The sequence below is a fragment of the Hakea prostrata genome, chromosome 9 (genome assembly GCF_041222555.1).
Source record: "Hakea prostrata isolate BN-2017 chromosome 9, UWA_Hpros_2, whole genome shotgun sequence".
Classification (NCBI taxonomy): domain Eukaryota; kingdom Viridiplantae; phylum Streptophyta; class Magnoliopsida; order Proteales; family Proteaceae; genus Hakea; species Hakea prostrata.
The window spans coordinates 4,673,788-4,817,966 of NC_142608.1; the positions used below are offsets into that span (position 1 = coordinate 4,673,788).

The following is a 144,179-nucleotide window of genomic DNA, read 5'->3' on the forward strand; positions in this document are numbered from 1 at the left end:
CCTCTTCTACTTGGGTATAGGCCTTTGCAACCAAACGCGATTTGTAATGCTCAATAGTTTGATCAATTATTTATTTATTTATTTTTTAATTTTATAGGCTCACTTAGACCCAATAGCCTTCTAGGTAGATGGTAAGCGAACAAGTGACCATCTTTGATTATGAGTTAAGGCCGTGATTTTAGCCTTTATTGCATCACTCCAAGCTTGGTGCTATATGGTTTCAGTAAAGGTGGACGGTTCACTAGATAAGTTAGTAAAGAAAGCTAAATATGGAGGTGTAAAGCAATTATAACTTAAAAAAAAATTGGAGAGGGGATAAGATGTACCTCAACCATTCATTGCGAGGATTCTTAAGACAGGGTAAGTGAGCATTCACAATCCTAAAAATACCAAGAACGTTGACGAGTGCGGTCGAATCTTGGATTTTGAGGTATAGGTGTAGGGACAGTAGATTCAGGTGGAGTTAGAGTTGGGATAATCAATTGGTGGATTAATATCAGGGTATACGTCAGGTGTATTTATTGGAATAGGAAGAACGGGTGAACCTGGTGTAGGGTGGTGAAATAAAGAGAATTGTAATATGTGCTGCTAAAACATAACATCACAAGTGAAATATATGCATTTAGGTTGAAGATAAAAAATACAGTAATCCTTTTGGCCATATGGGTAACCCATAAAAACACTTAGATATGCTTGTTTGTCAAACTTATGTTGAATTGAAGTATTTTTCCCAAAACATAAACACCAAAAAACATGAAGGTGGGCGAGGGAAGGATGCTTCCCATATAAAAGCTCACAAGGGAACTGACTATTAAGTGATTGGGTTGGAAGACGGTTAATTAAATATGTAAATATGAGAATACACTCACCCTAATAGTCATAGACATTTGGGACTGAAAACGTAATGTTCAAGCAACATCAAGCAAGTGACAATATTTTCGCTATACCACCCCTTTTGTTGTAGAGTGAAAACACATTTGAATTGATGAATAACCCCTTTTGAAGGTAAATAAGAAATGATTGGTTGATCAAAAGAATTCAGTCCCATTATTAAATCGAATGCATTTAATGTATGATTGAAATTGAGTTTTAATCAAGGTAAAAAAATATAATATAAAAGCATTCACATCATATTTAGAAGACATGAGATAAACTCAAATGCTTCAAGAAAAATCATCAACAGTAGTAAGAAAAAAGCGAGCATTAGATAAAATGTTGTTCGATAGGGATCCCACACGGCCAAATGGATCAATTTAAAAAAAAAAAGAAGAAGAGAGAAAGCGGTAATAGTGCTTGAAGAAAAAAACAACCGAACTTGTTTAGCCAAAAGACATATAATGTATGACATTTATTGAAAAAGATAATATTAGAGTCCAATAATTAAATGTTTCAAATGGGTATTGGAGGTGGTACCACGATAGCCTAAATGCTAATGCCATAGATCAAAATGAGCACCCAAGGAAGTTGCCAAAACAAAACGAGAAGGGAGTAATGATTCAAGAAAGTAGTGTCCCCCATGTTGCTTACTCGTCGTTGTAATCCTCTTCGATTGTTGGTCTTGAATAACACAAAAAGTAATAGAAAAATTGACCGAACAATGAGAAAAGGCTGTAACTTTAGTGATAGACAATATATTAAAACAAAACGTAGAAACATGAATGACATTGTCAAGATAAATTACAGGAAATAAAGAAATGCGAATGTGTGCAATAGCAACAACAGAACCGTTAGACAATGTGATGGGAGGTGCATCAAAAGCAGGATGCAAGGTGCAAAAAAGAGATTTATCAAAAGCAATATGGTTAGTAACTCCAAAATCCAAGATCCAGGTTCTAAACAAATTAAAACAAAAATTCTTACTAGCAAGGTTGAGCAGTGGATAGTTACTAGAAGGGCTGAAGGAACGTAGAGAGGATATCGACAAAATAGAAGTACCCATGGAGAAGGAACAAATAGTTGCTTACAATAGATTGGGATCCTTGATGAAGTGACCAGGATCAAATGCTAGGATGGTACCATGTCAACAAAGAAACACGAGAAAGATTTGATGCAATGCATCTGTGAGTATTGTGTTGAGTCTCAACAGGCAATCTATACATGAAAAATTTATTAATATAATTATTACATAAATAGAATACAGGGGTATGGGGATAGAGTTTTCCAATCTGATATACACAAATTAGGACTGCACAGTAGGATATAGATATACACAATCAGATGAGGTGTCAAGATAAAATTGCATGAGCTACCATGATAAGACTATTCGTATCGTATCGTATTGTACGTTAAGTACACATTGATTTTGCAACATAGTGAAACCAATCATGCCAATATTGCATTACTTGAAGGATAATTAAGTTCAAAAATACAATTTCTTGAGGATTATTAAGAGCAAATCTGTTGATATCACTGCTACGAAATCTGATAACCATATTAGTTTTTGTGTCGGCACTACTCCTTTCAACTTGGGCTTTTTCTTTTCCCTCATCTAGACTCGTAAATTGACTTTGAGGCCCAGTCTAGATGAGGGAAAAGGAAAAGCCAAGAGATGTTACGGATATGGCTACTTGAAATTTTGGATCATTGTAGTGTCTTAACTATAATGGGCTTTTAAGCCTTGAACCATAACCCATAATCAATGCACAAATCTGATAAAATGAATCCTAATTTAGAGAGCGTTTGCCGCACGGTAACATTCTTGGAGGACAACACTAGCATTCTTTTGTTCTTGGAGAACTGAAGAACGCATTACGCATGGTAGGTGTTAGTCAAAATGGTTTATTATTATGCTCTTTAAGAATGAGCCAATGAAGATGTGGTCTAAAGAATCAATTTTAAAACATATGGGGTGGAACAAAAATTCAATAAAATAGCCTCAAGTATGAAGGTTTCTCTAGACCACCCCAACCCCTTCTACTACTTGGAAACCCTTTACCCTGCTCTTTTACCCTTACCCTTGCTCGACAACTAGAATTTTCATATTGCTAGTTTATTCAAAACATTCCATAATGGGTTTATCAAACATTCATTAAAACAAAAAAAAAATATATATATATATATATATATATATATATATATATATATGATCTTCAATGGTTTGTAAAAATGATTTTATGTGGGTATTCCGGAAAGAAAAACGTTACCAAACATTACTTATGTCTTCTAGTACAGAGTATTGAATGCTTTATACTTTAAACAATTTATTTCAAAACTTTACTTAACATTACAGGCCTTAAATTTGTTTCCAATACACTTATAACCATCAATTAACAGTAGAAACTACAAAGACACAGATCATTTTCAGATAAACACATGCCCTCCACTACCTTTGCCACCCACACTATCTTTTATGTATCCAAGACTACAAGTCTTACACTTCTCTGTAAAATTAGTACCTTCTTTTCATTTGAAGGTGACTAGATATAGTTTACAGAAATTGAAGCAGAAATGTTACATGCAACTTGATTCCAACCCACTTGATCTGAGAAGGGTGGGGAGGTAAAGAGCAGGGAAGTGATAAGTGGAATCCAATAGTCGACTCATGACCAAGTCATCAAACACTGACTTTGGAGTTTGAGGCATATGTAGCAGGTAACTAGGTAAGTTGTGAAGGTCTTATCTTTGCGATAGTAATGGTCTTATCAGGCAAAAGGAACTCAAAATGTGTGCGTATCAGTAATTCAGTACTACTTATGATATGTTGAGAGCGCCAAAAGAAAAAAGTAGTGTTTGCCACTGACAATGGCGTGCGATAGAGCAATGAGATCCACTACTTGTTTCACTGTTCCAAGTTGAACCAAACATCTCAATCGTTTCCAGATCATACATTGTTTTCTAGTAAGAAGAAACAGAGAAGATGTTTCTCTTAAAGTGCTTCGCTAATGGATACCTACATGAAATGTCAAAAAGTTTGTCTGTTAGAAAGGGGGAAGAAAAGAGAGGAGGAAATCAAGTCAGAAGTCCGCGCACTTCATAATCTATTTAGGGTTGTGAGATTTGAATATATATAGGTGGATACTGTGTAGATAGGCTGCCAGTGCAGTGTTCACTTCTGGGATAAACGTTTTTTATATTATTAAACATTAATAAAATTAATTAACACCATCAATATTTGTAGAACTAGATACACGAGGAAAAGATTAAGAACATTTTTGTAAAAGAGAGGATCATACAGTATATTCCTTAAACGCTTCACACATTCTGAGCATCAAAATCTCTAATGTTTTGAGTGACGAGGACATATATAGGAGAACAGATTCAACCAATTCCCATGTATGGGCCAAAACATCCGCCAAGAATAACCTTACAAAGTGACTTCACAGCTACGTCAAACGCTAAATTTATAAATTTGTTTCCTGGAAAACCCAGCTCAAGAACATAAGAGCTAAGCACAAATGCTAACCAACAGAATTCAGAAACTAAAAGCCGCAACCTCACTTCATCTCTACTCGTGCAAGCTGCTAAAGTCCATAATTTCCAAGAGAGAGACGTTTTTAGAGGGTGAGAGAGAGAGAAAACCGTGAGAGAGAGAACCGTGGGAGAGAAAGAGGATGAGAGAGTTTGACAAGAGATGTACGTGGTTTGGTTGATCTTTGCAACCCACATCCACATGAATGTGATTTGCTTTCTTGAGATTACATATTTATAGTTATAAGAGTCATATGCAACATTAATCTTAGACTTTTACTTTTTAGAGTTTGAATTACACAAATTATCTATTAATGTTTGGTGTGAACTATGTCTCCTGTGTATACAACTCTAAGTCTGATATACTTGTGGATAAGATCTAATTTACTGGAGTCTCTTAGGCTCTTTTTTGTATCAATTCACATTCTCTATTATGTCTATTTAAAAAAAATAAGTATAAGAATTCATTATTGGTCAAGAATGAAAAATGGTATAATGAATTTTGTCATTTATTTATCGAATGAAAAATAAGTTTCGTATGTCAAAATAAAAATAAAATTTGTTAGAAAATGATAGTGAGCAAGTGAGAAAAGAGAAAACAAGAAAGAAAAAAAAATGATTTTTTTATAAAAGAATGTGTATTGACTATTTTACCTTCATCTTTACTATCAATCAAATTTTAAGTAAACATTTGCATAAATGAAGAGAATGATTCTCACCATAATAATGATTCTCACCATAATCTATAATAGACAAAAGCTCTAGGGAAAATTACATGATTAGTTACTTTTAGGTTTCCCTTTACAAAAATAGTCACTCAATGTTTCACTTTATAATATTAGCAAAAACTGAGTTTGCATTTACAAAACCAGCCAAAATATTGATTTTTCACTTTTTTGGACATTTTTACTCCTAAAACTGATCACATCGAGCAGAAAAATCAATATTTTTTCCAAAAGGGTGAAGTCATTATTTTTTCATACTCTTTGGACATTTTCACCCCTATGAAGATATGGTCAACTTTAGAGGTAAAAATGTCCAAAGAGGTGAAAAAACACTAATTTGGCTAGTTTTAATGCAAATTTAGTTTTAGCTAGTTTTGTAAAGTGAAACATTGAGTGACTATTTTTGTAAGGGGAAACCTAAAAGCAGCTAATCACATAATTTCCCCAAAACACTATTATGGATTTTGGACACTTTTCTATTATTTTAAATAAAAATATAACTGATAATAGATGCCAAAGAAATTTAAATAATGAAAAATTTTGATAATTGATAATGATAATTGACACCAAAAAAGCCTTAAGTACTTGATGTTGAGTCTGATTCTTGAAGCCCTGCATGCATAGATGAGGTAGTTGAGTTTGAGTGGAGTTCTTGAATCCTTGCACACATAGGGAATATCATTTCCTTGGTGAATAAGGAATTGGCTTTTGTCAAAACATCACCAGTCACCAAAATCTCCAATATCTACTCTACTCCAAGAAACATAGTCCCTGTCCTTTGTGCTTCTAGAGTTCTAGGTCTAGGAGGCATTCCAGAAGAACTGCAGTAGATGAAGCAAGCATTAGTGGCAACAACAATGACCATGGAGGCCTTGAAAGTAGTCGAAAAACATGACCAACTGTCCAAAACAGTTTACATACTATCCCAATGCTTGGATCTGATGATTGTGTTATCAATAATGGTTATAACAAAAAGAGAACTTGTAAGAGAGAATCTTACAATGCAGAAGTTGTTGATTCAAAATGTGGAAGCTATGAATAACCATGATCCAACTTAATCACTGTCTGGATTCGGAAGCTCTCTTTCTCAAAGCTCTCCAAAAGCTTTAGCTAAAGCTGTAATTTTTCTAGATCAAGCTACCGCTCCAAGTTTCTATAAGAGAAGTTGGGTAATCCATTAGGTCGAGATTACTATAAGCAACAATCAGATATTAGTTTCTGGGTAGCTGCTTACTGCCATTAGTGTCCCCTTACTTCTTTGATGCCATAATCATAAAACCAAACTTGTGCTGGAGCCATTGGTGAATAGCACCTCTCTAGGGAGAATATCTTCCAAGAAGTACCAATGAGATTTGAAAGTATCACGTGAATTATACCAATCCAAGGGCTAAAATTGAGTTGAACTTTCATTCCTTCTTTCATGCATGTTCAATATACCAAAGAAAAGGAAAATAAAGGCAGAAGACAAACAACACTGCTAAGGGGAAGAAACGGTTATAACTCTAAAGGTGGAAGAAATTTCGACAGATCATTCCCACGACATCAAGGCTGGTTTCGCATTGATTCTTATTTGGATGAAGAAGTTTGTAAAAAATAAAGAAATTTCTCAAACCCTTGGAATCTGTTTTTATTTTTTTACCATCCAATAGATTGATAAAAACTCAGATTTCTTATTGAAACCCACCACCTGAACATAACATTTTGTTGCCCCTTCCATCGATAAAAGCCTGTGATCTAGCTAATAAATCCCTTTGCAGTGACCGCTGAAATTAATCAGAAAACCTTATTCTTTTTATTATCTTTTTTGTGTTAAGAAAGAAGATGAAGTTACAGAAGTTTCCTTTACACTTTCTCTTTTAATTGTACGCTAAGAACGAGGAGGAAGATGACGAGGGGAAGATAGGGTTGGAAACAGGAGAAGGATGAACAGGGACTGCGGGTAATCAAATTAGGTTTGGTTTTCCGCAGATCTTGTGATTTCAGATTTAAGGGTAAAAATATATAATTTTTGCCCTTCGACTGGTATAATCCATGTGGCAGACTCTCAGTCCTCACTGGGCACTCCTTAGGAGATATTCTCCTTGGAGATGAGCTGAACCCTGGCATTAATCCCCCAAGCTTTAGCCGCCACCTAAGAAGATTGATTATTCCTTGACCACATCACTTCAAATCTCCAAAGCCTAGGATTCTAATCAAAAAATCGTATTATAGATCCGAGAACCCAGTAAGTGAGTAGAGGCAATCGTGGGCCATCAAAGTAGAGATTGTTGAATCTAATTTGAACCAATAGAATTGGATGGTGGAGATGAAGAATCTGGAGTTTTGCTAAGTTTTGGAAGAAGATCTAACACAAGCTTTGATGGGCTGGGAAAGTGGATTAAGAGTTCACAAACGGTGCTTTTGGAAGGTCCCTAAGTTCTGGTAAGACCCTCGGAGTCTTTGGTCCCAAGGGGACCCCTCTTCTTACTAGTCTTGACTATCTTTCTAAGTTACCCCAACAAGTCCATACATAAGGCAACACCTTCATGTTGTGTGTGCTATAAGTGGTATAATAGTGCCAGCAACCACCCAAGAAACACCACTCTTGGGCCAAATTCTATGGGTGGGTGGATAGCCCCAGGAGACCATCTCGAGCGGCCCACCTTGGTGCTTAAAGGTAAAAAGGGTATTTTTGAAAATTTTCACTGTGGACCCCCATTTAAAGCCGTTGTCGTCCTAAAATGGATTATTTTACTCCCAGCAGTCAAAGAACATCAGTACTCGCTAGAGAAGCTGTTTCAGAGAGAGTGTGACCCTATTCCCTAGCCATGGTCGATGAGATGACTAATATCCCTATACCTTGGTTGTGATGTCTAGTTCAACTGGAGCCGTTGGGGTTTGTGTGAGACTTCCTGGAAGAGGCCAATGGCATACCTTAATGCATGCCTACTTAATTAGAGATTTGCATTGGTTAAATTTTAGGAGTATCATTGCATTGCATTACACTTATATAACATATTAGCTTACACTCATTGTCTCATGCTTTGATTAAATCGTTATATATTGTTGAATTACTCGCTGAGTTCTTTAGAACTCATCCCTCGTGGAAATTTTCATTTTAGACTACTTGTAGATTATGAGGGAACCATTTTTCAGGAGAGTTTGGCACCCGTAGAACAGTGCGAAGAACCAATAGGAGAAGACTTCGAGGCACAAGGAGACTCATGACCTTGTTTGGACTACTCCTATGGAGTCCAACCCTTTTGAGCTTCAATATATCACATACTAGAGTGTGGTGGCCCTAACAAGAATTATTTATGTTTTATTTTGCTTAGTTAGACAATATCATGACTTCTAGAATAAACTTTGAAGCAAATGTAAACCTTTGGAGATTTGATTACTTTCTCTCCTATTTGTCTATTCTTTTCAATTTATTGTATTTATATTCCCAATTTTGATGCTCTTTGGGAATATCCCTTGATACTTACCATAAATTAGTCATTAGATTTATACCCTTTTTACTCATGATTATGTTATTATGTGGATTGGTTTAGGATTGTGCGTGAACATGATCTTGTGATTGTGGATCAATCCCTTGAGTATTCGGATGGATCTGATATCAGCTGGGTAGGTGTGACACTTTGAAACTCCTCACATGGTATCCATTACAACCAGATTATGATCCTAACCTATTGCGACCTTCATCTAAACTACCGTTTCCTCAACATGTTAAACACGCTACATCTTCGAATCCCCTATCCAGTTTTATCATGATAGCTTCCTGCCTGTATTTTTGATTACACCAAGTATATTGTGGTCCATGAGATTGCACTTCTATTAGTCCACAAGAGGAAACCAAGTCTTGGAAGATAAAAATATCTTTGTGAGCTATGCACTTGTTGCCTTCTTTCTCCTTCTAGGAAAGGAAGGAATTAAAATCTCCAACCAAACTCTATGTAGTATTCTTGCCTACTCCAAATGCCTTGATTTTATCCCATACCAATTGTCAATTCGCCTTTATTGGATCTTTGTATATTGCTGTGAGGAAGTAACTCTCAGAGTCCAGTTAGGTGCTATGGGTGCCAATTATCCCATTGTAACTGCGTAATATATTGCAGTAAATCTCACTCTCCAAAACAAAACTGAACCCCCAAATAAACCTTCGAGAGGGATAAAATGGAAGATATCCATCTTCAAAATTCTCCCCACACTTTCGATCTTTTTTTGTGAACACTTTGTCTCTATCATGTATACCATATCCAGTTCTATAGTGAGGGAAATATTCCTCAGGCTTCAGAACATGAGGGGGTTTCCCAGACCCTGCATGTTCCTACTCAATATGATCATAATCTTGGGTGGAGCTAGCTTATTTCCTCCAGCCACCGAGGGGCAAGACATTAAAAGGCTTCAATTTTCCCACAACTCCTTACTCTTTGCTCTGTTGCATCTCTATCATATACACCATATCAAGCTCTACAGTGCGAAAAATATTTCTCAAGCTTCAAAACATGAAGGGATTTCTCAAACCCTACACGTTCTAGCTCAATATGACCATGACCCTAGGTGAGGCTGATTTCCTCTAGCCACCGAGGGGCAAGACATTAAAAAAGGCTTCAATTCTCTTGCAACTCCTTGCTCGGCCTGGTTCAAATCTTGCTTTCATTTCTTTAGCTCTAGCTTCATAGGTACTTCGCCGTGGTTTGTGGTGTTAATTTTTTAGAATGGCTCATAGGACCAGGGTTGCTAACGCAGACAAGGCTTTCGACTAAGTGAGGGTTTTGCACTTTAGCTGTATTTTGCATGTGGAAGTGTTGTATACTGGTTTAGATGGGAAGAAGACAAATAGTATTATACGGTCTATCGGGGTTGTTGTGATACGATGGGAAAAGTTATCTGGGTTGCGATCGATTTGGTTCAGAGGATACTAAGTAGGGTAGGTTGTTTGATCCTGCATGCCAAGGTGGAATGTGGACATTGGTATGGCGGATTAGCTAATAGGTAGAACGTTTAGGGTCCGATGTGGCATAGCCGCAGGGCTAGTATGGAGGTTGAAGAGCAAAGACCAAAGGTTTGTTGTGGTTTCAAATCTTCATAAGAGGTTCTGCAGTTGTTGGGTGAGGGAATTAAGATGGGAAGGTACAAATGTATCAAGGTGAGGAGATAATTTTTTTTTTTTTTGGTAAAGAGAGCTTTCATTCCAAACAGCAAGAAGGGGATGGACCTCCAACAGGCTAGAGGCCCATAGTAGAATATGACCACTCAGTCTTCCTTGCCAAAGTGAGAGGGCCTTCTGGGCTAGGGAATGGGCAATCCCATTATCCTCCCTAGAAAAAAACAAGAAAGAGCAAGACTCAAAATTCTTGTACAATACCAAAATATCATCCACAATGGGGGCAACTTCTAACGGAGGCACAAGGGCAGGTTGACTACATAGAAGATGAATTAATTCCTCGCAATCTGAGTAAACAGCAACACTGGATACATGATTCTGAAGGGCACACCAAAGAGCAGCTCTCGCCGCCAAAGCCTCACCCGTGAGAACATGATCAAACACAGTTGGTTGGTAAGGAAGGGAAGAGTATTGAAAAAAGTGGAAACTACATATTCAAGGGATACAAGTTGATTCTCATGTGGTGATGTGGTTTGCGGGGACCAATGCTCATGGGAAGTTTGGGAGGGAACAAGTGGTTCATAGTTCATACTAGCAGGAGCTTGTTGGGTCTCATTGTCTTCCCTAGGCAAGGTGTTGGGATTACTCATGATGAACTTCAAAAATCTCAAGGAGAGAACAAGAAAAAATACTAAAGATGATGACGGAGTTCGGCCAAATTAGACCTACGTCTCCGGGACTCAAGAGGGAGTCCGATTGCAATATGAGAGATAATAGTATCTATAGATTTTGGGGAAACATGTACACAAGAGAAGGGCTAATCATAGTGAACAATCTGACGCTTCCATACGCCTGACTCCACATCTTGATTGCTGGAAAATGCCATCTCCAGTAGCAGCGACAGCAACGTCGATGAAGCAACAATCGCATGATATTTCCTTTTCCTTTTCTTAAAGGAATTTAATATGTTAGATTCAAAGTTGAGAAGGTCTAGGAATTCATGGGAGGAAAAAGAAATGGTTCATCCTTCGTTTATGGGTTTCAACATTATCCTTTAAAAAAAATAGTTAGATCTATTGAGTGCTCTTATTTGAACCTCTGTGATACCTGTTTGAGGCTTGGTATAAGAATTAGAATGAAAAATCTTCCATCAAAGGCCTCAAATATCAAGATTTATTGCCTCCAACATCTAGATAATTGGCGCCATCCCTGAAATCTGTCTCTGAGGGAAGAAAATCACAAGGAAAACAAAGGAGCAAACTGGCACAAAAACTTGTCATTTTGTGTATATCATACAAGATTTTGTGCCCATTTTACCAGAGGAACGTGCCCAACCATACAAGATTTTAAAATCATTTTGTACCAAATTGGGCAAATTAGTACGGAATCATTGACATACAGCCACACATAAAATGGAAGAATGCCAAAACAGAAGAATTAATTAGCAATTACTTAGATTTTCGGTGGAATGCTCCCCAAAACTCCAATTTGTATAGTGTTGACAAGTCTGTTAATTGATGAACTACATCTAAGATCCAGCCATTCTATATTTTCTTCGGGTCAGGATTAACTAGTTTTAGTGTTGAGGTTCTGTGCTGTGAGAGTAATGCAATAATGTCAGCACAATGAAGGCCCTTAAAAAACCAAGGGAAAAAGAAAGTCAGTTTCTTAGGAAACTTTGAAAACTAAAACACTTTAGAATCTAACAATGAAGACAAGGTATACATACTTGCTGCACCAAAACTATGGGGCGTGCAAGCAAAGGCAAAATTGTGAGAGAAAATCCCATGAAAAATGATCTGCAAGCAAAGAAGATATTTCTCCGTACAAAAAGGTTAAAGAATAATGTTTTTTTTTTTTTTTCCACTTATGATACATCTTCACAAAATTAGTCCCAAATGAAGAAATGAATAATAATAATAATAATAATAAAAAAAAAGATATGTAAGAACATATTTCCAGCACAACTAATTAAATTAAGCCGTGTTGCAATTATTTTAAGTCCAATACACATGTCTGGAAAGCATTAATGGTTGAGTTGCTAGTTGGGAAATTGGGTAAGTCCCACATGGGCCCACTCAATATGTGTGGTGAAAAGCATTAGTACTCACCTGAAGGATAGGTGATCCAGACTAAGGGTGCATGTCAATTCGGTACGATACTAGTAATTCAATACGGTACGGTACTGTACCGAATTTCAAAACCTCATAATGAAACCGTATCGTACTAAATTTATACAGTACGGTATAAAAATAATATTTTTAAAAACTGTTCGATATGGTTTCGGTATAAAATCGTTAGGAAAGAAATGGTATGATTCGATATATGGTACAATATAATTTTGATATGAAAAAACCCATTCCTATAATCTTTTAATTTGTAATGTTGCCACAGTAAGCTAACATATTGACTAGAGCATATTAACGTTATTATGTTCAAATTCCCTTTTCTTTTACCTTCCTGTTCTTTCTTAAAATCTTTTTTTCATTCCCAAGAAACAACAACCACAAAATCTGGTGAGAGAGGAAAGTGGTGGGCGGAGACATTCTTTCCTTTTGTTGGTAAGAAATAAAATATGTAGTTGAAGTACGGTTTTCAGCTCATAGACTGCACTGGATTTGTATTTTTCAAGAATAATGTCAAGATGGATTAATTGGGCCTTAAATTGGGCCCTTAATATAGACTCCTTATTCCCCCCCTCTAATGTTCAATCCTTGCTCCGCTCCTGCATATTAGTTTAGTGATCCATTTGTTGAATTAGGTTTTCCTAGTAAGCAAGTTTATCAATTATTTCAGCACTTCCTTCTGCTGTTCTTGAACCAATTACTTGTTTCTTTTCTTCTGTTAATCAGTGTTGTTTGTGATGTGCCTTTCGATTTGTTTCTTGGCGGATGTGGCGGTCCAGCACAAGAATTGGGTGAATCTATTCTCCTTATGTCCTCACAAAAACACTAAAATTTCGTTGATGACAGAAAATAAGATACATCGACGGCTTCATTGTGACTTCATATAATATTGAAAGAGCAAACATGATGTCGAATGTTTTTGCACAAGTAGAGTCTTGAGGGGTAGTTTTTTTTCTATGCACAGAGCCTATTGATTTTGTTACTTTCAGTTTTTTTTTTCTTCACATCACTTACGTAGAGTATTTGTCATGGTTAGCAGTTCTGCATGCCAAGTCTAACATTTGATATCGTTGCCATCATCAATAAGATATTCTTTAGTTTTGTAATCCATGGATTTTATTCGGATATACCACATTAATGTAAGGAACTTGAGTCTGCCATTAAGTATTTGACAAAATAGGATTGTCTAATTCCCATAGAATCTTTCATGAAATTAAATACCCTTAGAATTAAGAGGAGCAGAAAGGGTTTTCTATGAGATGGAAATAAAAACTATTAGATCCACATGAAGTTTGTAAGTGATCAGCCAAATATCTATTCTACTAATCGAGTTGAGACTTGAGATTGATGAAACCTTTCTCCCAGAAGTGTCCATTGATACCTTTGAGTACTCTGCAACTATACTATCTCACCGACCCAAACTAATATTGAAGCTTTAATTTTACTTGTTTTCATGGGAACTCCCCAGCCTAAACTAATATTGAAGCTTTTAATTTGACTTGTTTTCATTGAAACTTACTAGTATAAAGTTGCAATTTTGTCTCTTCATCTATCTATTAGATAATTAATTTAGACTCAAGCTGGAGGAGCATGAAACGTCTTTGTTTCTTTCACTAAAAAGTTAGAAATAAGGGCAAGATCTGGATTCCATTGTGATATTAAGATCAATATGAAGCTTTTGACGTAATTTTATTTAAAAGAATTTCACAATTTGTGTCAGTTCATATATCTTCTGATAACCACTAATTTAAGGGGTTTTGAGAAACATGAATTTATGGATCACTAGCTGCCACCTCAGCCTCAGTTAATTGGTTAAGAGCTTGTTTAGTTACATGAGTCTGGAGATTTCAAATATCTAGAGATCTCAAGTCTATAGATTTCAACTCTGTGAAGTCATATTATAAAATTACTGTTTGCTTAAGGAGTTAAGGGCCTGTTTGGTTACATGAATCTAGAGATTTCAAATCTCTGGATTCATGAATCTGAGAACTATACCTGTTTGGTTGTAAAAATCTCTAGATTCATGAAATCTAGAGATTCACCTTTTTACACTAAAAACGTGAATCTGTAGATTTATGAGTAAGGGGTGAAATCCAGAGATTTCAAAAAAGCTATACATTTGCACATTCACAAAAATCACATTGATCAAATAATTTTTTAGGATGAATTTACAGATTTCATTCCCAAACCAAACATTTAATTTTATAGATTTAAAATCTATAGATTTGAAATCTCTAGACTCATGTAACCAAACAGGCCCTAACTGAATATATGGAATGAAATCTGTGGATTCATCTGTGATTTTTGTGAATGCGTAAATATTTAGCATTTTTATAGTAAGGATGAAATCTCCGAATTTCACCCCATACCCATAAATCTATAAATTCACGTTTTTAGAGTAAAAAGAAGAATCTCTAAATTTCATGAATCTAGAGATTTCACAATCAAACGGATATAAATCTTGCATTCATGACTCCAGAATTTTCAAAAGGCTTTTAAACTTAAATAAATAATATATTAAATTTAAAGATTATATTATCCTTAAAACAAAATCCAACAATTAACCCATGAAAGATTCTATTGAAATATTTAGTTAAATACCTAGTGCCAAACTCGTGTTCCTTTCATTGTGGCATATCCGAATAAATCCATGGATCGAAAAACTAAAGATTATTTTATTGATTATATTGATATGGATGATATGGTAGGCACAGATGATAGTGACGCCATCAATGTTGACCTTCATCAATTTGCAGATCAAACTGGAAACCAAGACAAATTACCTTATGTGTGTGATGTTGAGAATAAGTTGTTTTTTATATCACCCATCAATCCAAAATAACAAAAGACATATTGTCCCCATGCATGATATAGATTTCAAGACGAAAGACAAGATGACAAATGTTAACACCTTAATGGCGAGAAGAGCGTTTATACTTAATTTGTCATTATGCTTATGTGGGTTTAGTTGTAATCAACAATGAAGCCATTGGTCTATCTTTTTGACATCATGGAAATCCAGTGTTTGGTGAGAATGACAAATGGATTCACCAATTTTGTGTTCGGACTTTGGACTGCAACATCAGCCAAGAAATAAATTGACATGTACGTCACAAACACTATCAATAAATTTGTTTAACAGGGAAAACTTGGTTTAACAAACAAAGAAACCACTAATTTAAGGTTTTGGTTTTTTTCTTTTTTCTCTCTCTCTAGCCCGGTAAAGGTGGCCAACCAAATGAAGTCATCAAGCAAGCAACACAAAAAATAAAAACTAAAGTCAAGTATTTTAAGTTCAAGTGGTTGATTTAGTTGGCAATAACTAATACCTCATCATATGAGGTGAAGAGTTCTAATGTTTTATAATTAGGGATAAAGCTTTGTTTATATTTATATTAAATAATTAAAAATATCTCTTTGAAAAGTAGTCAAGGTATACGTAAACTAGCTGGGAACTTGAAAATGCCCTCAACTCCCCCAAAAGAAATTCATGAAAAAATAAAAAAAATATAAAGTACCACACAATGCTAAGATAATTAATATTAAGATGAAATTTTTTGAAAGCTTGACCAACTTGTGTTGCAAGTTGTAACCTAATTTAAATGCAATAAATCCTTTTATTTATTTTATGGGAAAATCGATAGACTTGAAATCAACAGGAAATCTCAATCAACTTAGTAACACATCTTAGTAATGCAGTTGCTTTTCTTACAATCTCTGCACCCTTAAAGATGTCGATATTGTACAATGAAGAAAAGTCTTTGATGTTAAATATCACACATTGTACATCTATAATTGGAGTCAAGGGAAGGAGTGATGGAGAAAAAAATTAAAAATGATCGATAACAGGTTAGCTGAGCTCCACTGTGGGATTGTTAGACTTTGATATGTTTCTTGAAGAGTCGAATCTAGCAAATCTTACAAATATAAGTATACCTGAAGAGGTGCCTAACCATAGAGGTTGAGTAATAGTCAATAAGAAAAGCTTGATGATAATGAAAAAACCTATATATTCTCCCAGTCCATGCATGACAGTGGTGAAAGAAAAATGCATGCAAATGAGTACTTAAAATAGATAAATATAGCATTTGATCTCTCACATAAAAGTGGGAAAATGAGTTGATGAACAAGCTGACTTTAGCAACATTTGATGGTACTAAGAGGAATTAGACAGTATCAATCCTCTGGAGATGACTTTTATTGCATGCAAAGAAATTCAATGATCTTAAAACAACAATTGATTATGATTTTCTAATACATCTTAATTTCAAATCTTTTTTAGCTCTACATGACAATATTATAGAACTACACTCAACTGCACAGGAGAGGGGGACCATAAAAGACTTTATTTTCATATGAATACATGAGAAAACGAAAAGAGAAAAAAGAAAAGATGAACAACTGGATACTAACCAGAATAAATCCAACACAAATTCTAATTGCCTCAGCCATGACATTCTACTTACATCAGCTCACCTCAAAATTAATGTTAAAAAAACAGCACTGGGAAGGGGAAGAGCAAAACATAGACTTCTAAAGCCAGTGTGTTACAGGCTAATTACAGCTCTCATATGTTGATAATAAACTTCAATATTTTATCTGCAAGTTGCTATTCATATGCATAGATATATATCTTTTTTTGAAAATGATGTATTTCATTGTCCAAACGTCTTATAGTTATAATAGTCAAATTGGTTACAACAAAGGCCAAATATGTATTTTGATCTAAGGCATGCCAAAAATTGACAATCCTGAAGGACCTAGAAGAAATGGTGGAGTTATCAAGCGATCATAATTGTTGGACATTCTTTACTTATTTATCTTATTTATAGATAAAATTTGACTAGATCAAAGACTAATTGCTATTTTGTGTTATTGAGATTATATGGCCATATTGGTTGATAGTAATAGAGCAACTAATCCAGCTCAAGTTGGAGACTGTTAGGTTTATTCTAAAGATTATGAAGCTTTGATTATTTATCGAAATCTGTAATCAAGAGTGTTTGAATATATTGGGCTGTTGTACTACTGTGTTGTTTTGAGATAAACTAAATCTATCATGAAGTGTACATACCAATTACAGATTGTATGGTAATGTTTCATGTTACATGTGTTTTTCTTTTTAGGGTTTTGGGACAGAAAGAGCTGAAAACATATATGCCCAATCTGGTCTGATTCTTGTGTTCTTTTCTTTTCAATTTTTAAAGGACCCGTCACTTTGGCACAATTTTGAGCCCACTTTGACAAATCTTTCAAAACAAAAACAGTACTTAGTCGGAGAGGCATATATCAATGGCTTCATTTGAAACTTTTGAAACTCAAACTTTCTTCCTTGTTTCATGCATATGAAATAATTTATATTTATAATTATTTAAAAAGTCTGTATCAGATATTTAAATATTAGAAGAAAAAAAACTATCCGTCCATATATTACTATATAGGATGTGATAATGTTATTATATTTTGTAGTCTAATATAAAATATATAAAACCCTCGCCCAGCTTTCCCCACCTTCTCTTCTCTATCTATATAAGGAGGACAAAGCTAGCTAGTTGTTCAGAGGCGGCGAGCTCATTAGACTTGAAGAAAGTTACTTAGATGATTAAGGAATCAAATCATTCTCAACAGAAAAACACAATGGAAGCAGAGAGTGGGAGCAGCAGCAGCAACTGTATGAGACCACCAGCACATAGCGAGCTGATGCTGGATCCATCTGCAATCATCACACAAGCTCGTCGAGACCTCACCTCCATGGTCTTTAGAAAGAAGAAACCCAAATCTCTATCACTATCATCCATCCTAAAAAGGATCCATGCCGGTTACTTCAGAATCAGTCTTTCCTTATGCAGCCAAGCTTTGCTATGGAAAACCCTAGGCCAACCCAGCTCCCACCCTAGCGATCTCCAACGCTTAATCCACTTGGTTCCCACCACCGTCTCCATGGTCCTCTGGTCTCTCGTCCTCCTTGCACTCCTACTCCTCTGCCTTCTCTATCTTCTCCGATGCTTTTTCTACTTCAAAATGGTAAAAGCCGAGTTCCTTCACAACGTGGGTATCAACTATTTCTTTGCTCCTTGGATTTCATGGCTTCTCCTCCTTCAATCTGCTCCCTTCTTCGCCCCAAAAACAACTTATTATCTCGTTCTTTGGTGGGTTTTTTCATTGCCCGTGATCGTTCTCGACATCAAGGTTTATGGTCAGTGGTTCACCAAAGGGAAACGATTCTTATCAGGTGTGGCCAACCCAACGAGTCTATTATCTGTGATGGGCAACCTTGCTGGAGCACAAGCAGCTGCTCAGATGGGTTGGAGCGAGTGTGCAGTGTGCATGTTTTCTCTCGGCATGGCCCATTATCTGGTGCTCTTCGTTACTCTCTATCAGAGGCTATCAGGGTCTAATCAGCTTCCCACGATGCTTCGACCGGTCTTCTTCTTGTTCTTTGCGGCGCCGAGCATGGCGAGTTTGGCATGGGATTCCATCTCTGGAAACTTCGACATCTCTTCCAAGATGTTGTTCTTCCTCTCCCTTTTCCTCTTCACTTCTCTGGTGGGTATTATAATCGGTAAATTAAGAATTTTCAACTTGACAAAGGTTTTAATATTTAATTTTCTATCTATTATTATTTTATTTTGATAGTTCAACTTAGGAACGTTCATTTCATTGCATTGACTTCAAGAACTATAAGCAGCTCTAAGAAATCCAAAAGTTTTAAATTGAAATCTGGAAACTGACAAAGTAGGGATTTTGGAAGCACTAGGCAGGTGAGTTCTCCTCTGATATTTTTTTAGCCATATATGGTTGACTTCATGCAACCAATGAAAGGAAAAAACATTGTATCTGCCAGAGGAGATTCTCTACGCGTGGATGAGATTTTTTTAATCGGGTAGAGAGAGAGAAGGTAGTTTCCTAAACAAAAGTGAAACCCATAAAAAAAGAGGGTTGGTAAGCATTAGGTAGTGTTGATTGGGACAATATATGAAGGTTGTTGGCTCGTTCGAGGGTGTAGTGCTGAAAGTACATGTAGTTCATATCAACTATTTTGAATTGAGAGCTTTGGAGATTGGTTTATAGACTATTCAGCTGTTGATGTTGGTCGATCAGGTAATGCCATCAATGAGATCGACTGTCGTTTTGAATTAAATTCTCACCCTTTTAGGGTTTTCAAGAGGCAAATATTACATGTTGTCTTATTCTTACTTGGCGAGAAGAATAGTGTTTCCATGTTCAAATGTACAATCTAATGCACATTTGCCCTTTTTGATAGAAACCTAACGTGTATAATTAAAACATCATAAACTATTCTACTGTTGGGCCAAGGCTCACCCACTTGACCCTAATAGGTCACGAATGACATTATCATATAAATCTTTTCACGTTACTATAAGCATCTGATCGTTGGATTGTTATTTCTAGAAAATCAAGACACCATCTGATTAAAATCCCCACAATAGAGTTCAGCTTCTTTTTCTGTTTTTGTTTGAGTGATTCCCCTTTTATTGGGCATACTCGATCGAATCCGATCATCAACAATGGTGGAGTTTGCAATTAAATGTTTTGTGAATGATGACACCACCCACATATCTCTATCCCTTTCAGGATAAGTGTTTGGAAGGTGCATTCTATGTTGCCTCGAGGATATTTGGAAGTTGCATTCTATATTGCCTCGAGGATATTCATTGAAGGTAACATACTAAAGTTTTTTTGTGAGAGGGGTTTGCCTGATGAAGAATTATTTGCTGTAAGACTAAGTAGAAATTGTTGGATTAATTAAGAATAATGATGAATTGGTGGTTAATTTCATTATATATTATTTGACATGTTCATACTAATAGATGAAATGGGATTGCAAAGGTTTCAAGGCCAACCCTATTCAAGAAAGCCATGAAGAGGTTCAACGTTGCATGGTGGGCTTACCCCTTCCCAATCACGATGTTGGCAATGGCAGCGGCGGAGTATGAGCAAGCAGTGAATGGATGGATGGCAAGTGGGTTGATGTATGTGCTATCAGGACTCTCAGTTATGGTTTCTCTTGCCTTGATTATCTCCACTGCAATCAACTCCAATATGTTATTACCTGACAGTGATCCCATTCTAAGAATTCCTACTACTGCTGAAGAACAAATAAGCCAGAGAGACACCACTGTGTAAAGGAGTTCAGTTTCTCGTGTCAATGAAATGTATCCAATATCCTGTAGCAGTTCTTTCTAGAAAACTTTGCTAGTGTAAGTTACTGAATCAATTAACCATATTTCTTAAAGTTGTACTTAATTTCCTATAGAAGTAAGAGTCTATGTTGAATTTGTTCTTCCTCAATTCATGATATCCTGCAAAGTGAGTGCATGTGAGTTACATAGAACAAATATTAGGGCTAGCTTGCTTCCGTTGGAGGCAGGTGGGGGAAGGGTGCTCTTCAGGTATTAGGGGGCGAGTCACAAAATTCAATTACTTCATTTTCCTTCTTGCTCATCAATCGGAAATTTTCATTAAAGGTTGTCATTTAGTGACTTTATTTTTCTTTTGATTATAATTTAGTGACTTCATTGCATCATGGGAATTATATCAAAGTGTGATCATTGATTTGAGAACTGGATGAAACAGATGAACCAGATAAGCCAAAATCAATTCAGCCTTGGTCGGTTCCAATCCCAACCCAATTCTTGAATCCTGTTAATCATAAAGAATTGAAGAATATCCTTTAGAATGATACCCTGAATAGTTGTCCGTGATGTTCATACCTCAACAATAATAGTCATCAAAAGGAATCTGTGATCATATATTACCATACAAATTACGAAAGTAGTAGGTTCGATTCATATCCATTTATGCAAAGGTATTCTACTTGCACCAGCGATCTTCTTTCTACAGCTTTTGCACTCCTCAGGCTTCACTCGTAGCATCTTACCCAGAAAAAAAATTCTGTTTCTACATGTCCATAGGTCAAGCTCGTCACTCTTCAGACGTCACAGAGAACTCAATACGGTGATCATCAGCATGTTTTGGGTTCCAGGACTTGCTGTTTCTGTTAGAAAGGCTCTGTTTTCATCTGAATTCCCAATGCAGGGACGAAGAGATCAATCAATCGATTACCTAAGAGGTATGCCATTTCTTTGCCACAAATTTAAATCAATTTAGATCATAAAGGAATGGTCAAGTTTTAACCAAGAGAACGCTTCAAGAATCCGGTGCTAGATTGAAGACTCGTTTACACTTTCCAGTAAAGCTTCCAAAAAAGAACAAAAAAACATTCCTCTATGAATTCCAAAGAAAGCTTAAACAGGAAAACAGATTTTCTGAGTATATTACCGTCTGCTTCACATAAGCTGATCTCTGTTATCGGTCTAATCAAATCCACTAATACAAATTGACTAATCAAATGTTTCACCCCTTCCTGGATTTCATGCCTAAATATTTACTCTCCTAGATTTCATGCCTATTCGCCAAATAGGATAGACCTTGAACACATATCAAACAAGAAGAAATCACAAAAGAAGTGAACTGCTAACCACTTCCGTGGTCATATTATCTATTCTTCTTGTAATCAGAACGCGATAAGCTATGGTCAATTGATTGCGATTGGTTCCAACGGTTCTGATTGTCCTCCAACAAGCGATCATACTCAAGAAGGAGCCCTTCTGATTGCTTCTTCAGAGCCATTACATTTGCTTCTCCGGCAATCACTTCTTTTGTCTTTGCCTCACATTCAGTTTCAAGTCGATTAACCTTCGCCTTCAAGGAGGTGATGTCATTCACCAATGTTTTGTTTTCCTCCAAAATCTCATTCTTCATATCTTCAGCACCTCGATTTTGTTTCTTCACAGCCTCCATGTCCTTCCTCAGCAACCGTAGTTCCCTAATGTAATTATGCAGTCTGTCTAACATCAACCCAAGGAACAAAGAGAATCCTGCACATGATTAACCTGATCACGATAGATGCACATGGTTCAAGCAACAGTTTTTAAGCAAATTGGGTTTTAGAATATAAATAAATTGAGCTTAAATCAGAGGAACAAAGAAATGCTGCAGCTGTTGGAACATCCAACGACTGGCTCCCACGTACGAAGTTGACAGCCACAAGCCAAGCAATAATATGGCTGTACTTCATGAGTGGACTGCCAAGTGTTCTATGTTAGCCTCAAACATTGCAATGGACTGCCAAACTTGAAAGAGCTACCTACTCAGTCTAGCACCATAATTCAGAAATTACAGCAAACTCTCAAGGTTTCCAAGTAACTACAGCCCCTTCACATCCCTGCGCAACCCTAGTTTCCCCCTTTTGACAGCAACCTTCCCCAGCCCCTTTGACATCCCAGCCCTTCCCCCTTACTTCCCCTCCCATCGCAAGACCTAGGAAACCGCTCCATACCATCGCTACCCTTCCCCTCCCATTCCCCCACAACTAGAGCTGCTCCCTACCCCTCACCCACCTCCCCAAAGGGGGCCAAATTCTCCACTTTTCTTTCTGAATTTAATTCTATTTTTATTTCCTAATTTGGAGTCTTAGTAGTTGAGTAATTTTGGTATTTGTTTGTTGGTGTGACAAAGTTTAATTTTACTGAGTCCAATTTTGGCAAGTAATTGGATTCCTATTTAGTACGGAGTTGGGTCCAAAATAGGTAAATCCTGTATACTTGGGAACCAAGTTTCATTTTTTCAGATTGATTGAATGAAATTATGAATTGAAGAAAGACCTGGTATAGTTGTGGGATCCATAAGAGGGTGACTTGTGGCTGGAGTAGAGCCATTGTTTCTGCGATTCTAATTCTTCTTGTTCTCCTTCAAACAATAGCAGCAGCTTTATTCAAGCTTTCCAAGTACAGCCTCAAACACCTTGCAACCCTATCACAAATAACCCCTGACCCCTACCCTCTGTTTCCTTTCAAACCCCAGCCCCTTCCCTAGCACCCACAGGACTTTCCCATCTCATTTCTCCTTCCCCACGTTTTCAGATCCCACCCCAATTAGGACTCCCTCATTCCAGCCCCCAAACACCCCATTATACCCTCTTTAGGATCGCCCAAGCCTTGGGACTTCATCCCTACTCTTAGCTTCCTCAAAGCAGCCCTATTCCCCTAAGTTTTGAGAGACCTGCAATTCTTTTTCTTCCTTGAATTTGCAGAATTTTCAGAATTTCCAGAAATCTGAATTTTCTTAACTTTCCCGGGTTAAATCCTATTCTAGTTGAGGAATAACACAAGGAGACAGTTCCGACATGCAGAACCAGCGAGCAAGCCCCTTTTTCACCCTAGCTGAAACCCTAATTTGCCCTGAAACCCTAGCCGAAACACCTAGAACCCCTAATCAGTGCTGGTTCTTATTAAAGAGGATCCTAGATATCCAACCCTAAACCCTGGGTTGCATCAACTAGCCCCCTCCCCCATCCCCTGCAACCCCTCTAGCCCATTCCCCTACTCCTCCCAACCCTACAGTATCCCTCCCCTCCCTCCTTACACCTCTCAGCCCTCTCTCTCTGCTGTTTCTTCCATGCGCCAACAGAAAAACAGAAAAGAAAAGAAAGGAAAAAAAGAGAACAAAATAAAAAAAAATAGAAACGAAAGGAGAAAAGAGAAGAGGAAGGAAAAGATCCAAGGAAGATTTCTCAAGATCTAGCCCATACTGACCAATCCCTAATTTTCCCCTTTTCCAAATTATCCCATCCTATTTAGATTCCCATCTCTATTTAGCAATATTATCCTTCCACCTAGATTTGACAATTATTTACCTGGAAGATTCTAGGGGAACCCCAAATTTTAAGGAATTCATCTTAGAAACCCTAACCCTAGAATTGGGTTCACATCACCCTATTGTAATAACGACAACAAAATGTTCAGCACAAAAGATTCAAATACAATAAAAGCTTGTTCAGCATAATGTGTAAAGGGAGGAGAAGTTTACTCTAAATATTGCTGTACATGTTTCAGGTTGCTGGAAAAGTTTAAATGCTGGTAGGAATACAATATTTGAAGTTACTTCAATAAACTAAAAAATCTACTGAACAGATCTACCGTAACTAGAGAAGCTACCCAGACAGTGTATGTATAGTGGCCATTAGGCTGGCCCACAACTGGCCCAGCCTGCAAGTTGGGGTTGAAATGTGATTCCTGGCTTTGCCATAATTCTGGTGAATGGAAATGACAGTTGGACTAGTGAGGTGAGACAGAAGGTATTATATAACATGCCCAAGCAGTCAATTTTACCAACACTGATTACAAATTGATGATTGCATAAGCTCCTACACTTATAGAGTGATCAATTAATTAGTTATTTATATGCAATACAACTCCTGCTAATTTATATAGTTACTCTCTACCAGATACTGAATGCATGAAATGAAGAACTCCACCTCCACTCTTAGAAATGTTAACTTAAGAGTTCTTAGTGCAACAAAACAGACATCATCACCAGGAGTGTATATTCCTGACTCCTACCACATTGATTTGTGACTGCAACGACTAATGCTTATAAGACAAATCAATTATTGATCATTCAGATGAATGTCAAGGATAGATTGGAATGCAATGATAATTAGTTAGTCTCAATAGAGAGAATAGAGAAGAAAACACAATCCTTAAACTGCTCTTCTTGTGATTGTGATTAGGTTGACAAATGGAAACAATCTTAAGAAAGGGGCAGTAATGGGGGTGGGGAGGAAACTATCTAATCCCATCCAAATATACAAACTATGGTCTTGGAAAGTCCATCTAAATGTGGTCAGAGAATAGAAGACAAATGTAAGAGATCTTACCTGTGTGGTTAAATTTCTCGTTAGGATCTAAAGTTTGTGTTATATATGCCACACAGGAAGACTCGACGAACCATACAAGAATATTTGGTTGCCACACTGATGTGTCATGTGCTGAAAGTTTAGAGCAAATAGGAGTAACCCAGGTGTGAGTGAGACCAGGATACCTTGATTCAGCCAATTGGATGAATCAACAGAAATAAGCACTAGACAGTTAAGACAAAATCTCATTGGGTGAAAACCAAAGAGACCAAAACTAGGAGCAACAAATCACCAAGAAGAATATACCCCCACCCCCCAACCCCCCAAAAAAAAAAAAAAAAAGGAAAAAGAAATGATTAATCCACAATCTAATTGTCATTGACACTAATACAGAACACAGAACCAGGATCAAGGTCAAATTTAAAGCAAGCCAGATGAAACTATCAATGAAGACCTAAGAAAAGTACATCTGGCTAGATGAGAAAAATCCATCAGTGAATTTGTTACCTGCAAGCTACAGAAAAATGAAGAAACTACTAAACATTGAATCTTGCATTACTACACATCTCACTAGAGCATTGGGACCCAGGGCACAGGAGGATCATACTTAGAATGATGATACAATTTTCACTTGTCAGTCCTAGCTACTTTTCAAGTCTTACTTCATACACTAGTTTATTTATCTTTTCCTTGGAAAAATCATACCTAAATTTTACTTTATTCTCTTTTCATTTTACTCAAGCTTCTTTTTATATTACGCAGGTTGGAGCATCAGAAAAGAAAGTTCATAGTTCTAAGAGTTAACAATCAAATAAACTAAACTTTTCCACCTCATAGTTCTAAGACTCAAAAATCAAATAAACTAAACTCATTCCCCCCCCCCCCCCTTACCGAATAAATATTCAGCTATGCTTCACTGTTTATCGTTTCATTCATGTAGGTACCAGTTATCCAATTTGAAGTCCTTCTCAAGCTCATTCATGTTTGCAGAAACATTCTGGACCCCTCCTAAACAGAACTACCGGTGCTATTTTTCATACTAGGATAGAAATCAAACAAGTAGGCGTAACAATTCAATATCTCATTCTCAATAACATTAAGTTACCCTATCTTTCATCAAGCCTTCCTCTTTCTTTCTATTGAAGGTAATTACTTGTCATATATTTCATACTTTTCCTTAAATCATAACCATTTCCATTAAATTACAGAGAAATGCCATTTTTGGGGCCTGTTTCTTATTCCACATAGGAAGAAATAACGTTGGATTCATCGATAGATATTTTTTAATTTGTAAAAATCAAAATGATTCAGTATGTCTTAAGAGGAAAAGTCAAGATCTACATTCTTCAAAATTGTGCAGCAACAGTCACATTTTCAAATAGAGGGCAAAACATTTAGATTGCTTCGTCCAGAAACCAAAATAAAGACGCTCATCATCACAGCCAATTGATCAACAGTGTGAAAATAAGAAGCAGAAGAAAAAGAGATCCAAATCTGAAAGAAGAAAACCAGAAGGGCGAACTCAAAGCAAATCAATATAGAAGTGAGAGAATTACCCATCAGAGACAGCTCGAGTAGATACTTGGCCATAAGAACTTGATCCGTCGCATTAGCAGCACCATCATCCATGGTGCGCTTCTGGATGTTCAACATGCTATACACACTGGACAAAAGTACTACGAAAACGGTACCTCCGATGGTTTTCACCACCACTGGTCCTCGTCCTCTCTTCACCCGATCCAGACATGATATTGTCATCTTTCTCAGAGGGGTTTTAAATAACAGGATCATAATCAAAACCATCTCAGTGGTTACGACCGTAAAAAGTAATTGAATCATCACGCTGAAATTATTGCAACAAGAGAAATCTATCGAAGAGTTTCGATTCTTGCAGAGCATAAAAATGGGAGAGAAACAGGAAAAACTGAAAGATAGGAAAAAGAGAAAGGTCAAGAAGGTTCAAATGCTTCAGCTTCAATTGCTTCGTTTTTATTTTACCCGAAGAGAGAGAAGGAAAAGGAAGGAAAAGGAAGGGAAAAAGAAAAAAAAAAAAAAACTGCTTCGTTGAAAATACTGCGGTGACCGTTCCACGTTCATTCTTGAGGCTTAAATATTAACAGTTCATCAGAATTGTTAACCTCTCCGTTGGCTTACACGCTACAGCTACAGATCAAAACGCGGAAACCTGATGATTAGGATCGATTCCCGCGTTCACCATCTTTCGTTTTTAAAACTACGAGGTTCAGGATACCAATCAAACGGCACATATTAGCTTTGATCAAAGACAGACGGGATACCAATATAACGCACAGAGGATGGCTCAGTTGGCAAAGCCCAACACTTCCACATAGGAAGTCAGAGTTCGAATCCCTTTGGTGCCGAGGCGAAGCTCCGCCTATATTAATTATATAAAAAATGCCTTGAGGATGTAGTCGTGGTGTGCGCAAGCTAGCCGGATGAACCTCATTCCAACCAAAAAAAAAAAATAGACACTCGTATAGAAGTTAAAAGGGGAGATCTTAGGTTTACACCCATTCGGTGGATTTGTGAACCGTTACTTATCACTGTCGCTTGGCCGTGTTAAATGTTGGGCCAGAGTGGCCAAACATAACTGTGTGATACCCTTGTTTTTCACTGAACGTTTCCTTTGATTTTTGGCAAGGTAGTGGTCGTGGGTGGTTTTTGATGGTTAAGCCGTTTGAGAATAGGTGGTGGTGGTTTGGGTTTAAAATTTTAATTGCCTTTTTAAATTTAAGAGAAAGGTATTATTGTTCATTTCATTTGCTGGCATTAATACTCATGTGACGATTTTAATTTCAGCTAAACCTAATTTTAGTAACTAAAAGGACCCTTAGGGCATTTGTTTTTGGGAATACACGCGGGTGGGAAAAAAATAATTCTTGAAAAATGTGTAAATTTTTATTATTCCTTTATACTAAAATGGTGATGTTTGGTTGCTTGGGGTGGTGGGGAATCAAGGTCCTTGAATCGGAACCTTAGCTTGCGATGTGGCGGTTCAACTTTCCCACCCCATGCTATTTTAAAACCCCACATATTTGGTGGAATTTTGTGAGAAAGTTGGGAAAAGTAAAAAAGTGAGACCCACCCGATCACTTTTCCAGAAAAACCCTTATCTTACTTTTCTACTCCTCACCCAACTCGCATGTGGGACCCCATGCCACCTTCCCACCCCACCTTGGCAAACAAACGCAGCCTTAGTAATGGCATGAGAAAAAAACTATGAGATTGGATCATTGACAAACCATACATCCATTTGTTTTTTTTTTCATAAAGATGGTAAATTTTTGTTTGTTGTATCACGATACCACACGGGAGATATCTACGTGGAAGTAAATAAAAATTCAAAAATCACTTGACATGACTGTTTATAGATTTAAGATGAGTTGCTTGAATCAAGTTAAATTGTCTTAGGATGACTTGATTTGTTTGGGTGCATTTCACTAGAAAGAAATTTGCTTGGGTTGTATATGGTCTGACTGTGTAGAGAGTGTATTTGAATCCATCACGAACGTTGAGTGAGATTTAACAAGTCGTTTATTCTTTTCAGAAATGATTACAACCGATGAGCCAGATGAACCAGATAAGCCAAAATCAATTTCAGCCTCGGCCGAATCAAATCCCAAGCCAATTCTTGAAACCCTGTTAACCATGAGGAATTAAAGAATACCCTTCAAAATGATACCTGGAACAGTTGTCCATGATGTTTATGCCTCAACCATGATAGTCATTAAGAGGAACCTTAATCATATTCCCATACAGAACACAAAAGTGTAGCAGGTTCAGTTTCTTTTCTGAGAATACTTCTGCCCGCTTCACAGATGCTGATCTCTGTTATCAGTCTCTAATTATGCAATCAAATCAACTGATACAAAATTGACTTATCAAATGTTTTGCCCTTGCTCAAAGCCTAGAACTGACTGACAAACCAGATTGAGAATGTAAAAGAAATCAAGCCTCAATTATTTACATTGTTTCACTCCTTCCTGGATTTCATGCCTATATAGTGTTTACCCTCCTGCATTTCATGCCTATACACCAAACACAATAGGCCTTCAACACACATCAAACAAGTAAGGAATTGGGAAAGGAGCAAATGGTTAATCACAACGTCCATGGTCATATTATGTATTCTTCTTGTAATCAGAATGCGACAACCTACGGTCAATTGATCGCAACTGGTTCCGAAGGTTCTGATTGTCCTCCAACAAGCGATCATATTCAAGGAGGAGCCCTTCTGATTGCTTCTTGAGAGCCATTATACTTGTTTCTCCGGCCAACACATTTTTTGTCTTTACCTCACATTCAATTTCAAGTTGATTAACCTTCTCCTTCAAGGCCATCACATCTTCCGTCTTCACGTCAACTGCAGTTTGAAGTCGATAAATTACCTTCTTCAAGAAAGTAACCTCATCCTCCAATACTTTCTTTTTCTCTTTAGCCTCCAGCTCTGCCTCGCGTTTTTGTTTCTTCATACCCTCCATGTCCTTCCCCAGCAACTGTAGTTCCCTGCTAAAATTATGCAATCCATCTAACATCAACGCAAGGAACATGGAGAATCCTGCACATGATTAAAATACCAGAATCAGATGTACATGTTTCAAGCAGCAATTTTTAAGCAAATTGGGTTCTAGAATATACATAAATTGAGCTTAAATCAGTGGAACAAGGAATGCTGCAACTGTTCAGCATCCAATGACCAGCTCCCAGATTCAAAGTTCACAGCCACAAACCAAGCAATAATATAGCTGTACTTCATGAAGGGACTGCTAATGTTTCTATGTTAGCCTCAAACACTGCAATGGACTGCCAAAATTGAAAGAGCTATACCAAAAAGAGCAGAAAGATAAAATGTGAAAGAATCTCTGATTCCGAAGACCTTAGATTTCATTTAATTCGGTAGAGGGAGAATGAATAATGATTACAAAACAAAAGGAGAAAGTGGGAAGAAATAAGATTATTGTCACCCAACCAGAAAAATTATTGCTTCATAATCCATATCCTCAAAAAAGGATGCACAGAGGCCCTACTGTAATAAGGAAAACAAAACGTTCAGCACAAAAGATTCAAATCGAATAAAAGCTTGTTCAGTATAATGTTTTTTTCTTTTGGGGGGCAGGGGCAGTTTACCTTGAATGTCGCTCTACAGGTTTCAGGAAATGCTTAAATGTTAGTAGCAATACAATATTTGAAAGTTATTTCAGTAAACTAAAAAATTACTGAACAGATCTATCGTGATTAGAAAAGCTAGCCAAGACAGTGCAGTGTATAATGGGCATTATGCTGGCCCCCAACTGGCCTAACCTGCAAGTTGGGGCTGAAACGATATTCTCACCAGACTGGACAGTTGGATTGGTGAGGTGAGATAGAAGGTATTATACAACATGATTCAAAGCAGTCAATTTTACCAACCCTGATGAATTCAAATGATGAATGCATACACTCCTTCACCTATAGAGTGATCAATTAATTAGTTATTTATATGAAATACAACTCTTGCTAATTTATATATTTACTCTCTATCAGGTACCAAATGCATGAAATGAAGAACTCCACCTCCACTCTTAGAAATTTTAACTTAAGAGTTCTTAGGGCAACACAACAGACATCATCACCACGAGTGTATATTCCTAACTCCTACTGCATTGATTTGTGGCCACGGCGACTTCTAATGCTTATAAGACAAATCAATTATTAATCATTCAGATGAATATCAAGGATTTACTGGTATGCATCAGTAATTAGTTACCACATAGTATAGTCTCAGTATGAAGGATAGAGAAGAAACATAATCCTTAAACTGCTCTTCTTGTGCTTGAAATTAGGTTGACAAATGGGAACAATCTTAAGAAGGGGGCAGTAAATGTGGGTTACTCTGGTCTTGGAGAGTCCATAAAAAAATCTGAGCTGGGAAATAGAAGACAAATGTAAGAGGTCTTACTTGTCTGGTTAAATTTCTCATTAGGATCTAAAGTTTTTGTTATATATGCCACATGGAAAGAGTTAGCAATAAAGAATACGATCAGTATAACTCCAGAACAAGGACAAATCTTACAAGAATATGTGGTTACCAGAATGATGTGTAGGCATGGACTGAAGGTTTAGAGAAAATAGGAGTAACCTATTTGTAAGTGAGACCAAGATACCTTGATTCAACCAATTGTATGAATCAACAAATCTCATTGGGTGAAAGCCAAAGAAATCAAAAGTAGGAGCAACAAATCAACAAAGAAGAATTAATGATCGAAAAATAAAAAAGAAAAGAGCAAATTACACAGCATCTGCAATATTTGGGGCAAAACTGTTGACCACCCACTATTGCCTCATAAATTACATGGCACCCACAGTCAAAATTACAAATTAACCGCAGTTACATATTCAGTTAAGTGAAGGTGTAAAATGACCAAAATACCCTTACTTGCATTCAACTCATTTAAAATTTGAAATATAGATTGCAAAAATTCTCCTTGGGCAGTAAAATTACTTTAATGCCCCTGTGCCTTCACCTTGACTCACTAGCTTGACTCCCCTTCTCCGACTTTGACAATGGCTGCACAATAACCAAATCCCGCTCGAAGCAAACAAAAGGGGAAAACCTGTAAATTGGAAGTGGCTTCTTTGATTTTTGTCTTTTTCCTGCAATCTAACTAGAAACTTGACACTCTCACTGGAAAAACTGGAGGAGAGATTATTGATGTTTATTGCTAACCTGTTAATTGTTTGGTTGACTTTGTGATCGGTAGTGATCTGCAATTCTTCACTCTTAGAGCATTGCTCACTACGCAATAGAGGAGTTCAAGAGGAACAGGGACCGATTTGCACAGAATCTACTAATTTCAAACTCCGAGAAGAGAGGGATTTGGGTTTGGGCTCGCCGGTGGTGGAAGAACAGCGCTCCTCCTCCATCTTTCTCTAACACTCTTAACAACAGTATCCCTGCCATCTGAAAGATGACACCACTACCGACGATGGAGTCACTCTTGGAACGATGTTTTTGAAGCCGTCTGATATCAGGGGATTGCACCTGATCTATCTCTTGTTGCACGTCTTCTTGTGTTGCAGATGAAGTAGGTGGTTCTGAGATTTCACTAGTAACCTTGGATGCCTTCACCAATTCTGTTGGTCGTTGCTCTAGACACAGAGACTTCGGAGGTCCAGATCGCTTCGATGTGACCTCAGGAGAAGAAACAGAAGACGACACCGATGACTCCATTATGATTTGCTCTATTATGTTTTGTAGAGAGAGAGAGAGATGAGAGAGAGAGAGAGAGAGAAGAGATCAGGTCATTCGCATTGTTGAAGAAGCTGAGAGAAATTGAGGAAAACGGTAACAAACATGAAGTATTTGTTCTAAATCTCTCAACTACTTAGTGAAGAGAGAGAAAAATCGAATGGCTGCTTCCTAGTGTTCAAGGAGGTGAGGTTTGACCTTGGTTAGTTTTGTTTACTCTTGATCTCTTCAAGCAGTAGCTGCAACGAAAATGTCACTAGTATATATTTTGTGTTTTTAACAAGAAGCCAGCTGGGTTACTGGTATTTAAAAGCCATTAATGGAGAGATAGGAAGAGAGAGATGCCAAAAATGGGGGGGGGGGGTTGTGGTCACCGGTGGGGTCTAGTCATCGGCAGTGGTGGGCGGTTTCCGGTGGTGGATAGCAATATCCGGCATAGGAAGAAGATGGGTGAAGGGAGAATCCTTCACTCACCTAGGGGTTGGGTATGGCATCAAAGGGCATTTAGATAATTTCATAATCTATTTTAACAGCAAACTTAATTGGGGGTAACTTGTAATTTTGACTGTGGGAGCCATGTAATTTATGAGGCAATAGTGGGTGGTCAAAAGTTTTGCCCCAATATAGCAGATGCCGTGTAATTTGCTCAAAAGAAAAAGATGTGAACAATCCACAATGTAATTGTTATTGACACTAATACATAATACATGACCAGGATTAAGGTCACATTAAAGCAAGATAGATGAAACAATCAATGAAAACCTAAGAAAAGTATATCTAGCTAGAAAAGAAAAATCCGTCAGTGAGTTTGTTACCTGGAAGCCACAGAAAAATGAAGAAACTACTAAACATTGAATCTTGCATTACTCCACATCTCACTAGAATATTGGGACCCATGGCACAGGAGGATCACACTCAAAATGACGATGCACGTTTCACTTGTCAGTGCTCGGCTACTTTTCAAATCTTACTTTATACACCAGTTTAAACATCTTTTCCTTTGAAAATCATACTTAACTTTTACTTCATTCTCTTTTCATTTTACTCAGCTTCTTTTCATTTTGATTTAGCTTCTCTTATCCTCTTTTCATTTTACTCACCTTAGGTGGGTTGGAGCATCAAAAGAGAAAGCTCATATTTAAGACTTAACAATCAAGTAAACTTGTCCCCCCTTTATAAAACAAATACTTTGCTAAATTTCACTGTTTATGGATGAGTGGCAAAACTAGGATGGATAAGATAAGAAACGATCATATTAGAGTTGGGGGGGAGCTTCTCTTATCCTCTTTTCATTTTACTCAGCTTAGGTGGACGCACGGGTTGGAGCAGTGATATAATCCAGATTGAAGGAACTAGAAGATTTAGGGGCCCTAAGATAACCTTAGGAGAAGTGGTGAGAAAGGATATGTATAACTTACGCCTTGTATCTAGCATGGCCTCTTATCAAACGTTGGAGGGCAAGAATCCATGTAGCCGACCCCATTTAGTTGGGACAAGGCTTATTGTTGTTGTTGTTGTTGTTGATCTTTTCATACCAGTTATCCAATTTGAAGTCCTTCTCAAGCTCATTCATGTTTGCAGAAACTACTGATCCATGGAAGGTTGTTAATCCTTGAAAAGAAAAAAAGGAACCATAAACCTCCTAAACAGAACCATATTCCTGTCCTTTTTCTGGAGCTTATTTGTTGAAACTCTGGGCTAGAACATCAAGAAACTTCTTTTGCCTTTATCCAGATTTAAAAATGATATTTCTCTACTAATTTTTATACTAGGTTAGAACTCAGCAAGTAGGGGAACCAATTCAATATCTCAGAATAACAATAACTTACCAAATCTCTCATCAAGTCTTCCTCTCTTTTCTTTTACAGGGAATTTACATGTCATATATTTCATAATTTCCCTAAATCATAACCGCTTCCAATAAATTGCACAGAAATGCCTTTTTGGGGTGGCCTGTTTCCTATTCCATACAGAAAGGAAATATAGTCTTGGATTCATTGATAAATATTTTTAATTTCTAAAATTCAAAATGGCTTTGTTTGTCTTAAATAAGGAAAGGTCAAGACCTACATTGTTCATAGTCACATTTTCAAATGAAAGGTTAATTATTTTGATTAAATACACTCATTATCACAAGTTCACAACCAATCAACAGTATGAAATAAAGAAGAAGAAAAAGAAACCCAAATCTGAATGGAAAACAAGAAGGGGCGACCTCAACAGCAAAACTAACACAAATCGATACAGAAGTGAGAGAATTTTACCGATCAGAGACGCTTCCAGTAGATGCTTAGCCATAAGAACTTGATGTGTAGGATTAATAGCAACTTCATCCACAGTGCGCTTCTGGATCTTTATCATGCTATAGACACTGTACAAAAGCACTAGAAAAATCGCTCCATGGATAGTTTTCAGTACTAGCAGCCCTCGCCCTCTTTTCAACCTATCCAAACCTAATATCGCCCGCTTTCTTAGAGATGTTTTGAATAATACCATCATAATCAGAACCGTCTCGGCGGTTATAAGTGTTAAAAATATCTTAATTATGAGCGTAAAAAATAACTGAATCATATCCTTGAGCTGCAACTTGGAAGAAACAAAGACTCGAAAATTAAAGATTCCGACCAGTAAAATCTATCAGAGCTTCCATTCTTAGAAAGCAGAGAACCAAAGAAGAACTGAAAAACCAAGACACCAGACAGAAGCAGAGAAACAAAGAAGCACGGAGAAAGCAAGATACGAAAACAGACAAACGCTTCAACTGCTTCGTTTTTCTTTTACCCGAAAAAAAAAAATCAAAAACTTCGATTTTCAGAGGAATTGAAGAAGATACTCCGATCCTCAGCTCGAATAGTGCTTGGCTCAAGATTTGGTCCTAACTCCCAAGGGCAAGAAAGGGCCAAAATGGTATGGTCTTGACTAGGACGAAAGGCGGGCTTGAGATTACCATTTGGTTCACCGGGCTGTTCTGACCCGACCTTAATTTTTGCCAACTTTGACCTTAATTTTATCTATGATCCTAACCCTGGCCATGAGTTTGGTTCTAATCCTAGCCCTAATTTTATTTATAATATTTTATAATATTTGATCTCAATGAATTAGGAACATGGATAAAGATATGGCTAATTAGGACCAAGGACCAAGTGTAGGGTCAATCAAGGCCAGGGACAGGGCCAAGTATAAGGCCAATCAGAGCTAGGACCAGGGATAGAGTCAATCAAAGCCAGGGACAGGACCAATCAGGGCCAGAGACAAGGCTAATCAGGGCAAAAATGGACTTGGCCTGGCCCTATAGGCTTAGGGTCAAGACAAGAATGGACTTAGATTAAAATGTATCGAGTCGGGTTTGAGATTGCAAAAGCCCAACCATGTTGCAGCCTTACCTTTAACTACAAGATTGTCTTAAGGGGCATTTGGTCCATCAATTCCTTGGAATCAGATTCCAGTGAATCATGAGTCCAACAAAAAAAAATGTGTTTTGGTTAAAAATTGAGTCGGAATCCAGGTGATTCATGGAATCACCTGGAATCCACGTTTTAGCCTAAAAATCGGAATCCATTGGTTTCCAAACAGACTCACCCAAATCAAACCCACATATAAATATGGGAATCACCCATTATCGTGAAATTCTAGTCTTTCTCCTCGCCTTCAAAGTCCCTCTCTTCTACTGTAAAATTTCTGCAACTCTTCCCAAAATGTGCCATCTAACCTCTTGATTTTGGTTTGGGTTTCGTTTGGGTTTTTTTGTCCCTTGGTTTTGGTTTTGGTTTCTCTATCACCGGTACTAGTTCCTCTTTGTTTCCTGAGCGCTGCAGAAGAGGTGAGACCATCGAAGCTTGACCATCGAACCAGAAGCTCCTCCAAACCCTAGTCGCTGAAGCTTCTCTTCAGCATCTTGAACTCGATGTGGTGAGACCATCGAACCATCTCCTCCAAAAAATCGTTGGTTTCTTTTCCGTCTTCTTCTCTAACTAAGCTTCAGCCATAGTGTTGTCTTTGCAAAAGGGTTGGTCTTCTTCATCTTTTCCATCTCCGATGACATTGCAGTGCTTAATTCTCTTATTCTCTTCTCAGAATCAGGGTAACCAAACACGATTTTTTTATGAATATGATTTCTAGAACCTATTTCTATAGACTCATGATTCCCTAGAAACATAATTCTGAACCCGATTCCACAGAATTGCGGAACCAAACGCCCAATAAAGTATATCCTCCACACAGCTGTAATCTTATGACACTTGTCAAATTTCAATCCAATGATAGTAAAACAAAGGATAATACTGTAATTTATCCGGTCCAGTTGAGAAAATCAAGATATGAAGAATGTTGTAACACGGTCACGTGTGCACGTATACTAATCTATGTATACTAATCTAACGGCTGTGAATGGAAATGATTAGGATTTAAGTGTAAATATATATTTTTTATTTTACATAATCTCACCTAAACTTTTAAAATTTACCGAAAGAACTCCCTACTGTTCACCCGAGTCAGATGAACTCGATTTAGGGATTTTCGATTTCTCCCGTTTTTCTTCTTCCTCTCTTCATTTCCTTTCTAATTCCTGCAGACATAAGTGCATTAAACTTAAACAAAATCAAACTCTAAACAAACCCATAAGTTTATCATCGGCGCCTTTTTTGATCTCCTTGTCAGTTTCATGGAATCGTCGTCAGCGTCGACAAAATCAAATGACAGCAGAAGCAGCAATCCCTCTGGCTCCGTCGTTTCCTCCGGCAGCACTATGATTTCATCCCGATTGCGTTCCATGTCCATCTCGTAAGTATTACTTCTTACTTTTTTCCCTTTTCTAGGAATTTCAATTGTGGTAACGCTTTTGTCTTTCTTTGTTTGGTACATTTGGTTGTGTTTGTTTGTATATAGCATTTTGGATTAGCTTAGTACTCTCCCTCTTCGTGTTTCAGTGCTACGCAGCACGGTGAAGTGCACGTTCGACTGAGATTTCGATCTCGACTGTGCGCCTGCACATTTTTTTTTTTTTTTTGGTAAATCAGCACTTCATTCATAGAAAAAAGAAAAGTACAGACACATGAAGAAAAGAAAAATACAGACACATGAGCATGAAGGCACAAGGTTCAAACAGAACCAAGTAGCGGAATATGACCAAACTGTCATACATGCAATAGACAAGGTCCTCCAGAGTAAGGGATGGGTCAAGCCCACCGGACAAGATCAAGTCCAGTATACCCTTAGAAAGTAAGCTGCAACACATACAACACCAGATAAGCACAAACACCCACATAGGGGGACAAAATAACACACACATAGGGGGACAAAATACACGCCACCATGGCGGACATAAAAGTCGTTCGGTTGTCGCAGTGGTAACATCAAAAGTGCGGAAGGAGGTCGGACCTGCCATCCGGCTTTGCCGTAGAGGCGTTCAAGCTTCCCGCAGAAGAACTTGGATCCAAATATGGAGTTAATCTGCGGTGTGTACCAACGATGGTTGCAACCAAAGAATTTATTTGTAATTTAAAAATTAAAGAAAGAAAAAGAAGTGCTGCAACCAGAGAGGAGATCGGCCGGAAAAACAAACAGATCGAAGCCAAACCAACTACAGATCTGGGTGTCCGAACCAAAAAAAAAAAAAAAACCGAGCCCGGGGACCGAGGGGTGGAGACCGGAGAGGCGTGAGGTGGGGACTGTAGAGGCTGGAGGTGGGGACTATGGAGGCGGAATAGAGGAAGGCGAACCTACAGATCTACTTTTTGTAGGGAAGAGATCTGAGAAACGAGAGATAGAGGGGAAAGCTAGAAGCGGGAGAGATGAGCAGATCTGAGCCGGGGGAGGAGATGAAAACAGTAGAGAGGGAGAGATGGGAAAGATGGAAGCGGGCCGGAGATGGGAGAGACAAGGCAGAGATGGGAAGGCAGAGGAGGCGGAGAGCAGGGAGAAGAGCAGACGGAGAGCAACTGTGCACCTGCACATGAGATAGATAGAATGCAAATAGATAAACGAAATTAGAATATTTCAAATGTTAAACAACCATAGTCAATGCAAATGATGATCGAGATGGAAAAGTTACACCACCAGTTGAGTAATAAGTATATTCAAGAAAACAAGTGACACTAGGCAAACCATCAAGAAAACCAGAAAGATGCAGCATTAGAAATTTCATGACTGTCAAAAACAATAGTTCTTACTGAGTGTCATATTCTCACTTTTAAAAAAGAAATCTGACAAAATATCTAGAAAATACAACCAAGAGTTTAAATATGTTAAAAGGAGATTTTGTTGACAGCAACAGTTGAACTCTAGTTCAGTATTATAAAGATTTTGCTACAATAAGAAGACCACTAACCATTAATGCCTTTGGCTTTGGAACATTTATACATGTTAACCCATAATCATCACAAGATTCTATGACTATTTTTATTCCTTCCATTTCAAATCATCATCAAAGGAATGCTTCCTAATACACCAACTATAGTATCAAGAACATCCAGTTCTGCTCTTTATAATAACTATGAAAAAAAATTGTGATGGATTCTAAGTTACTATCAATTTCATATCTAGGTGGATCAGTCTGGTTTATATTTTGGTTTGGAAATCGAGTGGTTTTGGTTTTGATTTAGGCTTTTCCAGTTCTTAGTTTGGTATCACAAACTGAACCATCCAATTAAGGCATTGATCTGATATGAATTGATTCTCTTAATTTTTTTAAAAAAAAGAAAAAAAATAAAAAAAAAAAAAATTTTTTAAAAAATTTATACATGTCTTCAAGTATTCCACATTCGATTTGACTTTTTTATACTTGCTGATCACAGATTCCGTTGAGGAAGTTATTTCGATGATAAGAAGGGAACTCCAGAAAAGTTTTAAGTTAACAACTTCTAGGTTTTACTATATTCTATATTCCCAAGAAGATAAACATTTCCCGAGTTCAAGACAAGACAAACCCTATTTAAACTCAAAAGCATAAAGGAAAGAGCAAAAGATTATTAGCTAATAAATACATAATGCAACAGAAATTAAAGAGAACGCCGTTGGCAATGAAGAAAGAAAACCCCCAAGATGAGAGTTGAACGAGCAATGGTGGAGCGCGGTTGGGTTACGGATGCGAACCAATCAACAATTTCACAATTCAAACGGTGAAACGTAGAATATTTTGAACAGAAATCGTCAAATCGTCAATTATACTCTCTCCATGGTCAAAATGAAGAACCCGGTCGTCAGTCTTAAAAAATTCATCTTGGTATAAATATGCAAGAAGGCTCTCCACTTAGCTCCATCTTCCTTCTGCAATTCAATTTTCCCATAACATCATCTGCTATACTGTATTGTAAATTCTATCAATATGGCATCTTTACATGCTTCTCTCCTGATCTCTTCGTCGTCTTCTTTTTCTTGTAAGAGAAAGATCATGGCTGCACTCCAAGCCCCTAAACTTGGAACTCTTCCATTGAAGAACAGTATTAAAAACATGGCGGAGGGGTTATCATGGATGGAAGGCCAATATGCAACCCTAACCAATATGAAAAGCAAGTCCAGACCCGTCATGAGAGAAGTAGAGGAGACCACGATAACTACACCCACATCCATCTCTGAGCTCTACATGATTGCAGATGCGGTTGCAGATAGAGTGGAGATGCACGCTAATGTTGGAGAGCAGCGAGATAACTGGAACAAACTCCTTCTCACCTCCATCAACACCATCACCCTCACAGCAGCAACCATGGTTGCTATCTCTGCTGCAACAACTTCGACCTTTTTACCTCTGCTACCTCTTAACGTGTCGGCTTCTATCTTATTCTCTGCCGCCGCGGGTATGATGATCGTGATGAATAAGATACAGCCTTCCCAACTCGCAGAAGAGCAACGTAACGCAGCAAGACTGTTCAAGCAGCTCCACAGGGAGATCCAAACAACACTTGCCATTGGGCAAACTCCAACAGAAAAGGATGTGAAAGAGGCCATGGAGAAGGTCTTGGCCCTTGATAGGGCCTACCCTCTTCCGTTGCTAGGAGCAATGCTTGAAAAGTTCCCTGAAACTGTACAACCCACTGTGTGGTGGCCTTCATCTTCGACTTCATCACCTAAAGAACAGCATGAGACAAAACAGTTTCTTGGGCTTAAGAAGAAGGTAGAGAAGAATGGGTGGAGTGAGAAGTTGGAGGAAGAGATGATACAGATAGTTAGGGTTCTGAAGAGAAAGGATGCAGAGGAATACAACAGATTGGGAAATTTGGCTTTGAAAATAAACAAGATTTTAGCGGTTTCAGGGCCTTCACTAGCAGGCTTGGCTGCAGTTGGTTCTGCCTTTGTGGGTTCGTCTCCTTTTCATGGTGGTTTGGGCTTGGCCGTGACTATTGCTGCAGGAGCACTAGCGAGCGTAGTCAACACGTTGGAGCATGGAGGGCAAGTTGGAATGGTATTCGAGATGTACAGGAACTCTGCTGGCTTCTTTAAACTCTTGGAAGAATCCATTGAAGCCACCTTGAACCAAAAAGATGTGGAGAGGAGAGAGAATGGAGACTCCTTCGAATTGAAGGTTGCTCTAAGCTTGGGGAGAAGCTTATCTGAGCTCAGGGATCTTGCATCTCATGGTAGCAACAGAAGTAGAGATGAAGAGGCTACTGAGGAGTTTGCAAGCAAACTCTTCTGACTTGTGATTATCTTGTACTGTTACTAACTCCATTCTTTATTCTTTTTTGTAATTAGTTAATTATGTAATCTAAATTGCTAATATCAAATTGATCAAATTAGAGATCGTTTCTTCATGTATTCAAGCTCCTTAAATCGGTCACTGATTTTCCCCTTTAAAAAACCCAAATGCTTTCAGTAGCTTGGAATTGAATCCCAGAAAACAAAAAAACCTATAAAACGAGAATTTTCATGAAAAGAGCATTCCTGCAGCTAATCAATTGCTTAAATCTACCTGAGCATACTTACTCATCATCATTAGTTGGGGAGAATGCCCTTAAAAAGGAAGAACCCTTGTCATAGCTATTTGTACTTACCAATGTGGTTTTTTTTTAACCCTGCAGATGATAAATATATAGAGAAAAGTGCTATATATATATATATATATATATATATATATATATATAGAGAGAGAGAGATGGAGAGAGAGAGAGAGAGAGAGAGAGAGAGAGAGAGAGAGAGAGAGAGAGAGAGAGAGAGAGAGAGAGAGAGAGAGAGAAGAGCTACTGATAGATCTGGGATTCACATCCTCTGTAATTCCTTTCTCTACAATTCCCTGTGTAATTCCTTTCTCTACAATTCCCTGTAATTCCCTCATAGGATTGTGCCATGTGGCATTTAAGTAATCCAAAGGTTACCCAACAAACTAGAGTTTAAATAAAATTCAAATTTAGTTTAAATTGGATAACCATTGGATTACTTAAATGCCACATGGCACAATCCTATGAGGGAATTACAGGAAATTACAGGGAAATGAATTACAGAGGATGTGAATCCAGGCAAGATGTGTGTGCGCCGGATTCACATCCTCTGTAATTCCTTTCCCTGTAATTTCCTGTAATTCCCTCATAGGATTGTGCCATGTGGCATTTAAGTAATCCAATGTAAACTAAATTTGAATTTTATTTAAATCCACCCATAAATTTGAATTTTATTTAAACTCTAGTTGGGTAACCTTTGGATTGCTTAAATGCCACATGGCACAATCCTATGAGAGAATTGCAGGGAATTGTAGGGAAAAGAATTATAGAGGATGTGTATCCGTGTGGGCCATGGTTTCTAGATATTAGATTAGTATTAATATATCATCCATCAAAAGAAAACTGATTTTCAGAGAAGATTTAGGGTTAATCTTGTTCATTGCTTCCAATCCAATTATGATATTCTATTGATGTTTTACATATGATCAATAGTTTGGCATTAGAAGAGTAGGGGTTCACATCCTCTATAATTCATTTCCTTACAATTCCCTCATAGGATTGTGCCATGTGGCATTTAAGTAATCCAACGGTTACCCAATTTAAACTAAATTTGAATTTTATTTAAACCCATACATAAATTTGAATTTTATTTGAACTCTAGTTTGTTGGGTAACTGTTGGATTAGTTAAATGCCACATGGCACAATCCTATGAGGGAATTGTAGGGAAAGGAATTACAGGGAAGTAGGGTGTGTATGTGCATTAAGGAAAGAGAATGGTTCCTCGGAAGGCAAGATGGCTATTTAATGTTTCATTATCTATTCAGCAGTTAAATCGATAGTAACATAACTAGTCTAACTAAAAGGATCATGCCATGGAGGTGTCTAATTGAACTTGAGTTTAAAATTATTTCTTGAATTTTGACTCCTGTATGGGGAAAAAAAATTTCATAGCATCTCAACTCTCACATTGTCTACTCATTTTCCTCGAAAAAAATAAAAGCAAAAGGGTAAATATCATTTAATTACTTCCACTGTTAATTGACTAAATGACACTTGGACCCCGTTAGTTGAAACTTAATGGGAAAAAGCTGACGGAAGGGAGGCATTTGATAACTTTGCTAGGTAAGAGGGGAGGTAAGTGATATTATCCAACTAAGAGGGGGTCCAAGTGCTATTTGGTCAACTAAGAGGGGAGATAAGTGATATTTACTCTTTAAATAGAACAAAAAAAAGCCCCCTCCCTCAATAAAAATAATAAATAAAAATAAAAATAAAAATAAAGAAAGAAGAAGAAGAAACAACTCATTCATGACTTTCAAAGGTAACATATATTTTCACCTAATTGTCTTGTAGAACACTGATTGTATCTTTGATATTTCCACATAAAGAAAAATAATACATTACCAGATTCAAATCAATTGTAAATCAGGTGGTTAACACATAATGGAAATTAATCTAGAATGATTTGAACCCAATTCATTGCAAACTTTACTGGAAAGAACAATAAAAAGGGGAGAAAAACATCTGCATTTCAAGTTAGGTACCTTTTTTTTATTTCTTTTCCCTTTTATATTTCTTCTTCCCCTTTATGTTTATCTATTTTTAATCTGATAAACAAAGGAGATGAGAAAAATGACGATACCCAAACCATAGAATTGGAAACCCAAGAAATCCAGGAAAGTGCATCTCCCATTTTCTAGATTTTTTACTTTTATCCTCTCATTCTCCCCCACTCTTCAGTTCCTCATTTAATTCCATGTTCTAAATTCTTTGTGAAAGCCGTTTCATAGTTGTACAGTGCCAGAAGAAAGGAGGGAAGAAAATGGATCATCCACTTGTATTATACGTTTTATTCACTATAAGGGATATGCATAACTTAGGCCTTGTATCTAACGTGATCTTAACCAAAACTATCCCAATAGATAAGGTTAGATTGGGTCGGGAGTAGAATAGTACTTTCATATTAACTTTTCTTTTATTCTTTTTCTAATTTAGGATAAAGTGGTAAATTCCCAATTAACAACCAAATGACAAATCAATCTTTTTCCCCATAACGTGGAGCTAGGATTACACCAACCAACCGGTCGAATACGTTTTGAAATAAAAAAATATGGAAGAGTCAATCAGAACTCTTCAAACGGTCAAAACCTGACCTAGTCACGTAAAGACCAATGCGCCCACTCTCTAGTCGATATCTTCTACTCTAAGCTGCCCATACACTCCTGTTCCTTTCCACACAAGAGTGTGGGAGCAGAGGATCCAAATTCCTCTCTTTCTCCCTTTCTCCAAGGGTTTAAATATGCAAAATGGCTCAGAGATTCATATCGTGAATTCAAAATCTTAATAAGCATTTTCAAGACACACCCAAATATGGCATCTTTACATGCTTTGCCTCTCCTCTCTTCTTCTTCTTCTCTCCTCTTTCTTCTTCTTGGAACAGAAGAACAATGGCTACACTCCATATCCCCAAACGTGGAACGGTTCAACTAAAGAACGCTGCCAGATACATGGTGGAGAAATTATCAAGCATAGCGGGGCAATATACAAACCCTACAAAAACCAGCTGCACCACCATGAGAGATGGGAAGGAATCTACTTCGTCTCCTGTGGCCGCCACCATCTCTGAGCTCTATTTAATAGCAGATACTGTTGCTGACAGAGTAGAGATGCACACCAATATCGGAGAGCAACGAGACAACTGGAACACTCTCCTTCTCACATCCATCAATACCATCACCCTGACCGCTGGACTCATGGCTGCTCTTTCTGCTGCAACAGCTACGACTACCATTTTTCCTTTACAGCCTCTCAATCTATCGTCTTCAATCTTGTTCTCTGCTGCCGCAGGGATGATGGCTCTGATGAACAAGTTGCAACCCTCCCAACTTGCCGAAGAGCAACGTAACGCAGCAAGACAGTTCAAGCAGCTCCACAGGGAGATCCAAACAACCCTATTTGCCATTGGGCAAACTCCTACTGCAGGTGATGTGAACGATGCCATGGAGAAGGTCTTGGCCCTCGACAGGGCTTACCCTCTTCCTTTGCTAGGAGCCATGCTCGACAAGTTCCCTGAAACTGTTGAACCCGCTGTGTGTTGGCCTTCATCTTTGACTTCATCATCAACAGAACAGCATGAGACAAAACAGTCTCTCGGGCATGAGAAGAAGGTCGAGGAGAATGGGTGGAGTGAGAAACTGGAGGAAGAGATGATACAGATAGTTAGGGTTCTGAACAGAAAGGATGCCGAAGAATACAAGAGATTGGGAAATTTGGCATTGAAAATAAACAAGATTTAAGCAGTATCAGGGCCTTCCCTAGCAGGGTTGGCTGCAGTTGGTTCTGCCTTTGTGGGTTCGTCTCCTTCTCATGGTGGTCTAGGCTTGGCCGTGACTGTTGCTTCAGGAGCATTAGCAACTGTAGTGAACACGTTGGAGCATGCAGGGCAAGTTGGAATGGTTTTCGAGATGTACAGGAACTCTGCTGGCTTCTTTAAACTCTTGGAGGAATCCATTGAAGCCACCTTGAACCAAAAAGATGTGGAGGGGAGAGAGAATGGAGAGTCTTTTGAATTGAAGGTTGCTCTAAAATTGGGGAGAAGCGTATCTGAGCTTAGGGATCTTGCATCTCATGATAGTAACAGAAGTAGAGATGAAGAGAAAAGTGAGGAGTTTGCAAGCAAACTCTTCTGAGTTCTAGCTCCTCGTATATATTCTACCGTTCATAAGTCCATTCTGTTGTTCTTTTCGTATTAGGAATTTTTTTAACTGGTACTCTTAATATGTTGTTCTTTTTCAGTAAATTAGCAAGTTATATAAGGGGAAGGGGGGGGGGGGGGGGCCGGGGAGGGGGTCTAACATCAAATTAATGTTATAAATGTTTCTGTTTCTTCATCTATTCGAGCTCCTTAGATCAGTCACTGATTATCCCCTTTAAAAAGCCCAAATGCTCTTAGTGGCTTAGAATTGTATCTCAGAAAACAAAAATGAAAAGATGAAAACCTTTAACATCGACCACAATCTTGATGAAAGAGCATCACAGCAGCCAATCAATTGTTCAAAACCCATGTACTTATTCATCATAAGTTGGGGAGAAGACCCTTTCAAGGAAGAACCTTGTCTAAAATCCGTGTTTTTGAACTTAGCCTCGATATTAGAGAACTCTTTTTTTGGGGTGGAAAACTCAATTTTAGAAAACTTATTAGACTCAATCTAGTGAGTGAAACTTAGTCAAAGTGAGATTTTTTAGCTCTATATTAAGGCGTGGGTGACTATTATATATACGGTTAGACCTAATGAGTGGAACTGATGATCTTTTCACAAAGAGGTGTTGGTCATCTCTACCTGAGGAACCTTTTGATGATCAAGATGAGCTTTTTTCTCAGTACGTAAATATATAAAATAAAAAGAGTAAGGTATGTGTGTGCATTAGAAAGAAAGTTGACTTCCCTTGTATCTCCCGTGCGGATAATTGTGAGGTAGAACCTGCACAAACAAAAAAAGATATTATTCATAGGTCTTACATGGTCAATTTTCAAAGATAGTATATATCTTCACCTAATTCTGAGGAAGGACCTGCACAGAGGTGATCCCACCCAACTCACCCATCCAAAAATAATTAAGAAAAAGACGAATCTATGTTCAAGACTTGTATTAATGAATCGCCATTTGACAATCAAACACTACATGGGCTCTTCTCGTGGCACATTTGACATCGATGATGCCTCTAACAACCAATTAAATTATCAATCCCATTTAAGATGATAAAATGCACATTAATTAATCTTATTTGAGATTATCTATGTTTAATTTCTACCATCAAACAAAGGTGATCCTCACTCAACTCACCCACCCACAAATAACAAAAACAAGAAAAAGACGAATCTGTGTTCAAGACTTATAATAAATCGCCATTTGACAATAAACGCTACATAGACTCTTCTCCTAACACATTTGAGCTGAGAAAATGTACATTAATCAATCTTATTGGAGATGATCTATCTATGATTAATTTAGTGCATTCATAACCCTACTTTTTATCTTAAAGAATCACCTTACCAGCAAACACATTTCCTTTAATGTAACTGACATAATCTTTTCTCTTCACAAGCAACTGGGAGACCCTTCATACTTGTCATGGAATTGAAATCCTGCAGGGCGCTGATCTGATGGGTTATCCAACTCCCAATTTGGGTCAATGTCCTGCTTTGTTTACTAAGACATCTAAATGGCTTTAATTCAACTTTCTCCTACTTTGGTAACTCCTGTAAATTGGTATCGGAGCCTAGTTTCGAAAATCTAGCACTAGTACTTTAAGTCATGTCATTTCATATACGTATCTTCACCTAATTGTAAGGTACGACCTGCGACTGTTAGAATATTGATAAAATATTCCATATATGGTGGGCTTCATTGATTGTGTTATAGTTTGTTTTAGTTTTCTTTATTTGGGCTGATATGGGTAATATATGATATTAGAACTCGGATATGAACTAGCCATTGTGAGTTAATTAGATCTTGATGGGCAATCTAATGAGTTTTTCTATATAAAGAGAGGCTAGGTCTCTCCTCTAAACCCTAATGTATCACATTATTTCTTTGCATGTAAAACGTGAGTTCAGAGAGATTGCTCCATTGAGCTAGTGAATGTGGAGGAGTCTAGAGGAGAAAATCCTAGTGCTAAGTTGATCATAGAATCAACTACAAGTTCATTTTTTGTGGGAGCCTGTAGAAAAGATTCTGCTGCGCTCCATCTCCAATGGATTCAGAAAAATGTATGTTTCATCATGTTGTATTATCATTATTCTAATGCATTTATTTATTTATTTATTTATTTTTATCAATTTATGCAATTCTTACTAGATTTAGTCTTACATGTGATACCATAGATTTCATAGAATTGATTAAGGACACATAGAAATGCTGATTGATGAACTTTGGGCTCTAAAACGAATCTATGAATTTTGTAAATTTTCTCCCCTAGATTTCTGTCAAACCGTACGGTTTTTGCACTATAACTTTTTTTATAGAATGAATTTTGAAATTTGAGACCATCACTGCGTAAATAGAGAATAAACGAAGCGACCGATATATTATGGGCCACTGCTGGAAGTTGGACACATCGACATGCACTATTGAAAATTCAGCAGCTATTTTATGTAATGATTTTAAGTAAAAATAAAGGTGTTGGTGTGGCTGTTTGACTAAGTCAACAGGTCAGATCTGATCCAACCCATGACCCTTCTAGGCGACCTGAAATACCGACCCACCGAGTCATTCAGGTCGACCTAGTTGACTTGTCAACGGTCTCACCGCATAAATTGGTTTGGTTTAGTTTGTTTCTATCGAACTATTTGAACTTTGGTTTGTTTATTGACCCGACCGATACTTAGTGACCAGCTAATCAAGTGAGTCAACCCGTTAGATTGCGAGCTAACTCGCTTTGACCGGTCAAACCATACAAGTTATTTAATTTTTGGCACCGATTAAGTTAAGTGACTTTGATTCAATGGTTTATTTTCTATTAACTTGGTGTAACTGATTTGATTTAACCCCCCCCACCCAAAAAAAAAAGACCATAATGTAATACATATAGTGTTCTTTAACTTCTAGCCAAACTGTAAGGAATTTTGAAGCTTGCTATTGGAGTTTTATGTTTTGGGTCCTTCGGGATGTAATGGAACCATTTTCAAGACCTAATTTTGCCCCTATATAATGAAATATGACATGACATGTTTATAGTGTTTTGTACCATTGCCGTTGGGTGAGTTCTTGACTAGGTTATTTTATTGTCTTATAGTTTTGTAGTGTGAGCGTGTTTTATATAACTATTATATAATTGTGATATATATATCATGCATGTTTTATAAAAATTTTGATTGTCTTTTGGTGATCCCGAAACTTTTTTCAAACAGTGCATTAGCATGTATTGTAATTTTATCTCTAATTCAGCCCCTTGTCATTCAGTTTAAAATTCAACTAATATTATCGTGCATTTGACCCACAAAACAATATACAAAAGGGAAAATGGAAAAATATGTCACCTAGGTTAGCCTAGATCGGGAGGTTAACACGTAATGGAAATTCAAGTTCGTTCTAACCCAATTCATTGTAGATGTTATTGGAAAGAACACTGAAAGGGAAAATGGAAAAATATGTCACCTAGGACGGTTTTTTTTTTCTTCCGTTCCTTTTTATGCTCCTTCTACTTCTTTGGATTATTATTTTTTAAAGTTGTAATCTGGTATTCAGTAGAAGGGGAGGGGATCCTAATGCTTGAACCTAATATTCAGAACTTAGATAATTTTGAAAGTCTAGTTAACGAGATACTCTATTTGTTTCTATCGCATGCACATGTCTGCTTTGGACATGTGAGAAGAAATTACAACACGTCAGTAGATTGACGCACAAAGACACCGATTAATACAGAAGATGGGCTGATAATTATTACTAAAGCCCCTCAAATTTGAGAGAAATTTTAAAGGAAAACTCCAGGGAGGTGTCTCATAATCTTGTTCTTTTTTCGTTTTGGCTTTTTGGGTCTGCTGACCCTGTTTATGTACCAAAAATGAAAGAAAAAAAAATCAGTGGAAGGAGATGAGAGAGATAACAATACCCGATCAAGAAAACACTAACCCTTGGATTGGAAACCCGAGTAATCCAGGAAAGTGGATCTCTCTTCTTCATTTAATTTTATGTTTCAAATCCTTTGTAAACTAATTTTTTTTTTTTCCGGTGGTAGAAGAAAGGAAGGAAGAAGAATCCCTTCACCCACTTTTTATAGTTTTTTTCTTTTTTTTGGTACAAAGGAGTTTTATTAAGCTGGGAGATGGGGATATTAATATGTCTCAACAAGAGTCTTCACAAAATTGTTGATTTCACCACTAGAACAATAATTCTATATTAGCTTTTTTTTAATTTATATTTTAATTAAAAATAAATTTGTAATCTCCCCCTCAGTCGTAAAAAGTCAAAATGACAATATCAATATTTAGAAGTTTTTTTTTTGTAAAACTTGCAAAGCTCAGACTTGGAATTTATAATTAACCATCCACGTTAGAAGTGGCTGCATATTCTTTATAAGTTTGATAAGTTCGATGTTCTCGAACAATTATGTTCAATCTCACTTCATGTGACATAGCCAAAGCCCAAAGGAAACGGAGTTGAACAGATCGAATACGTTTTGAACTCAAAAAATATGAAACAGTCAATCAATCAGAACTCTTCAAACGGTCAAATCATGACCTAGTCATTAGATCTCCCTCTCTCTCTCTCTCTCTCTCTCTCTCTCTCTCTCTCTCTCAAAACACAAAAGGCATAAATATGCCAAATGGCTCTGAGGTCGATATCGTGAACTCGAGATAATAATAAGCATTTCTGTCTCAAGACAACCAACTATGGCATCTTTACATGCTTTGCCTCTCCTCTCTTCTTCGTCTTCTTCTTGTAACAGAAGAACAATGGCTGCACTCCGTATCCCCAAAAGCGGAACCGTTCAACTAAAAAACACTGCCAGAAACATGGTGGAGAAATTATCAAGCATGGCCGGCCAATATACAATCCCTACCAAAACCAGCTGCACCACCATGAGAGATGAGAAGGAATCGACTTCGTCTCCTGTGGCCACCACCATCTCTGAGCTCTATTTAATAGCAGATGCTGTTGCTGACAGAGTAGAGATGCACACCAATGTCGGAGAGCAGCGAGACAACTGGAACACTCTTCTTCTCACATCCATCAATACCATCACCCTCACTGCTGGACTCATGGCTGCTCTCTCTGCTGCAACAACTACAACTACCCTTTTCCCTTTGCCACCTCTCAACCTATCATCCTCAATCTTGTTCTCTGCGGCTGCAGGGATGATGGTTGTGATGAACAAGATCCAGCCCTCCCAACTTGCTGAAGAGCAACGTAACGCAGCAAGACTGTTCAAGCAGCTCCACAGGGAGATCCAAACAACACTTGCCATTGGGAAAACTCCAACAGAAAAGGATGTGAAAGATTCCATGGAGAAGGTCTTGGCCCTTGATAGGGCCTACCCTCTTCCGTTGCTAGGAGTCATGCTTGACAAGTTTCCTGAAACTGTAGAACCCACTGTGTGGTGGCCTTCATCTTCGACTTCATCACCAAAAGAACAGCATGAGACAAAACAGTTTCTTGGGCTTAAGAAGAAGGTAGAGAAGAATGGGTGGAGTGAAGATCTGGAAGAAGAGATGATACAGATAGTTGGAGTTCTGCAGAGAAAGGATGCAGAGGAATACAACAGATTGGGAAATTTGGCTTTGAAAATAAACAAGATTTTAGCGGTTTCCGGGCCTTCACTAGCAGGCTTGGCTGCAGTTGGTTCTGCCTTTATGGGTTCGTCTCCTTCTCATGGTGGTTTGGGCTTGGCCGTGACTGTTGCTGCAGGAGCACTAGCGAGCGTAGTCAACACGTTGGAGCATGGAGGGCAAGTTGGAATGGTATTCGAGATGTACAGGAACTCTGCTGGCTTCTTTAAACTCTTGGAAGAATCCATTGAAGCCACCTTGAACCAAAAAGATGCGGAGAGGAGAGAGAATGGAGAGTCCTTCGAATTGAAGGTTGCTCTAAGCTTGGGGAGAAGCTTATCTGAGCTCAGGGATCTTGCGTCTCATGGTAGCAAGAGAAGTAGAGATGAAGAGTCCACTGAGGAGTTTGCAAGCAAACTCTTCTGACTTGTGATTATCTTGTACTGTTACTAACTCCATTCTTTATTCTTTTCTGTAATTAGTTAATTATGTAATCTAATTGCCAATATGAAATTGATCAAATTAGAGACTGCTTCTTCATGTATTCAAGCTCCCTAAATCGGTCACTGATTTTCCCCCTTAAAAAATCCGAATGCTTTTAGTAGCTTGGAATTGAATCCCAGAAAACAAAACAAAGAGAAGGAAAAAGAAGAAAAAAAACTATAACACGAGAATCTTGATGAAAAGAGCATTCCTGCAGCTAATCAATTGCTCATCATCATTAGTTGGGGAGAATGTCCTTAAAAAGGAAAAACCCCTGTTTAGAAACTCGACTTTTGAACTTCGACTCAATTTTAGAAAACTTAATGACTCAGTCCAGTGAAACCTAGTCAAAGTGGGGGTTTTTTTTTTTAAAACCCTGCAAATGAAAATCTATAGAGAAAAGTGCTATTGATGAATCAATATATAGAGAGATAAGAGCTACTGATAGATCAATGGTTTGCCTTAGAAGGCAAGATGTGTGTGCGCCATGGTTTCTAGATATTAGATTAGTATTAATATATCATCCATCAAAAGAAAACTGATTTTCAGAGAAGATTCAGGGGTAACCTTGTTCACTGCTTCAATCCAATTCTGATATTCTATTGATGCTTTACAAATGATCAATGGTTTGGCACAAGAACTAGGGTGTGTATCAGTGTATGTGCATTTGGGAAAGAGAGTGGTTCCCTTGGAAGGCAAGATGGCTGTTTATTGTTTCATTATCTATTCAGCAGTTAACTCGATCATAACATAACTAGTCAAATTAAATGGTTCATGTCATGGAGGTGTCGAATTGAAATTGAGTTTAAAATTTTGACACGTTGAGAATTTTAACCATTTTTTTCTTGAATTTGGACTCCAGTATGGAAAAAAACTTCTTGGGGTCTCACCTTGTCAACTCATCTTCCTTGAAAAAAATAAAAATATAAGGAAAAATATCTCTTATTTTCCCTGTTAGTTGATCAAATGACACTTGAACCCTTCTTAGTTGGATAATATCACTTACATCCCTCTTAGCTGGCAAAGTTATCGAACTATCTATCTGCTATTAAATTTTTTCATTTAATTCTATTTTTACTGTTAATATTTTTTTTAAACTCCAAATTACCCTCAATTGAAAATATGTTTTAACTTAAATTCTAAATTACCCTCGGTTATTATAATAGTTAATATCGTAAATTGCGTCAGTTAATATTGTTGTTAATACCTAAATACCTTCAATTATTTTAATAGTAAAAACCCTATATTATTTTTATTATTAAAATTTTATAGTGCTCCTATGTTCTTTATCTATAAGTTTCTTTTTCATTAAAAAAAAAAAAAGGAAATCAATAGAAAAATATTTAAATGTCTTTCTTAAGTTTTTTTTCTCTCCTAATGAAAAGAATGCATCTAAATTAAAAGAAAAATAAGGGTAATTTAATATTTTAACTGCTAAGGTAATTAAGGGTATTTTGAGACTTTAATAATAATATACTTGAGGATAATTTGAAATTTAAGCTAAAATATATTTTTAATTTAGGATAATTTAAAATTTTAGAAAAATATTTAAACAGAAAAATTTGATAAAAGTGAAGCATTTGATAACTTTACTAGATAATAGAGGAGGTAAGTGATATTTATTCTATAAAATTAAGAAAATTAAAAAAATAAATAAATAAAAATAAAAATAAAATAAAATTAAAGAAACAATTCATTTAAGAGGTCTTTGCCCTGTTGACTTTCACAGGTTACATATATTTTCACCTAATTACGTGTAGGACCTGTGATTGTTATATACTACCTTCAAAGAGAGTGATCCCCCGCAACTCACCCATCCAACAATAAAAAAACAAACAAGAAAAAGACAAATCTATATTCAAAACTCATATTGAGTAGCCATTTGACAATAAATATTCCATAGGTTCTTCCATTCACGCATCTGATCTCGATCGAATCGAGATCAGATCTAAACCGTATATTTTGATTAATGGCAGATCTAGGGTGATGGAAGTAAATCCATAAATATCTATTCGATGTTTTAATCTAGACCATTAGATCGTGCGGCAGAACGATCTAACGGCTCAGAACTAAACGTAGGCATTTGTATCCCTACAGAGAGATGCACCATACGAACAAAGTCATGAACTGTTTAGAAGAAACACCTCAATGCTTATAAATACCTTTAGCTTCTCAACAGCAAGACATACAAAATTCCGAAGTTTTATTTGTTCTTGAGTTTTGACTGTATTTTGCAAAACTTGAGATATACAAATTTGAGTTGGGCTTCTTTGTGTCCTGGGAGACGATTCGTCAGTACCTCATAGCACCTTTGTAGTGAGGGCAAATTATGTCCTAAGGAAAGCAACGTTAATAACGCGCCTAGAAGTCCCTTTCTCCATAATGTGTATCTCGTGTTCCATTCTTTTACAATAAAAGGAGAAGTAGAAAAACGTCTGCATCCCAGGTTAGGTTTTTTCTTTTTTCTTTTTTTTTTAAAATTCCCTTTTATATTTTTCTTCCCCTTTATGTTTATCTATAAATAATTTGATAAACAAAGGAGATGAGAGAAATGATTATACCCAATCAAAAAAACCCAAACCGTAGAATTGGAAACCAAAGAAATCCAGGAAAGTCCATCTCTCATTTTCTTGATTTTTGACTTTTATCCCCTCATTCTCTCCCGCTCTTCAATTCCTCATTTAATTCCATGTTCTAAATTCTTTCTAAAGTCGTTTCCTCGACAAATTCCATGCTCTTTATAGATTGATGTGGAAGAGTCGAGCTTGCTAGAATTTTTCTAATTTATGAGTTTAAATAAAATTCAAACTAGAGTTTTTCCCCATAACGTGGAGCTTTTTTTTCTTCTTTCCCCATAACGTGGAGCTAGGATTACCCCAACGAACAGGTCGAATACGTTTTGAACTCAACAATATGGAACAGTCAACGAGAACTCTTCAAACGGTCAAAACCTGACCTAGTCACGTAAAGACCAATGCGCCCTCTCTCTAGTCGATATCTTCTGCTCTAAGCTGCCCAGCCACTCCTGCTCCCTTCCTCACAAGAGTGTGGGAGCAGAGGATCTAAATTCCTCTCTTTCTCCCTTTCTCCAAGGGTTTAAATATGCAAAATGGCTCAGAAATTCATATCGTGAATTCAAAATCATAATAAGCATTTTCAAGATAGGCCCAAATATGGCATCTTTACATGCTTTGCCTCTCTTCTCTTCTTCTTCTTCTCCTCCTCTTTCTTCTTCTTGGAACAGAAGAACAATGGCTACACTCCATATCCCCAAACGTGGAACGGTTCAACTGAAGAACGCTACCAGATACATGGTGGAGAATTTATCAAGCATAGCGGGACAATATACAAACCCTACAAAAACCAGCTGCACCACCATGAGAGATGGGAAGGAATCTACTTCGTCTCCTGTGGCCACCCCCATCTCTGAGCTCTATTTAATAGCAGATACTGTTGCTGACAGAGTAGAGATGCACTCCAATCTCGGAGACCAACGAGACAACTGGAACACTCTCCTTCTCACATCCATCAATAACATTACCCTCACTGCTGGACTCATGGCTGCTCTTTCTGCTGCAACAGCTACGACTACCATTTTTCCTTTACAGCCTCTCAATCTATCGTCTTCAATCTTGTTCTCTGCTGCCGCAGGGATGATGGCTCTGATGAACAAGTTGCAACCCTCCCAACTTGCCGAAGAGCAACGTAACGCAGCAAGACAGTTCAAGCAGCTCCACAGGGAGATCCAAACAACCCTATTTGCCATTGGGCAAACTCCTACTGCAGGTGATGTGAACGATGCCATGGAGAAGGTCTTGGCCCTCGACAGGGCTTACCCTCTTCCTTTGCTAGGAGCCATGCTCGACAAGTTCCCTGAAACTGTTGAACCCGCTGTGTGGTGGCCTTCATCTTTGACTTCCATCATCAACAGAACAGCATGAGACAAAACAGTCTCTCGGGCATGAGAAGAAGGTCGAGGAGAATGGGTGGAGTGAGAAACTGGAGGAAGAGATGATACAGATAGTTAGGGTTCTGAACAGAAAGGATGCCGAAGAATACAAGAGATTGGGAAATTTGGCATTGAAAATAAACAAGATTTTAGCAGTATCAGGGCCTTCCCTAGCAGGGTTGGCTGCAGTTGGTTCTGCCTTTGTGGGTTCGTCTCCTTCTCATGGTGGTCTAGGCTTGGCCGTGACTGTTGCTTCAGGAGCATTAGCAACTGTAGTGAACACGTTGGAGCATGCAGGGCAAGTTGGAATGGTTTTCGAGATGTACAGGAACTCTGCTGGCTTCTTTAAACTCTTGGAGGAATCCATTGAAGCCACCGTGAACCAAAAAGATGTGGAGGGGAGAGAGAATGGAGAGTCTTTTGAATTGAAGGTTGCTCTAAAATTGGGGAGAAGCGTATCGGAGCTTAGGGATCTTGCATCTCATGATAGTAACAGAAGTAGAGATGAAGAGACAAGTGAGGAGTTTGCAAGCAAACTCTTCTGAGTTCTAGCTCCTCGTATATATTCTACCGTTCATAAGTCCGTTCTGGTGTTCTTTTCTTTTTTTTTTTGGTAATATGTTGTTCTTTTCAGTAATTAGCAAATTATATAATCTAACATCAAATTAATGTTATAAATGTTTCTGTTTCTTCATCTATTCGAGCTCCTTAGATCAGTCACTGATTATCCCCTTTAAAAAGCCCAAATGCTCTTAGTGGCTTAGAATTGTATCTCAGAAAACAAAAATGAAAAGATGAAAACCTTTAACATCGACCACAATCTTGATGAAAGAGCATCACAGCAGCCAATCAATTGTTCAAACCCATGTACTTATTCATCATAAGTTGGGGAGAAGACCCTTTCAAGGAAGAACCTTGTCTAAAATCCGTGTTTTTGAACTAATGACTCATATTAGAGAACTCTTTTTTTAGGGTAGAAAACTCAAATTTAGAAAACTTATTAGACTCAATCTAGTGAGTGAAACTTAGTCAAAGTGAGATTTTTTAGCTCTATATTAAGGCGTGGGTGACTATTATATATACCGTTAGACCTAATGAGTGGAACTGATAATCTTTTCACAAAGAGGTGTTGGTCATTGCTAACTGAGGAACCTTTTGATGATCAAGATGATTTTTTTTATAGTAAGTAAATATATAATAAAAAGAGTAAGGTATGTGTGTGCATTAGAAAGAAAGTGACTTCCCTTGTATCTCCCGTGCGGAGGAAGAAGGGGGAAAAAGAAAAAATTCCCGCGGGGCCCCCCCCCTTTATTTTTCTCTCCCAAAAAAAAAAAAAAAATAAAAAAAAATTTTATTTTTTAAATATAAAAAAAAAAAAAAATCTTTCCCTAATTGTGAGGTAGAACCTACACAAACAAAAAAAGATATTATTCATAGGTCTTACATGGTCAATTTTCAAAGATAGTATATATCTTCACCTAACTCTGAGGAAGGACCTGCACAGAGGTGATCCCACCCAACTCACCTATCCAAAAATAATTAAGAACAAGAAAAAGACAAATCCATGTTCAAGACTTGTATTGAATCGCCATTTGACAATCAAACACTACATGGGCTCTTCTCGTGGCACATTTGACATCGATGATGCCTCTAACAACCAATTAAATTATCAATCCCATTTAAGATGATAAAATGCACATTAATTAATCTTATTTGAGATTATCTATGTTTAATTTCTACCATCAAACAAAGGTGATCCTCACTCAACTCACCCACCCACAAATAACAAAAACAAGAAAAAGACGAATCTGTGTTCAAGACTTGTAATAAATCGCCATTTGACAATAAACGCTACAGAAACTCTTCTCCTAACACATTTGAGCTGAGAAACTGTACATTATTCAATCTTATTGGAGATGATCTATCTATGATTAATTTAGTGCATTCATAACCCTACTTTTTATCTTAAAGAATCACCTACCATCAAACACATTTCCTTTAATGTAACTGACATAGTCTTTTCTCTTCACAAGCAACTGGGAGACCCTTCATACTTGTCATGGAATTGAAATCCTGCAGGGCGCTGATCTGATGGGTTATCCAACTCCCAATTTGGGTCAATGTCCTGCTTTGTTTACTAAGACATCTAAATGGCTTTAATTCAACTTTCTCCTACTTTGGTAACTCCTGTAAATTGGTATCGGAGCCTAGTTTCCAAAATCTAGCACTAGTACTTTAAGTCATGTCATTTCATATACATATCTTCACCTAATTGTAAGGTACGACCTGCGACTGTTAGAATATTGATAAAATATTCCATATATGGTGGGCTTCATTGATTGTGTTATAGTTTGTTTTAGTTTCTTTATTTGGGCTGATATGGGTAATATATGATATTAGAACTTGGATATGAACTAGCCATTGTGAGTTAATTAGATCTTGATGGGCAATCTAATGAGTTTTTCTATATAAAGAGAGGCTAGGTCTCTCCTCTAAACCCTAATGTATCACATTATTTCTTTGCATGTAAAACGTGAGTTCAGAGAGATTGCTCCATCGAGCTAGTGAATATGGAGGAGTCTAGAGGAGAAAATCCTAGTGCTAAGTTGATCATAGAATCAACTACAAGTTCATTTTTTGTGGGAGCCTGTAGAAAAGATTCTGCTGCGCTCCATCTCCAATGGATTCAAAAAAATGTATGTTTCATCATGTTGTATTATCATTATTCTAATGCATTTATTTATTATTTTATTTATTTTTATCAATTTATGCAATTCTTACTAGATTTAATCTTACATGTGATACCATAGATTTCATAGAATTGATTAAGGACACATAGGAATGTTGATTGATGAATTTTGGGCTCTAAAACGAATCTATGAATTTTGTAAATTTTCTCCCCTAGATTTCTGTCAAACCGTACAGTTTTTGCACTATAACTTTTTTTATAGAATGAATTTTGAAAATCTGAAACCATCACTACGTAAATAGAGAATAAACGAAGCGACCGATATATTATGGGCCACTGCTGGAAGTTGGACACATCGACATGCACTATTGAAAATTCAGCAGCTATTTTATGTAATGATTTTAATTAATAATTAATTAAGTAAAAATAAAGGTGTTGGTGTGGCTGTTTGACTAAGTCAACAGGTCAGATCTGATCCAACCCATGACCCTTCTAGGCGACCTGAAATACCGACCCACCGAGTCATTCAGGTCGACTTAGCTGACCTGTCAACGGTCTCACCACATAAATTGGTTTGGTTTAGTTTGTTTCTATCGAACTATTTGAACTTTGGTTTGTTTATTGACCCAACCCAAACTTATGACTCAGCGAGTCAACCTGTTAGATTGCGAGATAACTCACTTTGACCGATCAGACCATACATGTTTAATTATTGGCACCGATTAAGTTAACTGATTCTGATTTAGAGGTTTATTTTCTATTAACTTGGTGTAACTGATTTGATTTAATCCCCCCCCCCCCCCCCCAAAAAAAAAAAACCCACAATGTAATACATATAGTGTTCTTTAACTTCTAGCCAAACTGTAAGGAATTTTGAAGCTTGCTATTGGAGTTTTATGTTTTGGGTCCTTCGGGATGTAATGGAACCATTTTCAAGACCTAATTTTGCCCCTATATATTGAAATATGACATGACATTTTTATAGTGTTTTGTACCTTGGCTGTTGGGTGAGTTCTTGACTAGGTTATTTATTGTCTTATAGTTTTGTAGTGTGAGCGTGTTTTATATAACTATTATATAATTGTGATATATATATATATATATATATATCATGCATGATTTATAAAAATTTTGATTGTCTTTTGGTGATCCCGAAACTTTTTTCAAACAGTACATTAGCATGTATTGTAATTTTATCTCTAATTCAGCCCCTTGTCATTCAGTTTAAAATTCAACTAATATTATTTTGTGGGTAACATAAAGTATATCCAAATATGAGAGATTTTCATGAGCATGATTGTGATGACTGCCAAAGTAGCACTCATGATTGTGTTTGTAGAATGTTAATCATATATGGTAATGGGATGTCTCTTAGTATTAATGCATTTTTATACATCCAAAGGTTGTCTCTTAGTATTGGCATTAAGAATGTGACATATCTATCATATGGTTGAGAGGTGATTAATTCAAGAAGTTTATATACCCAAAAGTGGTAGATTTTCAAATATTGAAACGTACTAACGGCCACTGATATGTGAGAGAATATCACAACTGCATGTCATAAATTTTGCCCAGAGGTACATGATGATATATGTGTGCTCATTTTAGTGATGCACTTATAAATTACATATTACTCATATTGTGATAATAAAGTAAGGGAGTATCACGACTGTATGTCATGAATCATGCCCAAAGATTCTTTCATGATAAATATGTGTGCTCTTTCTAGTGATGTACTTATAAATTACATATTAATGTGCTAATAAAGTGAGAGAGTACGTATCACAATTGTATGTCATAAATTCGCCCAAAAATGTTTACATGATGATATATGTGTACTGTTTTTAGTGATGTATTTATAAGTTACATATTATGTTAATAAGTTATATATTGTTTGATTTAGTCACCTTTTTTTGTCAATAATAATATGGTTGTTATTGAAATTCTTATGAGGTCAAACTTTAAGAGATCGTACAGGATGTATTGTTTACTATGGGAATAGTGAATGACCACGCATTATTCGTAGTTACTAAGAGACAAATAGATTTAACTCATAAGAGTATAGAAGAAAGAAAAAAAAATTTTGATTTATACTACTTACTGTCCATTAAGAGGTACATCAAGGAAAATTTGAGTGGTATACTCATTGAGTGCACTGCTTGGGGGTGGCCCCCCCCATAAACCCCGGCCCCCCCCCCCCACAACCCACGAAGGGAGGAAATAATATAGGGGGGGGGGGGTTGCCGCTAAAAAAAAAAAAAAAAAAAAAAAAAAAAAAAAAACAAAAAAAAAAAAAAAAAAAAATATCAATTCCCAACACCTTCCACTCTCTTATTAAATAAATTAGATATAAAAAGAAAAAGGGAAGGGGGGAGCGGGCGCCCCCCCCCCGCGGGCCCGGGGCGCGGCCCCCGGCCGGCGGGGGGGGGCGCGCGCCGGGGCCCCGCTGGGCCCCGCCCATCCATAACAACAATATTATATAGCATAATCCAAGAGCAAGAATATAAAAGAAAGTAAATCTAAGGTTATTACAGCGGAAGTCTAAAAATCAAACGGTGTTCTAACCACGGAAAAAGGAGGAAACAACCTAAACCCAACCCAAGTAAAGGAAACTCCTAGCCTCATAATGGCTGAAATCCAAAATCACAATCTGCACAAGTACACATCCCATCATGCATATTCGTATCCTCGCGTGCCGGTCCCACATGGGACTCTACCGGCAGCAGACGCTCCTAGTAATATGAGTCGTCACAACCTGCATCAGAGTCTAAAGAAAAGACAATATTCACAGAGGATGAGTTCCACATAACTCAGTGAGTCTAACATATCATACATCATGCATTCATCATGTACACACACACACATTAGCATATACAATCGATGAATAAAAGAATGAACACGAAGATATGATTATAACTTCTACCATGTAGTCTCTACAGTAGACACGCTTTAAGATAACACACCAGCCTCCTCTGGGTAGTCTCATCACTCTCCCTCACGACACTTAAGCTCGTCTGTTGGGTTCACCGCGGTAGTTGGGTCCTGTCACATCAACCATGGCTGGGGATTAGGTCAACACTCTCTCCCATCACCATTGGCCTGAGAACTGGCGCGTGTCAAGGATTTACTCTAGCCCAATGCAAAGTCACTATGTCTCGTGCTACATGTGATCCGGATACCTTTCCTCATGCCTAAGCGCCCTTTTGGTCCAGTATCGTTCTCACCTATGAATGGAATCCTCAACGGGAGGCATCTATTGGATCCCATTCCTTAACCTTGTAGTAATCTACATATGCTAGGGTGGATGCCGTCATGTCCCCTCACGCCGCCTAACCGCCGTCTTTTGGGCGATCACGAGGTCCGTTCTAACACATGTCACTATACCACTGCATGATACCGTGGGTCTGTTTGATGCACACAGAACCCCATCCACTGATATCACAGGTCACTCGGCTTCAATACCCCTGCCGAAAGGGTAGTAGCACTCACGGGATTCTTAACCACATGCATCTAGACAACCACACCAACTATGAAAAGTGCTCTGGACATCAGAGGACAGTGTCCCATACCATAGCCGCTGATAACCCAAGCTAGGAATACCAAGATAGGTAAACCCCATTTCACCGTCACATACATTCATATGCATCAATCAAGTGAAGTAACCAATCACATAATCACATACGATTTACCTTTAATCATTCAATCAGAAATACAGTATGATACGCAGGACTATCGAGATTATAGAAGGTAACATAAATTATCATGCAATACCACATTATTCACAATCCAAATACACAATGATATTACATAATATATGCGATGTTATCCTCACCTGTTAATCGAGAATTCATGCGCAAAGTCCCACAAATTCACAAAATTAAGGAATGCCCAATACCCAATTAACCTAGCAAATAAACAAGCTAAATTAGATTTAATTCGAGATTCAATTTGAACACAGATCAAATGTGGGTTAACCGGGTCTTAATTCCAGTCAAGCAAGGCGGGTCAACTCAGTCCCAAATCGACCCGGTTAACTCGGCGGGCAGCTCACCGAGTCAACTCGGTCGAAAATGCTCGGTTTCGCACGAGGTTCAAAGTAGACGTGCGCAACTGCCGTGCGAACCTTCCTACGGAGTCAGAAAATTATTCCCCTCAACCTAAGCCCTCCAATTTCACATTTAAATGACATTACCCATCAAAAACCTCATGAAATTGGGCCAAAATTAAGTATATTGAAGCGACTTACCTCTCTACGATCATACCTCCAAATCACAATTCGCACAGTGAACTACACAAACTCTTCCTCCCCAAGCTTCTTCTCCTCTTCTCTCTCCTCTCCCACGAGCTCTCTCCCTTTAGAAAACCAAATCCCGAATTTGGTTCAATTGGGAAAGTTAAAAAGCTTTTAAGAGGTGAAATGACCATTTGCCCTTCATAAAAGGACCGGTCGGATAATTTATCGACCGCCTCCATCCGACCGCCCCCATATCTTTTTCATTCGAAGGCCGATCGCGATGAGTTTCGGAGGGTAGGTACCTTACACAATTACCAACTCAATGGTATATTTTATTTGAGATTTGAAGTCCTCTTGCATAGGTTTTGGGCACACCAAAATGTCACTTTAATGCCTTAAGGAGTAATTTTCTTCTCCGGTGAAGTCAAACAAAGTGGGGTCTTCATCACGTCATTCAAGTCTATAGGATCAATTTCTAAACTTTTGGGCTCAACTCGGATGGTCAAGAGTTGACCTCATCTTGAACGGTACACGACTGAAATCGGATTATTAGGTTAGGATTTTTAGGGATCTACATCCTCCCCCTTAAAAAATTTCGTCTCGAAATTGAGGTATCGAGGCTCCAAGAGGGTTGGATACTTCGCTCACATCCTTGAACCTCTTACCATCTAAAGATCCCAAAAGACTTCTCCTCCTTCTTGTCTCCCATGAAAGACAAAGTCTAACACCACTGATCAAAATCTCCTCACCATGCTTCTTTAGATCACCTTGAAATCCAATTGGAGGGGTACCATCGGAACAAACCGAACCTTCTTCTCTAAACAAAAGATGACTGCCTTATGAGCTGTCAACCAAACCACATCTAGGTTCACATCGAAAACTCTCAAATCAGGTTTCACAAGATGTGCATCTAGGTCTCTTCCTTCCACATACACAAAATATGCATCAAAATCTCTTACTTCATCAAGTCTCACCATAGATCAAGCGGGTGTACAAAACACTAAGTCAAAACTCAATTTTGTCAGACTGTACACCTTCCCTACCTGGGGATATTGAGCTGGTCTTGCTGATGCTATTCCCTTACTGAGGACATAACTTAGATATATGCCCCAGTTGGTGATAAAAAGAATAGAGAACATCCTTCTGCCCTGATGCTGCTACTGCCGCTGGTCTGCTGGTCTAGGACTAGGGACTGAACTGGAGTCCGCATAGAATAGTCCCACTTATTGAAGAGCACTACTTGGATGAATTGCACCACCAACATTCCCATCACCATACCTTGCAACCTAGAGACTGGAATTGCGGTGCGAGATATGGTGTTGGTCTATTGAAATTCCTTGTTCTTGTTCACAAACTGGCTTCTTGGCTTTCTCCATGTCAACTTTCATGAAAACAGGGCAAAGAAAAAGAGTTATTCAAACCTTTGTTGATACTCCAGAATTGACAATGATCCCTATGGAAAATGCCATAAAGTTGGAGCTTCCGATCGGCACACAGAATCTTCTGGTCCTCGGTGCATCTTAGGTGTCGAAATGCCTTCTCCATTTCTCTCAACCACCTACTAGGCAACAGAGGATCATTAGTCACACCAGTGAATGAAGGTACTTGGAGCTTAAGAAAATGCTCCATCAGTTTGGTGTGGGGTCCCAAACCAAAGTCTCCCACATTCCTCCCGAGCGAGAACCCGGCTTCATTGCCAGGGGTGAAGCCCGATTCCCTTGACTCACTGCCAACACACCTTGCATCAAAGTGTTGACATGGGTCTGCTATTGCTTCAACATATTACCCAATATATTCAACACATCTTGGGTGACAACCACCTGTGGAGTGGTCGAGAGGTCATCACCTTGAGCAGGAGGCTGTTGGGGAACTTCCGCTTGAGGTGGGTTGGTACCACCCACCATGGTTATAGCAGCATCACAGTCCGATCCTCAAATCACCATGCAAAGCAAAAGAACATTAGGATCAAAAGAAATTACATCAAATAACAAAAAAAGACCTGCGGAATCACCAGCTTTAGGATAAATGAGTAAAACCCAATATATTAGATGAGTAAGAAAAAAAAAAAATGAAGACAGGCTAAGTGTATAAGAAAAGAAAACCAGAACTGAGAACCAAAAAATTTTTTTAAACCAATGAGTAAGAAAAAAAAAATGAATTGAAGAACAAAAAAAAATAATAAAAATTTTTAGCAAATGTATAAGTAAAGAAAAGAGGAATGAGAAAAAGGATGGGAAAGAAAGGAGATTTTTTTTTTTTTGACGATGAGAGTGATGGATGACCCCACCCACTGAATTCAAAAAAAAAATTAGAAATGGGAGGTAGCATGGGGGAGATAGCACCCAATAGTTGACGCAAAACGAGGAGGAAAAGGTGATTGAAGACGAGTCAACGGGAGTTGAATAGGTCAAAGGGGGAACCCACCACCACAACACACACACAGACAGAACTTTTCACATTCATGACCAAAGAAAAAGGTTTACAAGGCGGTCACGATTCCCACAATCAAAAGAGATTATCGGTAATCTCAAATCTAGCAATCAAGATTTACTGTTTTTGAGATTCAAAATATTCTGCACACACCAGGAATTGAAGCTACCAAATGTTAGCATTCCAAAATAAGAACATTGCAGTAAATAATGCATCCCCAACAATTGAAAATTAGAACTCAAGCAAGAAATCTCATTTTTTTCTCCAGCATTAAGGAAAATCACACCTCCGTGCAACGCCCAAATGAGGGCCATCCATTGATCTTTCTTATATCCATATAGAGAAAGAAAGAGAACTCTGGGATAGTGAACTTGACTTTCGGCCTCTTGAAATCTCTCATCAGCCACACCTAAGAGATCGGTCACAGATGTTCATTTGATTCGAACTTTACATTTCGGCTTGTAAGAGATTATGGATTTTGTTTTATTCTTATGCGTGATTGTTCACGTTTTCACACATTAGTTGTAATATTTTATGACTTATGCTCTTCTCGTTTCATATAGATTATTGTGTCTTGTTTGATTACTAACAGTGTGGCTTTGGATTTAATATCATTATTGTTCATTATTCGAGTTAGCTTCATTATGCTTCTCTAAATCATGTTGGTTTCAAGTTAGAGGTTGTACCATTATTCACATCTACTTTAGCTAAGTCACTTATGGATTGGTGACTCAAGATGTCCGTATGTAATATTAGAATTAAGATTGTGGGAACGGCTGAACACCCCTCGACAGCAATACGTGGGCGATACTAGATCTCGGTCGCCAATCCATAACAACAATATTATATAGCATAATCCAAGAGCAAGAATATAAAAGAAAGTAAATCTAAGGTTATTACAATGAAGTCTAAAAAATCAAACGGTGTTCTAACCACGGAAAAAGGAGGAAACAACCTAAACCAACCAAGTAAAGGAAACTCAAGCCTCAAATGGTGGACTCCAAAAGCACAACGACAGTACACATCCCATCATGCATATTCGACCTCGCGCCGGCAGGACTCTCCAAGTAATATGAGTGTCACAACCTGCACAGAGTCTAAAGAAAAGACAATATTCACAGAGGATGAGTTCCACATAACTCGGTGAGTCTAACATATCATACATCATGCATTCATCATGTACACACACACATATTAGCATATACAATGATGAATAAAAGAATGAACAGAAGATATGATTATAACTCTACCATGTAGTCTCTACAGAGACACGCTTTAAGATAACACACCAGCCTCCTGGGTAGTCTCATCACTCCCCTCAGACACAGAGCGTCTGTTGGGTTCACCGCGGTAGTTGGGTCTGTCACATCAACCATGGTGGGGATTAGGTCAACACTCTCTCCCATCACCATTGGCCCGAGAACCGGCGCGTGTCAAGGATTTACTCTAGCCCAATGCAAAGTCACTATGTCTCGTGCTACATGTGATCCGGATACCTTTCCTCATGCCTAAGTGCCCTTTTGGTCCAAGATCGTTCTCACCTATGAATGGAATCCTCAACGGGAGGCATCTATTGGATCCCATTCCTTAACCTTGTAGTAATCTACATATGCTAGGGTGGATGCCGTCATGTCCCCTCAGGCCAACCGCCGTCTTTTGGGCGATCACGAGGTCCGTTCTAACACATGTCACTATACCACCGCATGATACCGTGGGTCTGTTTGATGCACACGGAACCCCATCCACGATATCACGGGTCACGGCCAATACCCCTGCCGAAAGGGTAGTAGCACCACGGGATTCTTAACCACATGCATCTAGACAAACACCACTATGAAAAGTGCTCGGACATCGGAGGACAGTGTCCCATACCATAGCGGATAACCAAGCTAGGAATACCAAGATAGGTAAACCCCATTTCACCGTCACATACATTCATATGCATCAATCAAGTGAAGTAACCAATCACATAATCACATACGATTTACCTTTAATCATTCAATCGAAATACGGATGATACGAGGACTATCGAGATTATAGAAGGTAACATAAATTATCATGCAATACCACATTATTCACAATCCAAATACACAATGATATTACATAATATATGCGATGTTATCCTCACTGTTAATTGAGAATTCATGTGAAAGTCCACAAATTCACAAAATTAAGGAATGCCCAATACCCAATTAACCTAGCAAATAAACAAGCTAAATTAGATTTAATTGAGATTCAATTTGAACACGGATCAAATGTGGGTTAACCGGGTCTTAATTCCAGTCAAGCAAGGCGGGTCAACTCAGTCCAAATTGACCGGTTAACCGGCGGGAGCTCACGAGTCAACTGGTGAAAATGCGGTTGACGAGGTTCAAAGTAGACGGAAGGGGAACCTTCCTACGGAGTCAGAAAATTATTCCCCTCAACCTAAGCCCTCCAATTTCACATTTAAATGACATTACCCATCAAAAACCTCATGAAATTGGGAAAATTAAGTATATTGAAGGACTTACCTCTCTACGCGATCATACCTCCAAATCACAATGAGGAACTACACAAACTCTTCCTCCCCAAGCTTCTTCTCCTCTTCTCTCTCCTCTCCCACGAGCTCTCTCCCTTTAGAAAACCAAAATCCCGAATTTGGTTCAATTGGGAAAGTTAAAAAGCTTTTAAGAGGTGAAATGACCATTTTGCCCTTCATTGAAAAAGGACCGGTCAGATAATTTATCTGACCGCCTCCATCCGACCGCCCCCATATCTTTTTCATTCGAAGGCCGATCGCGATGAGTTTCGGAGGGTAGGTACCTTACACAATTACCAACTCAATGGTATATTTTATTTGAGATTTGAAGTCCTCTTGCATAGGTTTCTGGGCACACCAAAATGTCACTTTAATGCCTTAAGGAGTAATTTTCTTTCTCCTGGTGAAGTCAAACAAAGTGCCCGGGTCTTCATCACTGTCATTCAAGTCTATAGGATCAATTTCTAAACTTTTGGGCTCAACTCAGATGGTCAAGAGTTGACCTCATCTTGAACTTCGGGTACACCGACCTGAAATGCCGGATTATTAGGTTAGGATTTTTAGGGATCTCACAAGAGTTATAAAAAGGGAGGTTTAATGGTGGGGGAAAGGGTTTAAAAAGAAAAAAAGTAAAAAAAAAAAAAAGGAAAAAAAAAAAAATGGAAAAAAGAAAAAAAAAAATCTAGATGATAGCCCCAAAGAACCATTATGGTTGGACTCAGTAGGAGAAGTTCCAGTAGGGACATGATTCTCCGTGCACCACAGTGTCCTCGTCCACTGGTCCCTAGTAGGAATGCGCCAGCGATGAACTCTCTAAGTAAATGGGATCCTCATAATCTACAATAGATTAATGTAAAGAGAATATATATTCAAAGAGTAAGTTTTGAAACAAAACTTAATGAGTTCAACATAATCACATATCGATCGTGCATTTGACACACAAAACAATATACAATATATATATAGTGGGTATATATTACCTTCATGTATCTTATTAGGTTCAAATCATGAGATCGGGAGGTTAACACGTAATGGAAATTCAAGTTCGTTCTAACCCAATTCATTGTAGATGTTATTGGAAAGAACAATGAAAGGGAAAATGGAAAAATATGTCACCTAGGACGTTTTTTTTTCTTTCTTCCGTTCCTTTTTATGCTCCCTACTTCTTTGGATTATTATTTTTTAAAGTTGTAATCTGGTATTCAGTAGAAGGGGATCCTAATGCTTGAACCTAATATTCAGAACCTAGGTAATTTTGAAAGTCTAGTTAACGAGATACTCTATTTGTTTCTATCGCATGCACATGTCTGCTTTGGACACGTGAGAAGAAATTACAACACGTCAGTAGATTGACGCACAAAGACACCGATTAATACAAAAGATGGGCTGATAATTATTACTAAAGCCCCTCAAATTTGAGAGAAATTTTAAAGGAAAACTCCAGGGAGGTATCTCATAATCTTGTTCTTTTTTCGTTTTGGCTTTTTGGGTCTGCTGACCCTGTTTATGTACCAAAAATGAAAGAAAAAAAAAATCAGTGGAAGGAGATGAGAGAGATAACAATACCCGATCAAGAAAACCCTAACCCTTGGATTGGAAACCCAAGTAATCCAGGAAAGTGGATCTCTCATCTTCAAGGCCAAACCGGCCGGCCCGCGCCCGCCGCGCCGCGGGGGCCCGGGGCCCCGCCCGCCATCCGACCCACCGAACGAAAAAAAAAATAACAAAAAGTAAAGACGAAAACCAAAACCAGTTCCAAGTTGGGAAAGAAAACAAACGCAAAGCCCCAGGAAGGAGCAGAAAAGGAGGAACAGAGAAGCAGGAACAGGCGGGGGAGGAAAAACAACAAAAGGCGTATAGAAAGTTTTATCGTGGGACAAAACGGATATTAGTACAAACGTATCACCCAGGGCCCCCGGTCCCAGAACGGCGCCCACCGCCGAAGCACCCCCCATTGACACCCCTAATTTAATTTTATGTTTCAAATCCTTTGTAAACTAGTTATATTTTTTTTTCCGGTGGTAGAAGAAAGGAAGGAAGAAGAAGAATCCTTTCACCCATTTTTTATAGTTTTTTTTTCTTCTTTTTTTTGGTATAAAGGAGTTTTATTAAGTGGGAGATGGGGATATTAATGTGTCTCAACAAGAGTCTTCACAAAATTGTTGATTTCACCACTAGAACAATAATTCTGTATTAGCTTTTTTTGAATTTATATTTTAATTGAAAATAAATTTGTAATCTCCCCCTCAGTCGTAAAAAGTCAAAATGACCATATCAGTATTTAGAAGATTTTTTTTGTAAAACTTGCAAAGCTCAGACTTGGAATTTATAATTAACCATCCACGTTAGAAGTGACTGCATATTCCTTATAGGTTTGATAAGTTTGATAAGTTCGATGTTCTCGAACAATTATGTTCAATCTCACTTCATGTGACATAGCCAAAGCCCAAAGGAAACGGAGTTGAACAGATCGAATACGTTTTGAACTCAAAAAATATGAAACCGTCAATCAGAACTCTTCAAACGGTCAAATCATGACCTAGTCATTAGATCTCCCTCTCCCTCAAGACTCAAAAGCTATAAATATGCAAAATGGCTCTGATGTCGATATCGTGAACTCGAGATAAATTAATAAGCATTTCTGTCTCAAGACACAACCAACTATGGCATCTTTACATGCTTTGCCTCTCCTCTCTTCTTCGTCTTCTTCTTGTAACAGAAGAACAATGGCTGCACTCCGTATCCCCCAAAGAGGAACGGTTCAACTGAAAAACACTGCCAGAAACATGGTGGAGAAATTATCAAGCATGGCGGCGGGCCAATATACAATCCCTACCAAATCCAGCTGCACCACCATGAGAGATGAGAAGGAATCTACTTCGTCTCCTGTGGCCACCACCATCTCTGAGCTCTATTTAATAGCAGATGCTGTTGCTGACAGAGTAGAGATGCACACCAATGTCGGAGAGCAGCGAGACAACTGGAACACCCTCTTCTTCTCACATCCATCAATACCATCACCCTCACTGCTGGACTCATGGCTGCTCTCTCTGCTGCAACAACTACAACTACCCTTTTCCCTTTGCCACCTCTCAACCTATCATCCTCAATCTTGTTCTCTGCGGCTGCAGGGATGATGGTTGTGATGAACAAGATCCAGCCCTCCCAACTTGCTGAAGAGCAACGTAACGCAGCAAGACTGTTCAAGCAGCTCCTCAGGGAGATCCAAACAACACTTGCCATTGGGAAAACTCCAACAGAGAAGGATGTGAAGGAGGCCATTGAGAAGGTGTTGGCCCTGGATAGGGCCTACCCTCTTCCTTTGCTAGGAGTCATGCTTGACAAGTTCCCTGAAACTGTAGAACCCACTGTGTGGTGGCCTTCATCACCAAAAGAACAGCATGAAACGAAACAGTTTCTTGGGCTTAAGAAGAAGGTCGATGAGAATGGGTGGAGTGAGAAGCTGGAAGAAGAGATGATACAGATAGTTAGGGTTCTGAAGAAAAAGGATGCCGAAGAATACAAGAGATTGGGAAATTTGGCTTTGAAAATAAACAAGATTTTAGCGGTTTCAGGGCCTTCACTAGCAGGCTTGGCTGCAGTTGGTTCTGCCTTTGTGGGTTCGTCTCCTTCTCATGGTGGTCTGGGCTTGGCCTTGACTCTTGCTACAGGAGCATTAGCGAGCGTAGTGAACACGTTGGAGCATGGAGTGCAAGTTGGAATGGTTTTTGAGATGTACAGGAATTCTGCTGGCTTCTTTAAACTCCTGGAGGAATCCATTGAATCCACCTTGAACCAAAAAGATGTGAAGAGGAGAGAGAATGGAGAGTCCTTTGAATTGAAGGTTGCTCTAAACTTGGGTAGAAGCCTATCTGAGCTCAGGGATCTTGCATCTCATGGTAGCAACAGCAGTGAGGAGTTTGCGAGCAAACTCTTCTGACTTCTGATTCTTCATAGTCTACTGTTCATATATAATTCCATTCTTTTGTTCTTTTATGTAATTAGCTAATTATTTGATCTAACTGACATCAAATTTATCAAATAAGAGTTTCTGTTTCTTCATCTATTCAAGCTCTGTAGATAGGTCATTGATTTTCCCCTTCAAAAGGGCTAAATTCTCTTAGTAGCTTAGAATTGTATCTCAGAAAATCTAGGCTAACTTACACACAACAATATCTTCAGAAGATAGCTATTACGTATAATTTAAATATAAGGAAGACTTTACTCTTGACCGGATCAAAAAATTCGAATTCACCAAAATCTTCATGAAAAGAGCATTAGCCAATCAATTGCTTAAACCTGCGTGAGCATACTTATTCATCATAATTCAAAATGGGGGAGAAGATCCCTACAATGGAAAAATTCCTTGTTTAAAAACTCGGTTTTTGAACTTGACCCATTTATAAAACTTTTTGGACTCGATCTTGAAACGTATTCAGAGATAATCTTGTTCAATACTTCCAATCCAATTCTGATATTTTATTGATGTTTTACAAATGACCAATGATTGGCACTAGAACTTAGGTGCGAATGTGCATTAGGGAGAGAGTGTGGTTTCCCTCGGAAGGCAACTAGGCAAGAACGTATGAAGGCCAGACTGCTACATTATTTTATTTTTTATCTATCTTAATTAAATCGATCATAACCCTACTTAATTAAATCGTTTACACCATGGAAGTGTCTAATTGAATTTGAGTTCAAAGTTTTGACACATTGAGAATCTTGACCATTTCTCTTCTATTATTGTAAGTCATGTATGAAAAGAAGAAGAAAAAAAAACAAACATTTTTTCATGGGATCTTATTTTATTAATTTATCTTTGTAAAAATAAAAATAAAAAATTTAAATTCGTAGGAGGTCTGACCTCGATATATATCGTCATCTAATTGTGAGGTAGGACAACCTTTCCCTCGTTGTTTGCTACCTTCAAAGGGAGGTGATCCCCACTCAATTCACTCATCCAAAAATAATAAAAACAAGAAAGAGACAAATTTATGTTCAAGACCTATATTGAATTTCCATTTGACAATAAAGCATAGACTCTTCTCGTGACACATTTGACATCTACTGATACCTTCAACAACTAATTAAATTATCTAATCCCATTTAAGAAGAGAAAATACACGTTAACTTATCTTAATTGAGATGATTTATCCATATTTAATCTAGTCCATCACAGCTATTCATATATTATTAACAAACTTATACCAGAATATAATACAAGAAACCGGATGTGATAGTTTAAAAAAATCCGTATATCTTTTTCTTTTCCCATTAGAAAGAGAAGAAAATTTTCTCCATCTAGTCTAGTAGACAAGTACGAATTTTTTTATTTTTTTATTTTTTTTCTTTATTTATAAGGTGGAATGCTGTAACCACCAAGAAAATCCTTAAAAAGTAATTAAGAGTCATTTAAGGTCTTACTTATTGGAAAATAATTTCTGGTGTTTCTTGCTTAAAAAAAAAATTACTGAAAATTGTTTTGTTTTAGCTGATTTTTGAAACATAAAATAAAATTTGTGAAACCTGTTTAAAGAAATAGTTTTGACGTGTTTGTCTCTTAAAGCAAAAGTTGCGATTTTAAATGAAAGAGTTTAGAGAGGGGTCTCAATCCCTCCCACTCTTCCTCACTTAATTCCATGTTTCAATTTCTTTGTGAATTTTGTTACATTTTTATATAACGATAGGAGTAAGAAAGGAAGAAAATGGGTGAGGAGGAAGGAAATCCTTTCTACCACTTACGTAATTCTTTCACCCACTTACTAAATGATTCAATTAACTTTGAAAATATAATTGAATTAGGTCAAGACTAAAATAATAATTCCATATTAATTAGATTCTCTAGTTATTTATTAATTAAAGTTAAAATAGAAATCTCTCCTCAACCGTTAACAGCCAAATGAATTGATCAATATTTAGAATTCTTTTCGTAAAAGTTGAAAAGTTCAGGGATTGCACGCAAAGAAACTCAGACTTGAAATTATAAATGTCTATCCACGTCAGAGCTGACTGCATATTCTTTATAGGTTTGATACGTTCCCGTGTTCTTGAACAAATATGTTTCAAATCTTAGTTCACATGATGATGATAGAGCCAAAAATAATGGAGTTGAAGATTCGGGCTAGCAATAGCATTACACCAACAGATGGAATACGTTTTGAACACAAAATATATGAAACGGTCAAACCTGGTCATGTAAAGACCAACGAAAGACCAATGCTCTCTCTCTCTCTAAAGGTGAGGCCTGATCCTTGCCACTCTTGATCAATCAAATCAAAACGTATCGTATAATAAAGATGCAAAATGGCTGTGAATTCGATATCCAAGACACCCAAATATGGCATCTTTGCATGCTTTGCCTCTCCTCCCTTCTTCTTCTTCTTGTTGTGTGCAGAAGAACAATGGCTACACTCCATGTCCCGAAACCTGGAGCGGTTCAACTGAAGAACACTACCAGAACCATGGTGGAGAGAGAGAGATTATCAAGCATGGCGGACCAATATACAATCCCTACCAAAATCAGCTCCACCACCATGAGAGACGAGAAGGAATCTACTTCATCTACTGCGATCAGCATCTCTGAGGTCTACTTAATAGCAGATGCTGTGGCTGATAGAGTGGAGATGCACACCAATATTGGAGAGCAGCGAGACAACTGGAACACCCACTTCCTCACATCCATCAATACCATCATCCTCAATCTTGTTCTCTGCGGCTGCAGGGATGATGGTTGTGATGAATAAGATCCAGCCCTCTCAACTTGCTGTAAGCAACGCAACGCAACTACGCTGTTCCAGCAATACAACACCCCACAGATGAGAAATGCAAACAACACACAGATCCTTCGCCGCCTCTCAACCTATCATCGTCAATCTTGTTCTCTGCGGCTGCAGGGATGATGGTTGTGATGAATAAGATCCAGCCCTCTCAACTTGCCGAAGAGCAACGTAACGCAGCAAGACTGTTCAAGCAGCTCCACAGGGAGATCCAAACAGCACTTGCCATTGGGAAAAATCCAACAGAAAAGGATCCGTAAGGAATGCCTTGAGAAGGTGTTGGACTTCTCTCTCCATTTACCCCCAAGGCCCCTTATGATAAAACACCTACCCATGTTAACACATGGGACCCACCAAATTCAAATTTGAATCAAACAAAGATAAAATGATTTTCATCACTAAACCCAACAAATCCGACAGCAAAGGATGTAAAAGATGCCATGGAGAAGGTGTTGGCCCTGAAGGGCCCCCCCGGGGGGGGGGGGGGGCGCGGGCTGTAGAACCCACTGTGTGGTGGCCTTCATCTTCGACTTCATCACCAAAAAGAACAGCATGAAACAAAACAGTTTCTTGGGCTTAAGAAGAAGGTGGAGGAGAATGGATGGAGTGAATATCTGGAGGAAGAGATGATACAGATAGTTAGGGTTCTGAAAAGAAAGGATGCCGAAGAATACAAGAGATTGGGAAATTTGGCGTTGAAAATAAACAAGATTTTAGCGGTTTCAGGGCCTTCACTAGCAGGCTTGGCTGCAGTTGGTTCTGCCTATGTGGGTTCGTCTCCTTCTCATAGTGGTCTGGGCTTGGCCATGACTGTTGCTGCAGGAGCATTAGCGAGTGTAGTGAACACGTTGGAGCATGGAGGGCAAGTTGGAATGGTTTTCGAGATGTACAGGAACTCTGCTGGCTTCTTTAAACTCCTGGAGGAATCCATTGAAGCCACCTTGAACCAAAAAGATGTGGAGAGGAGAGAGAATGGAGAGTCCTTTGAATTGAAGGTTGCAATAACCTTGGGGAGAAGCCTATCTGAGCTCAGGGATCTTGCATCTCATCATGGCAGCACCAGAGCAGTAGGGATGAAGAGGCCAGCGAGGAGTTTGCAAGCAAACTCTTCTGAACTCTGATTATCTTTTACTGTACTAATTCCAGTCTCTATTCTTTTCTGTTATTTGATAATTTGTAATCGACTAACATCAAATTTGTAGTTAATTTCAATTTTTCCGTTCACGAATCTCCTCCCCTTGAAGAACAGAATATGCTATTCCCTAACCTTTGAATTAATTCTCAGAGGAAAAAAACTTTGACATCAAACAGTGCTTGCAGCCAATCAATTATTTAAGAAAATTCTCTTCATTTTAATTCACCCCAGTTCAGACTCGGGCATGGCCGCATGAATCATGTTGTTCAACTGATGGAGTCCGTAATGAACATTTCAAGGTCTAAAGTGGAAAATCCGGTTCTTGTCTTCTTCTCTTTGGGTTTAATTTCCATTGAACGTAAAAGAACAACGATGGAAACTCCAACTGGATTTTTTTTCTTCTAAAGTTAAACACCCGAACCTTGAAATAAATTTTATGAGACTAGAATGGGAGCCAAATTATAAGCATCCAAATAAATACAAAATTTCCGCTATGGAATTGACCAAACAATAATTAACAGCAGATTGCCAAAATTTTCTCCCCAGCAGATGATCAAAACCCTAAATATTGCATAGTTTAATAGAAAATACAGAGATAATCATCCCAGTGAAATTTATAACCAATACAATTTGGCTCCTGAAAAGCATTCCAGACCTGCTACCCCCCCCCCCCCCCCCAAAAAAAAAAAAAACCCGGGCCAAAAAATAAAAGCAAATGAATTGACTACGCTCAGAATCCTTGATCTGAATTAGTACCACATTTATTTTCCTCCCAAGCTCATGTAAACCTCAAAACGCCAATGGAAAACACTGATTATCGTGTTGCAAGAATCACAGCTTCTTGTTCTTCTTTCTTCCCTTCACTTGTTTCTCTAAATTCTTTATCCTTTGACTGATTACTGCAGAGGAAGATTTTCTCCGGTCAACTGACTTCAATGGCTCAGAGGGAGACGAAGAAGCTTGTGATGCAACTGCTTTAAGCTGTTTGAACATTGCTGAAAAAGATAAATCTTGTTGTGAACTTGGAGGAGGTGCAACAGGTAGTTTGGGAAGACCCAGAAACTCTTTCACTGCAGCTTGTTTGAGTACTGAACAACAGATTCAACAGTGAACAGTTAGCCCAAGAAAGAGAGGCAGATGCAGAGAGAAGAAAATGATAGAAATAGCAAAAATGAAGTTCTCTTTGATATGTGCAAGTGGACCACAATTAGAACTCTAGTAGTCCGAAGTGCCTCAAACATACAGTCAGCTCTAGGCATTTTCAAGCAAGATAAATGAAACCTACTGGATAAAATCTTGAGGATGGAACTGAGGTTTACCTAGTCCATACACGAACGAAAACATATTGGAGGTGACCCAGTAACAAAATATTGCCTGCAATCATATTAACATAAGATTGATTAGCTTTTGCTATGCAGTGAAATCTCACACTCAGAGATCTTCGAATAATCATTAAGCCAACCCAAAATGCAATAGATAGACAAATAAGAGACAAAATCATCAGGCCTATCGAGAGATAAGTGTTGTCCTTTGGTTTGATAAATTGTCATTTAGCAGCTTTGTAAATCGGGTTGAAAACCTGTAATTACATGGGGAAGTTGTGTAAAGGAAAATAACTCACGAATAGTAATGGACTGGGGTCAGTGAGTCAATATCTCAGGATCTCAGCAAGATCCAAATTTATGTTCAAAAACACGTGCAAAAACAAGAAGACCAAGAGTGGTTCAATCACCTCTCAGAAGCTTACTTCACAGTGAGAACAGAACCCTAATTCAACTTGTTTTTAGGGGTTGACTTATTATCCTTAAATAGAAGAGACTACAAAGGGGAATAAAAGATTAAACTAAGAAAACCAAAACCAATACAAAATCTAGCAGATCACCTAAATACAGTAGTGTGACTTGATAAACTGTTAACTTCTAACAGCATGTCTCAAAAATTTTACAATAACTGTATGTTCCCCAACCAAACCAGGCCTCAATTTCAAACAAAGAAAGAGGTGCACCAACTTGGAAAAGTCTCAGTTTAAATTATTCTTCGGCAGAAGAAGTTGAGCTCCAAAACAGAGTTCTCGAACTACGACCAGCACCTAAAAGAAGACCAGTCTCTATAGTGAAAGCCAAGAGTGAGGAGCCCTTGCGAGCGGATGTAGGTCAAGGAGACCAAACCTTATAAATCCCTCTCCCTCAATGTGTGCAATTTTTAGTTTCTAATTTCTTCCACCTTCCTTGAGAAAGTTGAAAAGGTTAAAGATGATAAGCAAAACCCAATTCAACTCCCTTCTGGGTTGCCATTGCCAATCAAACAATCTATTAGAATTGTCCAACAAAACATGTAATGAGTACAAGCCTACGCCCCTACACAATTATTCTGCCCTTGGAAAGATGAACATACCTTCGGGAAGCTCATTGTAAATGGAACCGTAAGAACAGCAAGGATCCTGGAAAAGTTTTTCATTGTGCCAGCAACAGGATTTCCTTCCAACCCCTCTTGCATATTGCACTAAAACAAGAATTGAGTTAACTAAATATTAGATCAAAATTATAATAAAACTGTAAATTATTTAAGCAAGATAAATCAAATGATTGTTGCGCCAAATTTGAACTAAACTAATAGTAAGGGGGAAAAAAACTCATCACTAGAACTTCCAAAGGCAATGAAAAGAGTAGACAAGGCAAAAACAAAAATATACGAAGGCTACCAGTTTACTAAAACAAGGTCTCAAGGCCATTCCAAGGGAAACTAATCAAGCTAAATAGCATGCTAAACTTACCTCCACATTTATCAGGAACGTTAATGATGTCAGTACTGGGAAGATGTACAAACTATCTGGAGTTGTGAGATCAGTGAACCAGAATGCTCCACCTTCTTTAAAAGATGGAACTTTCTCCACCATATTCGAGATCTGAAAGATATATGGTTAAAATCAAATCTCTAAAATTGAGACACGTAATTGGAAAAACGCAAAAGAGTGTTAAATTGGATTGACAAGTGAATAATGAAACACAGCATGTAATGGAACTGCGGTTCAAAGATCTTACACCCCAGAAAAAGCTGACAAAAACAGGACCCTGGATAAAAAGTCCCTTCAATGGAGTGAATGGGGTGACTCCATACCTGCAGTACCAAAACAAACAACAATATGAAGATCAGGCACTGAGAGAAGTATAGATAAGCTTTTGTACAAACCATACACAAACAAAGAGGACTAGAACAATGCTTCACTTATAGCCTGCAGAAATTAAAAACAGGAGTGCGTGGATTCTTTTGAAGATGCAGCAATTTTAATGACAATAATAATAAGATTGGGGGGAAAAGTTCAATCAATCATCTAAGACCATCTCAGGATTCAAAATGTCCTATGCAAGAGTGTAGGACCCACTCAATGATCACTAGCCCCTTTACATGTGCATCCCTTGTACATTTAATGGTTAAAATGACAAATTGACAGCAAATAGGACTCAACATTTGACTTCCCTAGATGAAATGGAGCATTTGGATTGATTACTTACTAGAAATAACAATAACTAATTAATTAATTTATATGCATCAGATTGTTTTAACTTCAGGAAACTTGTTGCAAGGTTCCATGCATTAAACTACTAGGAGATGAAATGCATGTAACGTGTCTGTCCTACCCACACAGGAAGAAGGTGCTTACTCCTTGAATAGTGCCTGCATACGTTTCTGACCATCCGCAACAGCACTAGGTTCCATTCCCTGAAATAGAGACATATATCACTAAAATGTTAAAAAAAAATAATGAAATGAATACCAGAAACCAGACAATTTTCTCCTAAATAATAATAATACTAATTCAAGGAAGTAATCAGGTACAGGTATGTGTTACAAAATCAGATCCACCTGTACCCAGCAACAGGATATAGGACTACATATTGAAATTAATACTACAAGACAACACAAAAACATGTCGAAATAATATGACAATGTGAAAAGAAGTGGTTACTCTTCTACTCCACATCCATGTCCAAGTGTCTGACTTACAGCTGCACGTTATAGTTACACACATGTTCCATAATCCACACAGTAATCATTATATGAGGTGTGACAGCTGCCCAGGTAACAGAGTTGACATTTATTGGCCAACCAAGAGGACCAATTCATCAAGGCAAGAGAAAAGCAATTTTCTAAAAGTTAAATGCATAAGCTTTTTAAGGAAAAGAGCAAGTTCTAAGCAAGCTGAAGCAAAAAGGTGTGAAAAATAGGGTTTTTTTGTTTTGTCGAATAAAGACGACATTGTCCCTTTCACGATTTATATAAGCAACTACAGTTGACTTATAAACCAACTTTAGTGAGACATACAACTTACAAAAACGAAAAGCAAGACCTTTTCTTTTCAAGATTTTAAGACAGGTGTAAGATATCCTCCAATCAAACAACATCAGTTCATCAACAGCATGTCTTCAGTCAACTCCAATTTGGAGCCAAACTGCTGACTAATTTGGTTTTTGACCGCCTAGTTTTTATTTGATTTCTACATTAGAAGAGAGATGAGTACTCAGTTCTGAATGTTGCCACCATCATTCGGAAACAAAGGAGGAGACAGATAACTGCTCACTCAGAAAGGCAGAGAGGGGGGATGATTCCCTCAGCATGGGGTGGCTAAGCTCTAGTTTTCACATAGGCGGTATCAATCAACAGTGAGCAGCAGTGGAAGAGACAAGGAGATATAAATTGCACAAACTAGATGGAATGGGCAACCCACACCCAATCAAAGTGCTTTAACCAAATTCTAGGGTCAGGGTCTTGTGATTGTTTTCCTAGAATTAGGGTTAGACCAGAATCAATCCTCATAAGACCAGCAAAATGGCTAACAAATCTGAGAATGGGATGGATAAAATTGTTAAACTTAGGGTTTGGGTTTGTATGGGGGTTAACAAAACCAAAATGGGTTTGCAGGGATTGAGATGGCAAGGGATCCCAGATTCATGGAGAACCTTAGGAATAATTTAGGGGTGGGAAAAATTATTATGGGTAGGTTTTGGGATGATTAAGGTTATAACAAATTCTTGTGGGCTGGTTTTATGATGGATCAGAAGAGTAACAAATCCCCATGGGTTGCAACAAAGAGTATGGTTGTGTTTAGTGTTTAGTGATACCTAGGAGGCCTATGGTTGGGTATGGGATGGTTTCTGGGGATCTTGAAAAGTCCTTGGGCACTCTTTCTTGATACTTTCTCTTTTTCTCTCTTCTTTTTTTCTTTTTTTCTTTTCTTCTTTTCTTCTTTCTTTCCTCCTTTCCTTTTTCTCCTCTCTTTTCTTTCTTTTCTTTCCTTTTTTCTGCTTTCAGATCTGCCGCAATAAAGAAGGGGAAAAGGAGAGGGGCCAAACAGAAGAAAGAAGGGGAGGGGTGCCACAAGGTCAAGGGGAGGGTGAGGGTGCTGCATAGGTTTGCCGCAGGGATTGGGGAAAGGCCTAGGGGAAATCAAAGGGGTGGGAGGGGGCAGTTAGGGCTGTTGCAGGGTTGGGAGAGGGGAGGGGGTGATTGCCCAAGGAAGGGGAGGGGGTGGGGGATGGGGCTGCCATACTTGTGAGAGTTGCTGAATTGTTGAATTGATGCTGGAACTTGAAGAAGATAATCTTAAAACCCAACCATGGCCCTCCCAAGAAGACCAAGATTCAATTCCCTCAATAATCAGACTTGTCTTCAATTCACCATGTCATTACAATTTATTTATGGCCTTACAAGTGGAGGAAAGACTTGGATTCTAATTAGGAAATAAAGACTGACCCAACCAGGAATCCCTTATAGACTAGGTAACGTAAACCCAGATTTAGGGTTAGTGTTTGGATGAATTGTCCCTGAAACTAAGGGCTGCCCAGGTTTTTCAGCAAAGAGAACTAAGGACCCATTTGATTACCCACCGGAAAACATTTTCTGGTGTTTCTTGCTTTGAGAAGCAGAAAAATTGGCTGAAAACCATTTGATAAAACCATTTCATTTCACATGATTTTTGCAACATAATTGAAATTTATAAAAAAAATTGCTTCAAGAAACACTTTCAACGCAACAACAAATTGTTAGTTGCGTCTATTTCTTGAAGCAAAATTGGGTGCAGGTTAGGTTTAAGTGAGACACTTTTAGAAGGGGTATTTATGGAATTTGGAACTCTAAACATAATAGTAGCAAATTTCGTAAATTTTATTACCATTTTCAAATTTTCTAATTCCATAAGCAAGTTTTATCAAATGCCTAAAAAACTGTTCCTGCTTCCAGAAACACCCAAAACTGTTTCGGGTGTTTCTCAAAGCAGAAACACTTGGTGAGTTATCTAACAGGTCCTAACTTAACAGGCTGTGTAGAGTGGGTTTTAACACCTGAAAGCTTGATGTTTCACAAATTCCAGATCTGAATTTTGTTTCAGCTAGGGTGGGAAAAGGGATTGTACTTGCTGCCTTGTATTTTCAGACCTTACTCTATTCGTTTTAGAATGTGGAGAAGGGTCTAAACTGAATTAGGGTTAGGCTCCAGAAGTGAAGATAATCTGCAGCAAATTTGGATGAAGAAGATGAAGTGGAGGAAAATTTCAGACCTAAGAACATAGGGTTTATTCGGGAAACTAACAGTAGGACTGAAACCTACAGTTGGGTGCGATCCTATAAGAGAAGAAAATATGTTAAAGGGAGCTGGGGAACAAGGAGTTACAGGGGGTGGGGTCTTGATGCTGCCACAGGGAAGAAAAGGGAGTGGGGGAGTTGTGGGCCTAGAGGACAGATGCAGGAGGGGGGGGGGGGGGGGGGGGGGGGGGGGGAATGCGGGGGGGGGGGGGGGGGGGGGGGGGGGGGGGGGGGGGGGGGAGGACAGATGCAGGAGGGGGTGGGGATGGGCTAGGGTGCACAGGGACTCAGGGTTGGGACTTTTGTATACACGAAGCGGTGATCATTAAGCATAGTTGTCAAGGGGGTGGCGAACGTAGCCACGGCGAGGAGGGCCTGCAATGGGGTGAAGGGCCATATGAAGGCGTACTTATTAGATTCCGATTGTAAAGATCAGTGAACCTATGCAATGAAAGACGCCAGGACAAAGAAATAAAAAAAACAAACAAAAGAAAGAGAATAAGTCCCGCCCCCCCTATCCTAATCTCTTTGTCTCTTCCTCTTTTCTTCTCCTCCCTTCCCCGGGGGGCACCCCCGCGGGGGGGGGGCCCCCCCTCCTCCCGGGGAGGGTGCAATTTAGGACCTATTATGGGTGCAGAGGAAAGGGTTGGGACTTTTGTATTCTTACTTGAAAGCTAGATGTGATCATTAATGGCTGCTGTTGAAGATTAATTGCTGATTGTAGTAGAGGAATACTTCAAAAAACCTGCCACAGCCCTCCCAAAGAGAACCACAACCCTGTGTCATAAAAATGCTTTTAATTTTATTCAATCAAAATTAAGAATTACAATGAGCAATGAGGCTTATTTATAGCCCTTACATCCAAAGGAGAACTTGACACGAACTCGACTAAGACTTAGAGTCCAACTTAACTTCCACCAAAATAAAAGAAATAACAGACCCACTTATCTATAAGAGTCCTCTTTAAAAAAAGACTCCTTACCCAAGCAAATCACAACCCCTAATAAAGACAAATTCTAATCGAAAGCAAACTCTTGAAAGATAAGAACCCTTCTTGCAAAAGAGTATTTTCTTATCTTAACTAGCGGAAACCAACTCAATCACAACTTGAATAAAGGAAATCAAAATGGACTAGGACTACTAAAATTCTTGAATTAGATTCCAGCAGTGAAAAGGGGCGGAAATGCCCAAAAAAACCCAACTAGGGTTCAGCCAGTATGCTTGGGTGGGCCATAGGTCCATTTTAGGGTTCGGCCAGGGTGTCAATCCGTGTTCACATCACTAGGATCCCTTACAACCAATTAAATAACCACCACACAAATAAAGAAACTAACCTACGTAAGAGATACCTAATTATCTTAAAAGGAATCTCAATTTCAAATAGATTCCTAATGGAACTTCAACTCTAGCTAGGACTCACGTACCTAACTCAAACAAGGAAATAAAATCAGATTTGGACTCATAAAAATAAAATCACTGGAATACGAATAATTAACTAAATATGTGGGAGAAATGACCAAATTGCCCCTAAGGGGTTTTGGCCAGCCGCTAGTTGTGCCACTTGGGTTGGGCCTTGAGACCCAATTTAGGGTTTCAGCCAGGCAGAGACTTCTTGCTTACATCACAAAAAGGCTGTGGTGAATAAGTGGAAATGAAGATCAGGGATCAGCAATTTCAATTCAAGTTAAAAAACAATGCCACCAATTTGATTCTGATTACTAATACAATTACCACACTATTCTGAATTCTTTGCTTACCAGATGCCTTTGGCAGTTGGATACATTTAACAATATATCCTCTCCTCAAAAGAAAAACAAGTATCTCCCTGTCACTAATTCTTAGTGTATACCAAAAACAATAGGTTCCTCACACACACACACACACACACACACACAAAAAGAACATGGGAGGCAGCTAAACAGAATACTTTAATAGCATTCGTACCGTATCCTGCATCTGTTGTTTGATCTCCTCCAGGCGTGGCCTCATCAGCTACATAAATCAATATGGATTACAAAAATTAAACGTAAAACACAGCAGATCTTCTAAACATAACAAAAGGAAGAAAATATGCAATCAACCAATGAGCAGAACACAAAATGAAAGACAACGAGAAGATTAGTAACACCAGTCACAAGACATAACATGTTCGTTATAGGGTGGGGGTGGGGGTGGGGGTGGGGGGTGGGGGAGGGGTTGTGACTAATTAAGACTACGACCAGTAAGAAGTCATGAAAACCTTTTTGCTAATAGCAAAAATTGTACAAATGCAGGAAGAGGCAACAGATCCAACTTACAGTAAGCTTATAAGTAGCTTTAAGTGTACTTATCAAGAGTGGAACTGTAGCACCTCGAATCACGATAGTCGTTAGAGCGATAGAAGCCCACCTAGTTGCATTATACTTGCATTAGAAGCCACCAAACCAAACTATTTTTTGTTATATTAACACACAAGATTCCGAGCCCTTGTATAATGTAGCAGAAACAATCAGCATATCATACATTATTCTTTTGCACAGTAACTACAGCGAGAACCTTATTGACAAAGTGTAAACAATGGAGATCAGGTCTACAATTTGAAACTTAAAAGGATTGCTTTCATTAATTCATTTGAAACACAATAGAACATCCAAAAAGACAAAGTCAAGAGAAATCATTACCATTTAAACAAAAAAATTCATGTAATAATCCCCATATTTTTATGAGTAAAACATCCACCAAGTAGTTTTTCTTCTTCCCCCTACACCCCCCCCCCCCCGGGGGGGGAGACAAGGCTCCATCCTAAGTGCACCACACACTTTGAAGTTTGAACCAATAGATGACTCATCAGATAAGAGCTATTATCAGCTCCATTAGCATATCATCACATATGTTAGATTTTGAACATCTATTAATAGAAATCTCAAAATTGAGAAATGGCTCAACCTTGAATCTGTCCCTGGCAAATTTGAGGACAAGTTTCTTCAAGCCAGGGAAAATTAATGTATTCAAATCACCTAAATGGGCATATTATAGTGGAAATAAGCTTCAGGTTGGGTTATGAATGTGCTGGGCCTTGATTCCATGTGTTCTCATTGTGATGAGGCACTTTAATTTGCCTATGATAAGCCTATGATATGGGTTGAGGCTGCATACAAGATGAGCTGACTGTTTTTATTTCTTTATTTTAATCATTAAATGTTTTAGTTATGCTGAATTAAGTTTCTACAAGTTCAGGCTTGTTTTAAGTCAGTTTTCCTCATTATATCAATTCCCAAAACTAATTTAAGTTACCTTACTATTATTATGCATTGACCAAGAGCATTATTTCCCCAAGTAACATAAATTAAGAGTTGCAGGGAAGTAAAGAGCACATAAGAAGGGGAATGCACACACTCGCACAACCAGTCACATAGGCTACCATAAATCAATTCATTCTATTCTACATTTCACTAGCGATGGGGGGTTACATCATACCAAAAGAAAATTAGAAGAATCCTGAAATAACACTAATTCTGTGACCAAGAAACTAATTCATAATGGGAAACTAAAAATAATAGAAAGCATCATACGCATCTAATAAATAAAGACACTGTTTCCCCAAATAGCAGAAATTCCTAAAATTCTACTAAACCAATGACTCAAACAGGACCAATTCATCTCTATCCAGAAACCAAGTTGGGTTTGAGTCAGTCCAAGGCAGCATATCTGCATCACCTTATAAATAACTTTTAAAGAAAAAGTTGATGCAGCACAGCCTTGGACCAACCCAAATCCATTTGGGAATGCAGATTGAGAAATAGGTTCAAATGTGGAGTTTAGTAAGCAGATATTTGGAGCTTTATTTTTATTTTTATTTTATCAGAATAATTATGTAAAGACTTTAATTTGTGTAGGGTACATAGTAATAATTTTGGTTAGTTTTTAATCATTAAGAAAACAGCATAATTGTTCTCTTATTGAAGGATGTTTCATTTATTATTTATATTCTTGTAATCCCTGTATCTGTATTAAGCACGGAATACAATGAATTCCATTGTGTTTTAACTCATTGTATTTTCAACAACCTAAGGGCTTTGTCCATGTGCACTCTCCCAACAACCCCTCCCCCTTTTTATCATGTGGTTTCTCTTCTCTTCCACGTGCAACCTTGCTTCTTCACAGCTTTTCCTTCTTTCCCCCCTTTTTTCTTTCCTTCCACACTTCTTTTGTCCCCCATTAAGTGGCAGCATAGCTTTGGCCTGACCCAAATCAAGAACCAGTGCAAATATGGATTTTAGTCTGGTATATATTTGCAATTTTATTATTTGTTTTATTAGTGGGAGAATTATGGAAGCAGATTTTTATTTGGGAAGGATAGAGGATTAGTTAGTTTTAGATTGTCAAGAGTCCTAACATATTTGTTTCTTATTGGAGTCTGTCATTTTTTTATTTATACGCTCGAAATCAGCATAATTGAGCATGGAATAGAATAAATTGCATTGTGGTTTGAATAGCCCAAGGAATTTGTACATGTGCACTCTTCTCCACCCCCACCCCTCTTATTAAGGTATTTCTCCTCTCCCCCCCCCCCCAAATCAACTCTGTTTCTTCTCAGGTTTCCCTTCTCTTCCTTCTCTACAGTCTTCTTTCCTTTGTTCTCACTTCTTCTGCCTCCATTAAATGGCATCAAAGCCCAAACCTGGGTAAATCTATCTCCCTCTCTGTCACCCTCTTAGTCTCTCTTTCCCTGCTATTTCTTCTTCTTCCCACAATCGTCCTATCTCTCCTATTCCCAAACCCCCCCCCCCCCCCAAAAAAAAAAAAAAAAAAAAAAAAAAAAACCACACACACACACACACACTCAACAAAAATTAAAAAAATAAATAAATAAATCCAACTTCTACTCTTTTCTTAATGTATTTTGTCTGCAATTGTGGCCAAACAACAGTAAGCCCCACCTTCCCTTTGCTTCCCACAAAACCCTAACCCATTGTCATTTCACCATCAAAACATTCTGACATGACCTCTCAACCCAATCCCAAGTTCCCAACTGTAGCGACAGCTTCCAAAACACATTACAGAGAGAGAGAGAGAGAGTTCTTTTTCTTTTCACCCCTGTGACTACCCCCTGAAAAAATTCCAACACCTTAATCCTTTCTTCCCTGGCTGTAACAGCAAGTCTCTTAAAGAAATGTTCATGCTCCCTCCCCACAGCAATCCTCTCTTTTCCATCTCCCACTGAAATTCCTACTTAATTGAAGCTGTCACTGCCTTTTTGCATCACAGTCGCTTCCATCCTAAAGCCTTCTCATTTCTTCAGAGCAACCATGTGTGTCTGCTCCTCTGACTCAAATCCCTACAGGATAGGATAACCCCAAAATCCATTGATTTCCTAAACAGATCTCTCTAGTGCTAATATTATTTTGTCATTAGTTTTTTCCCTTGTTTCTTTCTTTCAATTTCCAAGTGCATCCTCTTCCTTTAATTGTACTACTCATCATAACCTTTCTCCAGTCTACATTATTATCCTTCCTTTTTACTTTTAATAACTAATAATAATTGTTCCTTTACAATCATAAATCCACCACTTTATGGAGATTAAATAGGGAGTGTTGGATTACCACACCCATCAGATCCAATGTATGTGGATGCCAATTGAGTGATGTTAAACTTTTCATTTTATAAAACTTGTGGTCGAGTATTCTTCTTTTTTTGTAAAATGAAAATTTCTGGCAACCCAAATCCATCTGAAAAACCTGATCAAGAACTGGGTCCAAATATGGAGTTTACACCAGTAGCTATTACAATTATATTATTTACTTTACTAGAGGGACAACAAAGTAAACAGATTTTAATTTGGGTAAGATAAGCAGGAATAGTTTTAGTTAGTTTTAAATTGACAAAGAATCCTAGAATGATTGTTTTCTTTTAGAAATATGTTTCTTTTAACATTTGCATGCTTGAGCATGGAATAGAATGAACCACATTGTTGTTTGAATATCTTGAGGGCTTTGAGTGTACACTCCCCCTCCCTTACTTAGGCAATTTCTTCTCTATGGCACCCATACTTGAAATGAAAGGGTGTTTCGGACCTTTTATATTTTGGAATGCTAGGGGGAGTTCCCTATCTTCTTAAATCCTCTATAGTCAAAATTTTGAGGATGAAATTTTTATAAGGGGGGAGGAATGTAACACCCAAGACTGAAGTATAAGGGTATTTTAGGCATTTTGTATCAATATTCAAATAATTATGCTTAAAGATTGAACAAGTGTGGGATTAACATACTTATTAGAATTAACTTGCTAAACTTAGTCATAAGTTGAGAACTAACTAAACGGATAACAATCACCTTGAATAAAGGAGGAGGGGTCCAAGGTTTGATGCCCCATAGATGCATAAAATTATATTAGAAGTTTTGGTATTGTTTTGACCCCACCCAGATCTAATTTGGAATCTAGGGGAATTCATGTGTGGAGGTCAAATATTGTATAAATAGGAGAATAAAAGAGGGATCAAACATTGTGGAAGCAAATATCCCATAAATATGGGAATTAAGTATGGAAGACAAGACAAGAGAACATGGTAATCGAATAGGAGAGCAAATATTTAGAAAATCAGGAGAACGGTGGGAATCAAATTTGTAAAGAAGGAGAGTAAATACCTAGAAAACTAAGAGAACGTGGGAATCAAATTTGTAGAGAAGGAGAGCAAATTTGTATGGGAAGACAAGAACATGTGGCAATTAAAAGTGGGAATTTAGGAGGAAAGAATAGTAAGGAATACTGAGAGCAAAGAGAAGATTGATGGTGAGTTAATTAAACAAGGAGAATTGAAAACCCATATTAATTGAGTAGAATAGAAACAAGGGTGCAAGGAATAGAAGAGGAGAACATAATTCGTTGAAGGCCCTCTATCTAAGAGTAATTACATATCGTTTTGCGACTTCGCTACGGTAAGTACAATTCATACTTTCAACACTTACTATTTCCTTTTTTCTACGAGCGGGTTCTAATTTTACGTGTTTTATTAGTAATTGATCAATTCTTTAATTTAATAATTTGATCTCTAAGTATGAATATGTTTTGATTTTGGTCTTATTTGATCATCATGATTTATTAGTAGTATGAGTATGTTTTTGAATGAATTATTAGATTAACATGATTTATTGGTAATTATTCAATTCTTTGATTTAATAATTTGATCTTTGAGTATGATTATACATTTGAATCATTTGATTATGTAAGACTTGATTATCATGAGTTATTGGTAGCATGAATATGTGTACTACTGGATTATTAGATTAATAAGATTTATTAGTAATTGATCAGTTCTTTGATTTAATAATTTGATCCTTCAGTATGAATATGCTTTTGATGATGTCTGATGTAATTACCATGATTCCTTGAGTACAAATATGCTATTGATGATGCCTAGTGTAATTATCATGATTCATTGGTAGTATGATTTATGAATATGTTTTCGATTAGACTATCAGATTCGCATGATTTTATTCATAATTGATCAATCTTATAATTTATTAATTATGATATTTTGTGTATAGGTATGTTCTTAGATTTTGTCTTAATAGATAGACTTTTATAATATTTTGTATTGATTTAGTAACGAACTTATAGTTCTTAGATTTGGTTAGTGTAGATGGTTGTTGGGCTATGTAACACATGCAGGCCATGTAACGGCATGGGACATCCTATCAACCCTATACCAGCGGATGCATATGGGATGATAGTTGTGTTTTGAATGAGAATGTATGTTAGGCCTATGTAATGCACACATACCATATAACAGCATTGAACATCCATTTAGTTTGAAACATTTGGTAAGAGTAAAAGGATATTCAACTGTGTAATCCGTGCAAGCCATGTAACATTATGAAACATCCTCTCGACCTTAGACCAATGGAAGGTGGTTTATTTATGTTTTGTTGGCATCATTGAATCTCATCCATATCATTGGGCATGTCATGACTTCTTTTGTATACATATCACTTAATCTTCTTTGTATAAAACTATTATTTAATTAAATAGCAAGTATAAAAACAGCGAAAGCTATTGATCTATATTAAATTGTATTTGCTAATTTTCTTCTCGAATTTAACCCTTACTTCTATGGACGATGGATTCATTCAGGGGGACGACAGATATTTGGAGATGAAGATCAAGAACATGTTTACTCATTTCTTAGGACAGATTAATTTTCGAAACTTCTATTGGTTGTAATTCTTAGGATTTAGAGGTTCATTTGGATTTCATTGGAACTAAGAGACAATTCATAGAAGTATTTCAATTTCTCTTTGAATAACTTTTCAATGCAATCTATTGTGTTTTTGTAATTTTTTATTTATTCACATTATCTATAGATAACCCTCTCATTGTATTTACGTTCACTTCCTAAGTAACGTCGATCCTTGATCAATGGCGACTTTCTCCTTACATGGAGATTGGGGCGTTACAGTAGGTAGTGAACTGAAACCAACTGAGAGGATTATCCATAAACAATGTGAAAAATAAAAAAACCATCAAAAACACAATAGGTTGCAACAAAAAATTATTTAAACATTAATATAAAATACTTCCATAAATTATCTCATAGTTCCAATGAAATCTAAATAAACCTCTAAATCCTAAGAATTAATATCAATAGAAGTTTCCAAAATTAATTTATCCTAAGAAATGAAGTAGACATGATATTGATCTTCATCCTCCAAATATCCATCGTCCCCTTGATCGAGTCCATCCTCTGTAAAAGGGGTAAGTTTCGGGAAGTAACTTAGCAAGTACAACTTAATACAGATTAACAGTTTCTTTTCTTTTTATACTTGCTAATTAATTAAACAAATAAAATTAACTAACATGTGTATTAAAAATAAAAAATAAATAAAGACATGCCCAATGATATGGATGAGACTTAATGATGCTAACAAGACACAAAAAAATTACCTTCCCACTAGTCTAGGGTCAATAAAATGCCCAATGCCTTTATATAGCCTATGCACGTTACCCAACAAGACATTCTTCTACCCCAATCAAATGTTTCAAACTCAATGTATGCTCCATACCGTTACATGGCCTGGTGCATGTTACGAGTTTTAACATACATTCTCATTCAAACACAGCTATCATCCCATATGCATCCATTGGTCAAGGACTGATAGGATGTTCCATGGTGTTACATGGTCTGAGCGCATTACACAATCCAACATCCATTTACCCTAACCGAATGTTTTGGAATCAATATATGTTCCATGTTGTTATATGGTCTGCACGAGTTACACAGCCCAACATTCTTCTACCTTAATCAAATGTTTGAAACTCAATGTATGCTCCACGCCGTTACATGTGCACGCGTTACACATCCTTAATATACATTCTCATCCACAACACCTAAGCTAACACAACATTATATGGATGCATAATGCAAATATAAAGATGACATGCCATAATGAATCATATGCAAACAATGCAAAGATCACATGTGAATAAAAATATGATATATTTTAGATTGCTATTATTTTATTATGGTTAGAATTCTAAGAACTATAAGCTCATTACCAAATCAATACAAAATACTATAAAAGTCTATTTGTTAAGACAAAATCTAAAAACATACTTATACACAAAATATCATAATTAGTAAATTACAAGACTGATCAATTACTAAAATCATGTGAATATGATAATTCGACCGAAAACATATTCATACTACCAACAAATCATGATAATTACACCAGACATCATCAAAATCATATTCATACTCAAAGATCAAATTATTAAATCAAAGAACAGATCAATTACTAATAAATCTTATAAATCTGAAAATCTGGTAGTAAACATATTCATGCTACTAATAACTCATAATAATCAAATCTTATAATCAAATCTTACATACTCAAAACCATAATCATACTCATAGATCAAATTATTAAATCAAAGAACTCAATAATTACCAATAAATCATGTTAATCTAATAATCCAATCAAAAACATACTCATGCTACTAATAAATCATGATGATCAAATAAGACATAACAAATTATTAAATTAAAGAATTGATCAGTTACTAATAAAACATGTAAAACTAGAAAGCTTCTTGTAGAAAAAGAAAATAATAATATGTTGCAAGTATGAAGATTGTACTTATCGTAGCGAAGTCACAAACAATCTGTAATCACCCTTAGACAGAAGGCCTTCAACGCACATTATTCTCCTCTTCGATTCCTTGCACCCTTGTCTCTATTCTTACTTAATAAATATGGGTTCTCAATTCTTCTTGTTTAACAAACTCACCATCAATCTTCTCTCTCCCCTCAATATTCTTCAATATTCTTTCCTCCTAAATTCCCACGTTTAATTCCCACATTTTCTTGTCTTCCCATACTTTGTTTTCTAGATATCTGCTCCCCTTTTCTACAAACTTGATTCTCACGTTCTCTTGTCTTCCATACTTAGTTTTCTAGATATTTGCTTCCCTTTTTCTACAAATTTGATTCCCATATTTACTTCCACGCACGCAATATCTTATTTGTCTTTTATTCCCCCATTTATGCAAAATTTGACCTTCACACATGAATTCCCCTAGATTCCAAATTAGATCTGGGTGGGTCAAAACAATACCAGAACTTCTCATCTAATTTTATGCATCTATAGGGCATCTAACCTTGGACCTCTTTCTTTATTCAAGGAGATTGTTAACCATTTAGTTAGTCCTCAACTTATGACTGAATTTAGCAATAATTCTAATAAGTGTGTTACTCCCACACTAGTTCAATCTTTGAGCACAATTTTTTGAATATCAACACAAAATGCCTACAATACCCTTATAATTTAGTCGTGGAAATTTCGTCCAAATGTCATCCTTGAAATTTCGACTATAGAGGATTTAAGAAGATATGGAACTCCCCCAATGTTCGAAACTATAAAAAGTCCAAAACACCCTTTCATTTCAAGTACAAGTGTTACATTCTCTCTTCCCCCTACAATGTTGTTTCATCTTACGCTTACCTTCTTTTCCCCCTTCATCTTCTTCTTTCCTACTTAATCACCTCTTCTGTTCCCCACTAAAAAGGGAATAGAAATTTATAATATTCCAAAACGTCATTAAGTTGCATCAAGGAAGAGCAGCAGATGAGGCTATCAAATCAGGGGTTTATTTGAAACAAAAAAGGTCATGACAACATCTAACTTGAGCTCCAAGGAATACTAATGACAATATGAGTTGCTTTTCCATGAATTATGTTTAGACAACCACAACAGGAAACCTAAAAGAACATGCCAATATAATCATCTTCCCTTTTTTAATTTATTCTGTTTTCCACATTAGTCATCTTTGTTTGCTATTCATAGTGAATTTTATTTTCACTATAGCTTCTTCTTCATCACCAATCAAGGAAGTTGAATAGAAAGGGCTAGTGGTGCAGATTCAAGTTCCAAAACCCATTTGAATTGCTTGTGAACACCCCTCAAACAATTACAATCCAAGCAAAATAAGTAATCATAAATTTGTAACTAAAAGGGATCCCAAAAGAGTAAATAGGCTGCACCAATGGTGTAGAGATATGGAAGGACATAAGTAGTGAAAGAGGGGAAGAATGACATGAGGTAATCCTCTTCCTCTAAACTTGATCCAGAAAATCAGAAGGACAAAAAACTGGATGCAGACTGGAAAATTGCCTCCCAAGGAATCCAATCAACAAAGGTTTTTAGGTAAGTTGCAAACCAAATCATCTCCTGAACCTGGTGGTAAGCAAAGAAAAAGCTCTTTGTGATGCTCAGGTTCTCAACACTGCACAGGATTCATGGGGTGAGGCTCTAGGCGTTTGATCGCCCAAGATGGGTTGCCTTCAAGTCAAATCCGAGAGTGAAAGATAAACATGAAGTAAAGCTCAGCAGCAACAGTTCAGGTTGCTAGTATTGCTGGAAGCCTGGAACATCAACATCAGCAAGGAAAGAATAAAAGAAGAAAAAACAGATACAGGGTCAGGAACCATGGAAGGAATGAAGCACACCTTCACTGATTTGTGGTTGTAAGTTGTAACCAATGAAAACTGAATTTTCATGCAATATTCTCAATCTGAGTGTGGCACAGGTTAAAACTTGTATTTAAACATGGAATATAGAATCCTAATAACCATTTGAAATAGAAATTATATCCTAATTCAACTCTATCAAATTAAGCTATTAAACATAAAAAAGATTCTAACGCTGATGAGCAACCCACTACTCCGTTCAAAGGAGAAGAATCCCAGAGAAAATTCCAATAATAATTCTAAATACAAATAACTAAATATTCCTCTGAATCTATAAACACAGTTGGGGGCCCCGATGCATCTTAAAGGGCTTAGCCACATCCAAGGAATTGCCATTGCATCAGTTAAAAAATAGATACATGGAGGCAGATAGAAGTTTTTGGGGAATGGATCATACTTTGCATGTGAAGATCTGAAGCCTGGACAGAGCGACAGAATCTACATCTCACATAATATAGAGAAGGGAAAACTTCTACGACTCCCCTAAACGTATAACCTTTTTACTCAAACTCCCCTGTCATAAGTTTCTCATCTGATTCGCCCAGGCCCCAACAATGGGAACTCTTCCCTCTTCTCCCCTGTTATTTCAAAATGGCCAAGTTACCCTCTGAATAACATGTTTCTCAGTTGTCTTTATTTTATTTTTCATTTTTATCAGTCAATTGTTCTTTAATTCTTTTGTCTCCCTCTGTTGAATGTCATTACAGGCTATACCTCCCCCACCCCTGCTACAACTCCATAATACAGCCTGACCCTCACTGCCATAGACACAGAGAAACCCATCTGACACAGCAAACAACACGTATTTTGAGGAAACACCAATCTCAATCAAACAGCAACAGTCGGTGACGGAAGCCTAGACTGCCGTACACAGAGAAGAACCCAAAGAACACAACAAATATCATCAATCTTAATCAAACCTTAGAGTTAATCTAGGAAGAGAAGGAAAGAATCCAACAAGAAGGGCAGAGGATTACAAATACAGACATCATCGATATCATGTATGTAATGCACTAGAAGCAAGCTGAAGTTTACACTAAAGGAGAAAGCAGTGGTGTCTCTTCAGATTGAAACCCAAGACCGCCTCTCCTCCAAATCCACCATATGCACCTCCAACATGAATTCCCCACCCAGTTCTCGTCTTTCCCTCAACCCCCTCCCAACTTCCTCCATGTGCAAATCTCAAAACCCTTCTTCTTCCCCACCCACTATGGCCTCAATGTACCAACATCAACATCACTAACTGCTATAACCACAACCAAAACATTTACATCATTGGCAGTAGCAACCCATCAAAATCAGGCCCCCAATGATTCTTCCATCACAAAATCATCAACCAAGACCCTTCTCTCAACAGAACATGTGAGACCCATAAATGAACGCTGCCTCTTCTTCCACGCTCTTTCATCACCCAAAATGTTTCTTCCGGCATTCTTCTTTCCAAGAGTTGTATTGCTTTAATTAGTTTTTACTATTTTAGCCACCTAGTAAGGAGGGGCTTGGGGAGAGAAACATGAGATTGCAGAGGCAGGATTGCAGGGGAAGGATGGGGTTGGTCCATAAAGGAAGATAAGGAAGATTTGGGCAGGGTGGGGGCTGGCGCTTGGCAATCATGCAGGTTGTGGAATTGTGATGGGAGGTTACATTCAACGGAGGGAATAAAGAATTTTTTTTAAAAATGACTGAAAAATATAATAAATAAACACCACCATGTAAAATATTAAGAGGACTGATAATCTGACCACTTTAAAATAATAGCAGAGAATGGGAAAGAGTTGCTTCTTGGGGGGTAACCAGATGTGAATCTTCTGCCAGGGGGTTCAAGTAAATAGAGTACAACTTTAAGGGAGTGACAGAAATTTTCCCTATGGAGATAGTAAAAAATATCTAAAAGATAACCATTAAAAAAAGGGAGGAAATGCATGAACAAGTCAAGGACACACTTGCAAAAACAACAGTCAGTATAGCATCGTGAAAAGAGTAAACAAATACTGAATGTGCAAACTATTACTGAAAAAAGAAGTACAACTATATACAGTATTAACAGAGAATGCATATTTTCCTAAAGTCTAATAGCAGACCATTAGGCAAGAAAATAAAATCAGCAAGATATTGAATAACCCAATTCTTCAACTACTCAGCCATATTCACCAGAAAATGAAAAAGAGAGGAGGAGGAGGAGGGGGGGGGGGCTCAAAAGCTTCTAGAAGATATAAGTATAGGCTTATTAGCTACAATTAAGTGAAATGAAGAAAGGCTGAAGACAAAGGCAAGTCCTTACCAATTCAACCCAGTGAAAGAATGAATACCATCAATAAGGTGCTGCAACACTGCAACAGGAAGGAAAGAATCAGCAGCTGCAATAGCCACTTCGCTCATAGCAGGAGCCTGGGAGACTGCCACTTCCACACCCTTCTCTGTGAGAACATCTGCAACATCACTCACATACTCGATCTTATCTGAGCTTTCGGCAATAGCACTCGACATATGCCTACAAAATGAAGATCCTAGCCCTGGTGGGAGAAAAAAGGAAGAACATCTTCTCTCTTGAGGCAAAGCACCAAAACCAGCAGCTATACCACTTCGCTGGAAATGACTAATTGCAGGTCGAGATGAATTTGCAACAGAAGGCTGGCTTTTGCCATCATCGTCATGAAGAATGCTGCTAAAAGATGGGTGGAACCTTTTCCTGAGAGAGGTCACTCTTGTGGATATGTTGCGGCTACAAGCCATCTAACTGAAAATGGCCTGTGTTCAAAAAGTTGTAAAATGGTTCTGAAAATGAATCCTCAGTCTAGCTTTTTTTCTAGATTTTAAAAACTCTAGAAGATCATACCTACAAAAGAAAGAATGGTTAAATTTGTTAATTCTACATATCGGCAAAACAGAATTTAAAAATTAAGCCTAATACCCAATCAAGAGATAAAACAAATACACAACTCATTGCTGAAAAACCAAATGGTCATGAAATAATTAAAAAAATAATAATAATAGGATTACAATCAAATAAACTGTTACCATCTCAAACAGATAAATCTTCCTACTCGTAAAAGCAGAAATCTTACACTTCCCTAAATACAGAACAATATTTCTGTATAGGAATCACAAATCAAACATCTAAAGAGATACACTTTTGAGAACATTAAAATTTTCTTTCTTCCAAGAGCAAGCGAAAAAGAGAAGGGTTGCAGGACAAGTAATTCAAGTGGCAACCCATTGAAAGAGAAGACTCAGAAGCTTCACATGCCATCCGAACAGTGTTCTTTGATAGTTAAAAGACAAAAGTCCCTCAAATTATTCTCCAAAATGACACATTCTTCTAAATTTTGAATGTATTTTAATCAGTAACTCAAATACCTCTTTAGTTTTATCATTTCTTATTTGATATCAATCTGATTCACTGGAACAAAGGTCAATCTGCCAAACCACGATTTTGGCACTGCCATAACATCTAGGACACCTAAATGACAGGATGACATAAGCAGTAACCTTCCCATCTCTACATCTTTCTCCTCTCCAGCCCCACCTTTTCTGGATGGATGGGTCTATGGAAGAGAAACAGATTCGATCAACAAAAGTTACATACCTGTTACGACAGCAGGGCAGCCTGGGAATGACACTCAGCAAGGTAGGAACACTCAGCAGGCAGAAGTGGTGGAAAGACCACGAAGGTCCACTAGAGACAGGAGGATGCCAGAATTTCTCAATGATTACGGATGATCATTTGGGGCAGGGTATATTGGATCAAACAAAAACAATGACATCAGGGAATAATCAGGCAACTATGTGAGCAGAGAATTGTAACGGTATTGACTGTGTTCGTGTATAAATTCCGTACGAATGAATGAGAGCCATGAGAAGTTTATTTCCCAATTCCCTATCTCTGAGCTAAGTCTTCTATTTCATCTACCTTCTCCCCCGTCCTTCTACCTCTGCTTAATCTCTCCCACTCTCTGTATCCAATTTGACATGGTCATAAGTCCTAACAACACCATAATGCCCTAACAATCAATTCAACCCTCTTCCCCTTGGTACCCACGGATGGGGTCTTGCCAGCATAAGGCAATGGTGTCTCAAACCCCTTCCCCAACCCAATCACCTATTTTTCAATGTTCCACAATCACAGGAAGAAAAAAAACAACCAGCTGATGCATCTTAGGGTCTGAACCATGTATATTAGTGTTTTAACTGAACCTTAATGCTTAAAACAGTTAAACTTTAATCCCTAACAACTAATTCAGTAGAACACCTCTAGACAGCACCCCAGCCTTACCACTTCAACTATAACACTAAACATCAAAGCACTCATATACATCGACTGATTCATTTCATCTTCCAAAAGATTAATCGAAACTAAAATTGAACCATCTATTCTAACATCAATATGAATTCCTCTCAACAATGAATTACAGTTCAGAAAAAATGGATCACATTTCAATCACAGTCCAGCTACGGCGAAGCTTCCCTTCATTACTCACCGTGCTCCGGACTTAAGTATTAAATTTAGACCAGTTTGTGCTTGACCTACTGATATATTAACAAGCAAACTTATAAGCATCATTCATAATTGAAGAAAAGAAAATGATATAAAGGACCAAAACATTTGAAAAAGGAATTAAGAACATATACATGAAGCAGGAAACCAAGATAAAAGAGATACAGATCCATACCTCCTCGCCGGAGCTGCAGTGTAGAAGAAAGGGGTGGAGGCGGAAAGAGGGTTTATTCAGAACTCGAGTAGGGGGTTTACGGTTTACCGGTTTAGTTTTATCGAACAGTTTACCGGTTCAGGATCTTTGGGTTCCTGCGTCGTGTCTGTTTGGACTTTGGAGTTTGGAGTTGGACGCTGCTCGGCTGCGCGAGCATATAGCGCTCTCTGATCGTGCGGCGCCTGCAATAAGCGCGAGCCAATGAGCGTTTTTTTCTTTTTCCCCAAGGCAAATATGATTAAACATTGAAATGATTTCTGTGTTTTTGTTTTTTTGGTCATCACCAAACCAATGGAAACTAGACCCACAAGCCTGGGAGATGGTGAAAGATGTGGTAGGCCGGAGGATCAAACTCATAACCATCTTGGATTTTTTGCCTCTAGGGGATTACAAGTTTACGACCACTATACTAAAAGCATATCTACCATTTATGATTGTATAATAAGCTCATATTCAACCGCTATACTAGAAGCATATCCACCATTTATGATTGTATGATAATGTTTATATTTGATTACCATAAAAAAGCATTCATGTTTCTTGTTTCTTGTATTTTTTTGTTACATTAAAAACAATTCAAATGATGTATGCGTTTTGAAGTCATCAAATACCATAAGAGGAGTCGGGATCCGATTAGAGTCTGGATCATCATCCCGTTGGGTCATACACTTTTTTACCATACTTATTGAGACTTACTTGGAGTTTCACATCTAAATCATACGCAAATGTGGCCCCACCAAATATGTGTGGTGAAAAAGAGTTAAGTGAAAACTGTCGGGAAGTGATTCAAACTCAGAGAATTATGTTCCCCTAACACCCTTTCACCATATATTTAAGTGAGGTTTATTTTTGAGCATTGATAAGGTAGATTATAAATGCTCAAAGCTGGGCCTCCTTCTTTAATATGTATTGGAGGGGTGTGAGGGGAGCACAACCCTCTACACATAGGCTAGAGAAATTGGACTTATGATAACTCTTGGAACCCGTTTGATAATCCATTGAAAAATAGTTTGTGGTGTTTTTTGCTTTGAGAAACAAAAAAGAAAAAATCAGTTGAAAATCATTGGATAAAATTGTTTTGTTTAAATGATTTATAAAATTGCATCCTTCAAGACACAGTTTGACGCAACAGCAAATTGTTGCTGCATCTATTACTCGAAACAAAAGTTGGAACAGGCTAGGTTTAAATGAAAGAATTTATAGAGGGATATTCATGGATTTTGACAATTTGAACATAAAAACTCTGCTAAAACTCTAATGATTTTTACTACCAGAAACAAGTTTTTGATCAAACTAAGAAGGCCCTTAACTATTTGATAGGTTAATTGTTAGGTTTTTATTAGAATCTATATTAAGTTTCAAAATTAGTTTTGCATTTCTTTTATTTTAATTGTTTTGTTAGTGTGTGGGACCCATGGAGTAAGTGTCACATCCACCCAGCCGGTACCCTATCTCGCATACCCGGGATGTGATCCACAACCCCGAAGATCCCTAATTCAGGGACCACATAATCCACATCGACGATAATACAATCATGAACAGATAATAATCATAAACTAACAATAAATGATCATGGAATTCAGAAATAAGGTGTCAGACATAATCAGAGTGCGGAAATAAATATCAAATCGATAAATTAAGAAGGCAGGGGGCGGAATCCACTCCTTCACCAAACGGAAGTGAGGTCAAAAATTTAGTTAAGTACACGTCTCAAGTTATAAAGGTAATTTAAAGTTATTACAATTCTTCTAAGTATACTGTCACAAAAGAAGGGGTAACTACTCATAAGTCTCCTCCATAATAAATATATCTTCTTCAAGTTGAGGACCATGGAGACCCAACATGACCGCCCCATACAACTCGGGCTAACCCCGGTACGCCCGGTAATCTTCTTCGGTATGGTCACCGAAGTCTTCAACGAGCCAGACCTCCGGATGGTAGTATGAGGTATCCGGGTCCGCCTCGGGGAGGGCCTGCCATCGAGTAATCACCCCGAGAATAGCCTAACAAAATATTGCAGAAAAGGAATGAGTTCAAAAGAACTCAGCAAGGAAGTTATCCCACCACACATAAACCACAAGATAATCATAAAATGATGCAGATGATATGAGGCATATAATGCAATATGACTTTATTCTAAGTATGCTGGTCATCTATGGTAAACATGCTTTAAGTCATAGCACCATACTTCTTTAGGTAGTCTCGCCACTCATCACCGGGGAATTGGGTCCCGCATCCCTCTCGGACAAATCCATGGTTGGGGGTTTCGGCCACCGCCTCTCACATCAGCGTTGGTCTAAGTATTGGCGCATGTCGGTATAGCCTAGCCCAATGCAAGTCATCTACTTAATCATATCATGCCAGCTCTAGATACTTCCATTCCTCCCCTCTCGGGATCCTTTCCGGTATCCTTCACACTAGAGTCACGGATATTACTCACCGGACTCATCAACCCTATTGGTCATCCACAAATGGTAAACGGGAAGCTCTCACGCCCTCTCACGGATCATTTCACCGGTCTTGAGTGCCCGTGAGCCCAAGTCCAGCCATTTGTAACCCTACCAATAAATGGCCCCTTTCGGGTAACCGTAATGCAATTTATGTCCTCTCACGGAGTGGATACCGGTCTGAGCGCCCACAAATCCACACTACTACCACGGGTTGTTCGGTCTCAATGCCCTTCCGAATCGGGTCCGATATGATAGGGACATCCTAGCCATACATCTAGACAAATCCTATGCATGTCATTCAATAACCCCGGAAAGCGCCAATGGACACCTTCGGAGAACATCCCATACTATTCCCTCCGATGTCCAAGGACCGAAGCACCAGTAGGGTACCCCTTAATCCCAAGTTATACTTAAGCAATCACATGCCCAAGTTCATCATATCAGTCACAAGATACAACGTCATAATAAACATTCGATTCATGACATTGACATAAGTCATCATATATTGAAATTGATAAACATGATAAAACATTGAAGTAATATAATGTAAACACAAAGCTCCCGTTAAAAGACATATGTAGCAAGTCTAACATGATAAGAATCGAAATAGAAATTATATTTACTAGGTTAGGAATACCAAGTCAAGATTTCCATATCCTAGGTAATTACATCGATAACTATCCTTACCTTGAATCGGAGAAGAGAATGGTCCAAGATCACAAGCAATGGCCCAAATAGTCTTAAAGTCCTAAACAAGCATATATGAAAGGTTAGAGAAGAAATCGAACAATCGGAGATCAAACGAATCCGACCCGAAAAGTTGCCGTAAGCAACTCTATTGGTCGATACATTTGGTCGATAGTATCGACCAATAGTATCGACCAAATCAATCCCGCGAGGCGGCCTTTCGATTCTTGCCCAGTTGGTCTTCCGGGTCTCGGATTGACATGAAACTTGGAGGATAGTCTAAGCACAACATGGGGACACTAATTATCAAGAAACTTTCATAATCCAATGGTCCATTTGGAAATCCCCAAATTGACATATTAAGGTTAAGAGTTGTAGATCATAGCATTGGCTATAACTCAATGCAAATTAGGGGAAAACATGGGGGATTAGGTAGGGAATCGTTTAGAAGTAACATGGAGCACATATGCAAGGTATAGATTAGGTAAATCACGAGCTTCATCTCAGCTTTGGTAAATAAAGCAAGTTGGTAAGCAATAAATCATGGAAATGTGTAGTCAATGATCATGAGGTGAATCAATCATAGTCATATCGGTGAAAACATCATTGTATGGGGTTTAGAAGGTTCATGGCAAGGTGTATGCAAGGGCAGCACCTTGACCATGGTCCCAACAGTAAAATAGAGAAAAGATGAGTGAGAAAGTGATTAGGAGAGAGAGTCATACCTTTAAAGTGGAACAAGAAAGTAGGAATAAGTGGTTGGCAATGATTGATGAAGAAGATGCTTCACCACTACCAAGGAGGAGTTCTTGGGAGGCCTCTCACGTCCCGGATGTTAAAGACGCGAGAAAGGGCTCCAGGCTCTCGAGGAATAAATAAATAGAAAAGAATATTCCAAGAATCTTTAAACGGGCTCCAAGACTTGTTGGTCGATACCTTTGGTCGATGGTATCGACCAATAGTATCGACCAAAACAAACTCGCAGAAATTTTACAGAATAGTTCAGCAACTTTAGGTGCGGACTTGGAGGGCTATACAAGGTCAAATTGCATGGGGTTTTCTCCTACAGTTCACTCAAGAGGTCTAGTTTCAGGGAGTACCTTCGGATTATGCACAGGAGTCCGTTTTCTATTTCAACTGCTCGCCTTCATCAGGCGCAGATTCTAACTTAACACGTAATGTGCTCAAGGAAGGAACAGCATCATCAATGTCCATAAACTGGAATCCCGACATTACGTCATCAACCAGTAGGGCCCATAAGTCCCTCCTACCACCACTTCGGGTCTTTGGACCTACAAACATAACAATGACCGGGTCGGGTCAAGGTTAGGTAAAAGCTGGATTTTACAGCAAGGGTATTGTTAATGAGGCACATGAGTAAAAGAGGCCCTTCATGACTTTGGTTATAAGACTCTTCATGACATTGGTCATGGATCTTAAAAGTCTTGATCATGGTGATGAGATGGGTTTACTTGTAAGGTGGAATTTATTCAAATTCTAACTCTTGACCTTCAATTATCATTTAAACTTCATGACCGATCATGGGCATTACCATGAGTGGGGTTAAGGTTATTGAATGGATTAAATCCAATTCATACAAAAGAGGTGAATATGAGAGCTAATTCTCCAAATAATGGGAATGTTAGGTCAATGTAGTTTATTCTCATTAATGAAGAAGGGACAAGCCCATTGATTATCCATTAGTAAGGGATTGATTCTCCACTTTGTGAGGAGTCATTGGGATTCAATGACTCAATTCATTGCTTTGAGAATCTCAAGGGGTGTAAGGTGTGGTTTGGGCTTATATAAACCCAACCATTCCTTGCATATGGTGTGGAATAGAAACACTCCTCACATTTGCAATATTTGTTACTTATTTTTAAAAGTTTCTTCCTTTGAGTTTATCTAAGTGTTGTGTTCTAGTTTTTGGCTCCTTGAAGGGATTAGAAGAATTACCTCATTTTCTAGTTGGAGGTTGTTTTATCTTGGAGGTGGTGGTGCGAAGAACCCTTATTAATAGGATGCATCAATTACCTTAAAGACAACACCCAAGATCTGACTCAACCTCATTGATCGGTGGTTCGTTCAATTGCAACATCAAGCTCTCTGTATTGGCTAAGGATCTTCATCTTTCAATTATATTGTAATTTCACTTCTTGTATGTTGTAGAATTTGTAATACAATTACCCCAACATTGATGGTTACAAAATCACAACCAGGTCTTAAATGTTATACAAAAAGAATAAAAGGCCTGGTCGAAAATGTCAAGGGTTTGATAAAATTTAGGAAATTTCGTTTTTAAGAAGAAAAATAATTAAGATACAATTTTTTTTAAGAATTCCGTTTTTTTGATAAACATTGGAGAGAATTTAGGAGTAATAGTTAGATTTAGATCGAAAAGAAAAAAGGAAACTAGATTGTAGGTGTTGAATAAAATTTACAGAAGATTTCTTAAAAAAATGGTTAATAAAATTTTGGATAAGGATTTCTTTTAATAATAAGAGAATAATATTAGACTTAAAAAAAAAGGAGTTGAAATCGTAGAAACAATTATCAAGAATATTGAGAAAAAACAAGCAACTAAAATATCAAGAATGTTAAAAAATAATAGGAAAATAAATGATGGCAATAAAAAAAATAGAAACATTTCAATAAAAGAAAGACAATTTATTTATTTATTTATTTTTTTTTTGGCAAACATAGAATTTAATGTAGTAGTAGTAGCAGAGAAAATAAAATATACAAAACCAGTTAGCGAGGATTGTCACTAGACACGATTGAACTGAAATTTCTTAGCACTATGAGCTAATAAGTTAACAGACATATTGAAGGGAACAATAATACCTAAGGATGTCCTAGATGAAACCATAACTTGACCAATTTACATAGATGGCCAAGCCATATAAATCCTTGATAACAGTGAGAGAGCCAGAAAAGAAGACCACTTGAGTAATACAAAATTCCAAAACAGCCAAAAGAAGATAAATTGGTAAATATAACCTTTGCCACGAAACTAGAATACGTGCACTTAAATGATAATATAGAATAAATATAGTATGATATAATATAGTATATTAAGTGTGATTATTCATATAAAAAAATGAAAAACATTATCTATGTATTTTTTTTAATTGAACATTCAACATGAGAGAGCCTATAATATTGTACACTTATTCATGCTGCGGCACATTTGGATAGCTTTCAATAATGTTGTTTACTCTAGACCAGTAAGTAATCCATATCATATATGGAGATCCCGGCCGATCCCCGCACTGCTGGAGCATCTAGCCCTTCATCAGCATAGCAGATCAAAAGAGTTCAAAAGCATTAAATGGAGTGCACCTCCTTTGCATTTCATCAAAATCAATGTTGATGGATTTGCAATCAACAAGGGTTCCAATAGCTTCCAGTCAGGATTTGGTGGTATTGCTCGTGATCATTTGGGTCACACTCTCTTCACCTTCTATTGTAAAGGAGGAAACTCACAAGCCATTCAAATAGAAGCTGCTGCAATTCGAGAAGGTCTGAAGCTGGCTATCTCACTCAATCTAAAGCAAGTAATTATTGAAAGTGACAATGAAGCTGTTGTTAATCTGATTAACAAGAAGTCGGAGACTCCACCTTGGAAGATCAGTCATTATATACATGATATCTTCAGCCTTTCCTCTCTGTTTGATGTTTTATTTGTAAATCATACTCATAGAGAAGGCAACTCTGTAGCTGATAGATTAGCTTCTTATGCTGCTGCTTCTCAGGCTTCTTCTTTTTCGCTCTCTCCCCCCCCTTTCGTTCTTTGGCTTTTGCACTTTGATGTAATTGGAACTTTGTATCCCGTGGGCTTCTCTTTTAAATGAATTAAGCTCTTCACCAAAAAAAAAAAAAAAAAGAGCCTATAAATGAATGAAGCATAGGTAGCGAGGTACTTGCCTTGTAAACTTACGTTCTCTTATGCGGCTGGCCGTTCTGGACTTTTGCTTTTTGGAAGAAGGTGGTCGTCTTCTACCAGGTAGAGAAAGAAAGCCTGGTTATGGATCTGCTACTGTAACTAATTTGAGAACATTTTGGATTTTAGTTTCCATTATCTAATCTCTTGTCCTCATTCCAGCAAATGTTATCTTAATCCTGTTGTCTCTAAGAATTTCAACAGTTGTTTCATCAGTTTCCTATTGTTGGACTCTCTCACACTAGTGAAAACTTCAAACTAGAATGATGATCTTTTTAAATCGAAATTTGGGATGAAGGATAGAACGAAGTCGTCTAGATGGTGGCTTTCGTTGATTTTGTAATTTGTTTGCTCAGCAAATCCAATGAATATAGCATTTTGAGTTTCAATTGTTGCTATCTAATGGATAGGTCAGTTGCGTGGGAACAAGAAAGAGATGTTGGGGATCATAAGGCGGAGTGTCTCCGGTAGAGGATCATCTGCATCAGTAGACCCTAAACTTTCCAACTTTTATTGTTTGTCTTTGCTGTTGGTCTTGTTTAGGTGCTTCAAATTTACATCATTCGAGTTTATCCTGGTTTTTTCCTCAGATATTGGGTCGGTCAGTGCAGAGGTTTCGTCCTGCAGTATCTACAGAAAGAAGTTACTCAACCGCAGGCAATAAGGTATTTTCCTTTTCTGTTATCCAATATTCTTGAGTGTATCTTGTTGTAATCGTCTTTTTTTTTGTTGCCAACCCCGGTTTTCAAGGCTTTGCCCTGACTAATCCGGTGTTCTATACGGGTTGCACACCTGGCCTGTGGTGGGTGAGTCTCCCAGCCAGGATTTTTTGCATCCACAAGGTTTTGATACCGGAACATTACTTAAGCGGACCAAGCTGCTTATCACTTAGACCAACCCCCGTTGGTTCTTGTTGTAATCTTGTAGTTCTCTTACTCACTGAAATTTCTTTCCTTAGGAAGAAAGTTTGTTGCCAATTCTTGTATTTATATGTGTTGATTTCTCAATAATATTCAGCTAAATCTAAGCCTAACATTTTCCTCTCCCTCCCCTCTCTCTTTATGTGTGACTAGTATTCCCACCAACCTTCTAGGGTCCAGTGGTGGGAGGGGGCAACAATTCTTATTGAATTAATTGACTGGGAGTGAACTGTGAACATTTTTCTTCCTTTTCGTTTCCAGTGGTTTGAGCCGGTTGATTACTAACTTAAGATTTTTATTATTATTATTTCTTGCATTCGTTCTATTATTGCTTCCCATTATATTTTGAATACCTTACTTTTTACAACATTTTGGGTTTGCTTTCTTTGTTTAGAAGCTTCTTAGTTCTTACTCCTTATTTTATGAGCACATATACAGGCCTTTCTTATTGGAAGAGGATCTAATCATGTCCAGAAGTTTAGACACCATATATTTCTAGGTAATTTTATCTTGGTATCACACTGCTTTCTCATTCGGAGGATCAGATGATGTACATGTATTTTGGTTTATATTCTTAGCAGCTTATTTCTTTTTCTAATGATATTGCAGGTAGTATGGTTAGTTCAAAACATATAAGGTTAGTGCTTTACTCTAATCTTGTTTTATCAAGATCCAAAATAAGCTACCTTCAACTCATCTAAATGTGGAAGGTTCTTGGTTTTTTGAATGCATCTAATAAAAGAAGAAAGGGTAGGGTGTGAAGTTAAAAAGAACGAAAATGGAAAGAGAAGCAAAAGCTCATTCATAAACAATTGCTGCTGTTCCTTGGATGTATGCTTAGATCTTACCATTCACATAAACAGATTTTCCCATCCAAGTGTGGAGCAGGTCATTTGCTTCAGACAGCAGCCGTATGTGTTTTATTTGTGTCACTAAGAAGAATTTTTTACTGGCATCCTTCATGTTTCAAAGCAGCTTAACTTTAGATTCTCCATTGGTGTGTTTTAGATGACTTGGTTGATGCTGTTGTTGCTTTCATGGGTGAATCTATCACGGACGGTACATTGGCGAAGTTTTTGAAGAGTATGTTTTGTTATCCTTTGTATAATGCATAGTTTTTCCCCTCAAAATTCTTTTTTGGAATCTATGTTGGGTGCAGATCCTGGTGATGAATGGAACCGTTCCATGGTTGTGAATGGAACTGTTGTTCCTCGGCCAATGATGTACATTGCATTGACATATGATCATCATAGGCTCATTGATGGAAGGGAGGCAGTGTACTTCTTACGCCGTATTAAGGATGTTGTTGAGGATCCACGGAGGCTGCTTCTTGACGTATGAAAGCATTACAATTGGCAAATTCTGGATTAGGTGACTTTCTGGATTATCAGATTTTGGTGAGTTTTGATTCTGTTACACCAGAATAAATCCATGTTAGGAATTTAATATTTGGTAGGCTTCCTTTTGTTGATTCACTTCTTTAGCAAGTTTACCTGTAGTAATTTACAATACATATTGATGTTTGCTTGGGGTCACATCCTTATAAATTTCATTATGAAGTTTCATTGTTGATTCACTTCTAAGCTTACAATATGTATTTTGGAACAAAGACGAAGCAAAGATAAAGATGAAGAAGAAAAGACATAATAGGGTAAATAAAGGAAGTGAAACCATGCAAATGGAAACTCTTTGAATTCGGAGGGGAAATATACGATGCTTCAAATCAACGGATGTAACTGAATTGAATTGAAGCTTGAGAAAGAAAAGGCGAATCATCTGCATTTTGGAGGGAAACAATTGGACACATGGAATAAACAGATCAGTCAGGAAAAGAGGTACAGAGCCGTACCTTGAAGGATCAAGTGTATTGGATAAGAATAACCTAGCATTGATGAGAAGAATGCCAAAAGCTGACAAGATGAGATTTTATTAGACTTTTGAAATGATAATGGGGGTTGAACGTTTTCCCAAAATGAGGAGATCAAGTTCCAAATAATCTCAAATCAAGACGCGACTCAAAGCCAGTTCTTGAAGAATCCTAAATGTTGGTGGATTCAAATTTATCCACATGGAAGTAAAAATTTTTGGAGATAAAGCTTGATTCAAACGAATAACTCTAAGGAAGAAAGGATGGCTCTAATGAACCCAATATTCATTGATGAACTCTCCTGGTCACAGAAGAATTTAACATCCTCCGATGAATTCTTATGATCAGAAAGATGACCTCAAGATTATCCTTTGATGAACTCTCTTGATTAGAAGATGAGCTCAGGATTCCCTAATGAACTCTTTTGATCAAAAGATGAGCTCAGTGGTTTCAAATAAATTCTCATGACCATAGATGAACTCAAATGTTGATGAATTCTCACAACTAAAGATGGATTGAGAATAGATCTAAATGAATCTGATGAAAAATAATCATGAGGATCATATGAACAATTTAAGCCTCTTAACTAGAGTATCAACTAAGGTCAACCTAATTAGCAGGCTTGGGGGCTCATGTTATGGGTAAACCATTAATTATCGGTTCGGACTGAGTCAACCAACAGTCTGAGTATAACACAAGGTTTTGAGCTGCCGGTTACATGGGAATCTAATCATAACCATTGATCTAAAGGTGTGTATCCAACGGTCCAAATAATACCTGATCAGTAAGAAAAATCTATAAATAGGGAGTAAGCGTAAGAAAAAGGTATCACTCTTCATTTTCATTAGACCTATAACTTTCCCGCACTTAGCTCTTTCAAATCTAGGATTCTCTCGAGCTCTAGTTTGATCTCATCCAATTCTCTACTAACTTGATCGTCGGAGACAGATTATCGATCAGCTTGATCAGCTCCATTTCTAACAAAATCTTTAAGGGCCTGTTTGGTTACATGAGTCTGGAGATTTCAAATATCTATAGATTTCAAGTCTATGGAGTTATAATTTATAAAATTAGATGTTTGGTTGTGGAATGAAATTTGTGGATTCATCCTAAAAAATTATTTAATTGACGTGATTTTTGTAAATGTACAAATGTATAGCTTTTTTGAAATCTCTGGATTCCCCCTACACGTTTAGTGTAAAATGTGAATCTCTAGATTTCATGAATCTATAGATTTTTACAACCAAACGGGTAAAATTCTCAGATTCATGAATCCAGAGATTTGAAATCTCTGGATTCATGTAACCAAACAGGCCCTAAGTGAATTTGTAGATGTAGATCTGATTGGTTTGAGCCAGAACCGAATTGTTTGGTGTGATCCACGATCTGCTACCTTGGTAGATTCGACACCAGCAAGAGCTATTCTGTTGGTAGATTTTTTTGGAAGCTTCAGTTTCTATTTGTTTTCTTGGTGGTCAATTGCTCTCTAGAAAACCGATAGTTGAGGATCTTTCAAGTAGGTTACATCCATGGGATAGGAATATCGGCAATTTTGCTGAAATGTCAGATGTATTGGATTTGAAAAAGGTAGGGGTGAAGGATCACCCCTCCTCGTAACAATGACTCGTAAATTTGGAACACATCAAAAGCTTCGATGCCCTTGAAAAGCAAGCCGCAATTTGCTACCTAAAAGTATACTATTAGCAAGACTCGTAAATTTGGAACACATCAAAAGCTTCGATGCCCTTGAAAAGCAAGCCGCAATTTGCTACCTAAAAGTATACTATTAGCAAGAGTTGAATCTATGAACCTCTTCACTAAAAAAAATATTAGTTATTATCAACTAAGCAACTCTTTGATGATATTCACCTCTAAGTAAAGAATTTACATCTTGTCGAAAACATTCGGCACCAATGAATGTTTTGGCCATTCACTTCCCAGAGGCTCCCTGCAACTGAAACCACAGCTACACTTAAAATGAGAACTCTTAAGCATCTTTAGAAGACTACTCATTTACTTGTTAAATTACTAGTAGGTCAGAGAGTCACGATTACATTGTTCTCTTTGCAAATCCTGCTCCCTTTGTTCCTGCATGAAATTTGAACTTCAAGAAATTGTAAAAGCATTAGCAAGGGGTTTTGAACAAATTTAATCAGGTCATTAGAGTAATGCTACATCATACTGACATCCTGAAGTATACTGCGAATGAACACCAGCCAAGTTCAGCTTCTGTTAATCGAGTTCCCAATTGTAACAATGACTTCAAGACTTTGCCCGTGGCAGCAAATTCCCTTCGGTATACCTCGTCGTTGAGAAAATTCAAATTATCTGAATATGCCAAGTCAGCTGTGATCAATTCCAATACCAAATCTTACCACAGAAACAAAAAAAAATCCCAATTCCGAATGTTTCATTGAACCAGAAATGACATCAGATTGAGTGGTTCAGAGCAGCATTGGCTGAAGCTGCTTGTAATTCCAACTGATCAGCATCAGTTGACCCATACTTAATTTCTTGGTTGGCATATCTTCTGGTTATCTGATTGATCCAGACAGGCTCTGATCTGAAAAATGATTCTATTATTTTAAGCCTTAATTATGAAGGATAAAAGGAGGCGACCATTTATACATGTACTCATCTTAAAATAATGGATTACATCAAAATGCACCACCAAAAAGTGCCCGACTTGCACAGTTTAAAAGTTTAATAACACAACATTGCCATATATAAACTGAAAAGCAAGATCTACTATTTCAGTATTCACATATATGCATGAAGCCAACTCTCGCTTGAGATGCTATTCAGCATCTTATTTATTAAACAAAAATCTCAAGTCGGCCTCCGTTAGTTTTCCAAGTGCCTCTGAAGAACCACCGATGGTCCTAAGAAAAAAGAAAAAGTATGGCAAGATTAATTTCGCATACTGAGCATTCTCATCCAAAGTGATAGCAGTTCATACGCTTGATAAATTGGACTTACCCTTCAAACACCAATTCCTTCTTCTCCTGCAGCTTCAGAATCCTCTCTTCAATTGTGTCTTCTATAATGAAACGTATGACTCTGAAAAAAATAAATCCATAATAAGATCCAAGAATAGATTAATGCAGGATATGGTGAGAAACAAGCAGGAGAAGAAAAACACCTGATTGGTTTATACTGTCCAATTCGGTGGATTCGATCTTGTGCCTGACGCTCAACAGCTGGATTCCACCAGGGGTCCATTAGGAAAACCTGAACCATCCTCAATAAGAAACTGATATATAAGAATCAAGTGGATCCTTCAAATCATAAGTACAAATATCACTAGTTATACAGTATTGTCATAATGCAGCTGTTGCAACAAAAACTGGCTTGCACCCATACAAGTGCAGAAAATAAAATGAAAAGGAAAAGTCAAAAATGGAGGACCCAGAGGAACAGTTAAGGAAGGATTGCTTTGACCAACAATTCAGAGAGTGCCAGTTGGGAGAATTTTAAATGAAGTGACTGCAAAGATCCATGCACTCATCAACCACTTATCATGTTTCCTGTGATGATTCAAAGAAGATGCTGTTCAAATGTTTACATTTAGTTGATTATGTAGCATATCAGTAAATCCTATTTGTATGTCCGTTATCTAACTCCCTGAACATGTACTATATCCATGATGGCAGCAAGATACCACGCACAACTTTAACTCCCCTTCTTAAACCAATTATTCTACATGGAAAACAACCCACCACAAAGTTAGCGATGTTCAGAAAACAGATGAAATGTCTTATGAAGCCAACAACCATATATAAAAATATCTACATGATTCCGTGAGAAAGATTCTGCTTTTACATGTCTGGAAATAAATGGAGTCTAAATATGAGACCAAACTTTTCTATTCAAATGGGCCACATATTTGGAGCATTTCTACAAGCACAAACTACAAAGCCAATCAAACTAAAATAACCATCAAGTGAAAAGGTCACTTACATTAGATGCTACTGTCAGATTGAGGGCGACACCACCAGCTTTTAAGCTCATAAGGAAAATCCTGCATTCTGGATCATCAATGAATTTCCTTATCGCAGAATCTCTTGCTTCCATTGTCATGCTTCCAACTAACTGAACGCAATTTACTCCAGACTGCCAAAAGGTCCAAACTTAGACAAGGGGTCACTTTCTAGGTGTTGTCAGGAATATATGATATCATGCAGTTTTTACATTACCTTCTTGAGAGAGTAGTTTATCAAATCCAAAAATGATGTAAACTGGCTGAAAACAATCCCTTTTGCAGAACCATCTCTTTCAAGCATGTCTCTGATTTCTTCCCTCTTTACAGTTCCAAATCCAATCATCACATAGAAAATAATGACATCAAATGAAAGTAAATATAAAAAAATAGTATGCAAACTTGAGGAAACATGAAAGGGTGAACTTTAGTTGACAAACAGAACCTAAGATCCAATCATGGTAGAAGATCCTAGCGAGATCTCATTTTGTTCCTGGTTTAATGGCCTAAGTCCTTGCAATAACACACATCCCATACAGATGAGAAACTAGGCCAAATGGTATTATGTATATATACAATTCTTTGACCAAAAGCCAACAAATATCACTGGGCTTGACAGAACTTGCATCACTGGTTTGAAAACCCCCTCAAACTTGTACTTTTCACTGCTTTTGTTGGGAAAATCACATAAATTTGAACACTAAAGATTGAAGGTTAGGGACTGCTGATTAAAGCTTTAAGAATAAAGGAGTTGCATATATTCCAGAAATCAGTGTTATGTGAAAAACTGTTTCTCATTACCTCAAGGATGGATGGGATAAACCATTAGGTAAGTCTTCACTTGTAATTGTTTAAGCTGTCTCTTTCTAAGTTTCTAACTTCTGCAGATTAAAATGTGAAGCAGCAGCAGCAGCCAAAACACTGCAAATCTGAACAGTGTCACAGTCCATGTTGCATGGTTGGCGAAGATCCTGTGGGCCACAATATCAGATTGCATGGAGGTTTTATGCATGGCAGATTTAAGGGTCACTTTAGTTTCTATTTGAATAGTTATTTGTCTCTCTCTTAGAAACTTTGAAATGTCAGTTTCTTTTACTTAGTTACTTCCTATTTTGTGAATTGCTTGTAACTTGTAATCTGAGTCTTAGTCCTTAGAGGAGAGTTGCTAATTTATGGTTTCTATTTTGGAGCTCAATCCTTGAGCATTATAATCTGCCCACAGTACATAGAGGCAACCTACAGTTTATAGATCCATGAATGCTGCTTTTATGCAAAAATTCTTGTCCCGGATGAAAGGCTAACAGAGCCAGGCTGGTGAGGCACTGAAATCCTGTCAATCTATTTCTCTTTATTTTCTATCTTCTTCCTTCTCCATTACCTTGTTTTCCAGTCAAATTACGCTTGCTGTTGCCTTGAGACATCAACTGTGCCGTGCTGCTGTATCTGTTAAGAACCAGAACACATCTCCAACACCAATCTAATAACAGATAATGCCTTCTACAAGCCCATGGCTGCATCCTTTTTCTATTTCTCTGCTATCAAGATTGTGTAGCCTTAGATTGAAGAGGTTCAGCTAATGGCCAACAACAAGATCTCTCAAAAAATAAACTCAAATGGCTATGGTAATATTGGGGTTCAATATTAAACAGTGAGTGAAAGTTAAAAGACTGCTTGTGGGATAGGGATGGATAAGATGTTTGTCACTTGGAATGGGGATCTTTATTAGTTTAGGTGGGTTAAGTTGGTTAGGGTTTTGAGAATGGATGTCTTGGTTTAGGGTGATCTATTTTGATCAAGATTTGAAGGGTGTTGGGAATAATGTAATAAAAGATTGTTTCAAGTGTGAAACAAATCAAAAGTAGATTTATTGAAAAAAAGTTAGGGTTCAAGTTCAAGTTCAAGATTTTGTGATAGTCTGTTGGGATGCACATGAACATTGGTTGTAGTGGTTGGGGCTCTAACTTGGACTGATTAAGAGGGTAGGTCCATAGGTGTAAGATGTATGTGGTCCCAATCTTCGTGGATTCTAATGGTTAGATTGGGGTGCTGGGCATATTTAGGTTGAGTAAAGGTTTTCTTGGTGAATCTGAAAATTCAAGAGGGCACCACCTGCTGCCGGGGGTGGGGTGTGTGTGTAATACTGATAAGCCCCTGATATCAAGAGTCTATATTCGACAAGGAAAGCACTCCCAAGGAAACGATTGACAGTTTGAAGAGTGAAGAGAGTCCTGTCGTTTTCAGCGTGTGTGGTGAATCGATCCCCACCAAAGAGGTATGCGAGAGTTCCGTCTCAAGTACCGGCTCCATATCGTCGTCATTGATCACTCCTTCCGCTGCTGCAACTTCTGGACTATCATCGTCGTGGAGTAACAGCAACCTTAGTTGCTTCAGAGGGCATCGATGGCCTTTGGAGTATGGGCCGTCACACCTGAAACATACCCCTTTGTCCATTTTATCTTTGATTTCTTCCTGGGATAACCAACGTGAGCATCTTAAGCTCCCCGTCGCAGCTGTAGTTGCAGGTCGAGATTGTGAAGAGGAAGACGCGGGTTCACTTCTTTGGTTTGGCCGAACCGAACCGTTAAAGCTTTGGTTCATTCCGGTTCCCTGAACCAAACTGGTTCCTTTAATATTGGTGTTGGGTGGGCTGAAGTTAATAAAACGTGAGGTTAAATTTTGGGCCGATTGAGTGGGCTGGGCCAAAAAAGGTTTCTTATTTTTCCCCACTCCATTTTTGTCCTCCACGGCTTGGGCTAGGTCCATTATTTGGCCCAAATTGGTGAGGCCAAATAATCGAACTTCGGCCCTTACTTCTTCATTTAAACCAGCAAAAAACACCCCCTTCAACCATTCTCCATCTACCGCTCCGGCTGCCGCTGCTAATTTCTCAAACCCTTCTCTATATGCTGCAAACGTTCCACTTTGCTTGTGATTAATCAATGCTTCTTGGGGAGTCTTCAGTTGTGCTGAGTTAAATCGATAGATCATCGATTCTTTCAGGTTTTTCCATGATGACAATGGCTGCTACAGTTCTCGGAAGCGTATCCATCCTAGTGTTGCACCTTCAAAACAAAGAGTTGCAATTCTAAGTTTCTCTTCGTCGCTGAGTTTGTACAAATCAAAGTACCTTTCAGCCCATGCGATCCATCCCATCGGATCTTCCCCCATGAAAATTGGCATCTCAAGATGTCTAGGAAGGAAGTCTCTCGGTTTCTCTGGTTCGATCGTACGCTTGCTGTAATCTGGAACTCCATCGGTTCTAGTCGCCTCCGGCATTAAGGTATGCATCTCTGCTGATTTTCCTTGCGATAGCATGAACCTTAATTCATCTCTGAACTCGTCATTGGCCTTTTCTCCTTTCTCCATGTTTTGTGCTAGGAGTCCCACTTGACCTTGAATCTCTTTCACGATACTTTCCAATTCCTCTACCCTCTGCTCCATTCGACTCTTGACCATTCCCCTGGAATCAATGGCTCTGATACCAATTTGTTAGGTACCTGAATGAGGCTATACTTAACAAGGTGGAATAACTCAAGAAGAAAAAAGGGACTTTGAATAAAAGTTGAATAAGAAACAATACATACTACTAGCAGTAGGTGATTCCTACGGCTACCCAAGAGCAATGGCTCTCACATAAACTTCTCTATCTCCTCCCTCTCTACTCATCTTCCCCCCCCCCTATTTATAGCAATTACATTCCTACCGAATTAATTAACAAAATCAGCCTACTTCGAGTAGGACTCTTCAAAAGTAACCTAACTGTAATGTAACTCTAACCTAGATGTATTATCACTCACTCTAACCTGAATGTATTATGACTCTCGACTCTCCAAATCTAATTCTAATAACCTTAACGCAGAAGGACTCTTCATGCTTCAAATCTGCCAGTCGCTAAATGCAATAGGACTCTGCTGAAAACGACAGGACTCTCTTCACTCTTCAAACTGTCAATCGTTTCCTTGGGAGTGCTTTCCTTGTCGAATATAGACTCTTGATATCAGGGGCTTATTAGAGGAGCTCAGGACGCTCACGTTGGTTATCCCAGGAAGAAATCAAAGATAAAATGGACAAAGGGGTGTGTTTCAGGTGTGACGGCCCATACTTCAAAGGCCATTGATGCCCTCTGAAGCAACTAAGGTTGCTGTTACTCCACGACGATGATAGTCCAGAAGTTGCAGCAGTGGAAGGAGTGATCAATGATGACAATATGGAGCCAGTGCTTGAGATAGAACTCTCGCATACCTCTTTGGTGGGGATCGATTCACCACACACGCTGAAAACGACAGGACTCTCTTCACTCTTCAAACTGTCAATCGTTTCCTTGGGAGTGCTTTCCTTGTCGAATATAGACTCTTGATATCAGGGGCTTATCAAATACCTTTAGTGTTTTAGGGTCTCTAATGGTCCAATGTGGCTGCAACTTGGATTGAGAGTGGGGATAAAATATACAGGTTGTGGGTTGATTCTATAAGGATTCTAATGGTGAAAGTTGACAGCAGATAGGGTTTACAAAATGAAAAGAAGAAAAAGGGAAACAAAGGGTTTGATCTCTTTATCAATACTTCAGAAGCAACTTGTAGGGCAGATTTGATGTAGACTGATACCAGAGTAAAAGAAGAAACTAGGTTTCTAAACACCACCTAAGACTTCCTCCTAGACTTTGAACCACCAATGAAATCGGGATGTTAAACACCAGCAGGAGCTTCCCATGCAAGAGAAGAAGACAACATAGAGTTTGCACAAGCGAAAATACTAATAACCTGATCTATCATTCCTCCCAAGGAGATAATAATTGGTTTAATTAGCCTTACAAACTAAAGTTCTATTCACACTTGAAATGGACTAATTCTAATTGAAAGAAGAAAATAAGTCCTAATAGCTAACTAAAATACAAAAAGACCTATCTTTCCATAAATGATTCACTAGTTCAAATTAAATCATGTGACTTTTTAAGTGGTCACATGATCATTAAAAAATTTAACTAGTTAACCTTTTTGGTACGAAACTTCTATGTCCATATTTTATGTCCAATAAGTTGGCCAATTACAATGTTAACCCTTGGAAGGAAAGCCCAACTCATCGATATATCAAGCCTAGGTTGACTCCAAGGGAAAGTAGCAATTTAGGTGCTGGATCTGCATCATTAGGACTCACTGTCAAATCCTAATTAAGATTACAAGTCCAAAATAAGACTTAAATAAAAGACTAAGCTAAAAAAAGACATTAAAAACTAAACATTCCTAACTAATAACCCCATGTACTAACAAGACCCCACTTGATAGGCTTATAAATTAGGTTCATTTCATCAATAAACCCATAAATAAGAAGCCTATAACTAAAGAACATAACCATGGACCAAATAAAGTCTCCCAAATCCCAATTCACTCTTGGGGAATAGATGATATCAGCTTTTAGAATTCTCAAGGTGGACTGTAGTTTAGCCACTGATGGCTCAGTTGAAGTACCTCACGAAACATGGCCTTTCACATCCTTATTTAGTCTCTCATTCTGCTGGAGGACTAGAAAAAGGGGGAACTGTTACAGGTTGACGTATTGGGTTTTCCCACTTGTGAAAAGATCTTTGCTTCAGATCTTGATGTACCTAAATTTTAGTTCTAAGCTTTGCAGCATCTCCAATGCATTATGGCTCTCATCTTGTACCCTACTATTTATTCTTCATATGTAATCGTCATCCAGCAAAAATTGTTGAGGTTAAGGCACCATACGAAAAATGTCCCACTAGACTCTGTTTGTACAGAAGTTATCGGCTCAGAGTTAGCCTTTGATGTAATTGTCACTCGATTAAGAAATATTTGCTTTGTCAATTAAAACAGGCAAGCAGGACAGGAAAATAATAGTAAATAATAGTAAATAATAATAATAATAATAATAATAATAATAATAATAATAATAATAATAATAATAATAATAATAATAATAATAATAATAATAATAATAATAATAATAATAATGTTATCAGAAAGTTCATACCAAAGCTTCAATTTTTGTGCTAGTCTGAAAATCTTCAATACAAATCCTGTTCAGAATACTTGAACGTCTAAACCCCATTGTTTTAGTATTCTGATCCCCTCGATTCAACTTTGATGTAAAGTCAACGGTCAGTGATTTTGCACATAAGGGGCATGATGCTTCTTCCTGCGATGAAGAGAAATCTACCAGACACGCCTTACAAAACACATGCTGACAAGAGGTGACCTGAAACATTCAGCAGACTAGGATGATGATGAAAAAGAAGAAGACTAGAATGCAATTATCATACCTAAGGAAAATTGATGCCTTCTGACACTTAAAAGGTTTTAACAGAGTGAACTCACCACTGAATCTTCTGCTGTCTCATGACAAATGCCACATACTTTTTCAGCATCATCAGGATTACTAGTACTACCATTCTTTAGCATTGCAGCTTGGGAATAGACCACCAGGTATGGATGATCAACCGCCTATGGGATTTCATAAATCAAACACATGCACTTACAGTAAGATATTGCACTTGGAGTATTTAAGGCTGATTCCACATCACATCATGAGTACATAATACAGGGGGGGAGGGGATAAGGTCCAAACAATAAAAAAAAAATCTTAAAATGAATTAAGTTTGACTACCCAATTGGCCAACTTTTTCTTGTTTTACAAACACAAAACAATATCTAAGTGAAAATCTATCCAGAATTATATTACAGATTGAGTGTACACCTAATGTGCCCAAAAAAAAGAAAGAAAAAAAAAGAAGTTAAGTCAGACTTTTACAGGATTAGTCATCCACCTGTCGTAATCTTGTAAGGAGGTCAAATATATGTGCATAATTATTCAACAGAGTTCCAGCTTCAACATATCTGTGAAGGTAAGAGTGAATTGTTAGCGGGGAAAAAACTGGGAAGTGGTAAGACATAATGCAAGAATTAATCATATAATGCTGAGAGACTAATAAGGCAGCATAACAGTAAAAGGCAGTCAATCAGAAGCTTCATCTTCGAACTTCAAGTCTTCTTTATTATAAGATTTCCAATTCTTTTTCTTTTGAGGTTAAGTTCTGGGGGGTTGGGGGGTGGGCCTTTGGGGTAAGGAGAGGATGGTCAGCTATTCTTTATAGCCTGCCTGCTTGATTTATAAATAGAACAAAGAAATGATTGGGTGAATCTATATGGTTAGGGAAAGATAAGATGAGTACTAAGCAAACTTCTAAGTCTCCAATTGGCTCAAAAGCTGTGAGCATGGTTCTAAATCTTGCTGATTTCCCAAATTTCGACCAAAACCTGGTATTTTCTAGGCCAAACTTGATATATCACGGGCAGTTGAAAGTTGAAACCCGTCAAAACTATTCAAACTGGTCGACACTACTAATATATAAATATATCACGGGCAGGTAACAAAACGACTAGTCGAAACAACTTCTGTTAAGGCCTAGAAGAATTCTGTCTACTGTAGTCAATTTTCCATCGGTGCTGGCTTACTTGGTTTCCCAGATCAAGTAATATGATGTTCTTCTGTAAGAACATCTAATTCCAACTGATGCTCTTTCACAGACATCAAATCAATGTCTCAAAATCATCATGGAATGATTCTCTATTAAGATGCACCTTGTATTTGCTGCTTGCCAGGTCTACATGTTTTTTAATTTTGAATTTCCCAAGCCTGAAACTCTGATTGACATGTCTTTAGTTCAGGCTGAAATTTTATATAAACCATGTTATGCTTTAATATATGGATATTTAAATGATGTTTTCAGAGTTTGAACTAGGAAATATAAAGCATGGAAAGGTGGAGAACATCTGAACGTGTGATAATGTTTAAAATGCTTAGCATTTTGTAGATATCTCATGTCTCACCTCCTTCTTCTTCTCTCTCTCTCTCTCTCTCTCTCTCTCTCTCTCTCTCTCTCTCTCTCTCTCTCTCTCTCTCTCTAATACAGAAGCATCTAGCAAGCTTGCCTTCCTTTACTTTTACTTAATTTAGTAACTTCTGACAGGGTCTAAAATGATTCTTTTTGGACCAGGTCTCCAATCAAACTTAAACCACCCCAACTTAATCAGTTGGCTTATTAAAAACATGTTTGGTCTGGTAGTTGGGTAAGCCCATTATTTTGAGCCTCTTGATTATGAAGACTTATCCATATGTAGTTCAGGTAACTGGTAGCAAATTTTCATTAATATGTCTCCCAACAAACTCTCACAGAAAATATAACCACTCCCATTTTTATATTCATTCTATTGTTAGATCCCCCTAATCATGAGACCTGCATGGCTGCCTCAAGGTTTATGGCCCCCATTAGCCAAATGTCTTGTTTTTGATGAAGGAACCTACCATTGGATAATGGATAGATCTCACTTAATAGATTACGAAAATTATTTGGGTTTTGTTAAGTCTATATTTGCTTCATGCAATTCCTTTTACTGTGCTTTGACAATATAACTTAGGGTTCAGTTTCCTTGTTCAGGACATTCTGAAATCTCACATTTTTACTTTTCAGATGCAGGAAGAATCTAGTGATGCAACTATTGAAAAAAGCTGTTTGATCATGTAAAATGATTGAAACTAGAACTCCCCTGTTTCCTTTGAAGTTGCAGATTATGTTGGTTTCTGTCTTATTGCAATTTTAATTGGCAACTCTATTATGGATCTTTAGCTCAATTGGTAGAGCACTTGAAACAGGAGCACATTTCAAGGGGACGGTAATTCAAACCCACCAATATTCTTTTGATCCACTTCATAAAGATCAATAATGTGTACCTCGTATAGGGCCTCTTTTTTTTTGGTTGTTGGTTACAAAACATTTTCGTGTCCTAGGTAACCATAAATAATTTCAGCACCTAGAAAGAATAATAGCAAAAATGCACAAAAATAGGAAAAACAGTTTCTTACTTAGAAAAAGGGTAACATAATAGAAACATTACCATCAAATCTCTATGTTCCTGTTTCTTGCATTTTTGGAACAAAAAAGGCAGAAATCATGTATGTGCAATCCGGTCTGTTCCCTTTATAAAAAAATAAATAAAAAATAAAACTCTTGAAAAGGTGGATGGGCATTCTTGTATTTTTGACATCCAACATAACATCTTATTTTGAAACCCTAAAAATTCAAAAATTTATTCCTTGTTTATTCTTTTATTATTATTATTTTTTTATAACAGAAATGTTTTTTTCCCCTACGTAACCATACATGATTTCAGCACCCAGAAAAGTGAGAAACAGTGAAAGTGCATAGAAACAGTAAAAACTGTTTCTTACCTAAAAATAAAGAAATGGAAGAGCAACGTTACCATACAACCCCTTAATGGTAGAGTTCTTTCCATACGTAAGTTTTACTAAGCTTATTTTGGGGGATCTGATTTCAGTCATAGATTATTACTGGGACTCTTTTATTTTATTTACATGCAAAGTTGTAAACTATGCATGAATTGGACAGAGTTGATTTCTGAAAATGGATTTAACTGTTGGAAGTATGATTGAGGTTTCCTAATTGGAGTAGACTCCTCTTTTAGTTATATCTTTTGTTTTTTTATATTCTTTATATTTATATTGGTTTCATATTTTGTGTTAGACTAGGTTTCCTAATATCTAGGATGGGTTTTTTCATTCTATTTGCTTTGTATTTCCTTATCCTACCCAAAGTAGGATTTACTCAAATTGTAACTATAAATACCCCCATTGGGGCCTATGAATGAAGAATATCTTCTGAGCAATAATTTCTTCAAATTCCAACATGGCATCAGAGCCTAATTTTGAATAAGGAAAAGAGAGGGAACTAGAGGAATCAAATGTCTCTCTTTTCCCTCATGTTGCCGCTGCCGTTGCCACTCCATCACTACCGCTGCTCCTACTCCACAATCACCATCCCAACCTGACTTCTTACCACCGCCATCTTCAAACTTGCAAGAAACCAGAACTTCCACCACCTGTAGCTCCTTCAACCTCCTGCGACTTCTTCTACTTTTGCCACCTGCAACTTTTTTCTACCAACAAATGTACCTGCAATTCACCTTTTTCTTCTTACCAGCTGACCCACCAATCCACTTTTTTCAGCCATCGCTAGACCTGAAACTGTCATCGCATATCCATCCGCCATCGCTCACAATTCCAGCATCATCGCAAGGTCCCTGCAAGTCATCCTTTCCGCCTTCGTTTCTCTCTTTCTAAACCTCCAATAAGAACAGAGAAAACTGAACTGATGAACCCATCGACCCAACCCAACCTGAACCTTTAAGTCCTATGAAATTCTCTGTTTTCCCTTATAAGCTCTTCTATTAACCTGAAATAACACATTAGCCCCTCAAATTCTATTTTTTCCCTTTCAGGAAGTCATTTTGTAAATTCGAATATCTCTAGGGGGCTTTATTGAGAATTTAAATATTAACAAGGATTTTATTGTGAATTTCCATATTCCATGGGTCTAATTTTGAATCCCATATTTCAAGGGTCTAATTGTGATTTCCTATATTTATATGGGTCTTTTTGTGAATTTCCATATATTCAAGGGTCTATCTGTGTTTCTCATATATTCAGGGGTCTCTTTCGTAAATTAAAAAAATTTCATAAGGAAAAAAAAAATGAGAGAGTGTTAGTTGGACTTGTCAGATTTTGTCCTTTTCTCTAGATTTATTCTAATCATTTTCATGCTACTTTCATCTTATCATTACAATTTATTCCTTTCCAAGTTTACCCATTGGCTTGAATTTTGTCTTCTAAGAATTCTCCTTATTACATTCGGGCCATTATCTTACCTTGGTGGACCATGGCCCATATTATTTAGGGATTTCCTTTGTCATTGTTTTACCCACGTGTAAAGCTACACTTGAGGGGAGATTGAAGATTTCTACAATTCAATGGTTACTTCAAGAATATTGTCTACACTTTTTCAAGTCATTGTTCGAATGCGTTTCTTTTAAGACTTCCTTGTGTAGAATTTGATCTTTGTCACTTTTAGACTTTTTTGTGCAGAATTTAATCTCTGTTACCTTCGAAAATTTGTCTCTTGCCTTGGCAATCTTCCACTTTGGAGATCTAACATTGCTATGGATCTAGCTTTTTTGACATGTGTAGAACCTGATCTCTGTGGAGATTTGCCCCTTACCTTGACATCTTCCACTTTGGAGATCTAACCTTGCTGAAGATTTGGCATTTGACCTATGCAGAACTTAACATTTATTATCTTTGGAGATTGTAACTTATCTTGACAAATTTTCCTTTAGAGATCTAACATTGCAATAAACCTAAAGTTTCACTTTTCCTGTTGTACCTTAGCAGTTGTTACCCCAAAAATATTTTTTTTTCCTTAGATTTGAGTAGAAATTTGGTCTTCTCACCATTTGAAGATTCTACCTTTTTCTTGGGCGTTCTTCATTGTAGACCTAAAGTTCTGGTAGAAATGAAGACAAAGCAAGTGGAAGTCTATAAGGCAAACGTAATTTATAAGCTATTAATGAAGTTTGAAGATCAAGTTGCAGATGTTTTACCTAGACAGGTGTTTTATACTATTTTGGCCAAGTTGGACATGTATGATATCTATGCCTCAACTTGAGGGGGAGTGTAGGAAGTATGATTGAGGTTTCCTAATTGGAGTAGACTCCTCTTTTAGTTATATCTTTCTTATATTCTTTACATTAGTTTCATATTTTTTTATTAGACTAGGTTTCCTAATATCTAGGATTGGTTTTTCTATTCTATTTACTTTGTATTTCTTTATCCTACTCAAAGTAGGATTTACTCATATTGTAACTATAAATACCAATTGGGGCCTATGAATGAAGAATACCTTATGAGCAATAATTTCTTCAAATTCCAAAAGTTACCAATGTTGATTGTGTGCTCTCTTGTCCTTCCTGTCTTTCAACTCCTTCTCACTAAAACCTTCTTGTCTCTCCATCATTATTATCCATAACATTTCTTCCTTGTAATTGTACTTGCAGTGAGTTGGTTTTTTGGGGAAATATTTTTGAACACCATTTCTACAATTTCATTCAGCTACAATTTGAAAAACCTTTCCCAAATACTTCATACTAAGTTTGATGTACTCCTAGTTTGGAAGGGATCAACTAGGAGCTAGTTAACCAAGATTTTTAATGAATAGGTAGGCTCAAATAGGCCGAAGTTAGGGATTCCCTAGGATATTTGAGAAATAAGGGGTTGAGATGCTTTGATGGATTTTTGAAGGCTTTAAGAATTCCACTTCGTCATTTGGATTCTTTGTGGCAGAGAATATTGAGTATCAATTTGAAGGTGATGGCAAGAGATCGTTTGGATGTTGTTAGCCAGGAATTGGTTAGTTTGTCAAGAAATTTGGGAGATGGATGTGAAACTTGTTTTTGGGATGGATTAGGAGTTGAGTTAAACTTACATGGGAGAAAATCCTTGTACATAAAAACCTAAGTAAATATTGAATCTCGATATTGAGTTTCAACCAAAAAAAGGTCTTAGAAGTCGAAAGAAAAGCTTCAATTAGAAGCTCCCAAGCACTTTCCCACCACAAAGTGTCAATCGATTCCACGTCAATCACACCATAGGGTTAAACAATAAATTGAGCTCTCACTACGAGAAGAAGGCAGCAGCAGTTTTCAAAAGCAAATTAGCATTCAATACTTGCTACTACAACCTTAAATCGAAGACCAAAAATTAGATTCATACAATGAAAAGCAAAAGCCTAACCCAATCCTTAGTCTATAGGGAAATCAAACTGAAAAACAAAGTCCAATTCCAGTAAGCATTTAAAAGAAAACTACTTGAAATGGAATATCCAGCAAAAACACCTAATTCATATGCAACCGCACCATCCCTTTTTTAGATCTGTAAAAGTAGCCTATAACATTAAATTCAAAGGATCAAAGGACCCACATACATGGTTCAAGAATACGCCCTCGCTAGGGATCTCGCCCCTTCAAAACTAAGACCTCGACTGAGTTGGAGAGATCTCAGTTGGGATATGGTCTTTTTTTGGGCCAACTCGATGGCCCATCTCAGTGGGTTTAAGGGTCCAGGTTGGGCTCAAACTTGATAGTTAGCCTAATTTACGCCTTCAGAATACATTGGTGGCCTTGGATTTGTCAAAAAACAACCCTAAGCATAAGTTCTAAGTCAACTCTAAGTGTGAATTGAAATGCTGTAGGATTGGGGAATGCAAGGTTATACTACATGTAACATAGAACCTTTAAGGCATATAAATGAAAAGCAAGTGTATAAATACATCAAAAAACTTAAATGTCATTAGAATTCCATCCATATGAATATCACAATCTTAACTCTCAAGAATAGAATAACAAAATTATACAACCATTAGAAGTTCTATATAAGTCATAACTCATAAGTTCATAAGACAAGCATAGAATGATTGATCTTCCTTTGGTGTTGTAGATGTGCTAAAAGTAGTTGCAAGTGAAAATCCAGCTGAAATCCGCAAAAAATGGGGCAAAAATTAAGAGTTCTGACAAAATCTGGCGAGATCTAGGGATCGATATGGTGAGATCTCGAGCGAGTGGTGCGAATCTCGTGCTTTATCTTGTTTCACCCTTCATCTCGTCTCGCCATCTGAAAAAAGTGAGATATCTCGCAAGATCTCAAACCATGCCCACATATACTAAACCCAACCCTAGACTTGCTCTTAATAAAACAAGCCTTTTAGGTAATGAACCTGCATCAGAGTTTAAATCTAAACTCATTAGAATCTGAGTTATTTACCTACAACACAATTTGGGTTTATTCTTATTGCTATATTTTATTTCCGGTTGTTCCCCTTTATTTCTTGATTGCTATTCTGAGTAATTTATTAGTGAATAGGACCTCGAGTTGTGATCTTACCCTTCAAAACTCAGACAATCTGAACTCTCTAGAGGGATATTTCCTTCCTTCAAATTTGACATTAGGTCGACAGGTCGAAGGTTGAAGACGACATCTTCTCCTTTCACACTATCAGGTTATAAATCAGATTTTCCAAAATATTATTCCCTAACCCTTTATTCCCTTTGTCTTTATTTTAATTCCAGAATTATCCTCCCAACTACAAGTTCACTTCCACACAAGTATAGTTCCTTTTCTCTTGTTTGTTTGAATTTCATTTATTTAATAATCTAGCACTAAATTGGCCTATTTTCCTTGAGATCGACTTAAGGTTGGAAGATATAGGTATTGGGCCTTTTTTAAATACATTTATGTGGTCATTGGCCCAATATAGATGCCAGCCCCACTAGGGTGAGGGCTAAAACCCAGAATCCAATAAGAAATCAGCAAGCAATTAGGGTTTTCAAACCCCTTGGTTAGGAATTTCGGGCTGTTTAAGGGTTTGCAGGGTGGCATATTAGGCTTGGCTAGGGTTTAGAGGCTTAGGGTGAATGAAATGCAAACATGAACCTTGTTGTTTTTTGGTATTCCAGAACTCTAGGGTTTTGGGAATTTAGGGATTCAATTTTCTAGGGTTTCCAGGGGTAGTTAGGGCTAGGGTTAGGGTTGAGTGCTAGATGCAAGGTGGGGGTTTTGATTCTAGGAGGGGAAGGGCCTTGGTGGAGTGGATTAAGAAAAACGGGATTTAGGGTTTTGAGTGAAGAAGAAGAGTCCCATAGGGAGGGATTTAGGGCTGCAATGGGGATACGTGATGTGGACCAAGGATCTAAGGTTTAGTGATTGATTCAATCCCTAAATCTATTCACCCTCAGGATCTTATTTCCAGTGGACTAGCAGTAAATCTAGGGTTTGAACACCCTACAGTTTAGGTGTAGGGCTGATGGGAATGGTTCTAGGGCTTGGGAATAGGGCCTATAGGGGGTCGGGTAAGGCTTAGGGTCTAGGGTTTATTGAATTCCAGATCTGAACCTTGTTGTAATTTAAAATTCAGAACTGAACTCCAAGTCTAATCTAAGGTTTTTTTTTAAAAAAAAAAATAGGGTTTTCTTATTTTTAGGGTTTCTAGGGGGTGGCTAGGGTTAGGGTTAAGGTCGAAGGTAAAGAAGGGGTTGGGGATGATAATTCTAAAAGGAAATAGGATTTGGGTTAAGGGTTCGAAAGATCTAAGTAAGAGAAGGCTAGGGTTTCTCGGGTTTTGAATTTAGGGCAACAACGGAATTAGGGTTTAGACTAGGGATCAGTTGGTCCCATTGGGCTGAAATTGAGAGTGAAGGTAACTAGGGTTGGGGGGATGAGGCTCCCAAAGTTTGGGACAGATCTACAGTTAGATTTACGTAGATCTGACCTTGAATTTTAGGTCTGAGAATACGTCCAAAAATTCTAGAAAAATTCCAGAAAATAACAAAGGATATGGGGCTCGTGGTTTAGGGGAAGAAAAGGGATTTAGTCTTCCTAGGGTTAAAGGAGGGGGGGGGATTCAAATGCTATGGGAGGAGAGGCTGAAGAGGTTTCCTAAAGGAAATGGGATTGGGAGAACTAGGGTTTGGGGATGGGAAGGTGCTGCCGCAAGCTAGGAGAAAGGGGAAAGAAGGGGCAGCAAAGGTGAGAAGAAGAAGGGAGAGGGTAGGGCTGGGGGTGGGATTCTTGTACTTGTAGAAGAAGATGGGGCTTGGAGAACATTCAAATCTGCAGAATTTGTAAACACAAAGCAGCCACAAGTTTATCCTCCCAGGGAAAACCCAGACTCTACACTTCTTGCACGTTCAGTCTCAAATTTTGTAATTCATCAAATCTGATTTTTACAAGTTAGAAAGGCTTTACTTACAGATGTATATGAAAGAACTCACACTAGGACTCAATCTTGGAAGGTGATTCCAATTAGGACTCTACTTGGACAAAGACTCACATTCAAATAAGGCCTCTATCATAACTTATCCTAGGAGGATCCAAATTGCAAAATAAAAGTCAATATGGACTCCGTTGTAAGAAGTGGACTGTAACTAGGGGAATCCCTTACTAACTGGGAATCCTAACCTAAGTGGGACTCTTTAATAACTTGTCCCAAATTCAACCAAATTCTAAAACAAAAGTATATTTGGGAGCCTACTAGCATATTGAATCCAATAAAAGGAAGCCTTCTCTAATTAGGGCTCCTAATTAGACTAGGACTCTTTCATAACGAAAATCAAGAGTTATAACAAGAAGCTTAAGAAAGGGCTTTTAGGTAACCAAAAACATAGCAATGCGTACAATGGGGAAGGAACCAATTGAATCGCATTGGTTGCACAAAGTCCAAACACAAAACCTCCTTCGTTTTAATGGAAACATAGAGGAGGCGGAGAAGTGGCAAATAATCAACACAAAACCTTGCATATGAGTCTCTCCAAGCGTAAGGTATGGGCATTTGATTGGACAACGGTCCCCAAAAGTGTTGATTTGGTAAAGACACTCCTTGTTCCAATATTCCAGGGGCAGGCCTGTGACATTGATCGAAAGAGGGAAGGAAGAAAAACTGATCTTTTGTAACTCATTGGATGGCTCCCATTGGCATAGAAAAATAGGCTTGTCACCGATTTGCCATGGTGCTCCATCAAGGACAGCTTCTTTAGCAACCAAGGACGGGAACTTGAAGAGGAACAAGCCACTGTTAAGGAGTTAAGTATCCAAACCATGGACTTTCCATTGCTTGGAGGTGAGTTCTTTACCACACTGAAAGGGAGGTTGCTACCACGGAATTGTCCAATGAGGGCATGGTTCCAAAGGCAGATACTTGGTCAAGAGCAATAGCAGGGCAGAGAGCTCAAGAAGAAGAGCCAGTAGAGGTTGGAGGGATGAAATGAAGGCCAAGTTCAGGGGGTGGTGGTGGGGTGGGAGGAGGAGGGATGACTACGTTTTGGGAGCAGAGGGAGAGAGGGGGGTTCAGTATTCTAGGGTAGGGGTGGGGGAGGCCGACAGAGGGTCCATACGAGCTCACAATCGGTTCCCCTTACTTCATCTCAGCTTCCAAGGATTGAAGCTGGTTTTCCTATTTTCTTCTTGTTTGTGTAGATCATATATAAAACTTAAGGCACACAACACTAAAAGACACACAAAAGTTTTGTTTAGAAAGATTGAAATTATGAAGTCCAAAATAAAAAAGAATACTCACAAATTAGGAAGAACCTCCTATTTATAACTTGAAATAAAGAATTGAAGAACGAGTAAAATACGCACGTATTAAACTGCAGCTGACTTTCGTTATACAGTGAGTTGTAATAATCTTCTTCTTTAATATCAAAAGAATCCCGTCTCAAGTGAACCTACATAAACAGGACCATTACAGAGGCTTTGAAAAGACAGTTATCAAAATTTTAGATATCAAGAAAGATCCTTAGAATGATCCTACAACTGTGATACTTACAATTGTCGGAGGAAGGGCAAGATCCGCAGCCCGGCCTTTCTTTGTTCGTCTTAGCACTATGCTTTTCAAAAGCTTATGTTTCAGTAAAATCATGGCTCTGGTTCGGCTCCTACCTTCATCAAGATCTCCCAATGCTTGTATAGGTTTGGAAATATACTTAAATGGAAAAGATGTATAGTCAAACCTTAGGCCACGTAAGAGCAAACGTGGGGGGAAAAAAATTACTTTATGTAAAACTCACTTTATTACATAAAGCAAAAATTACTTTATGTAAAAGAAAAGAACAGTTGAACAGAATGACCATACATAAAACTCACTTTATTCCACCAGCAAAAATGCCGCATAGATTTATGAACACAGCTTTTACACTCTGATGTGGAACTGTATGAGGAAGCATTCAAAAGATTAGATATTAGTAACTAGTAGTCAATTCAGCAAAATAAGAAAGCTAAGGGAACTGCAAAAGCTACGGAGAGGGAAAATGTAAATTCAGTATGCAATAGAAGTACAACTTGATTAAACCAAGACCATAAGCAGTTAACAATCATAAAGAATCACAAATATTCTACCTGTAATCAAGAGATTTGCAATCACAATCTCTACAGAAGTAATATGAGTATGGTGTTATTTGTAAAAAACGGACCTGTACAGCCGAACCAAGTCAAGAAAGTTAAAGATAACGTAAGAGATGACTACCCAAAAGTAATACAACATAATAGATGACTACCCAATGAATATATTTGACATGTACCAGTGAATAAAGTTCTCCAACACGATTCTGAAGTGGAGTGCCACTCAAAGCCCATTTATATGAAGACTCTAAAGCAAAAACAGCTTTTGCAGTACTGCTGCGTCTATCTTTGATATAATGAGCCTACAGACAAATTAAATGTGAATCTTCAATGATCAAACCAAAATTTCAAGGCCATGAGCAAGGATGGGAACTGCAGACTCAATGAACAAAAGAACCAGGCAAAGGCATAGCCTTACTTAAAATAATGATAACATGGGAACGGACAACATAAACACATGATTCATTATTTCATTTTGGCCTACCATCAATGGATTTCACAAAGCACCAAATTTTGAGAAGGCCCATAATGCAGGACCCTCTAAAGAGATCTTCCTAATATAAAGGTGGGATCAAGGAACTTACTTCATCCAAAATAATGCGCTCCCACTTCACACAGTGCAACACTGATTTCTTACCAGTCCCTTCTATATTTTCCCAACCTTGATCAGTTGCACTACTAAGACTAAGACTAAGACTGGAGGATTTCATTTTTGGCTGGGAGAGCTTGAGACCACTCTCCCTTCTCTTTTTCACTTGCTTAGACTGCTTATCTGTTTTAACAGCATCAGGCCCACAAAAATATTTTAAGTGAATAGACATCTTGCTGGAATGAAACCACTTTCCACAGAACACACAATTGATCTTTGGTGGCATCACATTCTTCCTGTACTCTGCCTCAACAATGGAATATGTGGTCAATACAAAATCATATCCAGCAAACTCATCAGAACTCTTCTTTCTATTGGCCCCATGATATACCAATACCCTGGTACTCCCTGCAGGTGTGAACCGATCGATCTCATTGACCCACTGCCTAACAGCAACCACTGGACAAATAACAAGGGTGCTTTTAGCTTCAGGAAGTGCTGTTGATGTACTAGATGAAGGAGAGGGATCACCATTCCTCAAGGTTGATCCCCGAATTGCTCGTTTGGCAAGAACAAGTGCAATGGCTTGTATTGTTTTGCCCATTCCCATCTCGTCTGCAAGGATTCCTCCTCTTATGGAGGATTCCTCTTGTTTCAAAGCCCAGGCAAGCCATTCTTTTTGGTACCTAAGAAGAGGCATAAGCAAATCCTGAGGTGCCTCTGCAATCTCTGCCATTTCTTCATCTATAATATCCATATCAGCATCTTTTGCTTCATTTGCATCAATCCAACTTTCATTCTCTTCCTCCAAAACCTCCCACATCAATATTGGCCCATCTTTTGCCTTTTCACTTCTCCCTCTTTTCTTTTTTGGTCGAGGAGCGCGAACAATTCTATCTGCCACACGGGGGATAACCGGTTCAACTTCATCGCTTACTATTTCCATTAGAAATCTTGAATAGTCAGGATCGACTCCTTCAGTAATTTCTAGCACATTGTCTCTATTCTCCTCCCCTTCCCATGAAGAATCTACATCTGCATATCAAAAACCGTTGCAAAGACAATCAACTCACAGACTTCCTTCACGATAACGAAATCATAGTGACCCAAATACAATATAAAATAAATACCTTCTTCATCGCTATCTCTCACATCTGAATCCGAAAGTACGACAAAATCTTCGTCGTCTGAGAAATCATCGGACGGACGCTTCTTGCCTGAGCAGAGAATCGTTTTACTGAATTACTGATAATCGACTTAAAAAGAAGCATAAAGATTAAAAAAAAAATGCAGAGAAAGAAAGAGCCAAAAAATAGAAACGATTCTCCGAAGAATGGAAGAACAGATAAGCTTTGAAAAAATTTACGTTCGCTGTCGTGGGCTCGTCGGGGCCGTAGATTCATCGGTGTGGGTAGATAGAGCGATCAACTCACTATGCAGCGATCGTACTTCCTTTAGGAGAAACGATGGGCTTCAACACAATTTGAGAGAGAAAAGGAAGAGAACTGCAGTATAGCCTTCACTGCAGCTTCACTGATCAAGGACAACGGCACGGCGGGAAAAAAGAACAAAGAAAAAGACTCCGAGTTATATACACGTTTTCGTTGGCACGTGTTGAATGACTACTCGTGATGAAAAAAGGGGGAATGGGACGTGATCTAAAACGTCGGATTGGAATCAACCTAGGAATTATCTCAACTACTTGAGAACTGGGGACTCGTGAAGTCGTGATGACTCTTCCTGAGAAAGGAACCGCCAAACCGGAGACGGTCAAGGTTGAAAAAATTCAACTCGATGAGGGCCGGCAGTCTACCAAAGTTGGTTAATTTACTTTTAACACTGAAGGGTCAAGGTTTTTTTTTCATTTTTCTTTTAAACTCTAAAAGTGTAAATTGTTTGGTTGTTTGGAGAAGCAGGAGACAGTTTTTTGATTTAAGGAAACTTGTGTAATGAGGTGACAACCAAATTTTCCCACCCCAAACATTTTTAAAACCTCACAAAATATGTGAGACTTTATAAAAATATTTGAAAAAGTAAAAAGAGGGACCCACCACTATCACCTTTGTATAAAACTGTTTTCTTTACCTTCTTTCTCCCTCACCCCACACCACATGGGACCCACATATTTTTTTTTTTCCACCCATTTTTTTCCCACTCCACCTTAACAAACACAGCCTATGTAGATGAAAAAACCCTAAGTTATATGTTGTTGCTTTAGAGTTTGCAAAGCGAGAGAACACAGAGAACCTATCGCTGATGAACCCTTTTTTTTTTATAATAAAAACACTAATATATATTGTTAAAGACAATTACACATATAGTTAGGCAGTTCATTATAGTCTATATTTCCCATCGTAGCCTTTACCACTAGATAGGTCATCCTAGAATGAAGCTGGAAGGGGTTGGGAATTCTTCAAAAAAAGTGAATGTTTGGGTTGGGAATTCTTCAAAAAAAGTGACAACATTCATAGTGGCTATCTGCATTAATCTTTCTATTACAAAAAAGGGCCATGTTAGTTGATAAGGTCTGGATAATAGTTTCCTTAGGTCCTGCTGATTACTCCAAATATTTTTGACTTCGAGTCTCAAAATTTGTATTGCTTTGAATCCTTCCGCAATCCAACCCAAGATTGTATATGTCTGTCTACCCCAATCCCCATGCTCCATCTAGCCGCATTCACCCGTTTGTTATTAATCCCTACACACAATAATATAACATTAGTATTTAGTGGAATAAGATGGCATATTTTGGTTTGTAATTCATTATGTTGTATTTCATTACAAAAATCATCACTTTGGCTTTCTCTTTGGATCCCGTTCAGATTAGGTTTAGGTTGAATCAATCCCACCCAAAACTGGATTCGATTAACAATCGAAGTTGGATCAATTTTTTGTTTGAAAAGACCACTTCATTTCGTTCCTGCCATATGAAATAGCAAGAAATGATGAAGACAACCAGAAGCCAAGTTGCATTTTTTTCTCCCCATTTGAGATAAAATTTGTTGGCACATCCCTAAGACTGATGTATCAGTCCAAAAATCAGTTCTTAAACTTGCTAGACTAGCCGCATGAATTCTTTTTGTCCAATCACAAGAGATGAAAGCATGCCAAATAGTTTCCCTTTCCCTTCCACAAAATACACAATCTGATTGGATGTTTGTCCATTGAGCAATTGTTGCTCGGACAAGTAATCCATGATTTAAAGTACGCCAAAAGAAAACAAGGAATGTAGGATGAATGGGTAATTTCCACATGAACTTCCACCATCTAGATTCCATGTCAGTTAGTAGAGGTGATCTTCTTTTTTCAATTTCAGCCATTGCTAATTTGACCGTGATATCACCCCTAGCATTTAATCTAGATACCCACCTATCATGTTCATCAACAAGACCAGGTAGATGTGGAAGAATTGGATTTGGATTAGAAACATTAATTAGATTACTAATGTTAGAAAATACTTCCCTTTCGGTCAACTGTGCATTACTGAGGATGACTGCCACCGTGCTTTGTCTCGGCCAAATTGTGAAATCCAGGTTTGAAAGAAGCGTATCTTGTTGGGCTAGTAACCACGGATCAAACCAAAACGATGTTTGTGTTCCCCTCCCAACCTTTCGCTTAACCATTGATCTTAATTGTGGTAGTATACTAGCAATACTATTCCATGTCCACGATTCTCTCTTTCTTCGGACTTTTGGATAAAAAATGGAGGAGTACTTGAATTATCTTGCTCTTAAAACTTTGACCAATAATGCCTGAGGTTGGGTGATCATCCTCCATCCTTGTTTGAGTAAAAGTGCAGTATTGTAGTCCTCCATCTTTTTAAAACCTAGTCCACCCTTCTTTCCTTTAGCAACATTTCGCCCATGAAATCATATTCAAATGCCATTTTTCACTTGTTTTCCCATTCCAGAATCTTCGGCACATTACATCAATTTTCGTACAGACACCTTTAAGATATCTAATACATTGTATTTGATACAATGCCATTGATTGCAATGCTGATTGCATAAGAGCCCCTCTCCCAGCATAAGATAAATTATTTGCTTTCCATCCAGCCATCTTTCTTGCCATTCGATCCAAAACTGATTGCAATTTTCGAGATTTTCCTCTCCCGACCAACAGTAGTTCCTAGACAATTGATTTCTTTCTTGATTTTTGGTACTCGCAGAATGACCAATGTAGTAACTCTATCTTCATGTGAGACACTCCGACTAAAGAAAACCCCACTCTTTTCCAAATTAATTTCTTGTCCTGTTAAATCCAAAAAGAGTTATAAAACAACTTTTAAAGCTAGAACTTCCTCCCTTTTTGCCTTATAGAAAATAAAAGTGTCATCCGCAAAAAAAAAGATGTGTGATTTCTGGTGCCCCTTGTCCAACCTTAATCCCACTCAAAATATTCAGATTCTTGTACTCATCAAGTAACCGAGATAACACTTTCATAATTAAGAGAAATAAGTAAGGACTTAAGGGGCATCCTTGTCTAAGTCCACTGGAACCAAAAAACCACTGAAAAGGAGACCCATTTAATTTAATTGAAAATGTAGGAGAGGAAATTAGAACTTTAATTAGTGAACACCATTTGGCATCAAAACCAAGAAAACGGAAAAGATTCAAAATTATATTCGCTGACGAAGCTTTTGTTGTCCTTACAATTGCTAAAGTAAATTGGAATTCTCTTTCTCTGCTGCGGTTTTCTGGAGTCCAATGCTTTCTGTTTGGATCAATAATGTCAAGGAGCTAGATGGCCAGATCATGAGCTACTTGGAATTAAGATAGTGCAAATTTGTAATTGAAGAGAACCAATGAATGTGACATCAAAGAGTTAGCATCTCTGCATTCTCTCTATCTCTCTCTCTCTCCCGTTTTTTCAATTCAATTGCTTCTTATTTGGATCAATGGCATTCAAAGGAACAGAGTGATAGCAGCGACATCAAAGATGATGTTGGTACTGGAATAGAATCAATGACAGTAACATTAATGATACTTATTTCATCAGCTTCTACTTATCCGGGAAAAAAAGAAAGAAAGGAAAACGTACCTAGTAAATTTATATATTTGTTATATATTAATTCCTTCAGTTCCTGCAGTTAGAGAAGTACACTCTTTAATCGCCAAGACAAATCGAAGAGGTTTAAGACAATCTCCATTTTCATGGATTTCGTCTGAATATGGGGTTGATCCAAGTCACAGGGCATAATATTTACCATCTACTCAGGAAAAAGAGAAGAAAGAGAAAACGGTTGGCCAGTGTAGTAATCCAGTGTAAGATCAGATTGTTGCTAATTTGCTATCCCATTAACTGAAAATAGCACCCAGGAAAAAGAAAAAAACCAGTGTAGTAATTGTTGCTATCCCTTTGCTTGTAATAAGGAAGTCACTAATTAAGATGACTCTTATCTAAGGCTAGTTTTGCTTAATCTCTAAACAAATTTTATGTTTTTAAAGCCTTCTAAATATAACATTCCCAGGACCTTAGGAGAAACATCAGCAAAATCCTACAAAACCAGAAGGAACATACAGATTAGTTTTGCCAACTGGGTTAAATAGTAAGAAATGGGTCAACAAATTCGGACTTGCCCTTCAAGCACCAACAGCCTGCTCTGCTGCAGAGCTTCAGAATCTTCTCTTCAATTGTGTTCTCAAAAATGAGAAGTACGACTGTAGGAAAATACCCCAGATCAAGATTTTCTCTCTAATTGATTAGCACATGACATGGTGGAATTCACTAGCAGGATGAGAAACACACCTGACTGGTTTGAGCTGAAGAATCTGGAAGCTTTGAGTTATAGCAAGCCACTCCATAGATGGGTTCCGGGAGGTATCCATTAAGAATAACTATGCAGGAATAAGAAAAACACGTATACAAGCTAAAAGCCACGACACCTATTGTGCCTACTTCCAAAATGGCACAGTGCAGCAACTCCATCATAAAATGTCACTGTGCCAACATCAGCTATCAGAGAATAAGAAAAAACAATAGATTTCAATATTGGAGGTTGCAAAGAGGTTCTTGACAAAAAAAAAACAGCAAGGGCCAGTGCTCTGGAGATCTGCTAATCCAGTAGGTTTGAATGCAATGAACAGAGATATCTGAGATGTATTCACTAAATAACCTCTCCGGTCATGTTTTCTTTGATGATCCAATCCAGGGAACTTGGGAATCTGGTATTTATTTGTTATGAAAAACCTTTACTCTCCCTCACTCCTCGACACACACCCAACTAAAGGCTTCACTGGAATTTATTCAGATCTTGCAGTATAATCTGTAATCGCGACCTATAAAAGTGAAATAATTTACAGTATTATTAATGTAAAAATGTAACTCATACTAGATACCCATATCAGGTTGAGGGCAACATCGATATATTTAAAGCTAACAAGAACAATGTTGCATTTTGTACCAATATTAAATTTTTTTATTGCATTATCAGTTTCAGCCAGATTCATGGTTCCCACTAACTGAACGAAAGAAATGTCTCTCTGCTGCAGAAGGTATAACACTCAATAATATTCCATTTAAAGGATGTCCACCAAAAGGTGTTTTGTGCATTTTCACTCTACCTTCATGAGAGGGGAGTGTGTTGAATCCAAAAATGCTGGGAAGTAACTTGACACAACTCCTGCTGCTGATTTGTCTCTTCCTAGCATGTCATGACTTTCACCAAACTGTAGAAGTTCCAAAGCAGTTATCAGTTAGTTGGAAAAATTAACTCAGCAAAATAAAAGGATAGGACTGTCTTAAGTAGAATTTGAACCATTTGAATGCTGCATGTTGTACTAGATAGCAACCGATTAATTACCAATCATAGCTTTTCCAGAGACTAATGTAGTTTGCATGAATGAGAATGAACAAATATAGCGTCAGTGGAAGAATAAGAAGATTGTTCGTTGTCGTTTCACCTAAAAGATTGGAATCTTAGGGAACTGTAGCATTGATGTGTGCATCAACCCATGTAGTTGCAAGCCTGAATCACATGGTCCTTGCACTTGGAGCTCTTCTGTCAGGATAACTCTTTTGAAGCCCAGGAACACCTGAACTTTTTGTTCTAATACCATGTTTGTTACCATTTCAAATAAAAGCTCAGACTATTAGGGAAGGACAATATCAATCATCATCATCATCAAGCCTTGTCCTAAGACTTCCAACTAAATGGGGTAGGCTACATGGATTCTTGCCTTCCAATCAGCTCTATTTGAGGCCATGCTAGATACAAGGCCTAAGATACGCATATCCTTTCTCACCACTTCTCTTAATGTTATCTTAGGTCTGCCCCTAGCTCTTCTAATTCCTTCGATTTGCATTATATCACTTATCTGTACCTCCATTTCAATGTGGTCGTGCCACCTCATATGACTTTCTCGTAGCTTAGTATCAATGCTAAAAAAAAGAACAACAACAACTGGAAGAAGAGATAAACCCATATACTTAGACTGAAGAACGTCAAAGGGAGGAATATACTTAATCTGAATCTGGAGAAGTCTGCAGAATGGTGACCTCTCATCCCTCCTCCAGAAATTGGTGTGCACCACTCCTTGACCTCACCAGCTATGGCCCTCACGCCTCCGCCTCTGCTTCTTCCCTCTCCCTCAACCCCCATGCTCCTTCTCCTGAACCTCATCCATCACCTTCCCTCCTTCCACTGAATGCCCCCTAACTATGGATATCTCTTTGCTCCAACTCCTCACAGTCCTCTCCCTCTACTTTGTCTAGCCAGCCACTGATGGTACCACTTCCTTCACCATTTGTTCCGAAGCCTCCTTCCAGCCCTTGCATCTCCAAAGGGCACTCCTGTTTGATTGGACAGTTCCTTGGCCCAGACCTTCCCAAAACATAGTGCAATCATCCTTGAGAAACCAATGGAAAGCCCACGGAGCTATGAAGACATACGTACTCGACAATTAAATCTTCATCTTGAAGTTTTTCGACAAAGCTATCAAGTCAAAAGCCATAAATGGGGCCCCTTGGTTCATTGGAAACAAAATGATATTCCTGAGAAAATTATCCCAATCTTCAACTGAGGAAGGTTGATCTTAGTTCTGCACCTGTCACTCAGCTTCCAGGTCTTCCCTGCACCTTTGGGACAATGACTGTCTTAAGTAGATTTTTTTTCAGTTTTGGGAACTCGCTTGTATAAGGACATTCACACTCACCAAAGGATAGGCTCTCTTATGCTCGCACGTGCATTGAAGTCTCTGCCATTAAGCCTCTTCCCCTCTCAATTATGATTAAGGAAGAGAATAGCGAATGGAATAACAGCTGATCAAGTTTGAGTGCCGTCCTCCCTTTGCCCTATGTGTAAAACCTTCGCCTATACCCCTTTTCATTACCAGAACACTACCCTCTTTCGCAAATTCTGCTCCCACTTTTGCCTTACCACCTGAAACTGCACCTTCAAAGCTTCACCCTGGATAAAACCTTTTGGCTTCAAAGCCCTCTTCATCCCTCGAATCCCTACACTTATTTTGATGTAACTCCGGGATGGATCCCAGTGGCAGGATCTTTTCTAAGAACCAGCAGGCAATTTAGGGTTCAAAACAGAGTGGACAGCAGCTGTTTTAGGCTTCATATGGCCCTGTGGCTAAGGGGGTTTAAGTACCAAACCTTGGAGTAATGTATATGGGAGTCCAGGGTTTAAGAAATGAAGGTTTTAGGGTTCAGCCAGGCTAAGTTTAAGTTTAAAAATTGAAGAAAAATATTCTTCTATAACAGAATTTAGTAATTGCTGAATTTTCCTTAGCTAGGGTTTGTTATTTTAGGGGTTTCATGATTTCTAGGTTTTCAAGGGGAGGGTTAGGGTTGAGCTTAGGGTTGGGAAGGGGATAGTGTTCCTAGGTTAGAACGGGGTTGGGATAAAGGAACATGGATGGAAACCTAAACTAGGGTTTAGGATTTGTGTGGAATTCTTGGGGCAAGTAAAGGAGAAGATGAAGAAGAAGGGAATGGGAGAATGGGGGCCAGGGAATAGAGGGAAGGGTCCCGGGTGGGGAGGGGTAACAACTGTAGGAACCTAGAGGGAGAAGGAAGGGTCTGCGATGGGAGTAGGGGGTGGGAATAGAGGGAAACTAGGGTTTGGGGTGGGGGAGGGTGCCACAAGCTAGAGGAGAAAGGTGAAGGATTGCACAAAGGTTGGGGAGAGAGGGAAGGAGTAGGGAAGGGGCTGGGGTTGTACTTACTGGATTAGAGAAGGGCTGTTGAACAATTGCAGGAGTTGATGATGCTTCCAAGGCTGCCTCAGGCTTGAGGAAGGAGGAAACAAGCTTGAATTGCAGAAATTAGCAAAGCTCCAAACCGTGGGGATCCTTCTTGGATCCCACGACACAGTCTCCCAAAACTCAGTCTTTTATTAGTTTCATCAAATCTGATTTGTTACAATTGAGAGGGTTTTTTTATAGCCTCATATGAAGACAATTTAAAATAGGACTTAGAAAACAAATAAAAGACTAATTAGGAATTCAATTTGCACCAGAATTCCCTCTTAATCTAAAACTCTACTCAAGCAACTAGAAGAGGAATTCTAATTAGAACTCCTAACAAGAGACTTTCACAAGTAAACTCCCTACTTCAACAAGGAATCCAATTGAGAATGGAATTCCAATTTCCAACTATGACCCCTAGTCATATTAGGACTCTAACTACTACCTCAATTGAAAAAAAAAAAGTAGATTCCAACTCCTAAATTTATGGAGAACTCAACAGGCTACTATGGCTACAAGGTATGGTAAAATTCCCTCAAGTGGTGCAGCCAGCCCTTGGTGCCGCATGCTTGTGGACAGAATTTGGGCCTAAAATATGCACTGCCCCATGGTTGCCAATCCTAGTGACATCACCTTTGTCAACAAACATCTAACTTTGCAGGATTGTTGGGAATTAAACATCATTTGAAGTTATGTATGTGTATTCCTCCCTAATTTCTATTCTTCATAGCTTAGGAGCGTGTTGTAGGAGAAACCTAGAAACTAGGGGACCTACAAAGTGGGCTACTAGACTCTTAGAATTAAACACATATTCTTGACAAATAGTAAAGAAAGGAATTGCAGCACTTGAATTCTGATTAATCATGCATGTAAAACAGCTAAAGTAGAGGAAGAAACACAATAAGTCCTAACTGATAAGCACAACTAAACAATAATCAATAGGGAAACAAGGTAACGGGGATCTTGGCACCATAACACTAAATTGAATGCAAGGGGATTAAGAAACTTAAAAAAAATAGAACTGTCCTAATCAATATCAGATTTCTAACAAGGAATTCAGCAATTAACAATGTAAAGGGAGTCTTACAAAGTTTTTGTTTTAAAGAAAACTATTGCCAAAGGATAAATGAGAAATATTTGGGGGGAGATAATGTTACCTGCTACTCCTAGCTGCAAAACAGGGGTTAGAAAGCATTTAGGAACAGAACTAAGAGAAAGAAAAAAAATATTTTGAAGTAGTGGTGAATCCTAGGAAAGGAGGAAATATTTTGAAGTAATGGTGAATCCTAGGAAGGAGAGTAGGGTTAAAATGGAGAACCACAACAAGACTGTTGTACTAGAGGTGATAAAAGAGAGGGAGAGAAAGAAAAGAAACAAAGAGAAGGGAAGAGAGACTAACTAAAGAAAAACAGAGACTGCCGTAAGGCAAGAAAATAAAAGGAAATAAGGGAAAGTGGGAAGAAAAAAAAAAACAAAGATTTTTCTGCAAGAAAACAGAACAACTGTGGGGTTTGGGGAAGAAGAAAAAGATTTCTAGGAAAGAAACTAGGTCTTTTTCAAGAGAGAAAAGAGTAAATCTTTGTAGAGGAGAGCAAGGGGAATTTTTCTAGTGGGAAACAAGGGTGAAAGGAGGAAAGAGAGGTTACCTGGAGAGAGAGGGAAGAGCTGGTTCCGCGAGAGAGAGAGAAACAGAGAGAGCAGCGTGAGTTCTTCTTTTCTAATTCTTTCATTCATTGCCAAAAATGAATTCCATACAAGGTTTAAATAAAAAAATTGATCCCTCCCAACCCTACATGTTCAATTCCCAAAATAACCCCAACTTAAGTTGTATATATAACCCAAACCCAAAATAATTCAAAATTGGGCCAAAATAGACTTTAGGCCCAGCCCATAAAGACTCAAACATGAAATTAAAATATTTCAATAATAAACTACTACCCAACCCACTAAGACTAAGGAAAATAACATGACAAACTGCCTATGAGCAATCTCATCGAACCATAGGATCCTAGTAATCTGATAACCTCCGAACTCATTATCCATCTACATAGATGCTGTCGTGGGATGATCTCTACGTCGGCGTCACCGGTATACTCAGAACTGCTCATTGATGTCCTCATCAGAGCGTGATCTATGAATCTATGTTCTTCTTTTCTTTTTCTTTTTCTTTTTTTCTTTTTTTTATAGAGGATCCTAGTTACTTATTTGTTTATTTATTATTTACTGTTTTTAAAAATTAATTTCCATATAATGCATTTTGAAAAATAATATATATTATTTATACATGATAGATGACATTAAATTTAATAAATGTGAGATATCATCACTCGATCTACGCTTTGATGATGTCAAACTTATTTTTCTGTTGTACTTATTTAGAAATTGATTAAGAGAGAAGAAAAATAAAAAATAAAAAACTGGTTGTGACTCATGAATGAGTACTGTTTACTGTCATTTTAATGCAAAATACCTCTTCCATTGTGGTAATTATGCTTTGGATACCATGTATGCACAAACCTAGGTCAAAAAACCACCAACGTAGGCTAAACTAGCCACCGAAACTTCCAAGCAAAAGTACTTGGTTTCATCCGAGATGGCCAAAATTTTAGTCATATCTCAGTTTTAAGATGTGAGTCATGTGATACTAATAGGGATTAATACCAATTAGAAATATGGAGAACAACTTCGGAATCAAAAGGCTTTAAAATAAGAACTATAGAATGAAGATGGAATATTACGTATATAACTTTGATCGTGATCAGACGAATGAGGTAGTGAGGCTTGATGAGAAGGAGATTCCACAAAACTATTATTATAGGTGATGCGTCCAAAATCTGCTCAGCCCTTAGATCTCCTTGGAATGACCTGCAAAACGAAAGCGTCAGATGTGGCCCGACCACTGAGGTCGGGAGTCCACCTCCGAAGGCTAAGTCAGTTGATGAACTTAATCACAAACGACTCTGCTAAACACATAGAGCTAAGGAATGAAAAACTGGAATATGATCTAGATCGTAAGCATTTGAGTGTTTACGTCCAAAGGTGTGTGTATGGATCTGGTGTCCTCCTCACCTTATAGGTAAGTAAGGTTTATATAAAGTGTACCTTCGAATCTTCTTTGTTGGATGCATTTGAGCCTTCTTCGGGTAGTCGTTGGATTCTAACAGTTAGATCCGTTGAGCGATAGACTTCTACTAGTTTGGACTAGTAGAGGACTCCTGAGATAACCTCACGGTTATCCAATGATTATCCCTTCAATAGCGATAAGTGACAGCCACCAAGTTGTGTTTGCCATCATTAGGGTAATTAACCTAATCCATAAGTCGGACTAGGGCGTGCCTGTGGCTGATTTGGTTTTCTTCCTCAGCAAGCTACCTCATGGACCCGGCTCGCTCGGAAGCTAGTCGATTCCTTTCGTCTCGACCGGGATCGAGGGTCAAACCAAGTATGAACCAGGTTCGATCATATTTCCTCCATATCACGAGCCCCCAGACCATGCGTTCGGTTGATCCTGAGGGCTTGGTTTTTAACTAGGTTCTTCGTCAAGCAATAGTTTTTGCCTATCCCACTAAATGTCATGTCACATTTAATGCGGTGGTCACTTTTCCTCGAGCGTTGTGAGGGCAATGCCACGCGTCTTATTGCAGTCGGATGATCGTGGCTCACATAACCCAAGCGATGGTTTCCGAACATCTGTTTTGGATTTGTGAGTTCAAACTTTCAAACCGTCTCTAAATCTCGATCGTCGATGCTGAATCAATCTCGATCGTTCACGTCCTCGAACACTCGTGCGGGTGCTTAAAAGCGGTTTGTTGTCTTTGTAGGTTTCATTCTTCTTGTCTGGAATTTTGAAACTTTGTCGTCTCCTTCACACCTTCTCGTTCTCGAGCTTTTTGCCTCACTAAATCAGTAAGTTTACTGATCCCTTTGCAAAGTTAACTTCCTGTCTCCAGGTTTTTTCTTTTTCTTTTTGTACCGTGCTGAAGCTTTATGGAGGACAAAAGGGTTTCTTCCGAAGCTTCCCTGGTGCCCAACACTAATAATAGTGGTGGTAACGAGGCCTTTGCTTCCCTTCCTTTTGAGCAGTCGGATAGTGATAATAAAACCCTAACTGCTCTCTGGCGTGAATTCGCAGAAGTTAACCAGAAAAGATTAAAAAGAAAAGCTGAGACTTCTTCTGCCTTTCCTGAGTCTGGACCATCCAAGACTCCTAGGGTGACCGCCGAGTCTTCTGGGCAGTCAAAACAAACTTCCAGGTCTAATGGTGGACC

The 144,179-nt window shown here is 37.9% G+C and overlaps 5 protein-coding genes, 2 long non-coding RNA genes and 6 pseudogenes across 10 annotated transcripts in view; 8 read left to right on the forward strand and 5 right to left on the reverse strand.

Moving 5' to 3' along the window:
• The first annotated feature begins 17,919 nt into the window (after positions 1-17,919).
• LOC149004177 (S-type anion channel SLAH1-like) lies at positions 17,920-20,670 on the forward strand. 2 transcript variants are annotated; one of them, XR_016175548.1, is made up of 2 exons: positions 17,920-20,029; positions 20,199-20,284. XR_016175548.1 is itself a non-coding variant. In XM_089168406.1 (2 exons), the coding sequence occupies exons 1-2, from the start codon at positions 17,946-17,948 to the stop codon at positions 20,493-20,495; spliced, it is 1,245 nt and encodes a 414-aa protein (XP_089024532.1). In that variant the 5' UTR covers positions 17,920-17,945; the 3' UTR covers positions 20,496-20,670. The 2 variants fall into 2 exon arrangements, 1 of the variants encoding a protein (XP_089024532.1); XM_089168406.1 differs by having other exon boundaries at positions 17,920-18,893; positions 20,199-20,670.
• An 894-nt stretch (positions 20,671-21,564) lies between these two features.
• LOC149004178 (uncharacterized) lies at positions 21,565-27,071 on the reverse strand. The gene is made up of 2 exons (XM_089135618.1): positions 26,625-27,071; positions 21,565-22,249 (listed from the first exon to the last, which is right to left on the reverse strand). The coding sequence occupies exons 1-2, from the start codon at positions 26,965-26,967 to the stop codon at positions 21,867-21,869; spliced, it is 726 nt and encodes a 241-aa protein (XP_088991744.1). The 5' UTR covers positions 26,968-27,071; the 3' UTR covers positions 21,565-21,866.
• A 1,469-nt stretch (positions 27,072-28,540) lies between these two features.
• On the reverse strand, positions 28,541-35,184 carry LOC149004179 (uncharacterized). The gene is made up of 2 exons (XM_089169674.1): positions 34,582-35,184; positions 28,541-29,647 (listed from the first exon to the last, which is right to left on the reverse strand). Exons 1-2 carry the CDS (start codon positions 34,886-34,888, stop codon positions 29,211-29,213), a joined length of 744 nt encoding a protein of 247 aa, XP_089025800.1. The 5' UTR covers positions 34,889-35,184; the 3' UTR covers positions 28,541-29,210.
• A 4,411-nt stretch (positions 35,185-39,595) lies between these two features.
• LOC149004180 (putative F-box protein At4g22030 pseudogene) lies at positions 39,596-40,946 on the forward strand (annotated as a pseudogene).
• A 2,999-nt stretch (positions 40,947-43,945) lies between these two features.
• On the forward strand, positions 43,946-45,425 carry LOC149004181 (putative F-box protein At4g22030 pseudogene; annotated as a pseudogene).
• A 4,653-nt stretch (positions 45,426-50,078) lies between these two features.
• Positions 50,079-51,380, forward strand: LOC149004182 (putative F-box protein At4g22030 pseudogene; annotated as a pseudogene).
• A 3,102-nt stretch (positions 51,381-54,482) lies between these two features.
• Positions 54,483-56,049, forward strand: LOC149004183 (putative F-box protein At4g22030 pseudogene; annotated as a pseudogene).
• A 13,845-nt stretch (positions 56,050-69,894) lies between these two features.
• Positions 69,895-71,200, forward strand: LOC149004184 (putative F-box protein At4g22030 pseudogene; annotated as a pseudogene).
• Positions 71,201-73,597: 2,397 nt separating this feature from the next.
• Positions 73,598-75,274, forward strand: LOC149004185 (putative F-box protein At4g22030; annotated as a pseudogene).
• Positions 75,275-75,575: 301 nt separating this feature from the next.
• On the reverse strand, positions 75,576-98,711 carry LOC149004186 (mitochondrial inner membrane protein OXA1-like). The gene is made up of 10 exons (XM_089168182.1): positions 98,424-98,711; positions 96,035-96,589; positions 84,047-84,137; positions 83,694-83,741; positions 78,833-78,891; positions 78,213-78,288; positions 77,945-78,076; positions 77,566-77,673; positions 76,491-76,545; positions 75,576-76,259 (listed from the first exon to the last, which is right to left on the reverse strand). Exons 2-10 carry the CDS (start codon positions 96,484-96,486, stop codon positions 76,003-76,005), a joined length of 1,278 nt encoding a protein of 425 aa, XP_089024308.1. The 5' UTR covers positions 96,487-96,589; positions 98,424-98,711; the 3' UTR covers positions 75,576-76,002.
• A 6,828-nt stretch (positions 98,712-105,539) lies between these two features.
• On the forward strand, positions 105,540-106,207 carry LOC149004187 (uncharacterized). The gene is made up of 3 exons (XR_016175638.1): positions 105,540-105,605; positions 105,953-106,029; positions 106,133-106,207. It is a non-coding gene; the product is annotated as an uncharacterized LOC149004187 (long non-coding RNA).
• A 4,419-nt stretch (positions 106,208-110,626) lies between these two features.
• On the reverse strand, positions 110,627-132,260 carry LOC149004188 (Helicase protein with RING/U-box domain-containing protein). The gene is made up of 16 exons (XM_089167925.1): positions 132,081-132,260; positions 131,845-131,931; positions 130,710-131,749; positions 130,305-130,427; positions 130,123-130,196; positions 129,871-129,934; positions 129,554-129,709; positions 129,367-129,452; positions 119,093-119,162; positions 118,644-118,769; positions 118,300-118,524; positions 112,526-112,630; positions 112,290-112,442; positions 111,472-111,560; positions 111,309-111,389; positions 110,627-111,211 (listed from the first exon to the last, which is right to left on the reverse strand). Exons 1-16 carry the CDS (start codon positions 132,115-132,117, stop codon positions 111,139-111,141), a joined length of 2,589 nt encoding a protein of 862 aa, XP_089024051.1. The 5' UTR covers positions 132,118-132,260; the 3' UTR covers positions 110,627-111,138.
• Positions 132,261-137,014: 4,754 nt separating this feature from the next.
• LOC149004189 (uncharacterized) overlaps positions 137,015-144,179 on the reverse strand; it is a 28,535-nt gene continuing 21,370 nt past the window's right edge. For all 3 annotated transcript variants that reach the window (XR_016175630.1, XR_016175631.1, XR_016175629.1), the window contains one exon: positions 137,015-137,382. This is a non-coding gene — a long non-coding RNA (uncharacterized LOC149004189). The remainder of the gene's footprint in view (positions 137,383-144,179) is intronic.

Coding starts and splice junctions, on each gene's coding strand:
- LOC149004186 (XM_089168182.1), bottom strand. CDS start 96,486: ATGGCTTGTAGCCGCAACATATCCACAAGAGTGACCTCTCTCAGGAAA. Junction 84,138..96,034: donor TCTTTCACTGGGTTGAATTG/GTAAGGACTTGC, acceptor TAATGCAACTAG/GTGGGCTTCTATCGCTCTAA. Junction 78,892..83,693: donor AACAACAGATGCAGGATACG/GTACGAATGCTA, acceptor TCTCTATTTCAG/GGAATGGAACCTAGTGCTGT.
- LOC149004178 (XM_089135618.1), bottom strand. CDS start 26,967: ATGCTCTGCAAGAATCGAAACTCTTCGATAGATTTCTCTTGTTGCAAT. Junction 22,250..26,624: donor ACTCGAGCTGTCTCTGATGG/GTAATTCTCTCA, acceptor AATCATGTGCAG/GATTCTCTTTGTTCCTTGGG.
- LOC149004177 (XM_089168406.1), top strand. CDS start 17,946: ATGATTAAGGAATCAAATCATTCTCAACAGAAAAACACAATGGAAGCA. Junction 18,894..20,198: donor TTTTCCTCTTCACTTCTCTG/GTGGGTATTATA, acceptor GGGATTGCAAAG/GTTTCAAGGCCAACCCTATT.
- LOC149004179 (XM_089169674.1), bottom strand. CDS start 34,888: ATGATTCAGTTATTTTTTACGCTCATAATTAAGATATTTTTAACACTT. Junction 29,648..34,581: donor ACTGGAAGCGTCTCTGATCG/GTAAAATTCTCT, acceptor AATCATGTGCAG/GATTCTCCATGTTCCTTGCG.
- LOC149004188 (XM_089167925.1), bottom strand. CDS start 132,117: ATGAATCTACGGCCCCGACGAGCCCACGACAGCGAAC. Junction 131,932..132,080: donor ACGAGCCCACGACAGCGAAC/GTAAATTTTTTC, acceptor TTCTCTGCTCAG/GCAAGAAGCGTCCGTCCGAT. Junction 129,935..130,122: donor TGCAAATCTCTTGATTACAG/GTAGAATATTTG, acceptor TTCCTCATACAG/TTCCACATCAGAGTGTAAAA.